At 46.7% G+C, this 107,863-nt stretch overlaps 1 protein-coding gene across 2 annotated transcripts; it reads left to right on the top strand.

Annotated features, from left to right (window-relative positions):
- The first annotated feature begins 36,349 nt into the window (after positions 1 to 36,349).
- On the top strand, positions 36,350 to 96,028 carry ZBTB41 (zinc finger and BTB domain containing 41). 2 transcript variants are annotated; one of them, XM_063940121.1, is made up of 11 exons: positions 36,350 to 36,677; positions 37,042 to 38,202; positions 43,782 to 43,989; positions 63,401 to 63,470; positions 76,091 to 76,238; positions 83,401 to 83,530; positions 83,825 to 83,920; positions 84,068 to 84,174; positions 84,963 to 85,068; positions 85,455 to 85,543; positions 95,031 to 96,028. In XM_063940121.1, exons 2-11 carry the CDS (start codon positions 37,131 to 37,133, stop codon positions 95,558 to 95,560), a joined length of 2,556 nt encoding a protein of 851 aa, XP_063796191.1. In that variant the 5' UTR covers positions 36,350 to 36,677; positions 37,042 to 37,130; the 3' UTR covers positions 95,561 to 96,028. The 2 variants fall into 2 exon arrangements, with proteins under 2 accessions (XP_063796191.1, XP_063796190.1); XM_063940120.1 differs by having other exon boundaries at positions 36,350 to 36,837.
- The last annotated feature ends 11,835 nt before the right edge of the window (positions 96,029 to 107,863 follow it).

The following is a 107,863-nucleotide window of genomic DNA, read 5'->3' as shown; positions in this document are numbered from 1 at the left end:
TCCGCACGTTAGTATTTGCCAGTAGGGAAGCGGACAGAGACAGGGTAACACCCGAGTATTTCTTTCAGTTACCATATAAGAAGTATTAATTCCTAGTAATGCCCCTAGTCAAGATGAGCTCGGAAATGTTTGTTGGACCATGTACAGACCCTTAATACGGGATGAGAAGGATTGAATGAATACTTCGCATGACCTAGAAGCTTGTTAAACTTTTTTTTTTTTTTTGTCTCTTGCAGTAATAGAAAACTCTCCATCTGGAATAAGATCACTGGTAAACACTAATTTGGCAATTGGGAGGTGTCTGTTTCTGTGCTAATGGACGGGCTCAATAAGGCATTGATGGTCAGGGTGCAGACTTCTTTGCAAAATTGGAAAGGGGTCACAGTAGCTAATCTTAGAAAGTGTGCTATTGAACATCACAAGAATAGTGCTAGGCGCAAAAAACAACAGGTGGAGAGGTTGAGGACGGTAAGTATACTAGCACATACAGGAAAGACCCATCAGTCCAAAATTATCTCACAGATACCAGGTTCCCTATGAAGTTAGGATGGCAGGACACTGGATTGGTGGCTGGGATAGTCCCAATTGCGATACGATAAAAACAGAATTTTTTTTAAGGGGAGTAGACTAAGTAGAGAATCACTTCCCCGTAGTGGCCAATCCAGTTGTCAAATTTTTATAAAATCTTCATCTCTACAAACTCATCTGTCACCAACCTCTATTCTGTTTCTCTACAGTTTCCTCTTCATCTTTTGCGTTCACACAGGGTGGTACAATACATGGACCCAAGTACAGTTCAAACTCCACATGCCTAGGTCCTTCAGAGTTCTGCCCAAATCCAGTATATCTCAACAGCATGATAACACCAGTATTACTGCAGTGTGCCTTGTCATGCACAAAGGGTGGAGAATGGGAATACTGGTGAAGGGAAATTTTGTATAGACACTGATATGCCTGTTGGTGAATGGCAAACCTGACATTTTCTTTTTCATTTTCTTCTTCCTTCTCTCCTCTAGAGATGTTTCTTTTTTTTTTTTTTTTGAATTATGCTCATGGTACTCTACATTGCAAACACACGATAGTAAATTAAAATGAAAAATTTGTGTTCCCTACAGGAAAAGGCAGTCTGGAGGACAAAGGGGTATGGCCAGGAGTCCTCAGGACTGTGGACAGGTGGACACGGTAAGCCAGTAGCCCCCAGAGCATACCTTCCAAGTCTAGCTGAGGTGGCACACGGTCTGACTCATCTAGGCAAAGAGGGTATGTGCAGGCTGATGAGAGCCTACTGGTGTGCGCCAGGATTCTATTCTCATGCAGGTAAGAGAGCAATGACCTGTCTTACTAGCTTGAGGAAGAATATTGGTAAAGCAATACCAACAGAGCCATCCCATATCCCTCCTGCAGACGGATCTTTTCAGGAAATACAAATCGACTTCGTACAGTTAACACCCTTTAGGAATTATTGTTATGTATTGGTGTGCACTGATGTTTTCTCAAACTGGGTAGAGGCATTTCCTGCCGCCACGGATGCTGCTGTGTTTACCGCAAAGAAAAATTGTGCAAAAATTTGTGTGTAGATAATGGTACCCCTAGAAGTAGGAGCAAAGCTTGAAATTGTACTATTGTGATCATAGATATTGCCACTAGTATTATGTAGCATCAGAACCACTCCCAGATCTTCACTCAACGAATCACCCTCTTCGAAATTTGTTTTTGTTTTGGTCTTTGTGTTTTTGGGTTGTTTTTGGAAGACAACCTTATGTCATGATTGATCCGCACAATGATCAGAAATACACCAATGAGGTGACAGTACAGTACCTTATTGAGATGAGCCAGCATTTGAGAACTTGACAAAAGAACTTGAAACTGTTGATTGCTGGTATGCCAAATACTAACTGTCTTGATTGTGAACCAAGAGACTGTGTAATTGTTCTTACGCTCAGGTTGCCGAATAGACAGGTGGGAAGGAACATACCAAGTTTTGTTGACAGCACTATCCCAGTGAAAGTAGCCGAGAGAGAGACTTGGGTCCACGATTCCCATTGCAGGAAAGTCAGTAGTCCGGAAGGAACTCGTAAATGGAGTGAGATCGCAAAAGTATCACCAGAGACTCTGTTCCGTGAAGACTGAGAGGCGGCACTGTTGAACACTACCTGAGCGTACTAAAGGATTGCAGAAAGACCAGTCATTGTAATTGATTTGTTATGAACAAGAGTTGTTTTGTTCTATTTCTCTTTTCTCTCTTTCCCGCTGACAAACATTCTTTTTCAGGATATTCTATTTTTGCGAGGTTTTTTTTATGAGGAATCGAGTGTGGGACTGGAACTGGTTCTGGAGGAAGGAGTGATTTCCTTATAGGATCCCAGGTTTAGCTGATCAGTTTGTTAAAGTCAGAGAAAAATCAAAGGTCTAGTAGTTATGGAGTTCGGAGGTAATCAGGAACAATCAGACAATGGCTATTCACACATTGCAGATAAAGAGCTCATTAATATATGTGGAAGAAAGGTTTATGAGTGGCTCTCCCCAAACTCCGAAGGTTTATGTTATTTAGGAAGGACACTACTTATAACCCCTGTTCAATTATTAAACAGACCTAGCATACGTTCCAGAAATGGAAACAATGTTCAGAAAATGATAGGAATATGTAGATTATGAAAATTTTATATGTCACTTTCACGATTTGTTTGTGTCTTCTTCATCTACCCAGCAGAACCTCAATCGAATCCAAACATCAGTGTACAAAGACGTAGGTACATGTATGTGTGAAATGTTCGTCGCAAATCAGACATTATAGGCCAAAGCACTGTCCCAGCATACTCTATAGGTTGAATGTTGTCCCACACCCAACCAGTGGTCCCGTGACCGCCGAGTGCATATACAGGATGTCTCGTCCTCCTCCCTGTCTTCCCCAAATATAGTCAAGTGTCTGATTTGCAAAATGAATACATACTTGTGTCTAGGTTACCGATTATTGTCTGAAATATTTTTTCTTATGTTAATAATACCCCTTTTACACTCGCAGAAAAGTTCATTCCCGGGAATGTGTCCCGGTATATTTGCCGGGACACATTCCCGGGAATGACCCTTTCACATTAGCGGGCTGACCCGGCATATTGCCGGGTCAGTGACGTCACCGCCGAGTCTCCCAGAGGCGGTGCTTGGAGATAATCTTCTCCAAGCACCGCCTCCTCCTATGAAGAGAACGGGTACCGGGTCGCCTTGACCCGGTATACCCGTTTACACTGGCAGCTTCCCGGGACGGTCCCGGGTTCAACCCTGCTCTAGACCTGGGATGAAATCCCGGGATGCTCGTCCCGGGAAATTGTCCCTGTACCCATTTACACTGAGAAAAATCCCGGGATGATGCGCGTTCACGTGCAATATCCCGGGATTTTTCTGCGAGTGTAAAAGGGGTATAATTGATGGCAGTTATTGTTTGCTGCCAAAGGGTGGACTGGCGAAGTCAAAAATGTTACATAGAAAGAACATACAAACTCTACACACATATAAGTCGCTATACTTGCAAATACGCGCAGCGAGCACAACAATATATGGTAACACACGCATTTACATGGACATGCCACAGAGATGGATTCGACACTTATTTCATACAGTACATAATTATAATAATATCAAGCGCCAGACATCATGATGATTTAAAATTATATAATGAAGTAATGTCATGTATGTGTATTATTTGAACGAAGCAAGATACACCTGTCATATTTGGTATTTAAGCAACCAGATTAATGTGTAGATTCATTTGATACTTGTTATTAAGTTGTAGGACATTGCAACAAATAGTTATGATTAAATGTATGAAAGCTAAAATCACTCTTATTAGTACAATGGACAGGAAACTCAGGCCTGCCCCCTCAGATGTCCCCAAGGCTGAACCTGTTCAGCACACGAACAAACCAGTGACTCATCATGAATGAGAAAGTCCCCTCCCCCAAAAACTAGATAACACATTGCTGATCACACAGGAGGTAGTTGCTGTTCTGTCCCAGACGATGATGGAGATGCTGTCTGCCCAGTTCCTGCATGATTTTACAGAGAGAGAGAGAGTGATATGGAGAGACTAATTTATATGAGAAAGATAATGGTATTGTATGCTGGCCTGTAACTGTATGTATTTACTGCTTACTGTATAAATTGTAATCATGTAATTATGTGTATACTGTACATTGTGATATATTGAATACATATCCTTTTAATAACAAATATATACATCAATGAGCTTTGGAACTCAGATAATGTGTGGGTGTATTGTTTTCTCTTATGGGATGCAGTGTTTTGCTATGTATAGCGCACATTCATGGCACATGGTAATAAGAGGTGCAGGCGTTTACAATATATATTAGAGCGGGCATTTTAAATATTTGTAAGGAAACTATTTGGTATTCACAAATACAAGACATAGTTTTAAGCTCTTTTTCATGGCCGCCGCCTTCCCATGGCTTCCGGCATCTTCCTCCAACATCTTCAGCTGGGAGGCAGCGGCCTTTAAGCTCTTTTTCATGGCCACCACCCATACAGGATTTCCATTGGCTCTTCTATCTTCAGGAGCTCTCAATGCTCCTCCTCAGCCGTCGGACTGACAGCCGCTGCTTCACGCTGACTTACTTACGTCAGCCTGAGGGGGCGGGGCGATGATGCGGTGAGCCGTGATTGGCTTACAGCGGCCATGTTTCATTAAAAAAATTACGCTGAGGTGCCATTTTTTAAATGTGTACTGCTCCGCTGCCAATCTCTGCAGAATGGCAGTTAGGGATCTCGGATCAATGCCTGCCTCCACTGATGCCTGCACCTCCACTGCACCCCACCATCACTGATGTCCGCATCTCTGCCGTGTCCCCGCCGCATTCGCCTGCACCTACACAGTGACAGATCCGCTGGCCAATCACTTCTGGCCTGTCACGATCCGGGTATCTGGACGCCATTACTTACCCTTCAGATGCCTCCTAAGGCGGGCTCAGCGTTCCAGGACCGGATTCCGCTGTTCCTGAGTTTCCACATACAGAGTGGTCTTTTCATCAGCCGCGGCCTCCGCTGTGCCCGCGTGGTTAAATGTGCATCTATCAGCCTGGCGTCTCCTGTCTCCGGTGGCCGGCGCCGCCATTACTGTTTCCCAGACCACATGGATTACAAACCAAACTTCCCTCCAAGTGTCTGCATGGGCGCAGCCATCTTGGATTCTGTCATCTGATCATTTCCACCAATCTGCTGTCTGTGTTGTTGATTTGCATAATTGCCTAGCCAACCCCTTCCTTGCTGCAGGTATAAGTAAGCTGTACCTGAGCAAGGAAGACGTCAGTGCTTTGGTTGTCAAACCTAGTTCCTGTTTGTCTCTCTTCTATGATTGTCTTCCAGGTTCCAGCTCCTGTCTCAAGACTTCCACCATAGAGACCCGCACCAGCATTCCACCTGCGGTGTAGCCTGACTCTCCAATCCATTGTGGATTCATCTGTTTCCAGCTACAACACTACCTGCTTCCAGCCTCAGCTTCCAGCAGAGTACAGCTTCCCTTAAAGGACCGGTGTCCTTTCTACACTTTACCACTCTCCACCGGAATTATTATTTCTCCGCTCTCAAGTTCTACATTTCAGTTCACATTTCATCGCTCCCAAAGTTCATTTATTATTTAACTGGTTCCAGCCAGTATCCACTCCGTGCTAACAACAGTCTGGTTCCAGCCAGTATCCACAGCAGCTGTTTTACCTTCAGCAACCCAGCTCTTCCTGGAACACCAGCTGGTATAATCCTGGGTTATCTCCATTGCTACAGCCGGGCCTGGTAAGGACTTTCCATCTAGAAGATCATAAGAACTATCTCACACTACCAGTGCCCTGTGGCTCCTGCCATGCTGTAGTACTCAGGAACTGTATTTATTTTTTGCTGACTTTTACGTTTTCTTTTATTGCTGCTGTGATGCGGAGTTGTCATAATAAACATCATTGACTTTTATCTAAGTTGTCGTGGTCACGCCTTCGGGCAGTTATTATTCATGTTACTTACATGTCCAGGGGTCTGATACAACCTCCCAGGTTCCGGTACATCTCAGCCCCTACAACTGAGGCTGCCTCCCGTCAGCTCAGGCCCTCAGTTGTGACAGTAAGCACTGACCTAATGAATCCAGCCGGAGACCAGGATCAAGCGGCCAGGCCGATGCAAGAACTGGCAGCCCGACTAGAACATCAGGAGGCTGCACAGGGCCACATCATCCGCTGTCTCCAGGATCTCTCTACTCGGCTGGATGGGATTCAGACAACTCTCCGTGGATCAGGCGCGTCTGGTGCGTCAACCACAGTGACTCCAGCTATAACCCCACCCACCTTACCCATTTCTGCTCCACGTCTTCATCTTCCAACGCCAGCAAAATTTGACGGATCTCCAAGATTCTGCAGGGGATTTCTCAACCAGTGTGAGATTCAGTTTGAGCTACAACCTGGCAATTTTCCCAGTGACCGTACAAAAATTGCCTACATTATTTCTCTTCTCAGTGGCTCAGCCCTTGATTGGGCATCACCGTTATGGGAGAGGTCCGACACCCTGCTATCTTCTTACACTGCATTTGTGTCAACATTCAGGCGCATCTTCGACGAGCCAGGCCGGGTAACTTCAGCTTCGTCTGAGATTCTCCGTTTACGCCAGGAATCACGTACTGTAGGACAATATCTTATACAGTTCCAGATCCTGGCATCCGAACTGGCATGGAACGACGAGGCCCTGTATGCTGCATTCTGGCATGGTTTATCCGAGCGTATTAAAGATGAGTTAGCTACCAGAGACTTACCCTCCAAGTTAGATGAGCTAATCTCACTTTGTACGAAAGTTGACTTGCGTTTCAGAGAGAGAGCAACTGAGCGTGGAAGATCATCTGCTCCAAAATCTTCTACTCCTCCTCCTCGCCAACTGTCACCAACTACAGATGAACCCATGCAAATTGGTCGTTCCCGTTTAACTCCTGCTGAGCGCCGAAGACGTCTCTCCGAGTTTCTCTGTCTGTATTGTGCAGCTCCGTCTCACACCATTAATGCCTGTCCCAAACGTCCGGGAAACTCCAAATCCTAGCTCGCCAAGGAGAGGGCCGGCTAGGAGTAATGATCTCCTCTCCATCTCCTCAAGATTGTAACCTCCCAGTCTCGCTTCAAGTTGCTCAACGTTATCAGAACGTCATTGCCCTCCTGGATTCCGGAGCAGCTGGGAACTTTATTACTGAAGCCTATGTTAAACGGTGGTCCCTACCCACCGAGAGACTTCCTTCGTCCTTTTCCTTAACTGCTGTGGATGGCAGTAAAATTTTTGATACAGTTATTTCTCTAAGGACTCTACCAGTTCGTCTGAGAGTGGGAGTTCTTCATTCCGAACTTATTTCATTTTTAGTGATTCCAAGAGCCACACATCCTGTGGTCCTGGGCCTTCCATGGCTCCGTCTTCACAATCCTACAATTGATTGGACGACTACGCAAATCCTGGCATGGGGTTCCTCCTGTACTAAAACATGTTTGTTTAAAGTGTTGCCTGTCTGTTCTTCCTCCCCCAGGTCGTCTGATGTTCCACCTCCTCCATATCAAGATTTCACGGATGTGTTCAGTAAAGCTTCTGCTGATATCCTTCCTCCTCATAGAGAATGGGACTGCCCGATTGATCTCGTTCCAGGGAAGGTTCCACCTCGAGGCCGAACTTATCCGTTGTCTCTCCCCGAGACACATTCTATGGAGGAATACATTAAAGAGAACCTAGCAAAGGGGTTCATTCGACCTTCTTCTTCTCCAGCCGGCGCAGGCTTCTTTTTTGTAAAGAAGAAAGATGGTGGTCTGCGGCCGTGCATCGACTACAGAGGTTTGAACGACATTACCATCAAGAACCGCTATCCTTTACCCCTGATTACTGAGCTCTTTGACAGAGTTAGCGGAGCTACCATCTTTACAAAGCTGGACCTGAGAGGTGCATACAATCTCATCCGGATCCGTGAGGGTGACGAGTGGAAGACCGCATTTAACACCCGTGACGGACATTATGAGTACCTCGTCATGCCCTTCGGATTGAGCAATGCTTCAGCTGTCTTCCAGCATTTCGTCAATGAGATCTTCAGAGACATTCTATACCGTCATGTCGTGGTCTATCTAGATGATATCCTCATTTTTGCCAACGATTTAGAGGAACATCGTTTCTGGGTAAAGGAGGTTCTGTCCCGTCTCCGTGTCAATCATCTCTACTGCAAATTAGAGAAATGCGTCTTTGAAGTCAAGTCCATTCCGTTTCTAGGGTACATTGTGTCCGGTTCCGGACTAGAGATGGATCCTGAGAAACTACAAGCAATCCAGAATTGGCCGGTACCCTTAACCCTCAAAGGGGTCCAGAGGTTCTTAGGGTTCGCCAATTATTACCGAAAGTTTATACGAGACTTTTCCACCATTGTGGCGCCTATTACTGCTTTCACCAAGAAGGGTGCTAACCCGTCCAAGTGGTCTGAAGAAGCCATGCAAGCTTTTCATCTTTTAAAACAGAGGTTCATCTCTGCACCTGTCCTGAAACAGCCTGACATCGACTCTCCTTTCATCTTAGAGGTGGATGCCTCCTCCGTTGGAGTAGGAGCGGTGTTATCTCAGAGGGCTAAAGATGGTCATTTACATCCTTGCAGTTTCTTCTCACGGAAGTTCTCCCCAGCGGAGCGCAACTATGCCATTGGCGACCAGGAGTTGCTAGCCATCAAGCTCGCTCTAGAGGAGTGGAGATATCTGTTGGAGGGAGCTTCTCATTCAATCACCATCCTTACAGACCACAAGAACCTTCTATATCTAAAAGGCGCACAATGTCTCAACCCTCGTCAGGCCAGATGGGCACTTTTCTTTTCCAGGTTCGACTTTAAACTCCAGTTCTGTCCGGGCTCTCAGAATCGCAAGGCCGATGCCCTTTCCCGCTCATGGGAGCAAGAAAATGAGTCAGAGTCTTCAGACAAGCATCCTATTATAAATCCGTTGGCATTCTCCACGGTAGGGATGGACTCTACGCCCCCATCAGGGAAAAGTTTTGTGAAGCCGACACTAAGGAAGAAGCTCATGCATTGGGCCCATGCTTCCCGTTTTGCCGGACATACAGGTATCCAAAAAACCCTGGAGTTTATCTCTAGGTCCTATTGGTGGCCAACTCTGAAAAAGGACGTTTTGGAGTTTATTGCATCTTGCCCAAAGTGTGCTCAACATAAAGTATCCCGCCAGTCGCCTGCGGGGCAACTGGTTCCACTATCTGTTCCCCGTCGACCATGGACCCATTTGTCGATGGATTTTATTACAGATTTGCCCATGTGCAACAAGTTCAATACCATCTGGGTGGTAGTTGACCGGTTCACCAAGATGGCACACTTCATTCCTCTCACCGGTCTTCCGTCAGCTTCCAAGTTGGCTCAAGTATTCATACAAGAGATCTTCCGACTCCACGGTCTTCCAGAAGAAATTATCTCAGATCGAGGAGTTCAATTCACAGCCAAATTCTGGCGAAGTTTATGTCAAGTCCTCCAAGTCAAGTTAAAGTTTTCCACGGCTTACCATCCTCAGACCAATGGTCAAACTGAGAGGGTGAATCAGGACTTGGAGGCCTTCCTCCGCATCTATGTGTCCTCCTCTCAAGATGACTGGGTTCAATTACTTCCCTGGGCCGAGTTCTGTCATAACAACCAGTATCATTCTTCATCTTCTTCAACACCATTCTTCACCAACTTTGGATTCCACCCTAAAGTCCCTGAGTTCCAACCGCTTCCAGCAACTTCTGTTCCCGCAGTGGATATCACCTTGCATCAGTTTGCCAATATCTGGAAGAGCGTACGATCAGCTCTGCTCAAGGCATCGTTCAGGTACAAGAAGTTTGCAGATAAGAAGCGTCGAGCAGTTCCTGCTCTCAAGGTGGGTGATCGGGTATGGTTATCCACGAAGAATTTGAGGTTAAGAGTTCCCAGTATGAAGTTTGCACCTCGCTACATCGGTCCTTTCAAAATTGATCAAGTCATCAATCCTGTTGCTTACAGACTCCAGTTACCTCCCTTCTTAAAAATACCCAGGACATTCCATGTTTCCCTGTTGAAACCGCTAATCTTGAATCGGTTTCATTCCTCACTTCCACCAACTCCGAAAGTCCAAACTCAACGAGGCGTTGAGTATGAAGTGGCCAAGATCCTGGACTCACGTCACCGTTACGGTCAACTTCAGTATCTCATTGACTGGAAGGGCTATGGTCCTGAAGAACGCTCTTGGACCAATGCCTCTGACGTCCATGCTCCTGCCTTGGTCCGAAATTTCCATGCAAAGTTTCCTTTAAAGCCTAAGAAGTGTCCTGGGGCCACTCCTAAAGGGGGGGGTGCTGTCACGATCCGGGTATCTGGACGCCATTACTTACCCTTCAGATGCCTCCTAAGGCGGGCTCAGCGTTCCAGGACCGGATTCCGCTGTTCCTGAGTTTCCACATACAGAGTGGTCTTTTCATCAGCCGCGGCCTCCGCTGTGCCCGCGTGGTTAAATGTGCATCTATCAGCCTGGCGTCTCCTGTCTCCGGTGGCCGGCGCCGCCATTACTGTTTCCCAGACCACATGGATTACAAACCAAACTTCCCTCCAAGTGTCTGCATGGGCGCAGCCATCTTGGATTCTGTCATCTGATCATTTCCACCAATCTGCTGTCTGTGTTGTTGATTTGCATAATTGCCTAGCCAACCCCTTCCTTGCTGCAGGTATAAGTAAGCTGTACCTGAGCAAGGAAGACGTCAGTGCTTTGGTTGTCAAACCTAGTTCCTGTTTGTCTCTCTTCTATGATTGTCTTCCAGGTTCCAGCTCCTGTCTCAAGACTTCCACCATAGAGACCCGCACCAGCATTCCACCTGCGGTGTAGCCTGACTCTCCAATCCATTGTGGATTCATCTGTTTCCAGCTACAACACTACCTGCTTCCAGCCTCAGCTTCCAGCAGAGTACAGCTTCCCTTAAAGGACCGGTGTCCTTTCTACACTTTACCACTCTCCACCGGAATTATTATTTCTCCGCTCTCAAGTTCTACATTTCAGTTCACATTTCATCGCTCCCAAAGTTCATTTATTATTTAACTGGTTCCAGCCAGTATCCACTCCGTGCTAACAACAGTCTGGTTCCAGCCAGTATCCACAGCAGCTGTTTTACCTTCAGCAACCCAGCTCTTCCTGGAACACCAGCTGGTATAATCCTGGGTTATCTCCATTGCTACAGCCGGGCCTGGTAAGGACTTTCCATCTAGAAGATCATAAGAACTATCTCACACTACCAGTGCCCTGTGGCTCCTGCCATGCTGTAGTACTCAGGAACTGTATTTATTTTTTGCTGACTTTTACGTTTTCTTTTATTGCTGCTGTGATGCGGAGTTGTCATAATAAACATCATTGACTTTTATCTAAGTTGTCGTGGTCACGCCTTCGGGCAGTTATTATTCATGTTACTTACATGTCCAGGGGTCTGATACAACCTCCCAGGTTCCGGTACATCTCAGCCCCTACAACTGAGGCTGCCTCCCGTCAGCTCAGGCCCTCAGTTGTGACATGGCCTCCCTGACAAGGGCGTGCTTTCATGGGTTTAAAGCACGTCCCTGTATCAAAGCGGCACTTTAGTAGGTGCCCATGGCTTGGCCCCTCCCCCGCCCGCCCACCCGCTCCTGCACCATTTCCACTGTCGGTGCCTCCCAAACCCATTCTAACCGTAAAAAAGATTAGATTAATATAAAGGAGATACTTATGACACAGAATATGTGTCATAAGTAGCTTCTTTGTATTATTTTAATCATTAATGACAGGGATATTTGTGTAAGCGGCACTACTACAGGGAGGGTTTTGTGTAAGTGGCACCACTACAGGGGAGATTTTGTGTAAACGGCACTACTAAGAGGGCATTTTGTCTAAGCGGCACCACTACAGGGGCGATTTTGTGTAAGCGGCACTAGTACGGGGGGGATTTTGTGTATAAGAAGCACTACTACGTGCGGTGTTATGTGAATAAGATTGTGCTACTGTGGTGTAATTTGAAATGGGAAATTATTGTGTGGCCATGCCCCTTCCGTGTAAGACCACACTCCTTTTTCAGTGTGCACCAAAGGCACGCTGTCCCTTTGTAAAGTATGGGAGGGCGCAAATTTTTTGTTTGCAGGGGGGCGCCGAACACCCTAGCATCGGCCCTGAATATAACCCAACCAAATCTAACTCTCTCTGCAAATGTTATATCTGCCACACCTGCAATGCACATGGTTTTGCCCAACTGCTAACAACTTTGCTCCTGCAAACAACTCTGAATTACCCCCAAAGTGCACTAGGTAGGCTGTAGGTGAGACTGCAGTGAAATAGGAGTAGTAGGGAAGCTCTGAGCACAATGAGGAATGCAAAAAGATAAAAGCCAGAGGAGTCCATATGAAGTGTGCACCGGGCAGACAGCGGTGAGTAAATAGAGATAGGACAACTTCTGAGTCAGATACTACAAGCAGCATAGTGTACAAAGTAGAGATGTGCACCGGAAATTTTTCGGGTTTTGTGTTTTGGTTTTGGGTTCGGTTCCGTGGCCGTGTTTTGGGTTCGAACGCGTTTTGGCAAAACCTCACCGAATTTTTTTTGGCGGATTCGGGTGTGTTTTGGATTCGGGTGTTTTTTTCAAAAAACCCTAAAAAACAGCTTAAATCATAGAATTTGGGGGTCATTTTGATCCCAAAGTATTATTAACCTCAATAACCATAATTTCCACTCATTTTCAGTCTATTCTGAACACCTCACACCTCACAATATTATTTAAAGTCCTAAAATTTGCACAGAGGTCGCTGGATGACTAAGCTCAGCGACCCAAGTGGCCGACACAAACACCTGGCCCATCTAGGAGTGGCACTGCAGTGTCACGCAGGATGGCCCTTCCAAAAAACACTCCCCAAACAGCACATGACGCAAAGAAAAAAAGAGGCGCAATGAGGTAGCTGTGTGACTAAGCTCAGCGACCCTAGTGGCCGACACAAACACCTGGCCCATCTAGGAGTGGCACTGCAGTGTCACGCAGGATGGCCCTTCCAAAAAACACTCCCCAAACAGCACATGACGCAAAGAAAAAAAGAGGCGCAATGAGGTAGCTGTGTGAGTAAGCTAAGCGACCCTAGTGGCCGACACAAACACCTGGCCCATCTAGGAGTGGCACTGCAGTGCCAGGCCGGATGGCCCTTCCAAAAAATACTCCCCAAACAGCACATGACGCAAAGAAGAAAAAAAAGAGGCGCAATGAGGTAGCTGTGTGACTAAGATAAGTGACCCTAGTGGCCGACACAAACACCTGGCCCATCTAGGAGTGGCACTGCAGTGTCACGCAGGATGGCCCTTCCAAAAAACACTCCCCAAACAGCACATGACGCAAAGAAAAATGAAAGAAAAAAGAGGTGCAAGATGGAATTGTCCTTGGGCCCTCCCACCCACCCTTATGTTGTATAAACAGGACATGCACACTTTAACCAACCCATCATTTCAGTGACAGGGTCTGCCACACGACTGTGACTTAAATGACGGGTTGGTTTGGACCCCCACCAGAAAAGAAGCAATTAATCTCTCCTTGCACAAACTGGCTCTACAGAGGCAAGATGTCCACCTCATCATCATCCTCCGATTCATCACCGTGTACATCCCCCTCCTCACAGATTATCAATTCGTCCCCACTGGAATCCACCATCACAGCTCCCTGTGTACTTTGTGGAGGCAATTGCTGCTGGTGAATGTCTCCATGGAGGAATTGATTATAATTCATTTTAATGAACATCATCTTCTCCACATTTTCTGGAAGTAACCTCGTACGCCGATTGCTGACAAGGTGAGCGGCGGCACTAAACACTCTTTCGGAGTACACACTTGTGGGAGGGCAACTTAGGTAGAATAAAGCCAGTTTGTGCAAGGGCCTCCAAATTGCCTCTTTTTCCTGCCAGTATACGTACGGACTGTCTGACGTGCCTAATTGGATGCGGTCACTCATATAATCCTCCACCATTCTTTCAATGGTGAGAGAATCATATGCAGTGACAGTAGACGACATGTCCGTAATCGTTGTCAGGTCCTTCAGTCCGGACCAGATGTCAGCATCAGCAGTCGCTCCAGACTGCCCTGCATCACCGCCAGCGGGTGGGCTCGGAATTCTGAGCCTTTTCCTCGCACCCCCAGTTGCGGGAGAATGTGAAGGAGGAGATGTTGACAGGTCGCGTTCCGCTTGACTTGACAATTTTCTCACCAGCAGTTCTTTGAACCCCTGCAGACTTGTGTCTGCCGGAAAGAGAGATACAACGTAGGTTTTAAATCTAGGATCGAGCACGGTGGCCAAAATGTAGTGCTCTGATTTCAACAGATTGACCACCCGTGAATCCTTGTTAAGCGAATTAAGGGCTCCATCCACAAGTCCCACATGCCTAGCGGAATCGCTCAGTGTTAGCTCCTCCTTCAATGTCTCCAGCTTCTTCTGCAAAAGCCTGATGAGGGGAATGACCTGACTCAGGCTGGCAGTGTCTGAACTGACTTCACGTGTGGCAAGTTCAAAAGGTTGCAGAACCTTGCACAACGTTGAAATCATTCTCCACTGCGCTTGAGACAGGTGCATTCCACCTCCTATATCGTGGTCAGTTGTATAGGCTTGAATGGCCTTTTGCTGCTCCTCCAACCTCTGAAGCATATAGAGGGTTGAATTCCACCTCGTTACCACTTCTTGCTTCAGATGATGGCAGGGCAGGTTCAGGCGTTTTTGGTGTTGCTCCAGTCTTCTGTACGTGGTGCCTGTACGCCGAAAGTGTCCCGCAATTCTTCTGGCCACCGACAGCATCTCTTGCACGCCCCTCTCGTTTTTTAAATAATTCTGCACCACCAAATTCAAGGTATGTGCAAAACATGGGACGTGCTGGAATTTGCCCATATTTAATGCACACACAATATTGCTGGCGTTGTCCGATGCCACAAATCCACAGGAGAGTCCAATTGGGGTAAGCCATTCTGCGATGATCTTCCTCAGTTGCCGTAAGAGGTTTTTAGCTGTGTGCGTATTCTGGAAAGCGGTGATACAAAGCGTAGCCTGCCTAGGAAAGAGTTGGCGTTTGCGAGATGCTGCTACTGGTGCCGCCGCTGCTGTTCTTGCGGCGGGAGTCAATACATCTACCCAGTGGGCTGTCACAGTCATATAGTCCTGAGTCTGCCCTGCTCCACTTGTCCACATGTCCGTGGTTACGTGGACATTGGGTACAACTGCATTTTTTAGGACACTGGTGAGTCTTTTTCTGAGGTCTGTGTACATTTTCGGTATCGCCTGCCTAGAGAAATGGAACCTAGATGGTATTTGGTACCGGGGACACAGTACCTCAATCAAGTCTATAGTTGGCTCTGCAGTAATGATGGATACCGGAACCACGTTTCTCACCGCCCAGGATGCCAAGGCCTCAGTTATCCGCTTTGCAGCAGGATGACTGCTGTGATATTTCATCTTCCTCGCAAAGGACTGTTGGACAGTCAATTGCTTGGTGGAAGTAGTAAAAGTGGTCTTACGACTTCCCCTCTGGGATAACCATCGACTCCCAGCAGCAACAGCAGCAGCGCCAGCAGCAGTAGGCGTTACACTCAAGGATGCATCGGAGGAATCCCAGGCAGGAGAGGACTCGTCAGAATTGCCAGTGACATGGCCTGCAGGACTATTGGCATTCCTGGGGAAGGAGGAAATTGACACTGAGGGAGTTGGTGGGGTGGTTTGCGTGAGCTTGGTTACAAGAGGACGGGATTTACTGGTCAGTGGACTGCTTCCGCTGTCGCCCAAAGTTTTTGAACTTGTCAATGACTTATGATGAATGCGCTGCAGGTGACGTATAAGGGAGGATGTTCCGAGGTGGTTAACGTCCTTACCCCTACTTATTACAGCTTGACAAAGGCAACACACGGCTTGACACCTGTTGTCCGCATTTCTGTTGAAATACTTCCACACCGAAGAGCTGATTTTTTTGGTATTTTCACCAGGCATGTCAATGGCCATATTCCTCCCACGGACAACAGGTGTCTCCCCGGGTGCCTGACTTAAACAAACCACCTCACCATCAGAATCCTCCTTGTCAATTTCCTCCCCAGCACCAGCAACACCCATATCCTCCTCATCCTGGTGTACTTCAACACTGACATCTTCAATCTGACTATCAGGAACTGGACTGCGGGTGCTCCTTCCAGCACTTGCAGGGGGCGTGCAAATGGTGGAAGGCGCATGCTCTTCACGTCCAGTGTTGGGAAGGTCAGGCATCGCAACCGACACAATTGGACTCTCCTTGTGGATTTGTGATTTCGAAGAACGCACAGTTCTTTGCTGTGCTTTTGCCAGCTTAAGTCTTTTCATTTTTCTAGCGAGAGGCTGAGTGCTTCCATCCTCATGTGAAGCTGAACCACTAGCCATGAACATAGGCCAGGGCCTCAGCCGTTCCTTGCCACTCCGTGTGGTAAATGGCATATTGGCAAGTTTACGCTTCTCCTCCGACGATTTTATTTTAGGTTTTTGAGTCCTTTTTTTACTGATATTTTGTGTTTTGGATTTTACATGCTCTGTACTATGACATTGGGCATCGGCCTTGGCAGACGACGTTGATGGAATTTCATCGTCTCGGCCATGACTAGTGGCAGCAGCTTCAGCACGAGGTGGAAGTGGATCTTGATCTTTCCCTATTTTTGGAACCTCAACATTTTTGTTCTCCATATTTTAATAGGCACAACTAAAAGGCACCTCAGGTAAACAATGGAGATGGATGGATACTAGTATACTTATGGATGACGAGTGACTGACGACACAGAGGTAGCTACAGCCGTGGACTACCGTACTGCGTCTGCTAGTATAGAGATGATAATGATATAAAAAATATATATATATCACTACTGCAGGTATATATAATATAATGACGGACCTGCTGGACACTGTCAGCAGACTCCTAAACTACTAGTATGAAAAAGATAGAAAAAAAAACCCCACCACAGGTAGGTATACAATTATGGACGAGCACTGACGACACAGAGGTAGCTACAGCCGTGGACTACCGTACTGCATCTGCTAGTATAGAGATGATAATGATATAAAAAATATATATATATCACTACTGCAGGTATATATAATATAATGACGGACCTGCTGGACACTGTCAGCAGACTCCTAAACTACTAGTATGAAGAAGATAGAAAAAAAAACCCCACCACAGGTAGGTATACAATTATGGACGAGCACTGACGACACAGAGGTAGCTACAGCCGTGGCCTACCATACTGCGTCTGCTAGTATAGAGATGATAATGATATAAAAAAATAAGAATTTACTTACCGATAATTCTATTTCTCGGAGTCCGTAGTGGATGCTGGGGTTCCTGAAAGGACCATGGGAAATAGCGGCTCCGCAGGAGACAGGGCACAAAAAGTAAAGCTTTAGGATCAGGTGGTGTGCACTGGCTCCTCCCCCTATGACCCTCCTCCAAGCCTCAGTTAGGATACTGTGCCCGGACGAGCGTACACAATAAGGAAGGATTTTGAATCCCGGGTAAGACTCATACCAGCCACACCAATCACACTGTACAACCTGTGATCTGAACCCAGTTAACAGTATGATAATAGCGGAGCCTCTGAAAAGATGGCTCACAACAATAATAACCCGATTTTTGTAACTATGTACAAGTATTGCAGATAATCCGCACTTGGGATGGGCGCCCAGCATCCACTACGGACTCCGAGAAATAGAATTATCGGTAAGTAAATTCTTATTTTCTCTATCGTCCTAGTGGATGCTGGGGTTCCTGAAAGGACCATGGGGATTATACCAAAGCTCCCAAACGGGCGGGAGAGTGCGGATGACTCTGCAGCACCGAATGAGAGAACTCCAGGTCCTCCTTAGCCAGGGTATCAAATTTGTAGGATTTTACAAACGTGTTTGCCCCTGACTAAGTAGCCGCTCGGCAAAGTTGTAAAGCCGAGACCCCTCGGGCAGCCGCCCAAGATGAGCCCACCTTCCTTGTGGAATGGGCATTTACATATTTTGGCTGTGGCAGGCCTGCCACAGAATGTGCAAGCTGAATTGTATTACACATCCAACTAGCAATAGTCTGCTTAGAAGCAAGAGCACCCAGTTTGTTGGGTGCATACAGGATAACAGCAAGTCAGTTTTCCTGACTCCAGCCGTCCTGGAACCTATATTTTCAGGGCCCTGACAACATCTAGCAACTTGGAGTCCTCCAAGTCCCTAGTAGGCGCAAGGCACCACAATAAGCTGGTTCAGGTGAAACACTGACACCACCTTAGGGAGAGAACTGGGGACGAGTCCGCAGCTCTGCCCTGTCCGAATGGACAAACAGATATGGGCTTTTTTGAGAAAAAAAACACCAATTTGACACTCGCCTGGCCCAGGCCAGGGCCAAGAGCATGGTCACTTTTCATGTGAGATGCTTCAAATCCACAGATTTGACTGGTTTTAAACCAATGTGATTTGAGGAATCCCAGAACTACGTTGAGATCCCACAGTGCCACTGGAGGCACAAAAGGGGGTTGTATATGCAATACTCCCTTGACAAACTTCTGGACTTCAGGAACTGAAGCCAATTCTTTCTGGAAGAAAATCGACAGGGCCGAAATTTGAACCTTAATGGACCCCAATTTGAGGCCCATAGACACTCCTGTTTGCAGGAAATGCAGGAATCGACCGAGTTGAAATTTCTTCGTGGGGCCTTCCTGGCCTCACACCACGCAACATATTTTCGCCCCATGTGGTGATAATGTTGTGCGGTCACCTCCTTCCTGGCTTTGACCAGGGTAGGAATGACCTCTTCCGGAATGCCTTTTTCCCTTAGGATCCGGCGTTCCACCGCCATGCCGTCAAACGCAGCTGCGGTAAGTCTTGGAACAGACATGGTACTTGCTGAAGCAAGTCCCTTCTTAGCGGCAGAGGCCATAAGTCCTCTGTGAGCATCTCTTGAAGTTCCGGGTACCAAGTCCTTCTTGGCCAATCCGGAGCCATGAGTATAGTTCTTACTCCTCTACGTCTTATAATTCTCAGTACCTTAGGTATGAGAAGCAGAGGAGGGAACACATACACCGACTGGTACACCCACGGTGTTACCAGAACGTCCACAGCTATTGCCTGAGGGTCTCTTGACCTGGCGCAATACCTGTCCCGTTTTTTGTTCAGACGGGACGCCATCATGTCCACCTTTGGTATTTCCCAACGGTTCACAATCATGTGGAAAAACTTCCCGATGAAGTTTCCACTCTCCCGGGTGGAGGTCGTGCCTGCTGAGGAAGTCTGCTTCCCAGTTTCCATTCCCGGAATGAAACACTGCTGACAGTGCTATCACATGATTTTCCGCCCAGCGAAAAGTCCTTGCAGTTTTTGCCATTGCCCTCCTGCTTCTTGTGCCGCCCTGTCTGTTTACGTGGGCGACTGCCGTGATGTTTTTCCCACTGGATCAATACCGGCTGACCTTGAAGCAGAGGTCTTGCTAAGCTTAGAGCATTATAAAATTACCCTTAGCTCCAGTATATTTATGTGGAGAAAAGTCTCCAGACTTGATCACACTCCCTGGAAATTTTTTCCTTGTGTGACTGCTCCCCAGCCTCTCGGGCTGGCCTCCGTGGTCACCAGCATCCAATCCTGAATGCCGAATCTGCGGCCCTCTAGAAGATGAGCACTCTGTAACCACCACAGGAGAGACACCCTTGTCCTTGGATATAGGGTTATCCGCTGATGCATCTGAAGATGCGATCCGGACCATTTGTCCAGCAGATCCCACTGAAAAGTTCTTGCGTGAAATCTGCCGAATGGAATTGCTTCGTAGGAAGCCTCTTTTCCTGGTTTTAGGAGGTTCCTGACTAGCTCGGATAACTCCCTGGCTTTCTCTTCCGGGAGAAACACCTTTTTCTGGACTGTGTCCAGAATCATCCCTAGGCACAGCAGACGTGTCGTCGGGAACAGCTGCGATTTTGGAATATTTAGAATCCACCCGTGCTGTTGTAGCAGTATCCGAGATAGTGCTACTCCGACCTCCAACTGTTCCCTGGACTTTGCCCTTATCAGGAGATCGTCCAAGTAAGGGATAATTAAGACGCCTTTTCTTTGAAGAAGAATCATCATTTCGGCCATTACCTTGGTAAAGACCCGGGGTGCCGTGGACAATCCAAACGGCAGCGTCTGAAACTGATAGTGACAGTTCTGTACCACGAACCTGAAGTACTCTTAGTGAGAAGGGCAAATTTGGGACATGGAGGTAAGCATCCCTGATGTCCCGGGACACTATATAGGCCCCTTCTTCCTGGTTCGTTATCACTGCTCTGAGTGACTCCATCTTGATTTGAACCTTTGTAAGTGTTCAAATTTTTTTTTTAGATTTAGAATAGGTCTCACCTAGCCTTCTGGCTTCAGTACCACAATATAGTGTGGAATAATACCCCTTTCCTTGTTGTAGGAGGGGTAATTTGATTATCACCTGCTGGGAATACAGCTTGTGAATTGTTTCCCATACTGCCTCCTTGTCGGAGGGAGACCTTGGTAAAGCAGACTTCAGGAGCCTGCGAGGGGGAAACGTCTCGACATTCCAATCTGTACCCCTGGGATACTACTTGTAGGATCCAGGGGTCCTGTACGGTCCCAGCGTCATGCTGAGAGCTTGGCAGAAGCGGTGGAAGGCTTCTGTTCCTGGGAATGGGCTGCCTGCTGCAGTCTTCTTCCCTTTCCTCTATCCCTGGGCAGATATGACTCTTATAGGGACGAAAGGACTGAGGCTGAAAAGACGGTGTCTTTTTCTGCAGAGATGTGACTTAGGGTAAAAACGGTGGATTTTCCAGCAGTTGCCGTGGCCACCAGGTCCGATGGACCGACCCCAAATAACTCCTCTTCCTTTATACGGCAATACACCTTTGTGCCGTTTGGAATCTGCATCACCTGACCACTGTCGTGTCCATAAACATCTTGTGGCAGATATGGACATCGCACTTACTCTTGATGCCAGAGTGCAAATATCCCTCTGTGCATCTCGTATATATAGAAATGCATCCTTTAAATGCTCTATAGTCAATAAAATACTGTCCCTGTCAAGGGTATCAATATTTTTAGTCAGGGAATCCGACCAAGCCACCCCAGCTCTGCACATCCAGGCTGAGGCGATCGCTGGTCGCAGTATAACACCAGTATGTGTGTATATACTTTTTATGATATTTTCCAGCCTCCTGTCAGCTGGCTCCTTGAGGACGGCCCTATCTATAGACGGTACCGCCACTTGTTTTGATAAGCGTGTGAGCGCCTTATCCACCCTAAGGGGTGTTTCCCAACGCGCCCTAACTTCTGGCGGGAAAGGGTATACCGCCAATAATTTTCTATCGGGGGGAACCCACGCATCATCACACACTTCCTTTAATTTATCTGATTCAGGAAAAACTACAGGTAGTTTTTTCACATCCCACATAATACCCTCTTTTGTGGTACTTGTAGTATCAGAAATATGTAACACCTCCTTCATTGCCCTTAACATGTAACGTGTGGCCCTAAAGGGAAATACGTTTGTTTCTTCACCGTCGACACTGAAATCAGTGTCCGTGTCTGTGTCTGTCGACCGACTGAGGTAAAAGGACGTTTTAACGCCCCTGACGGTGTTTGAGACGCCTGGACAGGTACTAATTTGTTTGCCAGCCGTCTCATGTCGCCAACCGACCTTGCAGCGTGTTGACATTATCACGTAATTCCATAAATAAGCCATCCATTCCGGTGTCGACTCCCTAGAGAGTGACATCACCATTACAGGCAATTTGCTCCGCCTCCTCACCAACATCGTCCTCATACATGTCGACACACACGTACCGACATATAGCACACACACACAGGGAATGCTCTGATAGAGGACAGGACCCCACTAGCCCCTTGGGGAGACAGAGGGAGAGTTTGCCAGCACACACCAAAGCGCTATATTTTACAGGGATAGCCTTACAATAAGTGCTCCCTTATAGCTGCTTTTATAAAATCACAATTTCGCCAAATTTTGCCCCCCCTCTCTTGATTTAACCCTGTTTCTGTAGTGCAGTGCAGGGGAGAGCCTGGGAGCCTTCCTGACCAGCGGAACTGTGTGAGGAAATGGCGCTGTGTGCTGAGGAGATAGGCCCCGCCCCCTTTTCGGCGGGCTCGTCTCCCGCTTAAAAATGGATTCTGGCAGGGGTTAAATATCTCCATATAGCCCCGGAGGCTATATGTGAGGTATTTTTTGCCAAAAAAAGGATTTTCATTGCTGCCCAGGGCGCCCCCCCCCCAGCGCCCTGCACCCTCAGTGACTGCCGTGTGAAGTGTGCTGAGAGCAATGGCGCACAGCTGCAGTGCTGTGCGCTACCTTAAGAAGACTGAGGAGTCTTCTGCCGCCGATTCTGGACCTTCTTCTCTTTTCAGCATCTGCAAGGGGGCCGGCGGCGAGGCTCCGGTGACCATCCAGGCTGTACCTGTGGGAGCCGCTATTCCCCATGGTCCTTTCAGGAACCCCAGCATCCACTAGGACGATAGAGAAATATATATATATCACTACTGCAGGTATATATAATATAATGACGGACCTGCTGGACACTGTCAGCAGACTCCTAAACTACTAGTATGAAGAAGATAGAAAAAAAAAAACCACCACAGGTGGGTATACAATTATGGACGAGCACTGACGACACAGAGGTAGCTACAGCCGTGGACTACCGTACTGCGTCTGCTAGTATAGAGATGATAATGATATTAAAAAAATATATATATATCACTGCTGCAGATATATATAATATAATGACGGACCTGCTGGACACTGTCAGCAGACTCCTAAACTACTAGTATGAAGAAGATAGAAAAAAAAACCACCACAGGTAGGTATACAATTATGGACGAGCACTGACGACACAGAGGTAGCTACAGCCGTGGACTACCGTACTGCGTCTGCTAGTATAGAGATGATAATGATATAAAAAATATATATATATCACTACTGCAGGTATATATAATATAATGACGGACCTGCTGGACACTGTCAGCAGACTCCTAAACTACTAGTATGAAGAAGTTAGAAAAAAAAACCCCACCACAGGAAGGTATACAATTATGGACGAGCACTGACGACACAGAGGTAGCCACAGCCGTGGACTACCGTACTGCGTCTGCTAATATAGAGATGATAAAGATGATAGAGATGAACAAAAAAAATATAACACTACTGCAGGTAAATATTTATATAATATAATGAATGACGGACCTGCTGGACACTGTCAGCAGAATGCGTTTATAGAATAAAATAAAAAAACACCACAGGAGTGTTTAACTTTTTCAGGCAAACAATATACTGGTGGTCACTGGTTAGTCACACTGGCAGCAAAAGTGTGCACTGTACTCCTGCTATAACTGCACCCCAGTCTCCCCACAATTCAGCTGTGTGAGCAGTGAGCACTCAGCACAGTCAGATATACATAGATATATCATGCAGCACACTGAGGCTGAGCACAGATATGGTATGGAGCGTTTTTTTCAGGCAGAGAACGGATTAAAAAAAACTAGCAAAACTCTGCACTGACTGTACTCCTCCTAACAGCTCTCCCCAATCCTCCCCACAATAAGCTAAGCAGCAATCAGATCAACTAACTACTAACAGTAACTATAAACGGAGAGGACGCCAGCCACGTCCTCTCCCTATCAATCTCAATGCACGTGTGAAAATGGCGGCGATGCGCGGCTCCTTATATAGAATCCGAGTCTCGCGATAGAATTCGAGCCTCGCGAGAATCCGACAGCGGGATGATGACGTTCGGGCGCGCTCGGGTTACCCGAGCAAGGCGGGAAGATCCGAGTCTGCCTCGGACCCGTGTAAAAAGGCTGAAGTTCGGGGGGGTTCGGATTCCGAGGAACCGAACCCGCTCATCTCTAGTACAAAGACAGACCTCCCAACATGACCCTCTCCAGGAGGGACAGAATGCTCTGCTCTGGGACTTCTCTCTTAAATTATGATTGCCATCACCTGTGCTGAAACACCTTTCTCATCAAGTAACTAGTTCAACACATGTGAGGGCAATCCTACATTAAGAGGGAAGCCCAGGAACAGAGCATTCTGTCCCTCCTGGAGAGGGTCATGTTGGGACTTGGGAGGTATGCAAAGAACTGTAAACACAGGAAACTCAAGAGTCAGAGAGCAAGCTACTGACACAGGAACCAGGAAATCCTTGGAGACAAAGAGACATTGTACTGGCAAGAAGCAGATGCAAGGGAACGGTTTATATAGGGTGCTCTGGTTCGGGACTGGATACTGGAATCATGTGGGAACTACACCAGTGGCGGAACTAGTGCCAGTGCAGCCGGTACATTGCACTGAGCCCCGCCGCAGTAAAGGGGCCCACAGCAGCTGGCATTACAATGAGTCACTCATTGTATGCCATCGCTGTGCCCACCACCACCGGCCCAGTCTGTACAAACAGTAACGTGCTGCCGCAGCCTGAAGGTACAGCCAGTGTGTAGTATTCGGGTCCCAGCTGGAGCTCTCCCCTTGAGTGCCTCCTTCCCCCTTGGTTTAGTGGTGCTGCTGAGTGACGCCAACGACCAGAAGGGAATGAGGGGCTGCTCTCCCCTCTTCTCTCAGCCCCTCCCCCAGACTTAGTAGGGCTACAGTGCTGACAAGGACGGTCTGGCTGGAGGAGGGGCTGCTGTCTCAGCTCCTCCATTGACTGACAGTGGCGCACACGGGAGGAGGGGTGGGGGTGGTCTGAGTATCCAGAAATCCCCCTCATAGATAAAAAAAATGTAATAGGAGGCATAGATTGGCTTGAATTGGAGCTACCATGCATGCAGCTCCTCCAAGAGCTCTGATTGTCTGCCAGAGCTCTCTGTGTGTAATATAATAGAAGATAACCGAGGGGGAGCTGTTGCATATGTCCAATTGCAGCAGCTCCTCCCATGCCATTGCAGAGTGCCCAGTGACAGTCTACTTTTATCTCCGACTACTCCTCTGCCTAGTACATTACAGTGGAAGCTGCAGTCTCTCATCTAAGTTTAAGGTAACACTGTAATTAAAGCTGGAAACTGTGTAGCCTATGTGGGTGGCCAGTAAGTGTGTGTGATACCCCGGTCCGCAGGTGTGTTTGAATTCAAACTGCAGCTAACAGTTCCCAGGTATATTCTTGCTACCAGCACACCATGACAGAGAGACAAGCGTAAAGTTCCCCTTTTTTAAGCAGACGCAGAATGGCCCGTAATTAATACAACACAATTTTATTGTGATACACAAACAGATAATCACAGTAGTAATGGTAACAGTGAAAGCACACAAACAAATTACACGTTGAACTTTTGTTCGATTGTAAAACAGGTAACAGGTAAGCAAGCTGGTTTTGGCTTTATGCGATACAGTCTTGTATATCCAGCAATTACAATTAAGCAGGTGAGATGCGGGAACATGTCAGCAAGCTGATGGATGCAGAAGAAAGTAGCAAGCTGATTTAGACTATATGTAACACAGTCTTGTATAATCAGCAATTACAATTGAGTAGGTGAGATACAGGAACAGGTAAGCAAGCTGGATTTTGGCTTTATGTAACACAGTTCCGTATAATAGCAGACAAGGGCATAAGCTTTAACTACTTGCATAAACAGTCAATGACGTACCAGCATTAGCAGAATAACGGACAGGTGCATAAGCTTTAATTGAAACACTGCTGGGTGGAGCTTGCATAAACAGTCAATGATATACCAGCAGACCTGTTGCATAAGCTTTAACTGAAACACTGCTGGGCAGAGCTTGCATAAACAGTCAATGATGTACCAGCATTAGTAGAATAGCAGACAGGCAGGGCCGTCTTTTCGTATGGGCTCAATGGGCTCTTGCCCAAGGGCCCCAGGAGTAAAAGGGCCCTATGTTGATAGCTGAGGGTCCCCTCTTTCCAGGAAGACCAGATTTTTGAAAATCTGCCCTGAGGAACCTGAGATATCCGACTTCAAAGCAGTGGTCCCCATCCAAGCTTGTTAATTGCTCTTCCCAGCCAGATATCTCAAGTTCTGTCTGACTTAGAGTTTTTCTGAGGGTATACTCCAAAAGCTGGTATTCTCCTCTTTCGGAGAACACTGACAGCTTGTCTCTACTATGGTCAGAACCAGAGACATCAGCTTTCAGCTCCACACGCCTAATGTGCAGTTTTATATATTCATTGATGGATTGCTCTGGCTCCTGAACTCTGATCCCCAAGTCCCCATAACCTCCTGAAAGGTGAGACTCTCTAGTTTTTTTTTTTATCCCATTAAAGCTAAGAAATCTATTTCCAGGAACTGGAGATATCTGCAGTCAAGCAAGCTGCCCTCCCACCAGAAAATTATGAATATTAATCCCACTCCACTATCCACCCCTCCCATGTGTATTAAACACCCCGTACCACCCTGGAAGTCACGTACCCTGGCCCCTTCATTCAGCCCAATGTCCCCTTCTACAGTTTAGTGTTCTCCTTCCTGCCCCATCTGTGCAGTAAAGGAGTAATTAGCAGAAATTGTTTCTCCCGGTCCTACATGCTAAGCGGAAGATAGAACACCCCTACTGCCCGCAGGACATTAAAGCTGCCGCTGATAGCACCCCCCACCCATACCGCGGTTGGCTAGGTAGGGGGCCCAGTGCATTTCTGTGCCCAGGGGCCTACACTGCTGTTAAGACGGCTCTGCAGACAGGTGCATAAGCTTTAACTGGAACAGACAGCCAAGATAGCTTCCTCACCTATTGCATGCTCCTGATCATCTCCATTAAACAGATTAAATTAACAACTGACCTATAAATCATCATAAATATCCAAGAAATCTACTTCAAAGGCCTCTCACACTGAGATTTTTCACACCTACACAATAGGAATTTGATTCTAACACCTTTCCACAAACCTGCTTTGTACTGGAATAATTGACTAAGGTGGTCATTCCGAGTTGTTCGCTCGCTGACGATTTTCGCAGTGCAGCGATCAAGTGAAAAAATGGCAAAAATGCGCATGCGCATGGTACGCAGTGTGCATGTGCTAAGTACTTTTACACAAAACTTTGTAGATTTACACAAGCTTGAGCGACGTTTTTTCATCGCTCGAGTGATCGTAGTGTGATTGACAGGAAGTGGGTGTTTCTGGGCGGAAACTGGCCGTTTTCAGGGAGTGTGCTAAAAAACGCAGGCGTGCCTGGTAAAAACGCAGGAGTGGCTGGCCGAACGCAGGGCGTGTTTGTGACGTCAAACCAGGAACTAAACGGACTGAGGTAATCGCAGTCTAGAAGTAGGTCTGGAGCTACTCAGAAACTGCAGCAAATTATTTAGTAGCAGTTCTGCTAATCTTTCGTTCGCTATTCTGCTAAGCTAAGATACACTCCCAGAGGGCAGCGGCCTTGCGTGTGCAATGCTGCTAAATGCAGCTAGCGAGCGATCAACTCGGAATGAGGGCCTAAATCAGCAACAGAAAAAATAAAGTTTTTTATTTATTAATTTACCCATCGGATAAAGAGCAGCAATAGGTTATAGCAACAATGATTATAGCGATTATAATTCAAGATGGTGCCACTGATGGCTGCCTCAGAACTATGCAGCTCAGCCAAAATACCTGTTTCCCCCTGCCCTTCTTTACCCCAGCGGTTACTAAATACAGCAGGGAAGCCCTCCTAAGTTGGAGCGCTCCCGTGGTGCTTACTCCATGTCCGGGCCCGTCGGCGAGTAGATCAGCGGCCCTTGCAGCCCTGCACGGATGCAGACGCCGAAGTGGATGACCGAGCGGCCGCGCCCCCTCCCCAACTGCAACCCCTTCTATTCCTCCCACGAATTTGCCTCAATTGATCTTGTGGGAGTGTACATACCTCCCCCCCCCCCTCACCTGTGCGAATGAAGCCCTGCACCACCTGGCCATATGCATATCCGACATAGAACAAAAAGACCCAGACTCTCTGCTTATAGTGCTGGACGACTTCAAAAGCACTAACCTGAGCAAGGAGCTACCTAAGTACAAGCAACAAGTCACATGTCCCACTTGGGAAGGGCGTACCCTTGACCACTGCTATACTACCCTCAAGTCTGCCTTCCGGTCTATCCCGCGTACTGCACTCGGCCTATCTGACCACTGCCTCGTCCACCTACTCCTTACCTATACACAGAAGCTGAGAGCTATTAAGCCTGTCATCAAGACTGTTAAGAAATGGACCAATGAGGCTAAGGTGAAGCACCAGGCCTGCTTCGACTGCACGGAAAGGGGGGTCTCTGAAGCCTCGGCAACCGACCTGAACAATCTGACAGACTCTGTCACATCCTACTGCTACTGTGAGGACATGTATGTACCTACCAAGACTGCCCGCATTTCTACATCCCTTTGTAGGACTAAGACTGGGCCAATGTAATGTGTTCTGCTTTGGGAAGTAAATATTTATTTGCCAGTTCCACAAAAGAGTCCAATGTTTCAACCGATGTTAGGTCTCCAGAAAGGCATCCTTCTCCAGACACTGTCCAGACACCAACAAGGGTATCCGATGATCAAACCAATGTTCTGTCCGATGTCCAGACTCCAGCATGGGTATCTGATGTTTCAGGCCGTGCCAAGTCCAATGTTTCAGGCCATGCCAAGTCCGATGTTTCAGGCCACACCAAGTTCGATGTTTCAGTCCACGACATGTTCGATGTTTCAGGCCACGACATGTCCAATGTTTCAGGCCACGCCAAGTCCAATGTTTCAGGTCCCGCCAAGTCCGATGTTCAGACCATGCCTAGTATGATGTTCCATATCATGTCAAGTCTGATGTCCAGATCTCAACAGGGGAATCCAATATTTCAGCTGATGTCCAGACTCCAGCAAAGGTATCTGTTGTTCAAGTTGAAGTCTTGCCCAGAACTGCAGGGGAATCTGTTATTTCAGACAATGTACATTCCCCAGGAAGGATGTTCTAGGAATCGTATTTTCAGACTCCTTGTCATTCTACTGACATAGATGAATCCACAGTTGCACCGTAAAGCATATATCACAGAAGTAGTTTTACAATTAATTTATGCTTTAATCTCAAACTGTTTATCAACATTAGGAGAACTAAAATGTTGTATGTTATTACTAATGTATGAATACGTAATGCAGGATTTGGACCCACATTTATAGCAACCCTTAATCCTACATGGTAGCCAGTTAGAAGGCGCATCAGTCGAGTGAGATTCGCTTAGGTCACCATTTTTAGTTCTTTTAGCTGAGAAAAAGCTTGGTGCTAGCCAATGTTTAAGGTTTTCTGATTTCTTAAACACTATCATGGGTTCGATAGGTATACTAGTATTGAGGAGGGTATCGGTCTGCAGAATTGGATAATTATTCTTGATTATATTTTTAATTTTTCTAGAGTGTATCTAAATCGCTCTTTATCTTTTTTTCCTTATAAACTAGAAGGTCACTTCTGTCAATTTCTTAGTTTCTGTAAGCGCTGATGTTAATTATTGCTACCAGCACACCGTGACAGAGAGGCAAGCATATTTGTAACCCTTTTTTAAGTAGATGCAGAATGGCCCGTAATTAATACAACACAATTTTATTGTGATACACAAACAGATAATCACAGTAGTACTGGTAACAGTGAAAGTACACTAACAAAGTACACCTTGAACTTTTGTTTGATTGTTAAACAGGTAACAGGTAAGCAATCTGGTTTTGGCTTTTTGCGATGCAGTCTCGTATATCCAGCAATTACAATTAAGCGGTGAGATGCGTGAACAGGTCAGCAAGCCGGTGGATGCAGAAACAAGTACCAAGCTGATTTAGGCTTTCTGTAACACAGTCTCGTATAATCAGCAATTACAATTGAGCAGGCGAGATACAGGAACAGGTAAGCAAGCTGGATTTTGGCTTTATGTAACACAATTCCGTATAATAGCAGACAAGGGCATAAGCTTTAACTTAGAGATGAGCGGGTTCGGTTCTCAGAGAACCGAACCCCCTCGAACTTTGCCTTCCGAGTCCGGATCCGAGCCAGGTTCGGATTTTCCCTCTTGACTCGGAAACCCGAACTCGGCAAAACGACATCATCCCGCTGTCAGATTCTCGCGGGATTTGGATTCCATATAAGGAGCCGTGCACCACGGCCATTTTCACTCCAGTCTCGGAGAGTGAGAGGACGTGTATTCAGTGTGCCAAGTCTCTGTTTATTGGGGCGGGAAAGTGGGGTGACAAGTGTTGTGCTGCTCAGTCCAGTCCATATATACAATGTAGCTGTAAAGTGGGGCTGTGTTGTGCAGACCAGTCCAGTGTAGTCACTCAGTGTATTGTGCTGCATCAGTCCAGTCAGTCACAGTGTTGGTGTGCTCTGCTGCCATATATCCAGTGTAGCTGTAAAGTGGGGCTGTGTTGTGCAGACCAGTCCAGGTTAGTCAGTGTATTGTGCTGTATCAGTCCAGATATTCACAGTGTTGGTGTTCTCTGCTGCCATATATCCAGTGTCCTGTGTCATCAGTAATTCCAGTGACGATATACGCTACTGCTATATATATCCACTGCTGCAGTATAACAAATTACAATTATATTATTATTATTATTATTATTATTATTATTAACAACCTGTTGGGCTGCATCAGACCTGTGGTAGTGTGTGTCCTGTGTCATCAGTAATTCCAGTGACGATATACGCTTCTGCTATATATATTCACTGCTGCAGTATAACAAATTACAATTATATTATTATTAACAACCTGTTGGGCTGCATCAGACCAGTGGTAGTGTCCTGTGTCATCAGTAATTCCAGTGACGATATACGCTGCTGCTATATATATCCACTGCTGCAGTATAACAAATTACAATTATATTATTATTAAAAACCTGTTGGGCTGCATCAGACCAGTGGTAGTGTCCTGTCTCATCAGTCATTCCAGTCATTCCTGTGGCGCATATTGTCTCTTATAACTCCCAAAAAATAATGGAGAACCAAAATTTTGAGGAGAAAATAGGGAAAGATCAAGAAGAACCACTTCCTCCTAGTGCTGAAGCTGCTGCCACTAGCCGTGACATAGATGATGAAATGCCATCAACATCATCTGCCAAGGCCTTCACATGACGATGGAAGCCCTCATCCTCCCGCTAGAAAAATTAAAAGAGTTAAGCTGGAAAGAGCACAGAAAAGAACTGTGCGCTCTGAGACGGTATCACAAATCCCCAAGGAGAGTCCAATTGTGTCGGCGGTTGCGATGCCTGACCTTTCCAACACTGGACAGGAAGAGGTGGCTCCTTCCACCATTTGCATGCCCCCTGCAAGTGATGGAAGGAGCACCCACAGTCCAGTTCCTGATATTCAAATTGAACATGTCACTGTTGAAGTACACCAGGATGAGAATATGGGTGTTGCTGGCGCTGAGGAGGAAGTTGACGATGAGGATTCTGATGGTGATGTGGTTTGTTTAAGTCAGGCACCAGGGGAGGAGACACCTGTTGTCTTTGGGACGAAGAAGACCATTGTGATGCCTGGGCAAACTACCAAAAAAGCCACCTCTTCAGCGTGGAATTATTTCTCCACAAATCCGGACAACAGGTGTCAAGCCATCTGTTGCCTCTGTCAATCTGTAATAAGTAGGGGTAAGGATGTTAACCACCTAGGAACATCCTCCCTTATACGTCACCTGCTGCGCATTCATCGGAAGTCAGTGTCAAGTTGTGAAACTTTGGGTAAGAGCGTAAGCAGTACACTGAAACCTAAATCCCTTCTTCCTCCTGTACCAAGCTCCTGCAAGCCACACCACCAACTCCCACAACGTCAACTTCCTCCTCCTCAGTCAGGAACGTCCGTAGTCCTGCAGGCCATGTCACTGTCAAGACTAAGTAGTCCTCTCCTAACCGGGATTCCTCCGTAGGATCCTTGAGTGGTACGCCTGCTGTTGCTGCCGCTGCTGTTTTTGTTGCTGGGAGTTGATCGTCATCCCAGAGAGGAAGTCGGAAGACCACTTGTACTACTTCCAGTAAGCAATTGACTGTCCAACAGTCCTTTGTGAGGAAGATGAAATATGACAGTAGTCATCCTTTTGCAAAGCGGATAACTGAGGCCTTGACAGCTACTGTATGTTGGTGTTAGAGGTGCGTCCGGTATCCACCATTAGTTCAGTGGCACTTAGAGATTTGATGGAGATAGTGTGTTCCCGGTATCAAATCCCATCTAGGTTCCACTTCTCTAGGCAGGCGACACCGAGAATGTACACAGACATCAGAAAAAGAGTCACCAGTGTCCTACAAAATGCGGTTGTATCCAGTGTCCACTTAACCACGGACATGTGGACAAGTGGAACAGGGCAGACTAAGGACTATATGACTGCAACAGCCCACTGGGTAGATGTATGGCTTCCCGCAGCGGCACCAGTAGCAGCATCTTGCAAACACCAACTCGTTCCTAGGCAGGCTACGCTATGTATCACTGCTTTCCATAAGAGGCACACAGCTGACAACCTCTTACGGAAACTGAGGAACATCATCGCAGAATGGCTTACCCCAGTCGGACTCTCCTGGGGATTTGTGATATCGGACAACGCCACCAATATTGTGCGTGCATTACATTTGGGCAAATTCCAGCATGTCCCATGTTTTGCACATATAATTAATTTGGTGGTGCAGATTTTTTTTTAAAAATGACAGGGGTGTGCAGGAGATGCTGTCGGTGGCCTGAAAAATTGCGGGCCACTTTCGGCATTCTGCAACTTTGTGCCGAAGACTGGAGCGCCAGCAAACACTCTGGAACCTGCCTTGCCATCAACTGAAGCAAGAGGTGGTAAAGAGGTGGAATTCAACCCTCTGTATGCTTCAGAGGATGGAGGAGCAGCAAAAGGCCATTCAAGCCTATACATCTGCCTACGATATAGGCAAAGGAGGGGTAATGCACCTGACTCAAGCGCAGTGGAGAATAATTTCCGTCTTGTGCAAGGGTCTTGCCACACGTGATGTCAGTTCAGACACTGCCAGCTTGAGTCAGGTCATTCTCCTCATCAGGCTTTTGCAGAAGCAGCTGGATAAATTGAAGGAGGAGCTAAGATGGAGCTATTCCGCAAAGTATGTGGGATTTGTGGATGGAGCCCTTCATTCGCTTTGCCAGGATTCAAGGGTGGTCAATCTGTTGAAATCAGAGCACTACATTTTGGCCACCATGCTCGATCCTAGGTTTAAAGCCTATGTTGTATCTCTCTTTCCAGCAGACACAAGTGTGCAGAGGTACAAAGACCTGCTAGTTAGTAAATTGTCAACTCAAGCGGAATGTGACCCGTCAACAGCTCCTCCTTCAATTTCTTCCGCCACTGGGGCTGCAAGGAAAAGGATAACATTTCCTAGCCCACCCGCTGGCGGTGATGCAGGGCAGTCAGGAGCGAAAGCTGACATCTGGTCCGGACTGAAGGACTTGCCAATGATTACTGAAATGTCTACTGTGACTGCATATGATTCTGTCACCATTGAAAGAATGGTGGAGGATTATATGAGTGACAGCATCCAAGTAGGCATGTCAGACAGTCCATACGTATACTGGCAGGAAAAAGAGGCAATTTGGAGGCCCTTGCACAAACTGGCTTTATTTTACCTAAGTTGCCCCCCCCCCCCCCCCCCCCCCCCCCCCCCTCCAGTGTGTACTCCGAAAGAGTGTTTAGTGCAGCCGGTAACCTTGTCAGCGATCGGCGTAGGAGGTTACTTCCACTAAATGTGGAGAAGATGATGTTCATCAAAATTAATTATAAAGTCCTCCGGGAAGACCTTTACCAGCAATTGCCTCCAGAAAGTACACAGGAACCTGTGATGGTGGATTCCAGTGGGGACGAATTAATATTCAGTGAGGAGGATGTACACGGTGAAAGGGGTTAGGAATCGGAGGATGATGATGAGGTGGACATCTTGCCTCTGTAGAGCCAGTTTGTGCAAGGAGAGATTGATTGCTTCTTTTTTGGTGGGGGCCCAAACAAACCAGTCATTTCAGCCACAGTCGTGTGGCAGACCCTGTCGCTGAAATGATTGGTTTGTTAAAGTGTGCATGTCCTCTTTATACAACATAAGGGTGGGTGGGAAGGCCCAAAGACAATTCCATCTTTCAACCTCTTTCTTCTTTGCATCACGTGCTGTTTGGGGACTAGTTTTTTTAAATGCCATCCTGTCTGTAACTGCAGTGCCACTCCTAGATGGGCCAGGTGTTTGTGCCACACACTTGTGTCGCTTAGCTTGGCCATCCAGCTACCTCATTGCACCTCTTTTTCTTCTTTGCATCATGCACTGTTTGGGGCCTATTTTTTTAAAACTGCCATCCTGTCTGCCACTGCAGTGCCACTCCTAGATGGGCCAGGTGTTTGTGCCACACACTTGTGTTGCTTAGCTTAGTCATACAGCTACCTCATTGCACCTCTTTTTCTTCTTTACATCATGTGCTGTTTGGGGCCTATTTTCTAAATCTGCCATCCTGTCTGTAATTGCAGTTCCACTCGTAGATGGTCCAGGTGTTTGTGCCGCACACTTGTGTCGCTTAGCTTGGCCATCCAGCTACCTAATTGCACCTCTTTTTCTTCTTTGGATCATGTGCAGTTTCGGGACTAGTTTTTGAACAGTGCCATCTTGTCTGCAACTGCAGTGCCACTCCTAGATGGGCCAGCTGTTTGTGCCGCACACTTGTGTCGCTTAGCTTAGTCAAACAGCCACCTCGGTGCAACTTTTATGCCTAAAAACAATACTGTGAGGTGTGAGGTGTTCAGAATAGACTGGAAATGAGTGGAAATGATTGTTATTGAGGTTAATAATACCGTAGGAGCAAAATTACCCCCAAATTCTGTGATTTTAGCTGTTTTTATGTTGTTTTTCCAAAAATCATCCAGATCCAAAACCAAAACACGAAAGTGTGGTTTTGTCAAAACCAAGCCAAAACCAAAACACGAAAATGGAATTAGAACCAAAACACAAAACACGAAAAGTGCCCGCAGTACATCTCTAATATACACACACATCTATCTATCTATCTATATATATATATATATATATATATATTTATATATATATATATATAAAAATATAGGCTACTTTATCACCACCTAACTTAACATAGTAGAGAAATAGTTCACTATATATAAATAGTAATGTTGCTTCATTCCACTGGTACTGGGACTTATATATTCTTTCTTACTAGGGACCTGATTCAGAGATAGGCTCAGATTGTTGCATACGCAGTAAAATCTGCGTCCATCTCCTCTCCTGCTGGGGGCGGCCCAGAACATGGTAAGGCTGCCCAGCATGTGTGATGCGCCGCCTCCTGATGCGTCCACAATTACATTGAGGATGCACCGAGTTAAGGTTGACCCCTATCATTGACATTTTTTTAATTGGAGCCCCGAAAACGCTCATGGCTCACCCGGTTCGGTCCGCCACTCCCACGAAACACCGCATCACTGTCCCCTGAACGCTCGCCGCTGTCAATCATCTTACAACCACATCCAGTGTGCATGTGCAGACCAGATGGACGTGGTTGCTGCGTACGGACGCGCTGCTGCGTCCTTCTCTGAATCAGCTCCTATATTCACAAAAACAGCCAGTCTCTGAGTCTGACCAATATGGACATATGATGATGATATAGTGGTCACCGCCTGGTGTGGTGGTAATACTAATGCAGTTTATTAATGAATGTTTCTGCATGTCACATTCACAACTGTCTTTGGCTATTTGTATTGTGTGTACTTCTACTTATTGGCCCTCATTCCGAGTTGTTCGCTCGCAAGCTGCTTTTAGCAGCTTTGCACACGCTAAGCCGCCGCCTACTGGGAGTGAATCTTAGCTTCTCAAAATTGCGAACGAAAGATTCGCAATATTGCGAAAAGACTTCTCTGTGCAGTTTCTGAGTAGCTCGAGACTTACTCTGCCAGTGCGATCAGTTCAGTGCTTGTCGTTCCTGGTTTGACGTCACAAACACACCCAGCGTTCGGCCATACACTCCTCCGTTTCTCCAGCCACTCCCGCGTTTTTCCCAGAAACGGTAGCGTTTTTCACACACTCCCATAAAATGGCCAGTTTCCGCCCAGAAACACCCACTTCCTGTCAATCACATTACGATCACCAGAACGAAGAAAAAACCTCGTAATGTCGTGAGTAAATTTCCTAACTGCATAGCAAATTTACTTGGCACAGTCGCAGTGCGAACATTGCGCATGCGCAATAAGCGGAAAATCGCTGCAATGCGAAGAAAATTACAGAGCGAACAACTCGGAATGACCACCTTTATTGTTACTTGCTGTGTGAGAGACTGCTGCTGCAGGGTGAGGGCTGTATTCTGATTGGCTCTTTAAGTCAGTGAGAGCCAATCAGAGCTAGCAGTGGGCCCTGTTGCCTAGCAGCAGCATAGAGAGGGGAGGGAGTAAGGGGTCTGAGCAGGCTCATGTCTGAAGCAGAGAGAGGGAGAGTCAGACAGACAGCATCCAAGGAACCTATGAAGTTTCCTTGTTACAGACACAGCAGCCAGGGAAGGCATAGCTATTAGTAACTAGAAAAAACAAGCCACCATCGGAACACCACCGAATGATTACCATTCGATGGTGGCAAACATTGGAAGGTCACCATCGAATTGTAAAACCTACTACATCGAACGAAAACCATCGATGTTTCTAAACCATCGACCATCGATGTCCAGAAGGATCTGACGTTCCCGGATGTGTTGTTACTAACTGAGGCTCTGTGAGGCTGCGACGAGTGTGCTGCTGTGTAGGGGGCTATGGGTCGCTGTCAGAAGGGTTATGTTTATGTCTATGGATGTTTACCTTTATGAGGAAGAAGTGCTCGTTTAATATGTAGTGTGTTGGTTTTATGTAAGGGCGTGAATCTTTTCTGATGACAAGTAAGTTACGTATGTGGTAATGCATGAATAACATTCTATTATACCTCCCAGCATAACCCATTATACCTTCTTGTATACTTTGCTGCGGGATAATTGTAAATAAGGTGTGAATCTATTTCTTGCTGGCAGCGTTTGTGATGCATTATTAAATGATTATTTTGTTGCCAACTAGAATACAGTTTATTGTTTTGTATTCTCTTTCAGGGAGCAAGTTCATTTGAGTGTGCAACCCGTGATTTTAATGGAAGTCTTAACTATTTGCTAGTAGTTCAGTTTTAAAATATTTATTTACTATGAAGAAAAGGAGAAAGTTTGTTCCAAAAATGCACCTTCATGCATCTGATGGGAATGGCAGGGATGCTCGCATGGAGATTCCAGCTACCCATAGTGATGCAGAGAATCCACCCATATATTCCAGCACCGTTCTCCAGGCTCCAGACCAGAGGAAGTTCCTAAATTCCCTAAACTACAACAAAAATCTCTTGAAATACTTGAATGATGACCGTCAACGTCAAGGGTCGTTCTGTGACCTTGTCATTGTGGTGGAGGGGAAGGAATTTCAAGTGCACAAAGTGGTGGTGGCTGTGGGCAGTAGTTACTTCCACGCTTGTCTAAGTAAGAACCCAAACACTGAGGTTGTGAATTTAGAGCATGTCAGCAGCTCGGTGTTCCAGCACTTGCTTAATTTTCTGTACACTTCAGAGTTTTTGGTTTTGGAGAATGAAATAAGCATGGTCTTGAAAGCCGCAAAGTTTCTTGACATTATAGATGCAGTAAAGCTGTTGGCTGCTGAGAATGAACATTTATTTCCAGATGAACATCAGCCACCTCCGAAAGAAACAGATGTATCTGTTAATAAACTGGAAACCAATCACAAGTGTCCACTCTGTGAGCGCAATTTTTGCTACAAAAAGACTTTGGAAAATCATATGGACAGAGCACATCAGTTTGGAAAAACAGACATTTGTAATGACTCTAGCTCATTGACCAGGAAGTCAACACGTAGGAGAAAGTGTCCCATTAAATTTGAAGATAAAAACAAAGGAGAGAGCGACAGTGCATCAAGCAGTGAGTTGTTCAAAAGCAGTCAGGGTGGAACCGACTCAGAAGATCCAGGTAGTGAGACAAATGATGAGGAGAATGGACTAGAGGAAGGTGATCAGCCTGTGCAAGGGGAGAATGGGGAAGTGGGGTCTGGAAGAGATGAGGGACAAAGCAGTGGGGAGCAGCATGAACCTAAGGAAATGAATGAAGATTCTGGCACCCGTGGGAATTTTCCTGATGGACTTGCTCCTGTTGTGTTGCAGAAAAGTAGCAAAAAGAAACTGAAGTGTCCAAAGTGTGAAAAGACCTTTGATCGCGTAGGTAAGTGTTTAATTTTTGTGATCTATTGAAGTCCCTTCTGTTATATTTCTCTGACGTCCTAGTGGATGCTGGGGACTCCGTAAGGACCATGGGGAATAGCGGCTCCGCAGGAGACTGGGCACAGCTAAGAAAGATTTAGGACTACCTGGTGTGCACTGGCTCCTCCCACTATGACCCTCCTCCAGACTTCAGTTAGAATCCTGTGCCCGGCTGAGCTGGATGCACACTAGGGGCTCTCCTGAGCTCCTAGAGAGAAAGTATATTTTAGGTTTTTTATTTTACAGTGAGATCTGCTGGCAACAGACTCACTGCAGCGAGGGACTAAGGGGAGAAGAAGCGAACCTACCTAACTGGTGGTAGGTTGGGCTTCTTAGGCTACTGGACACCATTAGCTCCAGAGGGATCGACCGCATGGATCCGGCCATTGGTGTTCGGTCCCGGAGCCGCGCCGCCGGCCCCCTTACAGAGCCAGAAGCAAGAAGAATCCGGAAAATCGGCGGCAGAAGACATCAGTCTTCACCAAGGTAGCGCACAGCACTGCAGCTGTGCGCCATTGCTCCTCATACACACTTCACACTCCGGTCACTGAGGGTGCAGGGCGCTGGGGGGGGGGCGCCCTGAGAAGCAATAAATACACCTTGGCTGGCAAATATATCACAATATATAGCCCCAGAGGCTATATATGTGATAAATACCCCTGCCAGAATCCATAAAAAAGCGGGAGAAAAGTCAGCCGAAAAAGGGGCGGACCTATCTCCCTCAGCACACTGGCGCCATTTCTCCCTCACAGCTCCGCTGGAAGGAAGCTCCCTTGCTCTCCCCTGCAGTCTACACTACAGAAAAGGGTAAAAAAGAGAGGGGGGGCACTAAATTTAGGCGCAATATACATATAGCAGCTATAAGGGGGTATAATTTAGTTAATCCTTGATTTATATAGCGCTCTGGTGTGTGCTGGCATACTCTCTCTCTGTCTCCCCAAAGGGCTTTGTGGGGTCCTGTCTTCTGTCAGAGCATTCCCTGTGTGTGTGCGGTGTGTCGGTACGGCTGTGTCGACATGTTTGATGAGGAGACTTATGTGGAGGAGGAGCAGGTGCCTATAAATGTGTTGTCACCCCCTGCGGGGCAGACACCGGAGTGGATGGACTTGTGGAAGGAATTACGCGAAAGTGTCGACTCCTTACATAAAAAATTTGACGACATGCCAAATGCGGGGCAGCCGGCTTCTCAGCCCGTGCCTGCCCAGACGTCTCAAAAGTCATCAGGGGCTCTAAAACGCCCGCTACCTCAGATGGCAGACACAGATGTCGACACGGATACTGATACCAGTGTCGACGACGAAGAGACTAATGTAATGTCCAATAGGGCCACTCGTTATATGATTGAGGCAATGAAAAATGTTTTACACATTTCTGAGGTGACCCCAGGTACCACAAAAAAGGGTATTATGTTTGGGGAGAAAAAACTACCAGTAGTTTTTCCCCCTTCTGAAGAATTGAATGAAGTGTGTGAACTAGCGTGGGCTTCCCCCGATAAAAAATTGGTAATTTCAAAAAAATTACTAATGGCGTACCCTTTCCCGCCAGAGGATAGGTCACGTTGGGAAACACCCCCTAGGGTGGATAAAGCACTTACGCGCTTATCAAAAAAGGTGGCACTGCCGTCCCAGGATACGGCCGCCCTAAAGGAACCTGCTGACAGAAAGCAGGAGGCTCTCCAAAAAGCTATATATACACACACTGGTATTATACTGAGACCAGCTATTGCCTCAGCATGGATGTGCAGTGCTGCAGCTGCATGGTCAGACTCCCTGTCAGAAAACATTGACACCCTAGACAGGGACACTATATTGCTAAACGTAGAGCATATTAAAGACGCTGTCTTTTACATAAGAGATGCACAGAGGGATATTTGCCGGCTGGCATCAAAAATAAGTGCACTGTCCATTTGTGCCAGGAGAGGGTTATGGACCCGGCAGTGGACAGGTGATGCAGATTCTAAAAGGCACATGGAAGTTTTGCCTTATAAGGGTGAGGAGTTGTTCGGGGATGGTCTTTCAGACTTAGTGTCCACAGCAACAGCTGGGAAGTCAGCATTTTTGCCACATGTCCCCTCACAACCAAAGAGAGCACCGTATTATCAGGTGCAGTCCTTTCGCCCCCAAAATAGCAGACGGGGTAGAGGCGCGTCCTTTCTGCCCAGAGTCAGAGGTAGGGGAAAAAAGCTGCAGCATACAGCCACTTCCCAGGAACAAAAGTCCTCCCCCGCTTCTTCTGCTAAGTCCGCCGCATGACGCTGGGGCTCAGCAGGCGGAGCCAGGTACGGTGGGGGACCGTCTCAAAAACTTCAGCAATCAGTGGGCTCGCTCACAGGTAGATCCCTGGATCCTTCAAGTGGTATCTCAGGGGTACAGGCTGGAATTCGAGACATCCCCCCCCCCCGCCGTTTTCTCAAATCTGCCTTACCAACGACTCCTTCAGAAAGGGAGGCTGTGTTAGAGGCAATTCACAAGCTGTATTCCCAGCAGGTGATAGTCAAGGTGCCCGTACTTCAACAAGGACGGGGTTACTATTCCACAATGTTTGTGGTACCGAAACCGGACGGTTCGGTGAGACCCATTTTAAATTTGAAATCCTTGAACACATATTTAAGAAAATTCAAGTTCAAGATGGAATCGCTCAGGGCGGTTATTGCAAGCCTGGAAGAGGGAGATTACATGGTATCTCTGGACATCAAGGATGCTTACCTGCATGTCCCCATTTACCATCCTCACCAGGAGTACCTCAGATTTGTGGTACAGGATTGTCATTACCAATTCCAGACGTTGCCGTTCGGCCTGTCCACGGCACCGAGGGTATTTACCAAGGTAATGGCCGAAATGATGATACTCCTTCGGAAGTGTTTCTCCCAGAGGAGAAAGCCAAGGAGCTGTCGTCTCTAGTGAGAGGCCTCCTGAAACCAAAACAGGTGTCGGTGCATCATTGCACGCGAGTCCTGGGAAAGATGGTAGCTTCCTACGAAGCGATTCCATTCGGCAGGTTCCATGCCAGAACCTTTCAGTGGGACCTGTTGGACCAATGGTCCGGATCGCATCTTCAAATGCATCGGTTGATAACCCTGTCTCCAAGGACCAGGGTGTCTCTGCTGTGGTGGCTGCAGAGTGCTCATCTCAGAGAGGGCCGCAGATTCGGCATACAGGACTGGGTCCTGGTGACCACGGATGCCAGCCTTCGGGGCTGGGGTGCAGTCACACGGGGAAGAAACTTCCAAGGACTTTGGTCAAGTCAGGAGACTTCCCTACACATAAATGTTCTGGAACTGAGGGCCATTTACAATGCCCTAAGTCAAGCAAAGCCCCTGCTTCAAAACCAGCCGGTTCTGATCCAGTCAGACATCACGGCTGTCGCCCATGTAAATCGACAGGGCGGCACAAGAAGCAGGACGGCGATGGCAGAAGCCACAAGGATTCTCCGATGGGCGGAAAATCACGTGTTAGCACTGTCAGCAGTGTTCATTCCGGGAGTGGACAACTGGGAAGCAGACTTCCTCAGCAGGCACGACCTCCACCCGGGAGAGTGGGGACTTCATCCAGAAGTCTTCCAACTGATTGTAAACCGTTGGGAAAAGCCACAGGTGGACATGATGGCGTCCCGCTTAAACAAAAAGCTAGAAAAATATTGCGCCAGGTCAAGAGACCCTCAGGCGATAGCTGTGGACGCTCTAGTGACACCGTGGGTGTACCGGTCGGTTTATGTGTTCCCTCCTCTTCCTCTCATACCCAAGGTACTGAGGATAATAAAGAAAAAAGGAGTAAGAACTATTCTTATTGTTCCAGATTGGCCAAGAAGGTCTTGGTACCCGGAACTTCAAGAATTAATCTCAGAGGACCCATCCTCTGCCGCTCAGACAGGACCTGCTGCTGCAGGGGCCCTGTCTGTTCCAAGACTTACCGCTGCTGCGTTTGACGGCATGACGGTTGAACACCGGATCCTAAAAGAAAAGGGTATTCCATAGGAAGTCATTCCTACGCTTATTAAAGCTAGAAAAGATGTAACCGTACAACATTATCACCGCATATGGCGAAAATATGTTGCGTGGTGTGAGGCCAGGAAGGCCCCAATGGAGGAATTCCAGCTAGGTCGATTTCTGCACTTCCTACAGTCAGGGGTGACTATGGGCCTAAAACTGGGTTTCATTAAGGTCCAGATTTCGGCTCTGTCGATTTTCTTCCAAAAAGAACTGGCTTCACTGCCTGAAGTTCAGACATTTGTCAAGGGAGTGCTGCATATTCTGCCTCCTTTTGTGCCTCCAGTGGCACCTCAACGTGGTGTTGGGTTTCCTAAAGTCACATTGGTTTGAGCCACTCAAAACCGTGGATTTAAAATATCTCACGTGGAAAGTGGTCATGCTTTTGGCCTTGGCTTCGGCAAGGCGTGTGTCAGAATTGGCGGCTTTGTCATGTAAAAGCCCCTATTTGATTTTCCATATGGATAGGGCAGAATTGAGGACTCGTCCCCAGTTTCTTCCTAAGGTGGTATCAGCTTTTCACTTGAACCAACCTATCGTGGTGCCTGCGGCTACTAGGGACTTGGAGGACTCCAAGTTACTGGACGTAGTCAGGGCCTTGAAAATTTATGTTTCCAGGACGGCTGGAGTCAGGAAGACTGACTCGCTATTTATCCTGTATGCACCAAACAAGATGGGTGCTCCTGCTTCAAAGCAGACTATTGCTCGCTGGATTTGTAGCACAATTCAGCTTGCACATTCTGTGGCTGGCCTGCCGCAGCCTAAATCTGTAAAAGCCCATTCCACGAGGAAAGTGGGCTCTTCTTGGGCGGCTGCCCGAGGGGTCTCGGCTTTACAACTTTGCCGAGCTGCTACTTGGTCAGGGGCAAACACGTTTGCAAAATTCTACAAATTTGATACCCTGGCTGAGGAGGACCTTGAGTTCTCTCATTCGGTGCTGCAGAGTCATCCGCACTCTCCCGCCCGTTTGGGAGCTTTGGTATAATCCCCATGGTCCTTACGGAGTCCCCAGCATCCACTAGGACGTCAGAGAAAATAAGATTTTACTCACCGGTAAATCTATTTCTCGTAGTGGATGCTGGGCGCCCGTCCCAAGTGCGGACTGTCTGCAATACTTGTATATAGTTATTGTTAGCTACAAGGGTTATTGTTGAGCCATCTTTTGAGAGGCTCTGTTGTGTTCATACTGTTAACTGGGTATATTATCACGAGTTATACGGTGTGATTGGTGTGGCTGGTATGAGTCTTACCCGGGATTCAAAATCCTTCCTTATTGTGTCAGCTCTTCCGGGCACAGTATCCTTACTGAAGTCTGGAGGAGGGTCATAGTGTGAGGAGCCAGTGCACACCAGGTAGTCCTAAATCTTTCTTAGCTGTGCCCAGTCTCCTGCGGAGCCGCTATTCCCCATGGTCCTTACGGAGTCCCCAGCATCCACTACGGACTACGAGAAATAGAATTACCGGTGAGTAAAATCTTATTATTATGTTTGTTGTTTGTATTTAGACTGCGTTTATACTTGAACTGTTCAGCTTTACAGGTGTCATTTATTTCCTAGGCAAGTATGAAAGTCATATACGTGTGCACACCGGAGAAAAGCCTTTTGAGTGTGACATCTGCAGTCTCCGGTATTCTACCAAATCCAACCTAACAGTACACCGTAAGAGGCATGACAGTGAGACAGAAATGCCCAGAAAAGAACACAAGTGTCCATTTTGCAGCAGGCTCCATGCAAGCAGAATTACCCTTGTGAAACATGTCAAGAGGTAAGTTGCACCACATGTCTGTTATAGTTGTAGCCAATGCTTGGTTTGTATTGTCTGCTAATTAAATGGTAAAAATATCTATAAGACTTAAATATTTAATGGCAAAATATCTATTTCTCCTTCGTCCTAGAGGATGCTGGGAACTCAAAAAGGACCATGGGGTATAGACGGGATCCGCAGGAGACATGGGCACTTTAAGACTTTAAATGGGTGTGAACTGGCTCCTCCCTCTATGCCCTTCCTCCAGACTTCAGTTAGATTCTGTGCCCAGAGAGACTTGACACACACTAGGGGAGCTCTACAGAGTTTCTCTAGAAAAGACTTTCTGTTAGGTTTATTATTTTCAGGGAGCACCGCTGGCAACAGGCTTCGTGGGACTGAGGGGAGAGAAGCAGACCTACTTCTGTGAGTTAAAGGCTCTGCTTCTTAGGCTACTGGACACCATTAGCTCCAGAGGGTCTGATCACTTGGTATAGCCTAGCTGCTCGTTCCCGGAGCCGCGCCGCCGTCCCCCTCACAGAGCCAGAAGAGAGAAGCCGGGTGAGTAACCGAAGCAAAGACGACTTCAGTGAAGGCGGCAGAAGACATCAGGCTCGGAGGTACCGCGCAGCGGTCGCGCTGCGCGCTATTGCTCCCACACACCAATGGCACTGCTTGGGTGCAGGGCGCAGGGGGGGGGGGCGTGCTGGGCAGCAATAAGACCTCAAATCAGCGTGGCAAAAGTACATACAGTGCATAGGCACTGTATACTACCCCCGCCAGTATAAAAAAATAGCGGGACATAAGCACGCCGTTACGGGGGCGGGGCTTGGTCCTCCCAGCTCTAATCAGCGCCATTTTATCTCCACAGTGAAGCTGCATGAGACGCTGGCCCTGACCTCCTCCAACTTCTGTGACAAGTAACAGGGTGCTAAACGGGGGGGGGGGGGGGGGGGGGCACACAGCAAAATTGGTGTTGATTATTATCATTAAAGTCGCTGTCAGGGGTCGGGGGCATTTTATATATATATATATATATATATATATATAATGTGCTTTCAGACTGGGATAGGCGCTTGGTGTGAGCTGGCAAACTCCCTCTGTGTTTCTCTTATAGTCCTTATTGTGGGTCTGTCCCCTATAGCCCAGTGTGATAATGGTGTCGGTACGAGTGTGTCGACATGTCTGAGGCTGAAGGCTCTTCCTAGGAGGAGGCTGGAGTAGAGACAGAACAGTGTGAGGGAGTGAATCTGTCGGCGCCGCCGACTGCTGATTGGGTAAATATGTTGAGTGTCTTGAATGCAAATGTGGCTTCATTAAATAAGAGATTGGATAAATCTGAGGCTCAAAACCAAACATAGAGACAATCCATGGAAGATGCTTTATCCCAAACGCAGGCTCCCTCAGGGTCACAGAAACGGCCGTTTACCCAAATAGCAGACACTGATACCGACACAGATTCGGATTCCAGTGTCGACTATGGTGATGCCAGGTTGAATCCTAAACTGGCTAAGAGCATTCAGTACATGATTGTGGCAATAAAAGAAGTGTTGCATATCTCGGATGACCCTGCTGTTCCTGAGATAAGGGTCTGTATGTTTAAGGGAAAGAAAGCTCCGGTAACGTTTCCTCCCTCTCATGAACTGAACACTCTTTTTTAAAAGGCTTGGGAAGTTCCTGACAAAAAGTTGCTGATTCCCAAGAGAATTATTATGGCATACCCGTGGAATAGGAAAAGGTGGGAGTCGACCCCCAATGTGGACAAGGCTCTAGCATGGCTGTCCAAAAAGGTGGCGCTTCCGTCCCCTGACACGGCGGCCCTAAAAGATCCTGCGGATCGTAAGCAGGAAACTACTTTGAAATCTATTTATGTCACTACGGGTACACTGCTCAGGCCTGCAGTGGCATCAGCATGGGTGAGTAGTGCAATTGAGAAGTGGGCAGATAACTTATCATCTGACTTGGACACCCTGGATAGGGATAGCGTTCTTTTGACCCTGGGTCATATCAGGGACGCTGCAGTCTATCTAAGGGAGGCTGCGAGAGATATTGGCCTCTTGGGATCGAGGGCCAATGCCATGGCAATCTCGGCTAGGAGAGCGTTATGGACTCATCAATGGATTGGGGATGCTGACTCTTAGAGGGCTATGGAGGCGCTGCCGTACAAAGGTGGTGTTTTGTTTGGTGAGGGCCTCGCGGACCTGGTATCTACAGCTACCTCGGGTAAGTCGTCTTTTCAACCTTTGGTCCCTCCACAGCAAAAGAAAACGCCTCAGTATCAGATGCAGTCCTTTCGATCTAATAAATTCAAAAAAGGACGAAGGTCCTTCTTCCTTGCTGCTAGAGGTAAGGGAAGAGGAAAAAGATCACCGGCTGTGGCAAGCTCTCAGGAGCAGACGTCCTCCCCGGCTTCTGCCAAGTCCACCGCATGACGCTGGGGCTCCACTGCGGGAGTCCGCACTGGTGGGGGCGCGTCTTCAACTCTTCAGTCGGGTCTGGGCTCACTCAGGCCTGGATCCTTGGGTGCTGGAAATTGTGACCCAAGGATACAAACTGGAGTTTCAAGACGTGCCCCCCCACCGATTTTTCAAATCGGCCTTGCCAGCTTCTCTTCCGGAAAGGGAAGTGGTGTGCGCTGCAATACAAAAGATGTGTCAACAACAAGTCATTGTCGCAGTACCCCCATCACATCGTGGAGAGGGGTTTTATTCAAGCCTGTTCGTGGTCCCGAAGCCGGATGGCTCGGTCAGACCGATTTTGAATTTAAAATCCCTCAATCTATATTTGAAAAGATTCAAATTCAAGATGGAATCTCTCCGAGCAGTGATATCCAGTCTGGAAGGGGGGGATTTTATGGTGTCAGTCGACATAAAGGATGCTTACCTACATGTCCCCATATATCCTCCACATCAGGCCTACCTGAGGTTTGCGGTTCAGGATTGTCATTACCAATTTCAGACGTTGCCGTTTGGTCTTTCCACGACCCCCAGGATTTTCACCAAGGTAATGGCGGAAATGATGGTGCTCCTGCGCAAGCAGGGTGTCTCAATTATCCCGTACTTGGACGATCTCCTGATAAAGGTCAGATCAAAGGAGCAGTTATTAAAAAAACAAAAACGTTGCGCTCTCCCTGACAGTTCTGCAACAACATGGTTGGCTCCTAAATTTGCCAAAGTCACAGTTGATTCTGGCAACACGGCTGTTGTTCTTGGGCATGGTTCTGGACACGAAACTGCAGAGAATTTTTCTCCCGATGGAAAAAGCTCTGGAAATACAGAACATGGTCAAGGGGATTCTGAAACCGGCAAGAGTGTCGATTCATCAATGCACTCGGGTGCTGGGGAAGATGGTGGCGGCCTACGAGGTCATCCCCTTTGGCAGGTTCCATGCCAGGGTTTTTCAGTGGGACATGTTGGACAATTGGTCCGGGTCTCACCGACACATGCACCGGAAGATAAGCCTGTCTCCCAGGGCCAGGATTTCTCTCCCGTGGTGGCTCCAAAGTTCTCACCTTCTAGAGGGACGCAGGTTCGGGATCCAGGATTGGATCCTGGTGACCACGGATGCAAGTCTCCGAGGCTGGGGAGCAGTCACACAGGGGGAAAATTTCCAGGGAAAATGGTCAAGCCAAGAAACTTGTCTACACATAAACATTCTGGAATTAAGGGCCATTTACAACGGCCTTGTACAAGCGGAACATCTGCTTCGCAGCCTATCCGTCCTGATTCAGTCGGACAACATAACAGCGGTGGCGCACATAAACCGCCAAGGCGGAACAAGGAGCAGAGCTGCGATGGCGGAGGCCACAAGGATTCTTCGCTGGGCGGAAAAACATTCAAGCACTCTGTCAGCGGTCTTCATTCCTTGCGTGGACAACTGGGAAGCAGACTTCCTCAGCAGACACGATCTCCATCCAGGAGAGTGAGGCCTTCATCAAGAGGTCTTTGCAGAAGTGACGAGTCGTTGGGGACTTCCTCAAATAGGCATGATGGCGTCTTGCCTCAAGAAGAAGCTACAGACGTATTGTTCCAGATCGAGGGACCCTCAAGCGATAGCAGTGGACGCACTAGTGACACCGTGGGTGTTTCAGTCGGTCTGAGTGTTCCCTCCACTTCCACTCATCCCAAAGGTGATAAGGATCATAAGAAGAAAAGGAGTTCAGGCGATACTCGTTGTTCCAAATTGGCCACGGAGGGCCTGGTATCCGTATCTTCAGGAATTACTCATAGGAGATCCCTGGCCTCTTCCTCTAAGAGAGGATCGGTTACAGCAGGGGCCGTGCGTGTTCCAAGACTTACCGCAGTTGCGTTTGATGGCGTGGCGGTTGAACGCAAAATCCTAGAGCAAAAGGGTATTCCCGGTGAGGTCATCCCCACTCTACTGAAAGCTAGAAGGGAGGTAACGGCGAAGCATTACCACCGTATTTGGAGAAAATATGTGTCTTGGTGTGAATCCATGAAGGCTCCTATGGAAGAATTTAAGCTGGGTCAGTTTCTCAATTTTTTACAAGCAGGTGTGGATGCGGTCCTGAAGTTAGGCTCCATTAAAGTGCAGATTTCGGCCTTATCAATTTTCTTTCAAAGGGAATTGGCCTCGCTTCCAGAAGTACAGACTTTTGTGAAAGGCGTGCTGCACATCCAACCTCCATTTGTGCCCCCAGTGGCACCATGGGACCTTAACGTGGTGTTACAGTTCCTTATGTCACATTGGTTTGAACCTTACAAACAGTTGAGTTAAAATTTCTCAATTGGAAAGTGGTCATGCTATTGGCCTTGGCGTCCGCAAGGCGGGTGTCGGAGTTGGCGGCTTTGTCTCACAAAAGCCCCGATTTGATTTTCCACAAGGATAGAGCAGAGTTGAGAACTCGTCAACAATTTCTACCAAAGGTGGTTTCTTCGTTTCACATGAACCAACCTATTGTGGTGCCTGTGGCTACTGAAGCCTTGGCTGATTCAAAGTCTCTCGATGTGGTCAGAGCTTTGAAAATTTATGTAGCCAGAACGGCTCGTATTAGGAAAACGGAGGCTCTGTTTGTCCTGTATGCTTCCAACAAGGTTGGGGCTCCTGCTTCTAAGCAGACTATTGCACGCTGGATCTGTAATGCGATTCAGCATGCTCATTCTACGGCTAGATTGCCATTACCGAAATCAGTGAAGGCCCATTCTACCAGGAAGGTGGGCTCATCTTGGGCGGCTGCCCGGGGAGTCTTGGCGCTACAACTTTGCCGAGCAGCTACTTGGTCGGGTTCAAACACTTTTGCAAAATTCTACAAGTTTGATACCCTGGCTGATGAGGACCTCATGTTTGCTCAATCGGTGCTGCAGAGTCATCCGCACTCTCCCGCCCGGTCTGGAGCTTTGGTATAAACCCCATGGTCCTTTTGGAGTCCCCAGCATCCTCTAGGACGAAGGAGAAAATAGGATTTTAATACCTACCGGTAAATCCTTTTCTCTTAGTCCGTAGAGGATGCTGGGCGCCCGTCCCAGTGCGGACTCTATCTGCAGTACTTGTTCATAGTTATTGCTTTTGTTACACGAAGGTTGTGTTTTTGGTTTCGACCAGCCTGTTGCTGATTTTTTTGGGTTCATGCTGTTAACTGGTTTTAGTTATATGCCATGTTGTACGGTGTGTTGTGGTGTGAGCTGGTATGTATCTCACCCTTGGTTAACAAAAATCCTTTTCCTCGAAATGTCCGTCTCCCTGGGCACAGTTCCTATAACTGAGGTTTGGAGGAAGGGCATAGAGGGAGGAGCCAGTTCACACCCATTTAAAGTCTTAAAGTGCCCATGTCTCCTGCGGATTCCGTCTATACCCCATGGTCCTTTTAGAGTCCCCAGCATCCTCTACGGACTAAGAGAAAAGGCTTTACCAGCAGGTATTAAAATCCTATTTTTTCCTATTGGTGTTAATGTAATATTTTATGGCAAATAAACTTTCTTTTTATAGGATTTTTCTCTGTAATCTTTTTATAGGATTATTACTTACTAGCTGCAGTACCACTCAGGTGGAAGTCTGTGATAACGGAAGTCGGTTACCTAGGGTTTCCAGATTTTGGTAATATACTGTATAGTGTGGGGTGGAGGGTGTTACAATGCTTATGTATGTATGTATAAGTCTATCATTACACAGTACACATGTGCCGTGATGTTCTGATCGGTCACTGTTGACGCTGCCAACTTGCCAAGATGCAGTGCAGGGGACACCTTCCCGCGGAGCCCCACCCACAGCACCCTGATGACCTATCGGTTGCTATTGAGGCGGATACGCCTGTTGCTGTCGACTTGCAGAGAGCAGTGCACAGGAAAAGTGCAGGGGACCCCTCCCTGTGGAGCCCCGTCCACAACCCACTGTTGACCAATTGTGATAATACTTAGCTTCGAACCTGCCTGGGAAAATTACCTACATAGCACACATGTGCCACAATGTTCTAATCAGTTGCTATTGAGAAGCATACGCCATTCACTGCCAACTTGCCGAGAGCCTTGCATGGGACCCCTACCACAGAGCCTTGCCCACAGCCCCCTGATGACCGATCGTGATGATACTTAGCCTAAATCGTACCTGGGAAAATTACCTACAAAATGGTGAAAATCGTTCAGGGCTAGAAAGCACAATATGCACTTGGGTCAAAAACTGGTTAGATAATAGGAAGCAGCGCGTTGGGGTTAATGGATCTTTTTCAACTTGGACTGAAGTGCTAAGTGGCGTGCCGCAAGGCTCAGTATTAGGACCGCTATTGTTCAATATTTTCATTAACGACCTAACAGAAGGTCTAGAGAGCATGGTGTCAATTTTTGCAGATGATACCAAATTGTGTAAGGCTATAAATACAGAGGAGGATGCCGAGTCTCTTCAGAACGACTTAGTTAAATTAGAAGCATGGGCAGCCAAATGGAGAATGCGCTTCAACACAGACAAGTGTAAGGTAATGCACTGTGGTAACAAGAACAAAAATTACACCTACTTACTAAATGGGGTAAAATTAGGGGATTCTGTACTGGAAAAGGACTTAGGTGTCCTCATAGATAGCAAGCTAAGCAGTAGTACCCAAAGTAGGACTGCAGCAAAGAAGGCTAATAAGATATTAGCATGCATAAAACGGGGTATTGATGCTAGGGACGAGAGTATTATACTCCCGTTATATAAATCACTAGTGAGGCCACACCTTGAATACTGTGTACAATTCTGGGCATCGTACTACAAAAAGGATATCCTGGAGCTTGAAAAGGTACAGAGGAGGGCGACCAACTAATTAAGGGCATGGAGACGATGGAATACAAGGAAAGGCTTGAAAGACTAGGCATGTTTACATTGGAAAAGCGGAGACTAAGAGGGGATATGATCAACATCTACAAATATATAAGGGGACAATACACAGAGCTTGCGCGGGACCTGTTTTTAGTTAGATCAACACAGAGGACTCGTGGACACTCTCTCAGGTTAGAGGAGAGGAGATTCCGCACAATACGGCGTAAAGGCTTTTTCACGGTAAGGACAATACATGTTTGGAATTCCCTGCCCGAGGGAGTTGTAATGGCGGAATCTGTCAACACCTTTAAAAATGGGTTAGATAAATTCCTAATGGATAAGGATATCCAGGGGTATGGTGCATAGTCATGCATTATAGTTACTATAAATAGGGATAAAATGTAACGGCTGACAGCAGCATCAGTCAGAAATTTTAGTCAAATCATCATGCATAGGAGACCACAAATAGGTTGAACTCAAAGGACAATTGTCTTTTTTCAACCTCAGATACTGTGTTACTATGTTACTATGTATGTTTCAGAGTTTATCGCAATCAGACAAATAGACATTATTAATTATAAGATGTATAGAAGATAAATGAAGATGTAACCACCAGATGGCGCACATGATTGTATATAAATTTCAAACCATAGCAACCTTGCAGAGTGGATGCTTGAGGTATAATGCATAGTGTATGCACCACCTGGTGGTTGCATTACAAAAGTGGAAGCCAGAAAGACTATTTAAGGTATGGTGAGAAATGAATACGGTAATAATCGTACTGTGCAGTTCCTCGCTGGTTCAAAGAGAAATAAAATAAATTAAGTGAGCAAAAAACGTCACTCTCCCTGTTAAATATTTGATGCTCTTACTAAGGTCTAAACTACATGGAGAGCATAGTGAATTGGGAGAAAAACATATAGGGCACAACCAGACGGCAGTAAAGAATTGTTCATCTGTCAGAGTGTGCAGAAAATCCTACTTTCTCTTATGTCCTAGAGGATGCTGGGGTCCTCATTAGTACCATGGGGTATAGACGGGCCCACCAGGAGCCATTGGCACTTTACGAGTTTGAGAGTGTGGGCTGGCTCCTCCCTGTATGCCCCTCCTACCAGACTCAGTTTAGAAAATGTGCCCGGAGGAGCCGGTCACAGCTAGGGGAGCTCTCCAGAGTTTTCTTAGTAAAAGTAATTTTTTAGAGTGTATTGTTTTACAGGGAGGCTGCTGGCAACAGCCTCCCTGCAGTGAGGGACTTAGGGGGAGAGCAGTGTCCGCCCTGCGGGGGTCTGAGCCACTGTCTCCGCTGACTGGACACTGAGCTCCAGAGGGGATAGATCGTTCCCCGCCACAAGGGATCGCTCACCCCAGCAGCATGCCGCCACCCCCTTACAGAGCTGAAGATTGTGGCGAGTGAGACACCGACTACCCTAGCAAGCGGGGGGCAGGTGTGAAGATGGCGGCATCTGGGTAGGAGCGCAGTATTAACTGCACTCTGGGAGGCTCAGCGGTACATTGTGCGGCGCTGTGAGGGCTGCCCTGAGCCAGCGCCTGCACCCTACACTGGTCACTCAGCCTGTCGGGGTCCCCGGATCTCAGCCAGCATCAATCCTCAGGCCAGTATAATCCTATGAAGAGCGGGAAGACAACGGCATTTTGGGGACGGAGCTTCTCAGAGCGGACCCAGCAGCGTTCAGCGCTATTTTCCTGCCTGCACAGCGCTGTCTGGGAAAGAAGCAAGTCCCTCCACAGCAATCTCCGGCTACCTTATGGTACCAGAGGGTTGTAGAAGGGAGGGGGGGGGGGCTGCAAAACGGCTGTGTAACCTATTAAGGTACACAGCGCTCATAAGGGATCTCCCTTATATGTATAAAAGCGATGTGTGTGGGTTGGCTCCAATCTCTGTGTCTCTCTTGCCATTTTTGGGGAGAAACTCTGTCTGTATCCCCTGTGTGTGTGTGTGTGTGTGTGTGTGTGTGTGTGTGTGTGTGTGTGTGTGTGTGTGTGTGTGTGTGTGTGTGTGTGTGTGTGTGTAGTGTTTGTGGTCACCAGTAGCAATGTCCAGGGACTCTGTGTCATATGCTGCAGAGGATTTGTCCTCTCAAGATGATCCCATTCCAGGTAATCGGGATTGCACTGATTTAGCACAGATTCCAGTAAGGGAGCCGGAATGGTTATCCTCTATCAAAAATATGATTTCTCAGATTTCACAGAGTGTTGCACAAAATGAATCTGCTACCCAGGTGCTGCAGAATATGGCAGTCTGGCCCAGTTCTGGTACCTCAGGTCCCCCCCATTGTTTACTCCATAAGCGTCCTTTAGCACAAATTATGCAGGATAACACTGATACAGATTCTGACTGTGATGATGGGGTACGGGGGACAGCATCTCTTGCTAAAGGGGTTCAGTTGATGATAGAGGCTATTAGGTATGTGTTGAATATTAATGATACACCACCTGAGCAGGTTGAGGAGGCTTATTACACTGAGAATAAGAAAAAGCCTTGCTAACCTTCCCTGCGTCAAAAGAATTAAATGCTATTTTTGAAAAGGCTTGGGAAAACCCTGAGAAAAAATTCCAGATCCCTTAGAGGGTTCAGGTGGCATTTCCTTTCCCTGCTGAGGATAGGAAAAAAATGGGAAAACCCGCCTATTGTTGACGCGTCAGTATCCAGACTTTCAAAAAAGGTGGTGTTGCCTGTTCCGGGATTTACCGCCTTGAAAGAGCCGGCCAATTTAAGATTGATAATACGCTCAAATCCATGTACAAGGCTTCAGGGGCTATACTGCGTCCCACTATTGCCAGTGCTTGGATTGCCAAAGCTATAGTAAAGTGGTCTGGCACCTTACTTGAAGATTTGGATACTATGGATAAGGATGATGTTGGCTTATTTTGCGCAACATTCAGGATTCAGCGTGATTTCTGGTGGAATCCATGAAAGATCTGGGTTCCATGGCTGCAGGAATTTCTTCCATGTCGGTCTCAGCGCGGCGAGGACTGTGGCTTCGTCAATAGTCTGCCGACACAGAATCCAGGAAAAGTCTGGAGTCCCTACCATATACAGGTCAGGCTCTCCTTGGGGAAGCGTGTATTTCCACGGCTACAGCGGGTAAGTCTCCCTTTCTTCCCTCAGCTGCTCCGAAGAAACCGTTTTCTTCACCTACATCACAGCCCTTTCGGACTACGAAGCCCAGAAAGGCCAGGCCGTCCAACACCTTTTTTTCGGGGAGGTAGGCCCAAGTCCAAGAGACCCGCTATGGCAGGTTCCCAGGAACAGAAACCTATTTCAGGTACACCAAAGTCCTCCGCATGACGGTGGACTGCTGGTCCCGGAGGTGGGGCCAGTGGGAGCGAGACTCAGGCAGTTCAGTCGCGTCTGGGTGTCGTACGGCCTGATTCCCTGGGTGCAAGATATTGTGTCCCAGGGGTACAGGCTGGAGTTTCAAAATCTCCCCCCTCACCGATTTTTCAAATCAGGTTTACCAGCTCTGCTGGCAGACAGGACGGTCCTACAAGCCGCTGTCCAGAAGTTGGTGGAGTCACAAGAAATTGTGCCCGTACCACCTCATATGCACAACAAGGGTTACTATTCAAACCTTTTCGTGGTACCAAAAACGGATAATTCGGTCAGGCCCATTCTGAACCTAAAGTCAATAAACCTCTATCTGAAGGAGTTCAAGTTCAAAATGGAGTCTCTTAGAGCGGTGATATCAAGTCTGGAAGAGGGGGAATTCCTGGTATCCATGGATATCAAGGATGCGTACCTCCACATTCCGATCTGGCTGCCGCATCAGGCGTATCTCCGCTTTGCCTTGTTGGACTGTCATTTCTAGTTCCAGACTCTGCCTTTTGGCCTCTCAACGGCACCGAGGGTATTCACCAAGGAGAATTCCATATCTGGACGATCTGCTGATAAAGGCATCGTCCAGGGAGAAACTATTGCGGTCCATTGCTCTCATGACCGATCTCAGTGTTCACGGTTGGATTCTGAACCTTCCAAAATCACACGTGGAACCAACCAGGAAGTTGTCCTTTCTGGGGATGATCCTCGACACGGAAGTACAGAGGGTATTTCTTCCACTGGAAAAAGCGTTGGTGATAAAAACAATGGTCCGGGATGTCCTGAAGCCAGCCCGGGTGTCGGTTCATCAATGCATTCTCCTTCTGGGAAAGATGTTGCCCTCTTACGAGGCTCTCCAGTACGGAAGGTTTCATGCTCGGTCTTTCCAACTGGATCTCCTGGACAAGTGGTCAGGATCTCATCTGCACATGCACCTGAGAATTTGTCTCTCGCCAAAGGCCAGGATGTCGCTCCTCTGGTGGCTCCAACTACCTCACCTTCTAGGGGGCCGCAGGTTCGGGATTCAGGACTGGATCCTTCTAACCACGGATGCAAGCCTCTGGGGCTGGGGCGCAGTCACTCAAGGGGAGACCGTCCAAGGAAGGTGGTCAATTCTGGAAGTCGGCCTTCCGATTCAACATTCTGGAATTAAGAGCCGTATACAACAGTCTTCTTCAGGCGGCCCATCTTCTAAGAAATCGGGCCATTCAAGTGCAGTCGGACAACGTAACAACAGTGGCTTACATAAACCGAAAGGGCGGAACGAAGAGCAGAGCTGCCATGGCGGAGTTAGCAAGAATCCTCCTTTGGGCAGAAAAACACGCGTTAGCGCTGTCAGCAATCTTCATTCCGGAAGGAGACAACTGGGAAGCAGTCTTCCTCAGCAGACACGCTCTCCATCCGGGGGAGTGGGGTCTCCATCTGAAGGTGTTCAAAGACATAACAGACCGTTGGGGATTATCCCAAATAGACATGATGGCCTCTCGTCTCATCGAGAAGCTTCAGCGTTATTGTTCCAGGTCGAGGAACCCACAGGCAGTGGCAGTGGACACCCTGGTGTCTCCGTGGGTGTTCCAGTCGGTGTACGTGTTTCCACCACTCCCACTCATCCCAAGAATCCTAAAGCTCATAAGGAGAACAAGGGTTCAAGCGATCCTCATTGCTCCAGATTGGCCAAGAAGGGCTTGGTACGCGGACTTTCTGGATCTACTAAAAGAAGAGCCGAGGCCTCTTCCTCTTTGAGAGGACCTTCTGCAGCAGGGGCCGTTCGCCTATCAAGACTTACCATGGCTACGTTTGACGGCATGGAGGTTGAGCGCCTGAAACTAGCTCGGTGGGGCATTTCGAACAAAGTTATTCCTACCCTGATACAGGCTAGGAAAGGAGTAACGTCTAAACATTACCATTGTATTCGGGGAAAAATATGTGTCTTGGTGTGAGCCCAAGAGGTTTCCTACAGTGGAGTTTCAACTGGGACGGTTTCTCCTCTTCCTGCAGGCAGGAGTGGATATGGGACTGAGGTTGGGATCTGTGAAGGTCCAGATTTCGGCCCTATCCATTTTCTTACAGAAACAATTGGCTGCCCTCCCTGAGGTTCAGACCTTTTTGAAGGGAGTTCTGCACATCCAGCCTCCCTTTGTACCGCCTACGGCGCCATGGGATCTTAACACGGTGTTGCAGTTTCTCCAGTCGGACTGGTTTGAGCCTCTGCAAGAGGTAGAGGTGAAGTTTCTTACGTGGAAGGCTGTCACTTTATTCGCCTTAGCTTCTGCTAGACGTGTGTCAGAGTTGGGGGCTTTGTCTTGTAAGAACCCCTATTTGATCTTCCATGAAGATAGAGCTGAGCTCCAGACACGTCAGCAGTTTCTTCCGAAGGTTGTGTCGGCATTTCATATCAACCAACCTATTGTGGTGCCAGTTGCTACTGACTCCTCAATTTCATCTAAGTCCTCAGATGTGGTAAGGGCTCTGAAGATCTATGTGAAGAGGACTGCTCGTCACAGAAAGTCGGACTCTCTTTTCGTCCTATATGATCCCAAGAAAATTGGATGTCCTGCTTCTAAGCAGACTATCTCTTGCTGGATCAGGTTCACTATCCAGCATGCGTATTCTACGGCGGGTTTGCCGTGTTCTAAGTCTGTTAAGGCCCACTCTACTCGTAAGGTGGGGTCTTCCTGGGCGGCTGCCCGGGGTGTCTCGGCATTACAACTTTGCGAGCAGCAACTTGGTCGGGGTCGAACACGTTTGCAAAGTTCTACAAGTTCGATACTTTGGCCTCTGATGATCTGAAGTTCAGTCAATCAGTTTTGCAGGAGCCTCCGTGCTCTCCCTCCCGTTCTGGGAGTTTGGTACATCCCCATTACATTCCCATGGTACTAATGTGGACCCCAGCATCCTCTAGGACGTAAGAGAAAATAGGATTTTAATTACCTACCGGTAAATCCTTTTCTCGTAGTTCGTAGAGGATGCTGGGCGCCCGTCCGCCCAGCGCTTCATTTCCTGCAGTTATCATCTGGTTCAGTACAACTTTGTTGTTAGTTATGTACTGCATTATTACTAGGTAAGTAATGTTTCAGCTGTTGCTGAAGTTTTTCAAGCTCGGTAGCTTGATGTGCCTTGTATGTGTGAACTGTTATGAATCTCGCCACTATCTGTGTTAAATCCTTCTCTCGAAGATGTCCGTCTCCTCGGGCACAGTTTCTAGACTGAGTCTGGTAGGAGGGGCATAGAGGGAGGAGCCAGCACACACTATTAAACTCTTATAGTGCCAATGGCTTCTGGTGGACCCGTCTATACCCCATGGTACTAATGTGGACCCCAGCATCCTCTACGGACTACGAGAAAAGGATTTACCGGTTGGTAATTAAAATCCTATTTCCTTTCCAGTTCTACTACAGATACCTTTGAGTCTAGTTGTCTTATTAAGTTAAACAGGATGTGATATAAGAGATCGACAGTGTTTTTGTCGACAGTCAGTAGGTCGACACCAAATGGTTGATATGCATTAGGTCGACAGGGTCAAATTGTTGACATGACAATGGTCTACACATGGGGTTTTTTGGGCTAGATCTTGTTTTTTAAATGATATGTGACCACCATCAGTACAAACGTTGATGCTCGCCACACTTCAGGGAAGGTGGCTCGCTGCAATAAAATAGAATAATTCCATTGTCTTATGTGTGCATGTGCAACAAAGTAGTTGCTCATGATCATTTATTGCTCATAGGTTAATCTTTTACCCGAAACATATTCCCACTGTTGGTCATTTACGAAGTCCCATACATACATACATGCAATAAGTTTGCAGAACTACTTTGTCTGTGGCACGCCAACACCCACAACATAATGGAATTATTCTATTGGTTGCGTTATGATATGCCAACATGCATTATGTCGACCCTGACAATGTCAACATTTTCAAAATGATAGGTGTCATAGTTCCAGTACCTGTCCACCAACAAAAACAGTGATTTTATTCCAGTTTATTCGTGGTGCCAAAGCCGGACGGCTCAATAAAACCGATTCTGAATTTGAAAAATCTCAATCCTTTTCCTCAATCAGGATGGAGTCCTTACGCTTTGTGATAACTGGTGTAGAAGCGGTGGACTTTATGGTGTCAGTCGACAGCAAAGATGCTTACCTCCATATACCGATTTGACCTAATCAGAGTTTTCTCAGGTTTGCGGTCAAAGATTTACATTTTCAATTCCAAGCCTTATCTTTCGGTCTTTCTTCAGCACCTCGAGTTTTTACAAAGGTAATGGCAGTGATGTTTGCACAACTGCGCTCTCCAGGGGTGAATATTGTTCCCTACTTGGACGATCTTCTACTAAAGGCCCACTCGGAGGAAAAGTTAGTGAACAATATGGAAATAACCCAGGCTTTTCTCATAAGACACGGATGGATCATAAATGTCTGGAAGTCTCAGCTACAACCGACACAGCGTATTAATTTCCTAGGAATGATCATGGACACTCTGCTTCAGAAAATAATCAGGACAAGATTCAGTCCATTCAGGAATTAGTTTGTCTGGTCTTACAACATCGCAAAGTATAATTTAATCTTTGCATACGACTTCCGGGGAACATGGTAGCAGCCTTTGAGGTGGTACAATACGGCAGGTTCCACTCCAGGCCGTTTCAACTAGACCTCCTTTCCCAATGGTCAGGTTCACACCTTTTTATGCATCAAATAGTTCAGCTACTCCCCAAGACGCGTTTGTCATTGCTTTGGTGGCTGAACATGACAAACCTGTCCAAAGGCAAAAGCTTTGCTGTCACAGATTGGATTCTTCTCACGACGGATGCCAGTCTCCGTTGATGGGGAGTGGTGACTCTGGATTGTCAGTTTCAGGGCCCCTGGACTCCTCAAGAGCGGACTCTACCTATCACTATACTGGAACTTTGGGCTGTCTATAACGCTCTTCTATTGGCGATTCATCTCCTACAGGAGTGTGCAATATGCGTACAGTCGGACAACGCCACGGCGGTGGCATACATAAATCGGCAAGGAGGCACCTGCAGCAGGGCAGCTATGACAGAGGTCGCCAAGATACTTCTATGGGCCGAAAGGCATGCAGTGGCAATTTCAACAGTGTTCATACCAGGAGTGGTAAACTGGGAGGCTGATTACTTAACTCGTCAGGATATGCATCCAGGCGAATGGGAACTGCATCCTCAAGTGTTTCAACAACTGGTAAATCGATGGGGACTCCCGCAGATAGACCTCATGGCGTCCATAACCACAAACTTCCTTGGTATTGCTCTTGCATCAGAGATCCCGGAGCGGAGGCGGTAGATGCATTGACGGTTCCTTGGTATTTCCACTTTGTGTATCTTTTTTCCTCCGTTTCCCCTACTTCCACGTCTACTCAAGAGAATTAAGAGACTGTCAGGGTTCTTCTCGTGGCTCCAAACTGGCCTCGAAGGGCTTGGTACAGCGACCTACATCAGCTACTCATAGATGACCCGTGGCCTCTACCTCTACGGCAGGATTTGCTGGTACAGGGTCCTTTTGTTTATCCAAACTTTGAGCGGCTACGCTTGATGGCGTGGTTGTTGAAAGGGAAATTTTAAGAATACAAGGCATTCCCTCACCAGTTATTCCTTCTATGATGAGTGCTAGAAAGGAGGTCACCTCGAAGCACTATTACTGCCTATGGAGAGCATACATCTCATGGTGTGAGCAGCGTCCGTTTTCTGCAACTTCCTTTAGTTTGGCCAGGCTTCTGCTTTTCCTCTAAGCGGGTTTCTCGGCAGGTTTAAGTGTAGGGTCTCTAAAGGTTCAAGTTTCTGCCCTTTCAATTTTTTTTCTAGAAGAAATTGGCAGTACTACCCAAGGTACAGACTTTCCTTCAAGGGGTTATCCATCTTAAGCCACCGTTCATCCCTCCTACAGCTCCTTGGGATCTGGATACGGTGCTATCCTACTTGCAGTCCTCTTTATTCGAACCTCTGGAATCAGTGGAGCTTAAATTTCTTACGTAGAAAGTGGTTTTGCTTTGGCTCAGAGAGTTTCCGAATTGGGAGCTCTTTCGTGACATCCTCCATATTTAATTTTCCATGAGGACAGAGCGGATCTCCCCACTCAGAGGTCTTTCTTGGCTAAGGTTGTTTCTATATTTCAAATTAACCAACCTATTGTGGTCCCGGTGCTATCTGGCGATTCTCCCTCTTCGAAATCCCTAGATGTTGTTTGGACCCTGCGTATTTATGTCGAGAGAACAGCTAATTTACGCAAGACTGATGCTCTTTTTGTTCTCTATGATGCTGCCTGACCTGGTTGGCCATCCTCAAAACAAACCTTGACTCGGATCAAATTTACTATTTGGCAAGCATGTCTCGCAGCCTCTCTTCCGCCACCGAGTTCGGTTTCAGCCTATTCCACTCATTCGGTAGGCTCTTCCTGTGCAGCGGCTAGAGGAGTTTCTTTGACGCAGTTGTGTAGAGCGGCAGCTTGGTCTGGCAAACATACGTTTATCAAATTCTACAAATTTGATACTTCTGCAGCTTCGGCTTCTCAGTTTGGCGAAGCAGTGCTTCTGGACTTTCACCGATTTCCCGCCCGTATTGGGAGCTCTGGGACGTCCCCATTGTAAAGATGTCACCATTGTAAAGACCATTGTAAAGACCTTCCAGTGACTCCTAGTGGATGAAGGAGAAAAAGGGATTTTGGTACTTACCGTTAAATCCGATTCCACAGGGGACACTGGACGCCCTCCCAGCGCTGGGCGTCTCTTTGGTTTAATTTCCCCATGTTTGGGAGTTGTTTTTGGTAGAATTATCTACCTGTTAGGTTGACTGATGACAATTACGGTTGTTCTTGTTGTTTATTCTTTATGTCTTACTATTCTATTTTCTCCTCCTCCTCTCTCGAATGTTTTGAGCCGTCTCCTCTTGGGCTCAGTTTTCAAACTGGTCTGTAGAGGGGAGGAGCCAGTCACAATTCTAAAGAATTTAAAGTGCCCCGGCACCACTAGACCACCATCTATACCCTACAGTAAAGACCTTCCAGTGTCCCCTGTGGAATCGGAGAAACGGATTTAACAGTAAGTACCAAAATCCCTTTTTTTCCATCAGACCTATTAAATATATTTTCTTCAGACCTATTGCTACTGGCTCTTTACATCCCTCAGATGCTTTAATAGCAGTCCTTCCCAAACCTGATATGGATACAGCTCACCCAGATTGTTGTCACCCTATATTCCTTTAAATAAGGTTATATTGGGGATTGTCCATCCTAATCAAACTTCTCTACACTGGACCTGAACCTTTTTACATGGTGTGGTTCATAGGGTCGACAGTGTCTAGGTCGATAACTGTTGGTCGACAGCGACAAAGGTGACACCCAAATTAGGTCGACACAAGCATTAGGTCAACTTGACAAAAGGTCGACATGACAAAAGGTCAACATGATTTTTTATTTGTTATTTGGTGTAGTTTTCTTTGTAGAGTGACTGGGAACCCCAATTAGTGCACCGTGTCCCTTTGGGCAGGTTACCGTTTGCAATCGTAGTCCACGTGGATCATAAAGTATGAAAGTTCAAAAAATGTAAAAAAATTCTGAAAAACTCATGTCGCACCTTTTGTCATGACGACCTAGTGACCATGTCTACCTAGAAACCATGTTGACCTGATGCATGTCGACCAATAGTGGTCGACCTAATGAGTGTCGACCTAAGTGTGGTTGAGCTAGAGACCGGATACCTTGGATTCACCCACCTCTTTTTCTTCTGGTAGCACGGTGGGAAACTTAATCTGGTCCTCTATCCTCTCAGCCGGGATCCATTTGGGTCTTTAACTTCAGCGGGTCTTCAGTTTGTTCTTTGGAACCTGGTCTTCCTTAGGACTAATGTCTCAGATCAGTGTGTTTCTGAGTTCTAGGCTTTATCTTGCAAGCCAACTTTTCTCATCTTCCATGACAGTAGAGTGGTTCTTCATACGGTTCCCTGTGTTACAACCAAAGGTTGTTTCCACTTTCCACCTCAGCCTTCCCTCCGCCGACTTCCCAAGACCAGAATAATCTGGCTGTGCTAGATATAATCCGAGCGCTTGGAGAAGACTTCTTCTCCTCTGCAGAAATTCTCTTTTAGTTCTTTATGACGCACATTAAACACAGTTGCCTGGCTGTCAGCCCATTGCGCGTTGAATCTTCTCAGTCATCACTTGAGCTTCTTCTACTGTGGGGCGAATGGCACCAGACCAGGTGTTGGTGCATTCCACTAAGGTGGTGGCCTCGTGGGCAGCGCGACACAGGCTTTGGCGGAACAGGTATGTTGTGCCTGGTCCTCTAACCACAGATTTTGGGGTTTTGCCTCCATCGACACTACTTTAGATGTACAGTTCTCTGGTCTGGCAGCCTGAGTGTTCCCTCCCCTGGGGGCGACTTTTGAACGTCTAATGGTCCAGTGTCCCCCAGCATTGCTGCCAGAGAAAAGAAGATTTTTGGTCCTTTTCTCTTAAGCAGGCTAGGAGACTAAAGTTACAGTAGTTAAGTGCCAGCTACTACTCACCCAGCAGCAAATCCCTTACCCTATGGTCCAGTGTCCCCCAGCCTTGCTGTCAGAGAAAATTGGAGTAGAGACGTCTGACGCTAGTAATAGTGTATTAACCAGGCATAACGCCAGTTTGATCAGGATGAACAATACTGAGGTTAAGGAATGTTAGTGCCCTCTGTCACCAGTGGGTGGTTATTGCACTAAACTGACAGAAAAACAGCTGCGTTTTCATTACACTGACTATCATCTCTATACCAAGCTGTCCCCAGCATGACATTAAACAGTACATTTTACTTCTGATCCCGGAATTAGTGCAAACATCATTGTAATATTCCTTGTTGTTTTTGTAGGTTTCATGCTGAAAATGCACAGGAGTTTATCAAAATCAAAAGGTTAAGAAATGAAGGATGGAAATGTGAAGTAAGTCGTTTTCAAGGTGTTTAATCAAACTAATTATTAGTGATGTTTTGAAGAAATACATATTTATGTATATTTGCCATTAAAGCAAGAACGTTTCCGTTGCTGCGTTGTGTAAACTCGCCCCCATCCTGGTCACTTCTATTGCCGGATTTGCACATTTTTGGACTCTACGAGGTAAATTTAATAAGATGGGAGTTCTGTTTAAGATGGGATGTTGCCCATAGCAACCAATCCAATTCTACTTCTTATGTATCTAGCACCTTCTAGAAAATAATACCTGGAATCTGATTGGTTGCTATGGGCAACATCCCATGTTAAATAGAACTCCCATCTTGGTAAATTTACCCCTACGAGTCCAGCGGTACCATCCGTGTGGCATACAGCCAATCTAACTTGTGGGTGCTAGCTGCTTGACCTAATTGCCCACCCCCCCTCCCTTGAGTCCTGTCTTTCAAATGACAACAGCCACATGCAGGCGGGTGGAACACAACGGAAGTAGACTGAATGTTAAACACCTATGAGGATCCCAATGTTATGCTGTCCTCACAGACGGAAGGAGATCACCACTAGATAATTATGTCTATTCATTGTGAGCTATAATACAGAAATAATAAGAATTTACTCACCGGTAATTCTATTTCTCGTAGTCCGTAGTGGATGCTGGGACTCCGTAAGGACCATGGGGAATAGCGGCTCCGCAGGAGACTGGGCACAACTAAAAGAAAGCTTTTGGTCTAACTGGTGTGCACTGGCTCCTCCCTCTATGACCCTCCTCCAGACTTCAGTTAGGATACTGTGCCCGGAAGAGCTGACACAATAAGGAAGGATTTTGAATCCCGGGTAAGACTCATACCAGCCACACCAATCACACCGTATAACTCGTGATACAATACCCAGTTAACAGTATGACAATAACTGAGCCTCTCAACAGATGGCTCAACAATAACCCTTGAGTTAAACAATAACTATATACAAGTATTGCAGACAATCCGCACTTGGGATGGGCGCCCAGCGTCCACTACGGACTACGAGAAATTACCGGTGAGTAAATTCTTATTTTCTCTGACGTCCTAAGTGGATGCTGGGACTCCGTAAGGACCATGGGGATTATACCAAAGCTCCCAAACGGGCGGGAGAGTGCGGATGACTCTGCAGCACCGAATGGGCAAACTCTAGGTCCTCCTCAGCCAGGGTGTCAAACTTGTAGAATTTAGCAAATGTTTGACCCCGACCAAGTAGCTGCTCGGCAAAGTTGTAGAGCCGAGACCCCTCGGGCAGCCGCCCAAGAAGAGCCCACCTTCCTCGTGGAATGGGCTTTCACTGATTTTGGATGCGGCAGTCCAGCCGCAGAATGTGCAAGCTGAATCGTACTACAGATCCAGCGAGCAATAGTCTGCTTTGAAGCAGGTGCACCCAACTTGTTGGGCGCATACAGGATAAATAGCGAGTCAGTCTTTCTGACTCCAGCTGTCCTGGAAACATAAATTTTCAGGGCCCTGACTACGTCCAACAACTTGGAAGCCACCAAGTCTTTTGTAGCCGCAGGCACCACGATAGGTTGGTTCAGATGAAAAGCTGATACCACCTTAGGGAGAAACTGGGGACGAGTCCTCAATTCTGCCCTATCTATATGGAAAATCAGATAAGGGCTTTTACATGACAAAGCCGCCAATTCTGATACACGCCTGGCCGAAGCCAAGGCCAACAACATGACCACTTTCCACGTGAGATATTTCAATTCCACGGTTTTAAGTGGCTCAAACCAATGTGACTTTAGGAAATCCAACACCACGTTGAGATCCCAAGGTGCCACTGGAGGCACAAAAGGGGGCTGTATATGCAGCACTCCCTTAACAAAAGTCTGAACTTCAGGTAGTGAAGCCAGTTCTCTCTGGAAGAAAATCGATAGAGCCGAAATCTGGACCTTAATGGAACCCAATTTGAGGCCCATAGTCACCCCTGACTGTAGAAAGTGCAGAAAACGGCCCAGCTGAAATTCCTCCGTTGGGGCCTTCCTGGCCTCACACCACGCAACGTATTTTCGCCAAATGCGGTGATAATGGTTTGCGGTCACTTCTTTCCTAGCTTTAATCAGCGTAGGAATGACTTCCTCCGGAATGCCCTTTTCCTTCAGGATCCGGTGTTCAACCGCCATGCCGTCAAACGCAGCCGCGGTAAGTCTTGGAACAGACAGGGCCCCTGCTGCAGCAGGTCCTGTCTGAGCGGCAGAGGCCATGGGTCCTCTGAGATCATTTCTTGAAGTTCCGGGTACCAAGCTCTTCTTGGCCAATCCGGAACAATGAGTATAGTTCTTACTCCTCTTCTCCTTATTATCCTCAGTACCTTTGGTATGAGAGGAAGAGGAGGGAACACATAAACCGACCGGTACACCCACGGTGTCACTAGAGCGTCCACAGCTATCGCCTGAGGATCTCTCGACCTGGCGCAATATCTTTCTAGCTTTTTGTTTAGGCGGGACGCCATCATGTCCACCTGTGGCCTTTCCCAACGGTTTACAATCAGTTGGAAGACTTCCGGATGAAGTCCCCACTCTCCCGGGTGGAGGTCGTGTCTGCTGAGGAAGTCTGCTTCCCAGTTGTCCACTCCCGGAATGAACACTGCTGACAGTGCTAACACGTGATTTTCCGCCCATCGGAGAATCCTTGTGGCGACTGCCATCGCCGTCCTGCTTCTTGTGCCGCCCTGTCGGTTTACATGGGCGACTGCCGTGATGTTGTCTGACTGGATCAGTACCGGTTGGTTTTGAAGCAGGGGTTTTGCCTGACTTAGGGCATTGAAAATGGCCCTCAGTTCCAGAATATTTATGTGTAGGGAAGTCTCCTGACTTGACCATAGTCCTTGGAAGTTTCTTCCCTGTGTGACTGCCCCCCAGCCTCGAAGGCTGGCATCCGTGGTCACCAGGACCCAGTCCTGTATGCCGAATCTGCGGCCCTCTTGAAGATGAGCACTTTGCAGCCACCACAGCAGAGACACCCTGGTCCTTGAAGACAGGGTTATCAGCCGATGCATCTGAAGATGCGATCCGGACCACTTGTCCAACAGGTCCCACTGAAAGGTTCTTGCATGGAACCTGCCGAATGGAATTGCTTCGTAGGAAGCTACCATCTTTCCCAGGATCCGCGTGCAGTTATGCACCGACACCTGTTTTGGTTTTAGGAGGCCTCTGACTAGAGATGACAGCTCCTTGGCCTTCTCCTCCGGGAGAAACACTTTTTTCTGTTCTGTGCCCAGAACCATCCCCAGGAACAGTAGACGTGTCGTAGGGACCAGCTGTGACTTTGGAATATTTAGAATCCAGCCGTGCTGTTGTAGCACCTCCCGAGATAGTGCTACCCCGACCAACAACTGCTCCCTGGACCTCGCCTTTATCAGGAGATCGTCCAAGTACGGGATAATTAAAACTCCCTTCTTTCGAAGGAGTATCATCATTTCGGCCATTACCTTGGTAAATACCCTCGGAGCCGTGGATAGACCAAACGGCAACGTCTGGAATTGGTAATGACAATCCTGTACCACAAATCTGAGGTACTCCTGGTGAGGATGGTAAATGGGGACATGCAGGTAAGCATCCTTGATGTCCAGTGATACCATGTAATCCCCCTCGTCCAGGCTTGCAATAACCGCCCTGAGCGATTCCATCTTGAACTTGAATTTTTTTATATATGTGTTCAAGGATTTCAAATTTAAAATGGGTCTCACCGAACCGTCCGGTTTCGGTACCACAAACATTGTGGAATAGTAACCCCGTCCTTGTTGAAGTAGGGGCACCTTGACTATCACCTGCTGGGAATACAGCTTGTGAATTCCCTCTAGCACTGCCTCCCTGCCTGAGGGAGTTGTTGGCAAGGCAGATTTGAGGAAACGGCGGGGGGGAGATGTCTCGAATTCCAGCTTGTACCCCTTGAGATACTGCTTGAAGGATCCAGGGATCCACCCGTGAGCGAGCCCACTGATTGCTGAAGTTTTTGAGACGGGCCCCCACCGTACCTGGCTCCGCCTGTGGAGCCCCAGCGTCATGCGGTGGACTTGGAGGAAGCGGGGGAGGACTTTTGCTCCTGGGAACTGGCTGTATGCTGCAGCTTTTTCCCTCTACCTCTGCCTCTGGGCAGAAAGGACGCGCCTTTAACCCGCTTGCCCTTATGGGGCCGAAAGGACTGTACCTGATAATACGGTGCTTTCTTTGGCTGTGAGGGAACATGGGGTAAAAATGCAGACTTCCCAGCTGTTGCTGTGGAAACGAGGTCCGAGAGACCATCCCCGAACAACTCCGCACCCTTATAAGGCAAAACTTCCATGTGCCTTTTAGAATCTGCATCACCTGTCCACTGCCGAGTCCATAACCCTCTCCTGGCAGAAATGGACATTGCACTTATTTTAGATGCCAGCCGGCAAATATCCCTCTGTGCATCTCTCATGTATAAGACTGCGTCTTTAATATGCTCTACGGTTAGCAATATAGTGTCCCTGTCTATGGTATCAATATTTTCCGACAGGGAATCTGACCACGCAGCTGCAGCACTGCACATCCATGCTGAAGCAATAGCTGGTCTCAGTATAATACCTGTGTGTGTATATACAGACTTCAGGATAGCCTCCTGCTTTCTATCAGCAGGTTCCTTTAGGGCGGCCGTATCCGGAGACGGTAGTGCCACCTTCTTTGACAAGCGTGTGAGCGCTTTATCCACCCTAGGGGATGTTTCCCGACGTGACCTATCCTCTGGCGGGAAAGGGTACGTCATTAGTAACCTTTTAGAAATTACCAGTTTCTTATCGGGGGAAGCCATCGCTTCTTCACACACTTCATTTAATTCCTCAGATGGAGGAAAAACTACTGGTAGTTTATTCTCTCCAAACATAATACCCTTTTTTGTGGTACCTGGGGTAACATCAGAAATATGCAACACATTTTTCATTGCCTCAATCATGTAACGTGTGGCCCTATTGGAAGTTACATTAGTCTCATCGTCGTCGACACTGGAGTCAGTATCCGTGTCGACATCTGTGTCTGCCATCTGAGGTAGCGGGCGTTTTAGAGCCCCTGATGGCTTTAGAGACGCCTGGGCAGGCACAGGCTGAGAAGCCGGCTGTCCCATATTTGGTATGTCGTCAAACCTTTTATGTAAGGAGTCGACACTGTCACGTAATTCCTTCCACATAACCATCCGCTCAGGTGTCGGCCCCGCAGGGGGTGACATCACATTTATCGGCATCTGCTCCGCCTCCACGTAAGCCTCCTCATCAAACATGTCGACACAGCCGTACCGACACACCGCACACACACAGGGAATGCTCTGACAGAGGACTGGACCCCACAAAGCCCTTTGGGGAGACAGAGAGAGAGTATGCCAGCACACACCAGAGCGCTATATAACACAGGGATTAACACTATAACTGAGTGTTTTCCCTTATAGCTGCTTATATATATATATTGCTGCGCCTAAATTTAGTGCCCCCCCTCTCTTTTTTACCCTTTTGTAGCTTGAAACTGCAGGGGAGAGCCAGGGAGCGATCCTTCCAGCGGAGCTGTGAGGGAAAAATGGCGCCAGTGTGCTGAGGGAGATAGCCCCGCCCCTTTTTCGGCAGACTTTTCTCTCGCTTTTTTATGGATTCTGGCAGGGGGTATTTATCACATATATAGCCTCTGGGACTATATATTGTGATGTTTTTGCCAGCCAAGGTATTAATATTGCTGCTCAGGGCGCCCCCCCCCAGCGCCCTGCACTCATCAGTGACCGGAGTGTGAGGTGTGCATGAGGAGCAATGGCGCACAGCTGCAGTGCTGTGCGCTACCTTGTTGAAGACCGAAGTCTTCTGCCGCCGATTTTCCGGACCATCTTCATGCTTCTGGCTCTGTAAGGGGGACGGCGGCGCGGCTCCGGGACCGGACGATCGAGGTCGGGTCCTGTGTTCGATCCCTCTGGAGCTAATGGTGTCCAGTAGCCTAAGAAGCCCAAGCTAGCTGCAAGCAGGTAGGTTCGCTTCTTCTCCCCTTAGTCCCTCGCTCGTAGCAGTGAGTCTGTTGCCAGCAGATCTCACTGAAAATAAAAAACCTAAAATATACTTTCTTTTCTAGGAGCTCAGGAGAGCCCCTAGTGTGCATCCAGCTCAGCCGGGCACAAGATTCTAACTGAAGTCTGGAGGAGGGTCATAGAGGGAGGAGCCAGTGCACACCAGTTAGACCAAAAGCTTTCTTTTAGTTGTGCCCAGTCTCCTGCGGAGCCGCTATTCCCCATGGTCCTTACGGAGTCCCAGCATCCACTTAGGACGTCAGAGAAATTAAGCTTGGCACTTTAGGATCAGAGATACGTTTTAAGTATTTTCTGATAATTAAGTAATGCTAGATGTCAATCTCTGATGTTTCATTGTTTTCTTTAGTTTTTATATTTGTATTTTCACTTTCATCCTATGGCAGACAGCGAAGCTGACACACTGAAATTGAGGTATAAAGGGTTCATCTAGGAGTATGACAAGAATATGTTCAAAATGTGACTTTTCCACTCTCAGTAGGGAAGACCTTCACTTCTGGGTGATCACAGGAATAATTACTTTGTAATACACTTTTCCCAGGCAGTGTTGAATTCTAACCCATTCATTGCTGCTTTGGCTGCAGAGTATCACGAGCAGTTCTCAGGAAGTAACTCCCCCATCCACCTATTGCTCCATACAAGGGATTATCCGTGGGAAGTCCCAGTCCACTGCCATAGTTAGGGACCAGTAGCGGGCAGCACTTCAATGTGCCATCAGCGGCCACAATGTAACAAGCAATGAGGAAGGCTATTCAAATGCTTGGTTGCATAGAGAGAGGAATCAGCAGCAGAAAGAAAGAAGTAATAATACCCCTGTATAGGTCATTGGTGCGGCCTCATCTTGAATACGGGGTTCAATTCTGGAGGCCATATCTTCAGAAGGATATTAATACATTAGAGACTGTACAAAGAAGGGCAACTAAAATGGTGCATGGCCTACATCACATAACATACCCAGAAAGACTAATATGTATAGTTTGGAGCAGAGAAGGGAAACGGAGGACATGATAGAAACTTTCAAATATATCAAGGGTTTTAACAAAGCCTAGGACGGAGACATTCTTTAAATGAAGAGAAGTATTAGAACACAAGGACATGCACAGGGAGGTAGGTTCAGGGGAAATTTTAGTAAAAATTACTTCACAGAAAGGGTAGTGGGCAAGTGGAATAGCCTCCCATCAGAGGTGGTAGAGGCAGTACCTTCACTAGGCATAATAATCTGGACAGATTATATTGTTCTAAGGGACATGTCCATGCTTTGTGGTGTTCCTTGTGGGGATCTATATCCAGAGTGCCAAGCATCCCCTCATTGGCAGGCTTTCCTTTTAGGCCAGAATTGCTCACAGACAAATGGAACTGCAACTCTAGCTATCCTCTTGTATATCCTTCATGTAAGGAAGTATTTTTTGGAGGTGAGGTTTTTTTTTTTAATTACTTTCTGCCCATATATTCTGCTGGGGGCATTTGTTTGTCATTACAGTGCTTTTTCTATTTCTGATTGTATATATCAATTGTCACTTTTGACTCATTCTTTATCTGTCCTGTCTAATAAATCTGTGGTTTTTGTACACTTACTCAAAATAGACCTAAAAATAACTTACTGAACAGTAAGATTAAAATTGACCTTTAGTAAATTTACCCCTTAAGGGGGATATGCAATTAGCTCAGTTTTTTCGTCTAGATTAAAAAAAAACAGAGCTTTTCGCTATTTTCAGGGTGAATGGGTATTCGCCCTATACAATAGCATGGCGTTTTTTTTGCGCATAGGTGAAACATTTGTCAGGAGCGAAACATGTGGATCGGCGTTGATCATAGCTGCGAAAATGTGAGCTGTTTTCGGTGATTTTAAGGCATTTTACACGAATGCTTTTTCACTTAAAACAAAAGTGAAAAGGCGAAACCCCGTTTTTGAAATACCTATGTCGAATTCAACAGATCCGAAATGATCAGAGCTAATTGCATACCCCCCTTAGAGGGTCATTCCGACCCGATTGCACGCTGCGCTTTGTCGCAGCCATGTGATCGGGTCAGAACTGTGTATGCACTGCGGCCGCATTGCGCAGGCGCGTTGTCAGGCAGCGACGCCGCTAGCGAAGAAACTGGGCACAGTGGCGACCGCAAGAAGATTGACAGGAGGAAGGCGTTCCGGGGTGTCAACTGACCGTTTTCTGGGAGTGTGTGGTGAACGCATGCGTGTCCAGGCGTTTGGAGGGCGGCTGTCTGATGTCCGTTCTGGGACCATCAATGCTGGATTCATCGCACAAGGTAAGTAACTCATACCCTGGTCTTGTTCTGCACAAAACTTTTTTTGCATAGCAGGGCTGCACAAGCGATTGCAGCCTTGCTATGCAAAAAAACACTCCCCCATAGGCGGCGTTTAGTTGATCGCACGGGCTGCAAAAAGTTGTAGCGTGCGATCAACTCAAAATGACGCCTTTAGTCTCCAAATACTCCTCTCAGGAGGACAGGCATATAGCCGATGATTGGGCTTTCAGGATGCCACTAGACCACATGTATTATTTGGTGGACTTACTACTTTCTGACTCACTTTAGCCTCAGTATGGCAGCGTAAAAGTGGTTGGAGCAGTTTTCAGAAGATTTGCGACTTAGCAGACTTTAGTTAAACACACTTCTGAGGCATTTGAATATCTGTGGATTACAGTTTTAAATACTTGTTCTTTGGGGCTAGGATCTTAGCATCTGTGTTCTTGGTACACCATAAACTTTGGCATAAGTCCTGGCATGAAGTCCACAGGTACTCTCAAGTCCATACTCTTTTTAGGTTATGTCTTATTCATTGCAGAACTGGACAAAATGATTAGCCCCTCCATTGGGGGAAATAATTTGTTTCCGCATGTTAATGCTGCAAAGACTTTGGATCCTAGGTTTCATTCTGCTGGGAAAACAAAAGGCCCAGTGTGCAGATTTCAGTTCTCTGCTCCTCATGGAGGACAACATAAAGGAAAAAGGCTTGGTTGGCAAGTGATATCTTGGCATGTCAGGTAATTTAGCAACCCAAAAGCACCTGTGGTGGGAGCCTGTCTACTTTTTCAGGTTCCGTTGTCCAGGTCCACTTCATATACTTTGGTTAGATGAATAGCAGATTTGTGCATTCAGTCATTTATCACCTATGCAGTATGAAGAATATAAGTGGTTAGGATTTAATTGAAATTTCTTGTTCCAATTTGCTCATACTTAAAATATCTAACATCTGGTTTTACCCATTGACCTGACAAAATCACACAGGTTGTTCATAAAGATCCATGGCAGTTGTGACTGCTCTTCTAAGGTTCAGAGGGTGACTAATTGCTTGGACAAACTCTTGATCGATATGTGGTCACCAGGCTTTCTTTTAGGCCCAAGGGATTGTTTTTGTATGGCTGCTGTATGCCACTTCCATGCCATTTTCTGACTTAATATGGCCTTTTCCAGCTCCCTTGCCATGAGTGATCCCAATGGAGTAATGTGCTAAGCAGAGCATGATGTTTCAGCAATCTAAGCAAAACCTTTTTCTTAAGATTATCACCAGAGCAAGAAGAGATTTTATACCATGACTGTTTGTTTTGTGAACCTGGAGTCTATGTGAAGTCTGTGCAGGTAACTGGAGGACTATGTGCGGAGTTGGCTGGATTGTAGTAGTGGATTAACCAGCTGAGTACTGGATGGATACTGTGAGTAATAACATAACACTCTCCTTACTTGGTAAGAAACACGGCAGGGTGATGAGCGAGCGTTAACAGGACCAATGTTGAGCAAGGTTTGGCTGGAACCAATGATGACACTTCTGGATAAGAACCAAACTGGAGGGCTGACCGAACTGGACTGGAACCAGATTGTAATGCTACCGGACTGGAACAGGACAAACCGGTTTGGAATACAACTGTACTGGAAATGGAATTGAGTGAAACCGGACTGGCACAGGACAAACCGGATTGGAATGCAACTGTACAAAGGATTGCAAGTATTAAGGTAATATCTGTAAATCTGGGGAGCTCAGCTACTAGGCTAACACACTGAGCTGTGTCAGATTCTGAAACTCAGGTCTCCTTACTTATAGCCCTTGGTGCTTGATGATTGATGGATAGAGTCAGGTGATTCAAGGGAGTCTCTGCCTGGCTCAGGAGTGAATGAATCATGGTCAGGTGACCAGAACCTGTCACAGCAGTAATCCAGGTTAGGCTCTGATGTGGGTTATGGCCCAGCAGGCCGGGAAAAACTGAAGCCTAAACACCAGTAAGCAGAGCACTATGGAGAATCGGATGCTGGACAGAGGAATCCTCACACATGTGACTTGATTAGGAGTTTACACTGCAGCTTGTGTGCTGAACTGTGAAGCAGGTGCAGGTTTGCAAAGTATACTGGGCTGCAGAGCAGATGCAGGCTTGCAGGAAATACTGAGGTAAGTCACAGAACATGAGTGATTTTAGTCAGGACCATGACATTTTAGAGTTGGGGGCTCTGTCTTGCAGATCTGAATTTCTAATTTTTCATAATGATAGAGCTATTATTTGAATAAAACTAGCATTTCAGACAGTTTCAAAGTTTTGTTCAAACCATGACATTGTGATGCCAGCATTGTGTCGACATCGGTATTCAGAGGAAAAGGAATCTTCACTTGTTGTACATTGTAAGCGTTCTGTAGAACTATGTAAACAGGTTTAGGAAAATTGCTCTTCTTTTGGTCCATTCAGAAGCCCACAGGAGAAGTTGACTGAAAACAATTGTACACTTTTTGATTTTGTTATTGGTTACCAGGGACGTGTGGTGAGCTAAATGGCTCAGGAGGCACTGGCTAACCCCAGAGCCAGAATTCCATGCAATATATGAGCCAAAGGATATATCTGGGCATTATACACAGGTGCAGATGTATAAACTCCTGGAAATTTGGTGAGGTTTGATCAGAGATGTGCTGAAGAGATAAGCAGGTGAGGCACCTGCCATAGACTTTTTACTCCAGAGTTTGGGCTATTAAAATTATTAGAATAATGCAAAGAAGATATTTCAAACAAATTATTAGTATTTTTCATATACTTTATTCAGACAAAATTCTGGTTTAAACGTAAGTATGACAGGAAAGGCTCTGCCTCACCTGCCTCACCCCACCGCACGTCACTGTTGGTTACTGGAAAAGGGGAACCTGTTCCTCTCAATCTAAAGCCAGATTCTACAAGAATGGTGAGCACCGGCAGTGAAATGCTGGAGTGACTAAGGCAGATATGTTATGTGTATAAGCGGCACTAATGTGGTTATTATGTTTAAGGGGCACTACAATTGTGGGCATTATGTGTAAGTGGTACTACTACTGCTGTGGGAATTGTTTATAAGGGGCACTACTGTGGACATTGTATATATAAGGGGCACTACTGTGTGTCATAACGGATATAAAGGGTACCACTGTGTAGTGCAACGTGAATAAAGGGCACTACTGAGTGATGTAACCATAATAAGGGGCATCACTAAGTGGTGTAATATAAATCAGGAGCACTAAATGCGGTGTAATGTGAATGAGATTATGCTACTGTGTGGTATAATTTGAATTGGGGGTACTATTGTGTGACCACTCTGCTTCTTTGTGAGATCAATGTCCCTTTAAAAAGTATGGGAAGTAGGCACTAATTTATAGTTTACAGGGATGCCGAAAACATTAGCACTGGGGGGGCGGGTTGATGAGTTCCACCACCTCTCCAGGACCACTTTAAGCCCTGCCTAGAGGGAGTGAGAAGGGAAAGATGTTGCAGACGTTTGTATGTTTTCTTAAAGTGCCATACTCATACTACTAGTTGGACTCTCCTTACCCCTGCTTTAGTGTCTTCTGCATCGTTGTCCCCCAACAGATTAAGAAAAAGACTTCAACATTTAGATTTATCCTCATAAACATATGCTTTCTGCACCATATAGCGCGATCCCTGTACTGTGCACTTTCCTCAGTTTTACGTATTCTAGTTTGCATGTAGTGTACTAGTAACTGAGGATTAGTTTTATTATGGCAAAGGGATTAAAGTTGCAGATAAAGCATAATGATGCATGGCACGGGTCTCTAGTATCGGACCTGCCATTTGTCTGTTTAACCTGGATGGGTCTCTCTCTCTTTTTTTTTTTTTTTTTTTTTTTTTTTAATTCAACTATTTCCTCACTTTTGCATCTTAGTTCACATGTTATATCTGCCCCACCTGCAGTTCACATGCTTTTGCCCATTAGAGGAAAGTGTTGTTTGGCAATCAACCTTGAATTAGGCCCATAGTGTACTACAGTAGGTACTTGGGATTAGTTTTGTAGCATGGGAATTGGTATAAAGCTGCAGATTAAGCATAACAATGCGTGTCTCAGATCATTCATATAGAACCTGTCTTTTGCCTTTTTACCTAAATTTTGGTACTTTTCTCCATTTTGGTACTTTTTCCACAATTTTGCATCATCGTTCACTGATAGGGTACTAGGCATTTAGGATTAGTGTGCAATAAACGGGGCATGATTTGAAGATAGGTGTGTGGACGCATCTGGAAGTACAAAATCTTGTTTTCATTGCATGTACAGCTAATAACTAATCGGATTTATGTGCCTCTAATTTTTTAGATCTGTAATAAATATTTCACACGTCAGCCTCATTTAAAGGAACATATGATCCTCCATTCACAAGACAAGCCATTTAAATGCACCTATTGTGATGAACAGTTTAAATCTCGTTTCAAAAGGTTAAAGCATCAAGAAAAATATCACTTGGGTATGAAATCCTTTATTCTTTTGTTAACTGGTAATGTATATATGTTTGCGATTTTTGCTAGTAAGTGTACTTATTTGAGAGTATTTGTGAAAGTTGTTTAACTTATCTATTGCCTAGAAACGCTAAAGAACTTAACGGGTGATGTATCAAGCAGTGAAATTAATAGAGACATAAAACCAGTAAAGAAGTTGACCAAAGTAACCAATCAGTGGCAGAACAGACGGTGTAATGATTAGCATTACTGCCTCACAGCACTGAGGTCCTGGGTTTGATTCCCACCACGGCCCTAACTGTGGAGTTTGTATATTCTCCCCATGCTTGCGTGGGTCTCCGGGTGCTCTGGTTTCCTCCCGCAATCCAAAAATATACTGGTAGGCTAATAGTCTCCCAACAGAAATGAATCTTAGTGTGTGTGTGTGTGTGTGTGTGTGTGCGCGCACATGGGCAGACTAGATGGGCCAAGTGGTTCTTATCTGTCGCCACAACCTATGTTCCTAAGGTAGTATTTATCAAGTGCATTTTATAAAATGATAGGAAGATGATGATTGGTTGCTATTGCAACTTCTCCACACTTTTCACTGCTTGATGCATCAGCCCCTTGGAATAGAAAAGGTTATAGTTTAGAAACCTCTATAAAGACAACTGGAGGAATCCATAAGAATGCTGTGTTGTATTGGAATAGAGACCTGGCTGTGTAAGAAAAAAAAAAAAAAAAAATCAAGCAAACTCATTTACTAGTCTTATTCTTACCCCTGGATTTTTTTGTGTTTTTTTTTTTTTTTTACATTAGCACTTTATTTTTTTTATCATTCTCATCACTGACTGTGATGTCACATGACCAATAGAAACTACATTTCTCTTACGTCCTAGAGGATGCTGGGGTCCACATTAGTACCATGGGGTATAGCTGGGTCCACCAGGAGCCATTGGCACTTTAAGAGTTTGAGAGTGTGGGCTGGCTCCTCCCTCTATGCCTCTCCTACCAGACTCTGTTTAGAAAATGTGCCCAGAGGAGCCAGTCACAGCTAGGGGAGCTCTACAGAGCTTTTCTAGAAAAGTTTATTTTAGAGTTTATTTTTTTACAGGAGGCTGTTGGCAACAGCCTGCCTGCAGCGAGGGACTAAGGGGGGGAGCAGTGTCCGCCCTGTGGGGTCTGAGCAACTGACTCCGCTGACTGGACACTGAGCTCCAGAGTGGTCGGATCGTTCACCACCACAGGGGACCGCTCGGCCCAGCAGCATGCCGCCAACCCCTTACAGAGCTGAAGAATGGTGAGTGAGACACCGACCCCCCCTAGCAAGCGGGGGGGGCGGTGTGAAGATGGCGGCAACGGGGAGGGAGCGCAGTATTAACTGCGCTCCTGGGAGGCTCAGCGGCACATGGTGCGGCGCTGTGAGGAGCGCCCTGGGCCAGCCCTTACCCCCACACTGGTCCAGAAGTCTGTCGGGGTCCACGGATCTCAGCCAGCACATTTTACTTCAGGCCAGTATAATCCTTGACGAGCGGGAAGACAGCGCCATTAAGGGGGCAGAGCTTCTCCTCAGAGCGGACCCAGCAGCGTTCCAGTGCCATTTTCCTGCCTGCACAGCGCTGAGAGGAAGAACAGGTCCCTCCACAGCAACTCCAGCTATCGGTACACGGTACCAGGGGGTTGTAGAAGGGAGGGGAGGCTGTAAAACAACTGTGTATCCTATTAAGGTACACAGTCAGCGCTGACAAGAGGTCTCCCTTTACTGAAAGCGCTGTGTGTGGGTTGGCTCCAATCTCTGTGTCTCTCTTGCCATTCTTGGGGAGGAAACTCTGTCTGCCCCCACGTGTGTGTGTGTGTGTGTGTGTGTGTGTGTGTGTGTGTGTGTGTGTGTGTGTGTGTGTGTGTGTGTGTGTGTGTGTGTGGAGTGTCTGGTGGTCTTTTTTAGCTATGTCCAGCGACACTGTGTCATATGCTGCAGAGGATTTACCCTCCCAAGATGATCCCATTCCATGTAATCAGGATAGCACTGGTTTACCACAGATACCAGCAAGGGAACCGGAGTGGTTTTCCTCTATCAAATCTTGGATTTCTCAGATTTCTGACAGGGTTGCAAGTAATGAATCTGCAACCCAGCTATTACAGAGTTCTATGGCAGTATGGCCCGATTCTGGTCCCTCAGGACGCCCTGCTTTATACCCCCACAAACGTGCACTTGTGCATGTCATACAAGACGACACGGACACTGATTCTGACACTACAGATGGTGATGGGGATGTGTTGCGGTGGTCCGCATCTCTTGCAAAGGGGGTACAGTTGTTGATAGAGGCTATAAGGGATGTGTTAAATGTTAATGATACCACACCTGAGCAATTTGAGGAGGCTTTTTTCACTGAAAATAAAAAAAGCCTCGCTAACCTTCCCTGCGTCAAAGGAATTGAATGCTATATTTGAAAAAGCATGGGAAAACCCTGAGAAAAAATTCCAGGTCCCTAAAAGGGTCCAGGTGGCATTTCCTTTTCCTGAGGAGGATAGGAAAAAAATGGGAAAACCCTCCGATTGTTGACGCATCTGTGTCCAGACTCTCAAAGAAGGTGGTTTTGCTTGTTCCAGGATCTACCGCCTTAAAGGAGCCGGCAGATAGGAAAATTGATAACACGCTTTAATCAATGTACACTGCTTCTGGGGCCATATTACGTCCCACTATTGCTAGTGCATGGATTGCAAAGGCAATAGTGAAGTGGTCGGCTACCTTACTTGGGGATTTGGATACGATGGATAGGGATGACGTTGCATTGTATTTACGCAACATACATGATTCTGCAGGTTTTATGGTAGAATCCATGAAAGACCTGGGTTCCATGGCTGCGGGAATATCTTCCATGTTTGTTTCAGCTCGTTGGGGACTGTGGCGGTGCCAGTGGTCGGCCGACGCGGAATCCAGAAGTGTGAAGTCCCTACCCTATACAGGTCAGGCTCTCTTTGGGGAAGATAAAACAGATGAGTGTACTCCTGCGCTGGATAATATGGGCAGCAAATGGATATCAACCAGTGTTATCAAAACTGGAAAAGTAACAATAGACAAGACAAAGATTCGATATCTTATGCGCCCAACATTTGATAGGATAAAACAGATACTCAATATAAGTTCTCGTATGATAAGTCCAAACCGGTTCTCCTTCCTCCTTCCTTTTAGGTTAGGTGCCTTCTTCTGTTTGTTTTTTGCCTTCCCCTGCTACCATCTACGGTGTTCGTTTGGAGGAGGAAAAAGTTCTGGGCCTTCTAACCTAAAAGGAAGGAGGAAGGAGAACCGGTTTGGACTTATCATACAAGAACTTATATTGAGTATCTGTTTTATCCTATCAAATGTTGGGCGCATAAGATATCGAATCTTTGTCTTGTCTCTTTTGGGGAAGCTCTAGACGCGTGGATATCCACCGCTACAGCGGGTAAGTCTCTGTTTCTTCCCTCAGCAGCACATGCTCTGAAGAAATCTTTCTCTTCAGCTGCAACGCAGTCCTTTCGGTCTAACAAGCCTAGAAAGGCCAGAACATCCAATACCTTCTTTAGGGGAGGTCGGGTTGAGTCCAAGAAACTTGCCGCTGCAGGTTCCTAGGAACAAAAGCCTACTTCGGGTACGCCAAAGTCCTCTGCATGACGGTGGACTGCACGCCCCGGGGGTGGGGCCAGTGGGAGCGAGACTCAGACACTTCAGTCATTTCTGGGTATCGTCCGGCCTGGATCCCTGGGTGATAGATATTGTGTCTCAGGAATACAGGCTGGAATTTCAATGTCTCCCTCATCGCTTTTTCAAGTCAGGCTTACCAACTTTATTGGAGGACAGCACTGTACTACAAGACGCTGTCCAAAAGCTGGTGGAGGCTCAGGTCATTGTGCCAGTGCCACCTCACATGCTGACAAAAATTTACTATTCGAACCTTTCGTGGTACCGAAATCTGATGGTTCGGTCAGGCGCATTCTGAACCTAAAATCATTAAACCCCTTTCTAAAGGAGTTCAAGTTCAAGATGGAGTCTCTCAGGGCGGTGATATCAGGTCTGGAAGAAGGGGAATTCCTGGTATCACTGGATATCAAGGATGCGTACCTCCACATTCCGATCTGGCTGCCGCATTAGGCTTATCTCCGTTTCGCATTGCTGGACTGTCATTTCCAGTTCCAGGCCCTGCCATTCGGCCTCTCCACAGCACCGAGGGTGTTTACCAAGGTGATGGCGGAAATGATGATTCTCCTCCGCAAGCAAGGTGTGAACATCATTCCATATCTGGACGATCTGCTGATAAAGGCATCGTCCAAGGAGAAGCTGCTGCAGTTTGATCTCGCAACACGACTGCTACAGAGTCATGGTTGGATACTGAACCTTCCAAAGTCACATTTGGAACCAACCCAGAGGTTGTCATTTCTGGGAAAGATCCTGGATACGGAATGAAACCATCCTGGGTGTTGGTTCATCATTGCATTCGCCTACTGGGAAAGATGGTGGCCTCTTACGAGGCTCTCCAGTATGGGAGGTTCCACGCTCGGACCTTCCAACTGGATCTCCTGGACAAGTGGTCGGGATCTCACCTCCACATGCATCAGAGAATTTGTCTGTTGCCAAAGGCCAGGATTTCACTCCTCTGGTGGCTCCAATTGCCTCACCTTCTGGAGGGCCGCAGGTTCGGGATTCAGGACTGGGTCCTTCTAACCACGGATGAGAGCCTTCGGGCTGGGGAGCAGTCACTTAGGGAGTAACCTTCCAAGGACAGTGGTCAAGTCTGGAAGCTGGCCTGCCCATCAACATCCTGGAACTAAGAGCCGTCTACAACGGTCTTCTTCAGACGGCCCCTCTTCTAAGAAATTGGGCCATTCAAGTGCAGTCGGACATCGTAACAACAGTGGCTTACATAAACCGACAAGGCGGAATGAAGAGCAGAGCGGCGATGTCAGAGGTGACAAGAATACTCCTCTGGACAGAAAGGCACGCGTTGGCGCTGTCAGCCGTCTTCATTCCGGGAGTAGACAACTGGGAAGCAGTCTTCCTCAGCAGACACGATCTCCATCCAGGGGAGTGGGGCCTACATCCGGAGGTGTTCACAGAAATAACAGATCTTCGGGGATTGCCCCAAATAGACATGATGGCCTCTTGTCTCAACAAGAAGCTTCGGCACTATTGTTCCAGGCCGAGGGATCCTCTGGCAGTGGCAGTGGACGCCCTGGTCTCTCCGTGGGTGTTCCAGTCAGGGTACATGTTTCCTCCACTCCCACTCACCCAAAAATCCTAAAGCTCATAAGGAGATCAAGGGTTCAAGCGATCCTCATTGCCCCAGACTGGCCAAGAAGGGCTTGGTACGTGGACCTTCTGAACCTACTGCAAGAAGAGCCGAGGCCTCTTCCTCTTCAGGAGGACCTGCTGCAGCAGGGGCCGTTCACCTATCAAGACTTACCACAGCTACGTTTTATGGCATGGAAGTTGAGCGCCTGATACTTGCTCGGAAGGGCATTCCGAAGAAGGTCATTCCTACCCTGATACAGGCTAGGAAAGGGGTAACGTCTAAACATTACCATCGTATTTGGAAGAAATATGTCTCTTGGTGTGAATCCAAGAAGTTTCCTACGGTGGAGTTTCAACTGGGACGTTTCCTCCTCTTTCTGCAAGCAGGAGTGGATATGGGCCTGAGGTTGGGTTCTATGAAGGACCAGATTTCGGCCCTATCCATTTTCTTTCAGAAACAATTGGCTGCCCTCCCTGAGGTTCAGACCTTTTATGAAGGGAGTTCTGCATATCCAACTTCCCTTTGTACCGCCTACGGTGCCTTGGGACCTTAACGTAGTGCTGCAGTTCCTCCAGTCGGATTGGTTTGAACCTCTACAGGAAGTAGAGGTCAAATTTCTTACGTGGAAGGCGGTCACTTTGTTGGCCTTAGCTTCTGCTAGACGTGTGTCCGAGCTGGGGGCTATATCCTGTAAAAGTCCTTACTTGATCTTCCACGAAGATAGAGCTGAGCTACGGACACGTCAGCAGTTTCTTCCAAAGGTTGTGTCGGCATTTCATATCAACCAACCTATTGTGGTAGCCAGTGGCTACTGACTACCCATTTCCATCAAAGTCTTTGGATGTCGTAAGGGCTCTGAAGATATATGTGAAGAGAACTTCTCGTCACAGAAAGTCGGACTCTCTGTTTGTCCTATATGATCCCAAGAAGATTGGGTGTCCTGCTTCTAAGCAGATGATCTCTCGCTGGACCAGGTTCACTATCCAGCATGCTTATTCTATGGCAGGACTGCCGTGTCCAAAATCTGTAAAGGTCCACTGTACTCGTAAGGTGGGGTCTTCCTGGGCGGCTGCCCGGGGTGTCTCGGCGTTACAACTTTGCCGAGCTGCAACTTGGTCTGGGTAGAACACGTTTGCAAAGTTTTACAAGTTCAATACTTTGGCCTCTGACTGAACTTCAGATCATCAATCAGTTCTGCAGGAGCATCAGCGCTCTCCCTCCCGTTCTGGGAGCTTTGGTACATCCCCATGGTACTAATGTGGACCCCAGCATCCTCTAGGACATAAGAGAAAATAGGATTATTGTACCTACCGGTAAATCCTTTTCTCGTAGTCCATAGAGGATGCTGGGCGCCCGCCCCCTGCGCTTCGTTTTCCTGCAAATGTTATTTGGTTCAGTACAAGTTTGTTTTAGTTGAGTACTGCATTGTTACTTGGTAAGTAATGTTTCAGCTGTTGCTGAGTAGTTCAATCTAGTTGGCTTGACGTGCCTTGTATGTGTGAGCTGGTATGAATCTCGCCACTATCTGTGTATAATCCTGTATGTCGTCTCCTCGGGCACAGTTTCTAGACTGAGTCTGGTAGGAGGGGCATAGAGGGAGAAGCCAACCCACACTCTCAAACTCGTAAAGTGCCAATGGCTCCTGGTGGACCCGTCTATAACCCATGGTACTAATGTGGACCCCAGCATCCCCTACGGACTACGAGAAAAGGATTTACCGGTAGGTATCAAAATCCTATTTTATGTATAGCTGAGTGATTGGTAGATACTATTTATTGCATTTATATATCTATACAAGAAAACTTTTTTGGACGCAAAGATTTACAATATCACAAATATACCAAATGCATGTTTTTGTGTACACTTGAAAGTGAGAACAACAGTGAATTTCCTACTATTGTCTTTTTTTTTTTACTGTCAGGCCCCTTCCCTTGTGATATTTGTGGCCGTCAGTTTAACGACTCCGGGAACCTGAGGCGTCACATTGAGTATACACATGGAGGGAAGAGGAAGTGGACGTGCTTCATCTGTGGCAAATCGGTAAGAGAAAGGTAAGGAATGTGGGGCAGCAAACACTTTCACATTCAGGCTCTGCATGGATTATATGGGCTTCTTTTAGTTTTATGCAGGTCTTGCAGGTAAAGCATGGTAAATACGTTGGTGCAGTATACAGTCTACGTTTACTAGTAACTAGGGAGGTCAGTGAGTGCTTCAGTGATGCTGCTACTTCGTGGTGAAATAACTGACTGCATTCTCCTGACTATTAGCTCACCCTATAACATAAGCTACTTAGTGGAAATGGGTACCCTGAAACGAAATTAAATATTGAATTTTATTATCTCCAGGACAACTTTAAAGGAGCACTTGAGAATTCACAGTGGAGAAAAGCCACACCTCTGTAGTATTTGTGGGCAAAATTTTCGCCATGGTAGCTCATACAGGTAACTAATTGTTCTGCTTCTGAATACATATGTGACGTCCACAATGCTTTTCAAAGAGTATCTCACTGCAGATGCTGTAGCCATGATACACAGGGTATTTGTTGCTCAGTTACATTGTGTTTTAAAACAAGCATCCTTGTTCCTTAGGCTCCATCTTCGTGTCCATCACGATGACAAACGTTACGAGTGTGATGAATGTGGGAAGGCCTTTATACGCCATGACCACCTCACTAAGCATAAAAAGATACATTCTGGTAAGCTGGCGTTATCTAACTTTTAATTATACATATTTGTCTCTGCGCCGTCCCATCAACCTCAGATGTCTTTCTTCTGTTTCTATGTATGGTTTGGTTTTATTAGGGTTTGTTATGCTGTCAGTCAGCAGTGCATTACACAGTTTTGTGGTGCAGGTTGAGTATCCCTTATCCAAAATGCTTGGGACCAGAAGTATTTTGGATATGGGATTTTTCCGTATTTTGGAAAAATTGCATACCGTAATGAGATATCATGGTGATGGGACTCAAGTCTGAGCACAGAATGCATTTATGTTTCATATACACCTTATACACACAGCCTGAAGGTCATTTTAGCCAATATTTTTAATAACTTTTTGCATTAAACAAAGTGTGTGTACATTCACACAATTCATTTATGTTTCATATACACCTTATACACACAGCCTGAAGGTCATCTAATACAATTTAATATCTTTCTGTATTAAACAAAGTTTGTGTACATTGAGCCATCAGAAAACAAAGGTTTCACTATCTCACTCTCACTCAAATTCCGTATTTTAGAATATTCCGTATTTTGGAATATTTGGATATGGGATACTCAAACTGTACCTTATAAGTACACAATGATGGCCAAGACAGTGTCATGCCAAACATCTGTCTTGTTTTTACATTACATACCTGCAGAAGGAGCCTTATTTATTCTCTAATTATGATTTGTGCTATAAACATTCGCGATTATAAATCTTCAAGTAGTTTTTTTTTTATGTCTACATAATGACTGCAAATTATATTTCACTTGATTGAAGGTGAGAAAGCCCATCAGTGTGAAGAATGTGGGAAGTGTTTTGGACGTCGCGACCATCTGACTGTACATTATAAGAGCGTTCATCTTGGGGAGAAGATTTGGCAGAGGTAAGTCTGCTGAAACAGATGATTGTACAGTTTGTACTTTATTTGTGGTTTAGTTATTCCTTTTATTTGCTGTTTTTTTTTTCATGGATTTTATTATCCATTTTATAGCACCACTCACGTGTCAACATTACCATATTGTGTTATCATTTTGTTGTTGGTAGCATATTATTTTTATTTATGTAATGCTAAGATATTTCACAATTCTGTTCATTGAGGGGATCATAGCATAAATGACCATACAGTGACATTAAACTGAAGTATAGGTATCCCCGCCCAAACTTGTGCCTCATTCATTACTTTATAAATCTGCTCTAGGTATAGTTTTCCAATGAAAGAACTTGTAAGCATGTTTAAAGGAATTTAATGTGTCTTTTTCCATTGTGCAGGTACAAAGCGACAATTCATCAGTGTGATGTATGCAAAAAGGTCTTTAAGGGGAAATCAAGTCTTGACATGCACTTCAGGACACATTCTGGTAATGTTAGTCCTTACTTATAATCTAAGGGATTCCTTGCTCTACAAACTTCTATTAATGACATATACATTGCTAGTTTATCATGCAGGGTCACACTATTGTGGTTAAAAATGAAGGCTTAACACTACAGTTTCTATGCAGAATGCCACCTGTCAGCTAAATGTACTGACTTGTAGGTAATAGGTATGGGAGTCATTTGATAGGTTAAATGGTTCCAATGGTTAATGTTTAACCCTGCAATGGTGAGAATCCAATGTTTCCTCATCATCACTCCACTTTTCCTCAATGTTTTCCAATTTTTTTTATTTTCTTTTTTTGTGTATGTTGCTGCTGTGTCCGGTAACTGACAGAGTGAAGGACACTTGAGTCAGGCAATCAGCAGCAGCACATAGGACAGGAGGCAGGCTGGCTGACAGCTATATTGAATTCAGCAGTGAGTGGCAATGTCAGTAACTCACTGCAAGTGTTGCATAGATAGATAGATAGATAGATAGATAGATAGATAGTAGGTATATCTATCTATCTATCTATCTATCTATGTGCTGGAGCAGGGTGTGGGACCAGTGCCGCGGGGGTGTGACTAGTGATGTTGAGGGTCTGTATATTATATATAGATATAAACTAGGTCACTGAAACCAGCATACGGCAGGTCACTTCAGTCCCCATATCTCTGGCCTCGATTGTGCTGCCACCATTTACATGTTCTGTCCGCCACCTCCCCATCTGTATTTCATGCATTGTTCTGTGCAACCCCAGCGCATCAGTAAGTCGTACATTGTTCTGTCTGCCCACTCCACATCAGTATGTCCTGCACTGTATGTGCACTACATCCCCTTCCCCCATCTGTATATCCTGCATTGTGCTGTCATGTGTGTGCTCCACAAACCCTAACTCATTGGCTCTGCCAGTTCCTCCACACTACCATCCATGACATCCTGGCATTGCCAGGCCTTCCTGATACGTCATTTCTACGTATTGTCCTCTTCACACCTGAGGTTTTGTATTGTCCTCTCCCCTCCCTATGGTTCCCACTATGTTTTGTATTATGCACAATATATTGTTAGTGCAGTATAATAATTACCAACACTGCTATAAACCTATCTATCTATACCCCATCCACAATACAAAAATACATTAGTATGGATATGCGTGTAGCCCAGTATTATAATAAAGCTGTAAATGATCTAAATCTGTTATAATTATCCAGATGATTCCCAAAGCTTCAAATGTTACATAGACCTGTATACAGTTTCTTTGCAAGCAATTAGATGTTGATGGCTCCTTAACTGTGGGCAAACATTTAGCCCAGTTATGCGTTATAGAGCACTTTGTTCACCATGTAGCTTGACTTTGTAGACGCACAATACATTTCCATACAGTATGAGCTTTATTTATGAGTATTGAAAGTCAGAGTGACGGCAGAGTTTCAACATGTTTCATGAAGGTGTCTATGAGGCAAATATTTAATGTAACAGTTATCAGTACTTTGTAATTAAGGGGTGTATATACTAAGCCTTGGAGAGAGGTAAAGTGGCTGGAGATAAAGTACCAGCCCACCAGCTCCTAACTGCCATGTTACAGGCTTGGGGAAAGAGGTATCAGCACATGCTATGTGTGCTGATACCATTTTTTTCACCCCCCCATGTATTAATGCGATGGTATGTGTTCAGTTAGAGTGGCGCTATGCGACCCTGTCATTATCGGCACTGCTATCTAAACGATAGCACTCTGATGTGCAGGGCAGTGTAAGAATGGTCAGTTTCTGAATGGTCTGTCGAAATAGATAGCTGCAGGTGTGGTTGCCTATACACCACTGCAGGGGCAGCGCTGTGGTGACTGCCAGCTCCAAGCTGCATGTGAGATCTCGTGATAGTAGAGAGATCTCGCACATGCGCACTGGAGCTGGCTGGACATGGAAACACAGCTCATCAGTACTAAGTTGATGCGCTGTGTGCTCTGTCGGGGATCGTTGGAGGTATGGTGGCCAATCCCGGGATCAGCAGGATCCCAGGATTTAGGGCCAAAAACGTCTGGGATTCAATCCTGGGATTGGAAGGTCCAATCCTGGGGATTGAGGGATCAGCGTTGAGCGTCCGCAGGATGCTCAGACGCTGCCCGGTTTCCTCCTTCTGGCTCCCCCCGACGCTGCATGAGGTCACGCTGCGCCGTCAGCCGAGCACTGAGGGAGTGCAGGAAGAGATCCCCACCCGCCCGCCCTCAGTATACGGTTAGTTATGTGTGCGGGGTGGGGTGTGGCGAGGGGGCGGCCACACACTTAAAAGCCAATCCCGGAGTGTTTGGGGTCTCCAGTTAGCTATGTCCAGGGACTCTGTGTCATATGCAGCTGAGGATATGTCCTCTCAGGATGATCTCATTCCATGTAATCAGGATTGCACTGTTGTAGCGCAGATACCAGCAAGGGAGCCTGAGTGGTTATCCTCTATCAAAACTATGATTTCTCAGATTTCTGCAACTCAGGTTTTACAGACTTCTATGGCAGTTTGGTCTGGTTATGTTACCTCAGGGCCCCCGTTTGTGGGTTCCACAAACGTGCTCTTGCCCAGATCATGCAAGACGACACGGATACCGACTCTGACATGGCAGACGGTGATGGGGACATGCTCAGGGGGGCCGCATCTCTTGCAAAAGGGGTGCAGTTGATGATAGAGGATATTAGAGATGTGTTGAATATTACTGACACAACACCTGAACAGGTTGAGGAGGCTTACTTCACTGACAATAAGAAAGCCTTGCTAACCTTGCCTGTGTCCAAAGAATTAAATGCTATTTTTGAAAACGCATGGAAAAATTCAGAGAAAAAATTCCAGGTTCCTAGGAAGGTTCTGGTTGCTTTTCCCCTCCCTGAGGAGGATAGAAAGAAATGGGAAAACTCACCCATAGTGGACGCGTCTGTATCCAGACTCTCCAAAAAGGTGGTTTTACCTGTCTCAGGATCTACCGCCTTGAAGGAGCCGGCTGATCGCAAAATTGATACTACGCTCAAATCCATATACACGGCTTCAGGGGCGATACTACGTCCCACTATTGCCTGTGCATGGATTTCCAAAGCTATAGTAAAGTGGTCAGGCACGTTACTTGAGGATTTGGATACGTTAGATAACAGTGACATTGAATTGTTTCACCGTAACATTCAGGATTCTGCAGGATTTATGGTGGAATCCATGAAAGACCTGGGTTCAATGGCTGCAGGAATTTTTTCCATGTCCGTCTCAGCTCGTCGAGGACTGTGGCTGCGCCAGTGGTCTGCTGACGTGGAATCCAGGAGAGGTGTGGAGACCTTACCCTACACAGGTCAGGCTCTCTTTTGGGGAAGCATTGGATGCGTGGATCTCCATGGCTACAGCGGGTAAGTCCCCTTTTCTTCCCTCAGCAGCTCCTGCTACGAAGAAACCTTTTTCTTCACCTGCATCTCAGTCCTTTCGGGTTACTAAACCGAGAAAGGCCAAACCATCCAACACCTTGTTTAGAGGGGGCTGACCAAAATCCAAGAAACCTGCTGCGGCGGGTTTCCAGGAACAGAAGCCTGTTTCAGATGCACCAAAGTCCTCCGCATGACGGTGGACAGCGCAGGCTGGAGGTAGGGCCGGTGGGGGCTAGACTCAGACATTTCAGTCACGTCTGGGTGTCGTCCGGCCTGGATCCCTGGGTACTAGATATTGTGTCCCAGGGGTACCGGCTGGAATTTCAAGATCTCCCTCCTCATCGGTTCTTCAAATCGGGCTTGCCAGCTTTGCCGGCAGACAGGGCTACCCTACAGGGAGCCATCCAGAAGTTGGTGGAGGCACAGGTCATTGTACCAGTCCCTCAATGCAAAACGCAGGTTACTATTCAAACCATTTCGTGGTACCGAAACCGGATGGTCAGGCCCATTCTGAACTTAAAATCACTAAACCCTTTTCTGAGGGAGTTCAAGTTCAAAACAGAGTCTCTAAGGGCGGTCATATCAGGTCTGGAAGAATTTCTGGTATCCCTGGATATCAAGGCTGCATACCTCCACATTCCGATTTGGCTGCCACATCAAGCTTATCTCCGATTCGCACTGTTGGACTGTCATTTTCAGTCCCAGGCCCTACCATTCGGCCTCTCCACAGCACCAAGGGTATTCACCAAGGTGATGGCAGAAATGATGGTTCTCCGCAGCAGGCAGGGGGTGAACATAATTCCATATCTGGACGATCTGCTGATAAAGGCATCGTCCAAGGAGAAGCTGTTAGGGTCAATAGCTCTCACGACCCAGCTTCTCAGGGAACATGGTTGGATCCTGAATATCCCAAAATCACATTTGGAGCCAACCAGGAGGTTGTCCTCTCTGGGAATGATCCTCGGCACGGAAGTGCAGTGGGTGTTTCTTCCGGAGGAATAAGCGTTGGTGATGCAGACAATGGTCCGGGATGTCCTGAAGCCAGCCTGGGTGTCGGTTCATCAGTGCATTCGCCTTCTGGGAAAGATGGTGGCCTCTTACAAGGCTCTGCAGTACGGGAGGTTTCATGCTCTGACCTTCCAACTGGATCTCCTGGACAAGTGGTCGTGATCCCATCTACACGTGCACCAGAGAATACGTCTGTCACCAAAAGCCAGGATTTCACTCCTCTGGTGGCTGCAGTTACCTCACCTTCTGGAGGGCCGCAGGTTCGGGATTCAGGACTGGATCCTTCTAACCACGGATGCAAGTCTCCGGGGCTGGGGCACAGTCACTCAAGGGGAAACCTTCCAAGGAAAGTGGTCAAGTCTGGAAGCCGGCCTGCCAATAAACATTCTGGAACTAAGAGCCGTATACAACGGTCTTCTCCAAGCGGCCCCTCTTCTCAGAAATCGGGCGAGTCAAGTGCAGTCAGACAATATAACGACAGTGGCTTACATAAACCGACAGGGCGGAACGAAGAGCAGAGCTGCAATGTCAGAGGTAACAAGAATCATCCTCTGGGCAGAAAAACACGCGTTGGCGCTCTTCATTCCGGGAATAGACAACTGGGAAGCGGACTTCCTCAGCAGACACTATCTCCATCCAGGGGAGTGGGGTCTCCATCCGGAGGTTTTCAAGGAGGTAACAGATCTTTGGGGCGTACCCAAAATTGATAGGATGGCCTCTCGTCTCAACAAGAAGCTTCGGCGGTATTGTTCCAGGTCGAGGGATCCGCAAGCAGCGGCGGTGGACGCCCTAGTGACTCTGGGTGTTCCAGTCGGTGTACGTGTTTCCTCCACTCCCACTCATTCTAAGAGTTCTCAAACTCATAAGGAGAACAAGAGTTCAGGCAATCCTCATCGCTCCGGACTGGCCGCAAAGGGCTTGGTACGCGGATCTACTGCTAGAAGAGCGAGGCCTCTTCCTCTTCGGGAGGACCTGCTGCTACAGGGGCCGTTCGCCTATCAAGACTTACCGCGGCTACGTTTGACGGCATGGAGGTTGAACGCCAGATACTAGCTCGGAAGGGCATTCCGAACAAGGTTATTCCTATCCTGAGACAGGCTAGGAAAGGAGTAACGTCAAAACATTACCAGCGTATTTGAAAAAAATATGTTTCTTGGTGCGAGTCCAAGAAGTTCCCTGCGGTGGAGTTTCAATTGGGACATTTTCTCCTCTTCCTGCAAGCAGGTGTGGATATGGGCCTGAGGTTAGGATCCATAAAGGTCCAAATTTCGGCCCTATCCATTTTCTTCCAGAAACAGTTGGCTCCCCTGAGGTTCAGACTTTTTTGAAGGAAGTTCTGCACATCCAACCTCCCTTTGTACCGCCTACGGTGCATTTGGGATCTTAACGTGGTGTTGCAGTTCCTCCAGTCGGACTGGTTTGAACCTCTTCAGGAGGTTGAGGTCAAGTTTCTCACGTGGAAGGCTGTCACTTTGTTGGCCTTAGCTTCTGCTAGACGTGTGTCGGAGTTGGGGGCTTTGTCATGTAAAAGCCCATACTTGATCTTTCATGAAGATAGAGCTGAGCTCCGGACATGTCTGCAGTTTCTTCTGAAGGTTGTGTCGGCATTTCATATCAACCAACCTATTGTGGTGCCAGTTGCGACTGACTCCTCAATTTCCTCAAAGTCCTTAGATGTTGTAAGGGCTCTAAAAATCTATGTGAGGAGGACTGCTCGTCACAGAAAATCGGACTCTGTTTGATCTCTCGCTGGATCAGGTTCACTATCCAGCATGCGTATTCTACGGCAGGCTTGCTGTGTCCTACGTCTGTTAAGGCCCACTCTACTCGTAAGGTGGGTTCTTCCTGGGCGGCTGCCCGGGGTGTCTCTGCATTACAACTCTGCCGAGCAGCTACTTGGTCGGGGTCGATCACGTTCGCAAAGTTCTACAAGTTCGATACTTTGGCTTCTGAGGACCTTAAGTTTGGTTAATTGGTTCTGCAGGAGCCTCCGCGCTCTCCCTCCCGTTCTGGGAGCTTTGGTACATCCCCATGGTACTAATGTGGACCCCAACATCCTCTAGGACGTAAGAGAAAATAGGATTTTAATTACCTACCGGTAAAGCCTTTTCTCGTAGTCCGTAGAGGATGCTGGGCGCCCGCCCAGCGCTTCGTTATCCTGCAGTGTTAATAAGTTCAGTACTGCTTAGTTCTTGGTAAGTACTGTTTTGTTACTTGGTAAGTAATCCTGTTCAGCTGTTGCTGATGTTTCAAGCTAGTTAGCTTGGGTTGCCTTGTGTGTGAGCTGGTGTGAATCTCGCCACTATCTGTATAATCCTTCTCTCGAAGATGTCCGTCTCCTCGGGCACAGTTTCTAGACTGGGTCTGGTAGGAGGGCCATAGAGGGAGGAGCCAGCCCACACTCTCAAACTCTTAAAGTGCCAATGGCTCCTAGTGGACCCATCTATACCCCATGGTACTAATGTGGACCCCAGCATCTTGTACGGACTACAAGAAAAGGATTTACCAGTAGGTAATTAAAATCCTATTTTTTCAATCCCGATACCCGGGATTGAAAAAATGGTCCGGGATTGGCTCCCTAGTTGGAGGGGACTCCCCCAGTCCAGCAGACAAGATGGTAATAGATCTTGTCGATGTTGCTTACTATATGTAGTAGATAAAATGTAATATTGCGCTTACACTGTACAAAGATGCAAGAGTTTTGAATGCAGAGTTTTCATATGGTCAATGGAATATGTAACCAAATGGGGGGAATGATCCCTTGAATGGTATAGCTATAAAAGAAGGTAAACAATAGTGCAAGTACGCCAATATAAAAAAATAGTTCCTTTTAATGATCTGTATATTAAACTCACAAACGTAGGTTTTTTGAAAGCATATCGCAGTAACGATGGTTTCACAATTAGGAACGGTTTGATGACTTTCAGGCTTCTTACTTATGACAAGATTAGAGAAGGCTGGAAGATAATAGAAAAAAGTGCAATAGTGCAAAACCTGATGTGCAAAAAGAACAATTTAATTAGCACCAAATGCACTCACAAACATGAAATTTAAAAAAGCTTGTAATAAAATGCTGGATGGATGGAGTCACATATACTTATCGAAAGATAAGTCTCGCAGAGGTCCCACAGAGTTCCGGATACTCGAAGGGGTTTTCTCAGGGAGATTCCAGTTCCAGTCAAATCCAACAGTAGCCACGGCTGCTTAATGCATTTCGAACCAAAGGGTTCTTCCTCAGAAGCGTTTAGTGGTTGATTGAATTTCAGAGGTATATATATACCCCTGTTCATTAATCTGAACAATCTCAGATGTGTGTTAATCTCACATGTATTCATTAAACCGACCTACATCGGCATCACAGACAGGAAGTGGCGGTATGCGTTCCACAGCATAGCGCGTCACTTCCTGTCCCGGAAGTCAGGGCTAGTGACGCGACGGACTAGGAAACACCAGGAAGTGACGTAATGCGTTCCATTGTCCGGCGCGTCACTTCCTGATCGACCCGCTGAATAACTCAATACAAAATAAACAGTAACAACTTTTAACTGATGTAGTCATGCGTTCCAATAAGAGTCCGTACATCCTGAATTATGCGTTCCAAAAGTGCAGAGTGCATTCCAGATGAATAGACTACATCAGTTAAAAGTTGTTACTGTTTATTTTGTATTGAGTTATTCAGCGGGTCGATCAGGAAGTGACGCGCCGGACAATGGAACGCATTACGTCACTTCCTGTGGTTTCCTAGTCCTATTGCACTTTTTTCTATTATCTTCCAGCCTTCTCTAATCTTGTCATAAGTAAGAAGCCTGAAAGTCATCAAACCAATCCTAATTGTGAAACCATCGTTACTGTGATATGCTTTAAAAAAACCTACGTTTGTGAGTTTAATATACAGATCATTAAAAGGAACTATTTTTTTATATTGGCGTACTTGCACTATTGTTTACCTTCTTTTATAGCTATACCATTCAAGGGATCATTCCCCCCATTTGGTTACATATTCCATTGACCATATGAAAACTCTGCATTCAAAACTCTTGCATCTTTGTACAGTGTAAGCGCAATATTACATTTTATCTACTACATATTGCAATTTGTTGAAAGATTGGTGATTTTTTCTTTAAATGTTTATGCTGCTAACCTAATACTGTACTTTTGCTCAGATATTACAATCTTGATGTTGCTTACTACTTCGTCTTGGTAATGAGGAGAAGCAGGAAGTGCTTTAGCGTAATAATCCATGCCGCTATAATAAATGATAGCTGGTTGGCCGGTACTTTATCTCCAGCCACTTTATCTCTTTCCAAGACTAAGTACATATATGGCCCAAATGTATTACGTCTTAACAAGAGATAAATCCAAGACGCATAAGGAGTGATTAATGACCAGCCAATCAGCTTCCTAACTGCCATGTCACAGGCTGTGTTTGAAAAATGACAGGAGCTGGTTGGCTGGTACTTTGGGCCTAATTCAGACCTGATCAGTGCTGTGCAACGGGGTGGCGGGCCGCGGCGGCTGCGTGATGTCACGCAGCCGCTGCGATCCTCACAGCGATGAGTAGCTCCTGCCAGCGTACAGGAGCTTCACTGGTAGGGAGCTACTCTTCCAGTACAAAAGCATCACCGCTGTGCAATGCTTTTGTACTTGCACGGGTGGGGTGGGGGGGGGGGGGTCGGGCCTGACATACGGGGTGCATTAGCCCTGTGCCTTATGCCTCTCAGATTTATCTCTTGTTAAGGCTTAATACATTTGGGCCATAGACCCCCTAAGTCATAAACAGCTGGTGGATGAACTACACAACTGTTCAATTTGCTGGCCCACAATTAAAGCGGTTTAAACCTTGGACAATATAATGAAATTATCCCGTTACACGTAGAAGGTTAGGGAAGTTCTTTGCACTACCTGCTATCAATAACTGGGTTCCAGAATGTATAGATTTTTGTCAGCACTGCTATAGTACAGCTCTATGTTAGAAGACAGACTTTAGTTCCCAACAGGTATGGGTCAGCTTAGAGGCAAGGAACAAGTGGGTGCTACCCCTAGTTACTATGGAGTGAAAACTGTTGGTAATTTCTTTTTTTTTTTTATGTTCTATAGGTGAAAAGCCATATAAATGTCACATCTGCAGTCAATCGTTTCGCATTAAAAAAACTCTGACTAAACACTTGGTTATACATTCAGATGCACGCCCCTTTATATGTCAGCACTGCAATGCCACCTTTAAACGGAAGGACAAGCTCAAGTACCATGTTGACCACGTTCATAACTCTAAGGCAGAGGATGATGTGAAGATGGAAGAGTCAGAAAGTTATCCAGCGGCCTGTCAGAGCTCCGAGGTTGATATCTGTGTGCCGATAACATTGGTTCCAGTTGAAATCAGAGAAAATGAGGGGGAATTAGAGACTCACGCCGATTCTACTGTGCTGTCTCAATCCACAGACTACCAACGTCCCCCTGACTTGGCCTTCTTGGAAAAATACACTCTTAACCCACAGCCAGCAACCCTTTTACATCCAGTCAGGCCCGAGCAGATAATGGCGACTAGAGAACACTCTTATCTGGGGACTTTGCTTGGTCTGGACCCTCAGTCAAATGAACAGACTGTTTCCAATAGTGATCATCACTGATCTGGGATGTACCATTCCGCATGCATTTATTTGAAGTGCATGCTGCACTACAGGGGTTAAGGCAGGCACTACCCTAGGGAGAACTTTAAGGCTCAGTTTCTCTTGAATTTCCATTTCATACTACACTTCCAACGTTGTGTATCTGAATCTGTAGTTTGGAGCCTACAGCACACTGTAGCAGGTTTCTCTTGTGGCTTAAAGGCTGTTGGATAGCACTTTCTTTCTATAACTGTTGTAGATTTTGTGTGTCTTTAAATACTCACAAATACTTAGGTATGTTTAGATTCTGCTGATTAAAAAAAAACACATCCTATCCCCCATGCCAAAGATTAATTGTTAATCTGATTTTAGGGTGCAATTTTAGTGAAAATACATAATACATTTGAAGCAATATAAATGTACCAATAGAAGAGGACTAGGGAATTACCCGTACATTAAATCCAATAAATCCTTTTAAACAAACTTTAATGATCGTACATTATTGCTTGGACCAGTTTTTTTAACGCAACTTTGAAGATAACCAGAGGTGCTGATAAGACATTAATTTAGCAAAATACTATTTTACGTGTTGGGTATGTATGACCGGTGGTAACAATACCGACGGCGGGATCCCGGCTGCTAGAAGGCCGGCGGGGGGCGAGTGCAACGAAGCCCCTTGCGGGCTCGCTGCGCACGCCACACTGCGATTTTGGTGGCTCACTGTTCTTGCCACAGGTTCTATTCCCACTCTATAGGTCAGCATGCCGACCATCGGGATTTGCAGATGCCTGGAACCCGGAGTCGGTATTGTGACCGGCGCTCCCCTTTTCTCTAGTTATCTGTTGGAATCCTCCTCTGAGGAACCTCTGTGTTGTTGCAACTCCTGAAGAGAGGATTTCTCCTCATAACAGTTCTCTCTTCGTCTGTTTAATCAGGATTGTAAACCATCTTTTTCCCTTTAAGTGCTCTTCTTTCTCCCTCTATTTTAAAAGGAACATTCTCCTTACCTTCTACCTCCCCTCCCTTCCTAAAAGCCAAATCCTTACAACCTGTATCAGACACTGCAATAGCAAATATTTCTCTAACGTCCTAGTGGATGCTGGGACTCCGTCAGGACCATGGGGAATAGCGGGCTCCGCAGGAGACAGGGCACATCTAAATAAAGCTTTTAGGATCACATGGTGCGTACTGGCTCCTCCCCCTATGACCCTCCAACCAAGCCTCAGTTAGGTTTTTGTGCCCGTCCGAGAAGGGTGCAATCTAGGTGGCTCTCCTAAAGAGCTGCTTAGAAAAAGTTTTTTTAGGTTTAAATCTCAGTGAATCCTGCTGGCAACAGGATCACTGCATCGAGGGACTTAGGGGAGAGATTTCCAACTCACCTGCGTGCAGGATGGATTGGAGTCTTAGGCTACTGGACACTTAGCTCCAGAGGGAGTCGGAACACAGGTCCTCCTGGGGTTCGTCCCGGAGCCGCGCCGCCGATCCCCCTTACAGACGCTGAAGACGGAGGTCCGGAAAGCAGGCGGCAGAAGACTCCTCAGTCTTCATGAAGGTAGCGCACAGCACTGCAGCTGTGCGCCATTGTTGCTACACGTCTCACTGATTCAGTCACGGAGGGTGCAGGGCGCTGCTGGGGGCGCCCTGGGCAGCAATATTAAATACCTTTAGTGGCAAAATAAATACATCACATATAGCCATTAAGGCTATATGTATGTATTTAACCCAGGCCAGTTTTCTTAAAACCCGGGAGAAAAACCCGCCGAAAAAGGGGCGGAGCTTATTCTCCTCAGCACTCAGCGCCATTTTCCTGCTCAGCTCCGCTGGTGAGGAAGGCTCCCAGAACTCTCCCCTGCACTGCACTAAAGAAACAGGGTAACAAAGAGAAGGGGGGCATAATTTGGCGATATTGATATATTAAAAGCGCTTATATCAAAAACAACACCTTCTAGGGTTGTTTATATACATTTATAGCGCTTTTGGTGTGTGCTGGCAAACTCTCCCTCTGTCTCCCCAAAGGGCTAAGAGGGTCCTGTCTTCGATTAGAGCATTCCCTGTGTGGCTGCTGTGTGTCGGTACGTGTGTGTCGACATGTATGAGGACGATGTTGGTGTGGAGGCAGAGCAATTGCCGGTAATGGTGATGTCACCCCCTAGGGAGTCGACACCGGAATGGATGGCTTTAGTTATGGAATTACGTGATAATGTTAGCACATTACAAAAGTCAGTTGACGAAATGAGACGGCCGGAAAACCAGTTAGTACCGGCTCAGGCGTCTCAGACACCGTCAGGGGCTGTAAAACGTCCCTTACCTCAGTCAGTCGACACGGGTACCGACACAGATGAATCTAGTGTCGACGGTGAAGAAACAAACGTATTTTCCAATAGGGCCACACGTTATATGATCACGGCAATGAAGGAGGCTTTGCAGATCTCTGATACTGCTGGTACCTCAAAAAGGGGTATTATGTGGGGGGTGAAAAAACTACCTGTAGCTTTTCCAGAATCAGAGGAATTGAATGACGTGTGTGACGAAGCGTGGGTTAACCCAGATAGAAAACTGCTAATTTCCAAGAAGTTATTGGCATTATACCCTTTCCCACCAGAGGTTAGGGCGCGCTGGGAAACACCCCCTAGGGTGGATAAGGCGCTCACACGTTTATCAAAGCAAGTGGCGTTGCCGTCTCCTGATACGGCCGCCCTCAAGGATCCAGCAGATAGGAGGCTGGAAACTACACTGAAGAGTATATACACACATACTGGTGTTATACTGCGACCGGCAGTAGCCTCAGCCTGGATGTGCAGTGCTGGGGTAGTGTGGTTGGATTCTCTGACTGAAAATATTGATACCCTGGATAGGGACAGTATTTTATTGACTCTAGAGCAATTAAAGGATGCTTTTCTTTATATGCGAGATGCTCAGAGGGATATTTGTACTCTAGCATCAAGAGTAAGCGCGATGTCCATATCTGCCAGAAGAAGTTTATGGACGCGACAGTGGTCAGGTGATGCGGATTCCAAAAGGCATATGGAAGTATTGCCATATAAAGGAGAGGAATTATTTGGGGTCGGTCTTTCGGACCTGGTGGCCACGGCAAATGCCGGCAAATCCACTTTTTTACCTCAGACCCCCTCCCAACAGAAAAAGACACCGTCTTTTCAGCCGCAGTCCTTTCGCTCCTATAAAAACAAGCGACCAAAAGGACAGTCTTATCTGCCGCGAGGCAGAGGAAAGGGTAAGAGAGGGCAGCAAGCAGCCCCTGCCCAGGACCAGAAGCCCGCCCCGGGTTCTACAAAGCCATCAGCATGACGCTGGGGCTTTACAAGCGGACTCAGGAGCGGTGGGGGGTCGACTCAAGATTTTCAGCAATCAGTGGGCTCGCTCACAAGTGGACCCGTGGATCCTGCAGATAATATCTCAGGGTTACATGTTGGAGTTCGAAAGGTCTCCCCCTCGCCGGTTCCTAAAGTCTGCTTTACCAACGTCTCCCTCAGAAAGGACGTCGGTTTTGGAAGCCATTCACAAGCTGTATTCTCAGCAGGTGATAGTCAAGGTACCCCTCCTACAACAGGGAAAGGGATATTATTCCACACTATTTGTGGTACCGAAGCCGGACGGTTCGGTAAGACCTATTCTAAACCTGAAATCCTTGAACCTGTACATACAGAAATTCAAGTTCAAGATGGAGTCACTCAGAGCAGTGATAGCGAATCTGGAAGAAGGGGACTTCATGGTGTCCCTGGACATAAAGGATGCTTATCTGCATGTCCCAATTTACCCCTCACACCAAGGGTATCTCAGGTTCGTGATACAAGACTGTCATTATCAGTTTCAAACGCTGCCGTTTGGTTTGTCCACGGCCCCTCGGGTCTTTACCAAGGTAATGACCGAAATGATGGTTCTTCTACGAAGAAAAGGCGTATTAATTATCCCTTACTTGGACGATCTCCTGATAAGGGCAAAGTCCAGAGAACAGCTGGAAGTCGGTGTAGCACTAACCCAGGTAGTGCTTCAGCAACACGGGTGGATTCTGAATCTTCCAAAATCTCAATTGACCCCGACAACTCGTCTGCTGTTCCTGGGAATGATTCTGGACACGGTTCAGAAAAAGGTGTTTCTCCCGGAGGAGAAAGCAAGGGAGTTATCCGAACTTGTCAGGAACCTCCTAAAACCAGGAACTGTGTCAGTACATCAATGCACAAGAGTCCTGGGAAAGATGGTGGCTTCTTACGAAGCGATTCCATTCGGCAGATTCCATGCACGGACATTTCAGTGGGATCTGCTGGACAAATGGTCCGGATCGCATCTGCACATGCATCAGCGGATAACACTGTCACCAAGAACAAGGTTGTCTCTCCTGTGGTGGTTGCAGAGTGCCCATCTGTTAGAGGGCCGCAGATTCGGCATACAGGACTGGGTCCTGGTGACTACGGATGCCAGCCTACGAGGCTGGGGAGCAGTCACACAGGGAAGAAACTTCCAGGGCGTGTGGTCAAACCTGGAGACGTCCCTTCACATAAATATACTGGAGCTAAGAGCGATCTACAATGCTCTAAGCCTGGCAAAATCGCTGCTTCAGGGTCAGCCGGTGTTGATCCAGTCGGACAACATCACGGCAGTCGCCCACGTAAACCGACAAGGCGGCACGAGAAGCAGAAGAGCAATGACAGAAGCTGCAAGGATTCTGCGCTGGGCGGAGAATCATGTCATAGCACTGTCAGCAGTGTTCATCCCGGGAGTGGACAACTGGGAAGCAGACTTCCTCAGCAGACACGACCTTCACCCGGGAGAGTGGGGACTTCATCCAGAAGTCTTCCACATGATTGTGAACCGTTGGGAAAGACCAAAGGTGGACATGATGGCGTCTCGCCTCAACAAAAAATTGGACAGATATTGCGCCAGGTCAAGAGACCCTCAGGCAATAGCTGTGGACGCTCTGGTAACACCGTGGGTGTACCAGTCAGTGTATGTGTTCCCTCCTCTGCCTCTCATACCAAAGGTACTGAGAATTATACGGAAAAGAGGAGTAAGAACAATACTGGTGGCTCCGGACTGGCCAAGAAGAACTTGGTATCCGGAACTTCAAGAGATGCTCACGGAGGATCCATGGCCTCTACCTCTAAGAAGGGATCTGCTTCAGCAGGGACCTTGTATGTTCCAAGACTTACCGCGTCTGCGTTTGACGGCATGGCGGTTGAACGCCGGATTCTAAAAGAAAAGGGCATTCCAGAGGAAGTTATTCCTACCTTGATTAAGGCTAGAAAGGAAGTGACTGTACAACATTATCACCGCATTTGGCGAAAATATGTTGCGTGGTGTGAGGCCAAGAAGGCTCCAACGGAAGAATTTCAATTGGGTCGATTCTTACATTTCCTGCAAGCAGGATTGTCTATGGGCCTAAAATTGGGGTCCATTAAAGTTCAAATTTCGGCCTTATCAATCTTCTTCCAGAAGGAATTGGCATCAGTGCCTGAAGTACAAACTTTTGTCAAAGGTGTACTACATATACAACCCCCAATAGTGCCTCCAGTGGCACCGTGGGATTTGAACGTAGTTTTGAATTTTCTCAAATCTCATTGGTTTGAGCCTCTAAAATCGGTAGATTTAAAATACCTTACATGGAAGGTAACCATGCTATTGGCCCGGGCTTCAGCCAGGAGAGTTTCAGAGTTGGCGGCTTTATCATACAAAAGCCCATATCTGATTTTCCATTCGGACAGGGCAGAACTGCGGACACGTCCTCATTTTCTCCCTAAGGTGGTTTCGGCTTTTCACTTGAACCAGCCTATTGTGGTGCCTGCGGCTACTAGCGACTTGGAGGACTCCAAGTTACTGGACGTTGTCAGAGCATTAAAAATATATATTTCAAGGACAGCTGGAGTCAGAAAATCTGACTCGTTGTTTATATTGTATGCACCCAACAAGATGGGTGCTCCTGCGTCTAAACAGACGATTGCACGTTGGATCTGTAGCACAATCCAACTTGCACATTCTGTGGCAGGCCTGCCACAGCCTAAATCTGTAAAGGCCCACTCCACAAGGAAAGTGGGCTCATCTTGGGCGGCTGCCCGAGGGGTCTCGGCATTACAACTTTGCCGAGCAGCTACGTGGTCAGGGGAGAACACGTTTGTAAAATTTTACAAATTTGATACTCTGGCTAAGGAGGACCTGGAGTTCTCTCATTCGGTGCTGCAGAGTCATCCGCACTCTCCCGCCCGTTTGGGAGCTTTGGTATAATCCCCATGGTCCTGACGGAGTCCCAGCATCCACTAGGACGTTAGAGAAAATAAGAATTTACTTACCGATAATTCTATTTCTCATAGTCCGTAGTGGATGCTGGGCGCCCATCCCAAGTGCGGATTGTCTGCAATACTTGTACATAGTTATTGTTACAAAGATCGGGTTATTACTATTGTTGTGAGCCATCTTTTCAGAGGCTACTTCGTTTTTTGTTATCATACTGTTAACTGGGTTCAGATCACAAGTTGTACGGTGTGATTGGTGTGGCTGGTATGAGTCTTACCCGGGATTCAAGATCCTTCCTTATTGTGTACGCTCGTCCGGGCACAGTACCTAACTGAGGCTTGGAGGAGGGTCATAGGGGGAGGAGCCAGTACGCACCATGTGATCCTAAAAGCTTTATTTAGATGTGCCCTGTCTCCTGCGGAGCCCGCTATTCCCCATGGTCCTGACGGAGTCCCAGCATCCACTACGGACTATGAGAAATAGAATTATCGGTAAGTAAATTCTTATTTTCTCACCCACTCATTCATCTTTTACCTCATATGCTTGCCCTCATTATCTTTTCTCTGTTCGCCTGTTTTTCTTCTATCCTCTTTTTGTCCACTCCATCCTTCTTCCTCTTATTCTTTGCATATTATTTTGCTGTCTTAATGCCAAGTAGCCGTCTTGCTCTCATGAAACATCCCTCCTGGTCTGAGCTCCTTGAGAACATTTGGTATCTAAGAAAAATGTCTCAACATAATGTTTCTCACTGTCCCCTTTTGCTTCCACGTGCCACCTCCCTAAGAGGTCTTGGCATCACTTAATTAGTACTTGTGTTCTTAACTTTGCTTTTTATTCTTGAGGGAGCATCTGGACCTATATTTCCATGTATTTAACAATCTTAATAGAACACTGTGTGTAATCTTGTTGTGCTCCACAAAGAGGCACTTCCAGAAAGTTAAGATTAGGTCAAGAATATCTCGTCCCGCTACCCTGATATGGAGAGAGATTTAGGGGTGGCCATTGATGGACAATATTTTGCAACTATTGATGTTTTCAGTGGCAGAGCTCCTTTACAGATGCGTAAACTATCTCTACCATCAATTGCTCAAACTGCAAATTTGTTTAAAAAAACAATGGTTGTATGCCATCATTAGACATGTAACAATGGCTGCAAAATAGTAACAATTCAATCCCGCCCTTGGGATGGCCATTCTAAGAGTAAAGCCATCCTCATTAGGACTTCCAGAAACATTGGCCCACAGGAAACAGCTTTGCAGACAGCTTGGCATGGGAGAGCTGTTAACATGTTTGGCAAAAGTTTTTTTAAACAGCTTGGCACTGAGGATGGCAGATTTACAATCAGCTTGGTCCTAGGGTACAGTATAGCAATGTTTTCAGCTACAGTAGGATTTCTTTTGGTATTGAAAGCTATGGGGAGATCGTTTTCTCCTCCCTTGCCCTGCTACTTTAGTAGTGTGTGCCTTCATGTTTCAATTTATATACTTCTGAGGGGTTGGGTACGAAATCCTGGCAGCGAGAATGCCGATAAGTATGCCAACGGCACCATCTCGACAGTCAAAATCCCGATGGATCCCGGTAAGTATTGAAACCCTACCCCTAACCTAACTCACCACTCCCGCAGCATAAGCCTAACCCACCCCTACTGCAGCCTAAGCCTAACCGTCCCCTACTGCAGGCAAACCCTAACCAACCGACCATCCCCTCCACCCCGGTAGCCTAACCTTCCCCAACCCACAGTCTAACCCTGCCTTTAGTGCCTAACCCTAACCCCCCTTACTTACAGGCGGGATCCATCTGAATTCTGACTTGCAGGATCCAGCTGTTGGTATTTGTGTCTGTCCACATCCTGACCACATCCCCTTCTGAGTATAATATAAATACCCTAAAGTGAGAACTAAAAACACACTTCTCACAAGTGTTGGCTTTTAATAGAATGGTAGGCTCAATATGAACCTGCTGCATAATATCAGGGTCCTCTTTATCAAAGTAAGGGCAGTTACTTGGATGAAAGTGGAAGGTAGGCCTGGATGTTGCTCCTGAGCTGCAGTCAGAGCCGGATTAAGACAATGGGGGGCCCGGGGCACTTGACAGTGGGACCCCTAATAAAGAGAAGGCAGCTGAATTCTATCAATACATATATGTGTGTATATATATATATATATATATATATATATATATATATATATATATATACACAGGTTGAATATCCCATATCCAAATATTCCGAAATACGGAATATTCCGAAATACAGACTTTTTTGAGTGAGAGTGAGATAGTGAAACCTTTGTTTTTTGAGGACTCAATGTACACAGACTTGGTTTAATACACAAAGTTATTGAAAATATTGTATTAAATGACCTTCAGGCTGTGTGTATAAGGTGTATATGAAACATAAATTAATTGTGTGAATGTAGACACTTTGTTTAATACACAAAGTTATAAAAAATATTGGCTAAAATGACCTCCAGGCTATGTGTATATGGTGTATATGTTGTATAAATGCATTCTGTGCTTAGATTTAGGACCCATCACCATGATATCTCATTATGGTATGCAATTATTCCAAAATACGGAAAAATCCCATATCCAAAATACTTCTGGTCCCAAGCATTTTGGATAAGGGATACTCAACCTGTGTGTATATATATATATATATATATATATATATATATATACACACACACACCCACACACATAGAGACAATGATGTGGCACTCCAGATACAGCCTTACTTTTTATACAGCCAGCCTTCCCAAGCAGCACACACGGACACATGCCAGCCACAGCCAAACTCCTTTCCTGCGCTCCCGTCCCCACTGCAGCGGCGGCCGCACAGACAGGACAGCTGAGATGAGCAACGGCTCAGCTGTCCAATAATGTATAAATGAAGCAGCCTGCCGCTCAGTCATTGGCTGGGCACACAGGCTGCAGGGGCAGGCTGCTTCATTCATACATTATTGGACAGCTGAGCCGTCGCTCGGCTCAGGTGTCCTGTCTGTGCAGCCGCCGCTGCAGTGGGGACGGGAGCACAGCACCGGAGATCGGAATTGGATCGGAAAAGAGATCAGATCTGTGGTGTGGCAGGGGGCCCTTTTGGAAAGGGGGGCCCGGGGTACGTACCCCCAGGCCACCCACCTTAATCCGGCTCTGGCTGCAGTCACACTTCTCTTTATTTTTGAATGTTATATTTAAGTCTAGCAAATCCTATTTTCCTTTACAAAATAAAATTTTAAATGACGACACCCTGTGGAAAAAGGTGTTTGTTTTGTTTGTAAAGCCATTATATATGTAACTATAGTTACATACGCATATAGTTTAAAATCTTTGTTTTTACATATCAGAACATTTGATTTGGTGTTTTGACTGCCTCACAGTGATAGGAAATGATTTGATTTGGCACAAGGTTCATCGGAACCCTAGACTGCGCACAAGGGTCTAATTCACAGTAGTATGCTATGACAGTGTTTTCACAATGGAGTGACTAAACGGTAAACTGCGCACCCATACCAGTTGATTTGCGCTTATGCTTTTAGTGATGATTCATTCACAAGTGATTGACAGGAAGCTGGCATTATGTGAGAGGAAATGGGGAGCGTGTCTGGACCATTTTCAGGGCGTCTATCGGCCACTGACTGCGATCCTGTACGCAGTAATCATGTCTGCGATGGCCTGGTTGCAGTGGCCATTCTGAGTTACCATAAACTTACTTGAGGAGTCAATGTTTGCCGGATCTGCATTGATACTGCAAATGTATATGCAGTTGCAGGCAGCGCCGAAGGCTCCGGTGATAATCTCTATACATATCTCCACAACTGCTCAATTAGCATATTTTAGCACATCCACTGAGTCACAAATCTCATCTGTGTTAGCGTTAACATACTACTATGAATAAGGTCCAATGTGGGTAAAGTTTGTTCACAGCACTATGGATACAAGAAGAAACAAGTGTTGATAACCACATTATGGTTGCAAATAACACTCTGTTGAAACCTCAAGGCTTATTAAATCGGTACCACTGAGTCCAACCATGAATTTCTCATTATACTAAAATATTAAGCATCTGTCCAAAACCTAAAGCTTGCCCAAAATTAAATCGCTCAATAGGATATTGATCCTAAGCGCTTCAATAGGATATTGATCCTAAGCGCTCTAGCAAATATAAAGCTGATTGGCTGAGATCAAATCAAACTTTGATCCCTTTCGGCAGAACATTATCTGGAGTAGTAGAACAAGGACGAGTGGGACACAATTCAGCGAATGCAATGTAATATTGTTACTGAACATGTTTCTATAAGCTACTAAATCATTGGGTGCGCTTAATTTTTTTTAAACATGGTTTCTAAATGGTGACTTATTTTCTCTAGCATCCATAAGGGATATTGGGGAATCTAGTGCGATGGGGTATAGACAGGGTCCAAAGGAGCCAATGCAATTTAAATTTCTTCAACTGGGTGTGCTGGCTCCTCCCCTCCATGCCCCCTCCCACAGGCGGTTTAGAAAAAAGTGCCCTCAGGAGAGGATGCACATCTCTGCAGCTACAGAGAGTTTTCTTCATTTTCTTTGAAACCTTTATTATTTTCAGTATGCTGTCTGGGCAACAGCATACCTGCACCGTGGGAGTTAGAGGGGGACGGTCACCGGCCTTACGAGGTGCAGAGCCACTTCCCCGCTGCAGGATCACCGTCCTGAGGGATTGTTGTTCAGCGGGGCACTGTGCCTTGGCTGTCACAGCCGCAGCACGCCGCACACCCCTAACGCTGCGTGAAGGTGACATCGCTAAGGGGGTCCCCCCGGTTCAAAGTGCGGCTGACCACGTGCGCGGTGTACGGGACTCTCTCAGGGGGTCCGACTAAGATCCCCCATGTGGAACTAGCACAAAAGGCTTGACTAGCACTTTTGTGATGTTTTAAGCTAACTAGGAGACTTTGCCAGTATAATATAAATCTGTAACTCCTGAGCCATTGTGGGGGATCGGAGCTACCTCAGAGCGGGACCTGAGGCATTTTGGCGCCTTCCTCTGCTTACTGCAGCCATATAAAGCACACACAGCGCTTCCTGACTCCTCAGCCACGTTGGATATCTGGTACAGGGTGTAGCAAAGGGGGAGAGCCGCTTGTGTACACTATCTGGATCCTATTTAGGACAAAAATTGTTAGTGTTTACTGTTTTATAGGGAGCTGACAGCCTCACTGGGGCTGTGCAGCTCAGGGTGTGCTGGTGTCCTCTCTCTCTCTCTCTCTCTCTCTCTCTCTCTCTCTCTCTGTGTCTCCTCTCACATACAGTAGGACAGACTTGCAATACAACTGTCTGTGTGTATGTGTATGTTGTGTGCTTACTGTGAAACATGGGTAAACACAAGCTGTGCAGTGTATGTCACACTAGATTCTGTCCATTATCTAATGATTCTGTTTCATGTGAACAATGCAGTCAATCTTCACAAATCAGTGAAGGGGCTGGGGGAGAGGGTCCAGAGCCCCACTGGTTAGGGTCTCTTAAAACTATGATGTCTGATATGTCATCCTAGCTCACTGCTAATGTGCAGAAGACTCAGCTACTACAACAAGTGGTTGCAGATTTAGCTGCTAGGGCAGATGCACAGCCCCTCCTCTCTCATGCAGATCCACAGAAGCGTGGTTTACCTGCTCTACTCTCTGATACAGATGATGTACAAGAGGATGGTGATGACCTGGACCCTGTTAGTGGGGATCCCTATTCTGCTCAGGGTATTGAACCCCTAATTCTGGCTATAAGGGAAGTGTTAAAGCTCCCTCTAGAGGACGCTGCATCACAGCAGTCATTTTTCTTTGAACAAAACAAAACTAATGTCACTTTCCCTGATTCTGCAGAGTTAGATGACCTATTCAAACAGGCCTGGAAAAATCCAGACAAAATATTCCAAGTGTTCAAAAAGTTTTTGCGCACTTTCCCATTTGCTCCTGAAGGTCGAAAGTTTTGGGAGGAACCCCCTGGGGTAGATGTATCCGTCTCTTGCCTGTCTGAAAAGGCGGTGCTGCCTGCCCCGTGCTCCTTTACCATGAAGGATCCTGGGGATAGGAAGATAGAGACTACCCTAAAGTC

Source organism: Pseudophryne corroboree, chromosome 9 (assembly GCF_028390025.1).
Source record: "Pseudophryne corroboree isolate aPseCor3 chromosome 9, aPseCor3.hap2, whole genome shotgun sequence".
NCBI lineage: Eukaryota > Metazoa > Chordata > Amphibia > Anura > Myobatrachidae > Pseudophryne > Pseudophryne corroboree.
This window is presented reverse-complemented; position numbering and strand designations above follow the sequence as displayed.

What these genes read in the sequence shown, in the direction of transcription:
- ZBTB41 (XM_063940121.1), top strand. Translation starts at nt 37,131, where the DNA reads ATGAAGAAAAGGAGAAAGTTTGTTCCAAAAATGCACCTTCATGCATCT. An exon ending in TCAAGAAAAATATCACTTGG is followed by an intron (nt 76,239 to 83,400) that starts GTATGAAATCCT and finishes TTTTACTGTCAG; the next exon opens with GCCCCTTCCCTTGTGATATT. An exon ending in GCATAAAAAGATACATTCTG is followed by an intron (nt 84,175 to 84,962) that starts GTAAGCTGGCGT and finishes ACTTGATTGAAG; the next exon opens with GTGAGAAAGCCCATCAGTGT.